This window comes from Nuphar pumila, chromosome 13 (assembly GCF_984573655.1).
Source record: "Nuphar pumila chromosome 13, dmNupPumi1.hap1.1, whole genome shotgun sequence".
Taxonomy (NCBI): Eukaryota; Viridiplantae; Streptophyta; class Magnoliopsida; order Nymphaeales; family Nymphaeaceae; genus Nuphar; species Nuphar pumila.
This window is the reverse complement of record NC_143261.1, coordinates 93,040,391-93,184,569: the sequence shown is the minus strand read 5'-3', so window position 1 is coordinate 93,184,569 and position 144,179 is coordinate 93,040,391. Positions and strand designations below refer to the sequence as shown.

Here is a 144,179-nt window from a genome sequence, read left to right as displayed (position 1 = left end):
CTACCAGAATTGAACCAGACCACCTGATTTCATCATCATCACCATCAATGTTCTGCCTTTCCAACTTGCAATACACCCTGTTTCAGTGGGTGGTCATCAAAATTTAGCTGCTCGTCTTGTTTCAACTTCCAAGTCCAGATTGTCAGGTGAACAATTCCATGTTTAGGCATGAAACTTGGGTTTGGTGAGTAATCTCAATCAGAAGCCAATCAAAAGTAACTCAATTTTGTAGAATTGATTGAAGTTAACCGAAGCCAAGCAAAATTTTGGTTCCACTAGAGCCACGAGAGAGAGAGAGAGAGAGAGAGAGAGAGAGAGAGAGAGAGAGAGTAAACCATGTGGATCATGGGGCCCAGTTTAGAAACTAGACCTGATTGGAACCAGGCCTAGGCTTTAGTCAACAAGAGCCTGGACAGGCCAGTTAAGATCTGGAATTGATTGTGACTTGTGAGGGCTATAGGCTTAAAACCAAGATGCCATTTCTGCTATTGGACGAGATGGTTATAGTATTTTTTTTTTTGACAGAGAAAGCTGATGGTAATGGTATTATTGACAAAAAACAAACAACACAAAACAACAGAAGAAATGCTTTCAATGGTAATGGTATTATTGACAAGAAACAAACAACACAAAACAACAAATGCTTTCAATGGATCTGTATGGGACATCACTTTTGAATTATATTGCATTATGTTTGGGGTTTGAATGATTGAAAAAATTCAATCATTTGGTGCTTGGATACAAATACAGTTTCTTTTTTTTAATTTAACAGAAAAAAAGACATTGGCATGCATGAAGTATGAGAAAGTGGAAAGACAACTTCAAAACGTAGTAAAAGATGTCGCCAGTATTTTGAAATTAACTAGATTTGAAATGCTAATATAAGGCTAAAAAAGATATGATATTTTCCTCTAACCAAATATCGCCTCCTTTAAAGAATTTGTCATTCTTATATTCCCTAAAAAAAGTGGCATTCTTATAGACGATGGTCGGTTATATTCAATATGAACCCATCCGACCTCAAAATCAAATGTCCTATTGCTGTATGATGGCATTATAATCTCTCCAGCCAAGAAAAAGAAATAAAGTGTGAACAGGGAAACCTTCATTTTCAATCAGATGCACTGAACTCGGCAAATGTAGGACACTGTAGTTGTGCTTAGATTCATCTTAATTATTTATGTTTTTTCTTAATTATTATAGTCGGATATTGTTTTGTGGATTTTATTCAGATTGTGATAAAGTTTCGGATCTACCTCAGATCCACAGTAGAATTAGGTTTTTTACAGTTTTTTTCTTTTCTTTATAAATATTCATTATAGAGAGAGAAAGGGAGGATGAATGAATTGTGAAATATTTTTAGTGATTTTTCTTTAGTTTTTTTGTTAATTTTATGTTTTAAGTAGTTTCTTAGTTTCCTAAATGCGCTTGGGTGCTGATTCTTGCAGGGTTCTGTTAGAAAAAAGGAACGATTCACCACGATTCATTCGATAAGATGATTTGAGAGAACAATCCTGCGAGATTTAGTGTTCACCCCGAGAAGCACATCTTGATCGGGCATGAGTTATTTCTACCCCAAGGCTTCTTCAGATCGGCGACAAACTTGGTCTTCTGCCGACTATGTTTCATCATGTTTATCTACTGCACCCACCAGCCACCGCCAAGGTTATGTCCTTGTCGTTTTGATCGAGAACACCTTTGGTCATCGGCACAAGTTCCTGCATAGACGAACAGTTTGCGCCAACAGCCTACCCTTCTCCCTCATGTTGCAGACTACGAGGAGTCAAGCCAAGGGCTGCTGCTGGCAAAAACTAGCACGGGAGCCTTATCTCGATTGAGACTGGCCTGAGCAACCTCTCCCGACCAGCGGAAGCGACTGCCGCTTCTCCTTCCACGACCAACCCTCTCTTTCTCTTGCAGGCTACAACAGACGGCCAAGAGAGCCGGAGCTGCTGTTTTAGCCGGCCTCCCCTGGCCGGCGGCACCCTTGGCTGCTAACCAATGGTGTTCCCTGCATGCCTCCTCCACCCGACCCTCCTTTTTCCTCCCCTGACCGACCCTCTCAACCTTCCTTCCCTTCCCCTTCCTCCCTCTCCATCTTCTTTCTCCTCAACGCCGACAGCCACCAATGGGCGAGACCCTTGGTCGTCGCCCAGTTTCTCTCTTTCCCACCTGCATCACCGCTCCCTCTCTCTCATTCGTTCCCTCGTCTTTTCACCTTCCAACTGCCGCTGGCGAAGAGGACACCGGCGATGTTTCGGACAGATGCTGGCTGTCAGCCACACATGACGGCCTGCATCCATGGACGTCGTCCAGCAGCTCCACCAGTGGCCAGTCCACGTTGGCGGCTGAGGGTTTGTTCCGAAACCCTAGCCCCACCCTCACCGTCCTCCCTTCGATCGTGAGGATGAGACCCTTAGAGTTAACCAATTCAGTTCCATTACCCCACCCTCTGCTCCTTGTAACTTGCCTCTTTAAACTGGTTCAGGTACTTTAAACCGATTCAAAGCCCTTTCAAGCTTTCCAAACTCTGTCTTAAACCCAAGTCTGAACCTAAATCCCCACATCCCAATCCATTTGGCCCAAACTCTTACCCACAACTCATTTTAGACAATCCTAACTTTGTTTTGGACCCGAATCAACTCCAAACCCCACCTAAGTCTAAACAATGTGACCTAAGTGACCATTGTAACCCAGATACCCTCTTCATCCAATTGGGTCCATACTACACCCATTATCCAAACTATTTAGTCTAACACCTATATATAAGTCTAAAGTGGAGTTTCACGACCCTTTAGATGTAAAGATATTCTTTAATTGAGTTTAGGAGGTGTGGTTTAACTTTGAGTACATCATGTTCTAGAGCATCTAGGGTTTTATTGACGTCGACACTACTTTAAAGACCAACATAAGTATGGTGAAGTGAGTTGTAGAAAGATCAAGAACCAAGGTTTGGGACAAGTTCAAATACAAGAGACGCAAAAAATGATGGGACACTACGTTCATTTTTTCAAATCATGCTCCAAAAGCCTTAACGATGTACTCTCAAGAAAGAATACATACTTTCATTCCTATAGTTAAAGTTACTTAAACTTATGTAGGAGAAACCCAATTAGGATCCAATCTAGTTAAACATATAATAAAACTTACCTAAAATCTTTCAAAAAATTCATATCCAATTAAAAATGGTTTGAATCCAAAGACTCATAATGAATCCAAATCTATTTTATTGGATCCCTCAAAAGCCAATATATAATCTGTTGACCCCTTCCAAATTAAACCTCTCCAAAACCTATCTATACTGAAAAGTAGTTAAGATCCAAATTGTAATAACCAAATAAAAAATAATCTTATAGCCATCTTGCCTAGCCCAAACCTATAAAAAACTTTTTTTTTGCCTGGATTGTACCAGTATGAGTTTTCACAAATAGCTATGAATGAGGTTCATTTCATGTGAATCCAAATTTTGTCTTAGCCATCTACTCTAGATCCATTTGGCATGTTTTTATTTTGAAGACATCTTACGTTACTTTGGTTGGTTTGAAAAAAATGTTCTTGATTTCAATATGTGTGTTAGGGTAAATTTTGCTTGGATCATTCATTTGATAAATCAACACAAAGATTTAGTTTTATATTATGTTTTCATAACCTACAAGATAGAACATGATTGAAAAAAATACAAGCCGGATCCAACCTTGAGAGCAAGTGTTCTCCAACTCGAGAATGATGCAAGAGCGGGAGTGGGACACTATCAAGTCCATAAGATCCATTTGGATCCATCTTAATTATTTATGTTTTCTTTAATTATTGGAATTGGATATTGGTTTGTGGATCTTATTCAAATTGTGGTCGAGTTTCAAATCTACCTCAAATCCATAGTAGGATTAAGGTTTTTTTTTCTCTTCTTTCTAAATATTCATTATAGAGAGAAAAAAAATGAGAGATGAATGAATTATGAGATATTTTTAGTATTTTTTTTATTTTTTTGTTAATTTCATATTTTTTTTATAATTTTCTAATTTTGTAGCAGCGCTAGGGTGATGATTCTTGCGGGTGTTCATGAGCGATCCTCTTGTCCACTACATCAAAAACACTATGAGTTGCTCATGGCTTAGCTTGTGTTCAACTCATGAAGAGCTTGTTTGAATATGTGAAATAGGCTTAGCAAGCTAAATATGATCAAGTATTTGGTTTCCTATTAAAAGAAAATGGTAAGATCCACTTAGAGATGACAGTGGAGCGGGAAAAAATGGAGCCCCAACTCACCTCGTCTCCTTTGGACAGGGGATGGGGGACATAAAACGAGGAATGAATGGGGAATAGAGGTTAAAATCAAACCTGTGCGGGGATGGAGGCAGGGATGGATTTACTATTGCCCCCCGCCTTGCCTTGTCATTGATCTTCGTTAAGAAAATTACTATTATACCTTTATACATATTATAAAATCCTATTTATATTCTTAACCCTAACATAAAACCCTTTCTGGAATATCTTCTCCCTTCTTCTCCTTCCTCTAACGATCAGTACGAGCTCCCATTTATCTCTTCTCCTTCCTCCCATTCTTTTAACGGTGAAAGGTAGCAACGACGAAAGCGACAAAAGGATCGGAGAAATGTTGCCCCACCTCGCCCCATTTGGACAAGGGATGCAGGACATGGAACAGGAAATGAACCGAAGATGAATGTTAAAATCAAAATTCATGCAGGATGAAGGCAGGGATAGAGGGTAACATTTTGAGATGGGGCGGGGTGGAGTCCTTGTCCCCCACCCCCGCTCCAATCCACTACCATCTTTAGGTCCACTCCCACCCCCCCATCTCACCACCACCACTACCCACCTCTCGAAAAAACATCTTTTCCAAGATAATTTTTCACTATCTATCACCACCATCCATCTCACCACTATCACTATCATCCATCATCACCTACTTCCTGAAAAATGGCACCGAAAAAGTTCCACCACCATCACTGCCATTCATCTCACATCAATCCACCATCATTGACATCCTAGAAAACGGTGTCAGAAAAGCTCCACAGCCACCACTTCATGATGATTTTTCACTACCATCCATCTCACCACTTTTCCAAAAACTAACCCCACGTACTCTCTCTCATTTTTTTAAGTTTTTTCATTTTATTTTTCTTATGCTACCAAAACAAGTAAAAAAATTTCATTTTAGAAAAATTATAATATCAAAACTTCTCATTGGTAAAATTTTTGTTTCCCATGAAAGTTTTTGTTGCTTTCAAGCGTGCCCTAAGGGCATGCTTGATGGTTTGTCCATGATTGAACGAAATGCACAAAAAAGATGGAACAAAACATGGTTATGTTTGTTCCGTAACAACTGTACCAAGTTCAACGTTTGTTTAGACTGTACTTGAATGCTATGTTCTAAATGTTTGTTGTTTGCTGACAATGTGAGAACAACTAACATACATGGCTAATGGGTCAAATTATTTTGTTTTGGACTGTATGACCCAATCTGCACATCAGTTTTCATGTTTTAACAAGTTTATTATAAATTTTTGCCCTGGATATGGATCAAATTCCAAACATATATCTAAAATCATAGATTTTTCATCAAATGCGGATCTCAAATTGGATCCAAATACCAACAAATAAAAAAATAAATTAACCATAAAAATCAAATTAACACTCCCACTAAATTAACTATAAAAATCAAATCTTGAATATTGTTGAAATTCATCTTCTCCAGAAAAGATGTGTTTTGCCTTGGAGTTGTTTTTTTTCACCCAATAGTATCAGATCTATTGCATAATGCAATACAAACACCACTTCAAAATTTGCAAACACACACACACACAGAGAGAGAGAGAGAGAGAGAGAGAGAGAGAGAGAGAGAGAGAGAGAGAGAGAGAGAGAAAGATTCATAATCTTAAAATCTGAGTTGCTGCAAACGATAATTGTCTTAACTAATTGCCCTATGAACTAATAACTCAGTAAATTCATCAATTAAAATAGAATCAAATCCAATGATCCAAGCTAAACATATCATCACGCCAAAAAACACACGGATGAGCAATCACCGATCAAATAAGCTAATTGTCAGTACTGCAAGAAATCTACCCATTACCCTTCTAGCATCAACACAGAACTCTTCAATGAAATTAGTATTGTGAGCCCTCCACGATTCCAACAGATTGCAAAGCAACCCAAAACCCAAATTATAGCAGGACCTCCGCCTAATTCAGGGTAGCAAGCGAAAGTGAGGGGTGTCCCCAATAGCGGAATTCAGGAAGGATCAAATTGAAGAAGATTGGGGAGAAATCTTCCTTGCGGGTCAAAACGAATAGTAAAGGATTGTCGTCTCAGCAACAAGGTATTATCAAATGCTTGCCCCATTCCAGTAATCGTTGATTGCTGGGCTATTTGGAGGGCAATCCAGCCAGCCGCTTGAGTACAACTATGTTTTCAACAAACTAAAGGCTCTTTGGTCCACCATTACAAGGCTTCAGTTCTCATCCCTCAAAAGGGTTTTTTTTTTTCTGATATGGGTTTCAAACGAAGAGGATATATCCCTTGTTCTTAATGGGGGACCCTGGAATCTCCTCCACCACCTCCTCATGGGCGTCGGCACCGGCGTCCGCTAGCGTTCAGACTCTGAAGAAAGCGAAGAAGAGGAAGAAGGCGACGAAGCAGAGTCTCTGTGACGCCATGGCTTCTCTTCAAGAAAGATATGGTTCCTCCCGTGCTGTTCTTTTAGTAACAGGGGGTGGAACAAAAAAAATGTTGTTGTTTTTATGCGCTGATGGTGTTTCGCATGTCCGCCGCGTCCCATGTTTGTTACAAAAGTTGTGATATTTAAGCTTTTAGTCCTGTGCAATGTGCGGGACGCTGCATCAAACATGCCCTAAGGGATGGGTCAAGTTCAAGGGAGTTAAGAGTTCAATATGGGTGGCCTGTCACTAGATGCAAGGTCAAGCTGGGTGTACTCCCTATCAATTTTTTATGACATTAGAAACAAGGCACACGTCAACCAATTCTACTTTTCGTAGACAAAAAAATAATGTTGGGCCAACCATAAAAAAGGGTTTACCATTTTTTTTTCTATTTTTTTAATTAGTTAAATTATCATCTTATTTCCCTAACAAACAAAAGGCAAAGAAAATATGCCTTGTAAGCATCTAAAGTTTAGACTTGATTTTAACATGAATAAAACAATACCAAACGTATCTCACCTTCCAACCATTTCTCACAACTGTTAATAGGACTTATGAGAACCAAGAGTGCACTCTTAGCAAGGTAATAAATATAGGATGCAACTGTAGATCTAAATGGGTTATATATCAACCAACCCTTTTTATTATAACAACCAAATTGTGTAAATGGTAATTCCAATTGCTTGGAAAGCAATGTGAACCCCCGAAGAATCCAATAGTTTGAAAGGATTTTTTTATAACGAGAAATGGTGCGATTTTAAAAACGGTTATCTTTTTAAACAAGAATTGCACACCAAATAATAAATTTAAAACTAGTCATTGCACTCGTGTAGAATGGCAAGTCAGATCGTCTCTTCAGAGAACATGAAATAAGGTATACTATTTCACTTAAAAACCTCATTTTATTAATACTTTAAAAGAAAATAAAAAAATTACACTATCTCTACAATTATAATACAATAAAAATAAACACAATTAAAATGAAAGCAAATCTTAAACTACGCTTGGGACTTTCTCTCTTCAGGTTCAATTAAAGTGGTAATGATAGATATTTTTCTCTCCAAAGAAGCAACCTCTAAGAGAAATTACCTGCAAAATAAAATACACAACTATACTTATACTAACAAGGCTATTATCAAAATAACAAAAAGCCTATAAGACTAACAATTAAAAACTCACATAAATTAAATCTAACTAAAATTGAGAACAACTGAAAAGAAATCAACAACTAATCAAATAATCAAAATAAATCTATTTAATTTAACACTACTCAAAAACAAAAACAAAAACAATAAGATTATACTAAAGGTCAACATAAAAAAATTGTTCTAACGGTCACCACTAAAAATCAAACTAAATAAAAACACATCGATCTTTCTTAACAAAAATCAATGCACACACACACGTACCAGACCTAACTAACACAGATATATTGAATAACACAAAGCAACACCTGAAAACAATAAAACAAAGCAAAACCATTCTACCCGATTTGTAAATAAAGAAAGCATGAATACGGCAGGACCTGTCAACTTTGGACCGATGATAGGCAAGGCCAAAACATATCAAAATCTCCTCAAATTTGGCATAGACCTCGCCAATATCCTCTAGTTACTTGTCCGCCTTGTCCCTGGATGAAACTCTACAAAAATTCATATGAAATGATGCACTAAGATGCAAAATTCACTTTACCGATTTCTAATTCTAACGATAATGCAATTAAAAATTAATTAAAATAACACAAATCAATCTAATTAAATACTAATCAGAATGAAGACTATTCTAAAATCAATATTAAATTAAAAAAGAATCACTAACATGATGATGCAATGCTGAAAATTAATTAAAAATGCAAGGAAAAACTAAACCGCACGCTAAATGATTTACCACTAACTCAAGCAAACACTCGGCTAAAATCGACTAATTTAATCCTAAAAACATGGATAAAAATAGAATCTGACGCAAACAGTAAGATGAAAATAAATTTAATCTAACTATTATTGAACAAAAATTAATAAACGATCGAAATTAACTAGGACACACTATACCGATTGACATTATTAAAGCTAATTTATCTAATTCTAATTAATCTAATCTTAAATAAATTTCAAAAGAAAAACTGAAAAATAACTTAATTAAAAAATTGATTTAATAAACTAACAAAGAACTACATGCCTAATCTAATTAAACCTATTCTATGCCTAACTACAAGTAGTGGGTGAGAAGACTTACCTCAAGGGTTGTCCGATGAATTTTAGGAAGAAGAGAGTGGTCTACCTTTCTTGAAAACACATACCTACGTTCTTTCTCTTGTTGTACACGTCTCGAAGCTGAATTTATGAAGGAGGAGATCGATGGAGAAGAAAAGATGGTCAGCGATTGCTATATGGGATTATCGGTCGCCGGTCAATGAAGGTAACTGATGTTTTCATGCTAAATCTGATTTGAAGCTCCAAAAGACTATACCTGCAGTGATACTGCAACCGCCGCTCCTTGCCACCTGGGTCATATCAAGATTGAACTTTTTGATTGCCTAGTAGGCTCTATGTTCCAACTCGACAAGGAGGTGACATGCTTTCTTGAAGACTAAATGATAAGGCGACATGCCAATAGGGGTCTTAAAGGCAGTTTGGTAGGCCCACAATGCATCATCAAGGCGTTGAGACCAATCCTTTCTGTTTGACCGAACTGTCTTCTCAAGAATCCTCTTAATTTCCCTATTTGAAACCTCTACCTGTCAACTGGTCTGAGGAAGATAAGGGGTGGCAAACTTGTGGTGCACAAAGTCTGTTCTCAGAAGAGAGGCAACCTGCAAATTCTTAAAGTACTTGTCACCATCACTAATCATCGCTCGGGGCACACCAAACCGACTAAAGATATTATGCTTAATGAACTTAAGCACTACTTTATGATCATTGGTCTTGGTTGCCACGACCTCAACCCACTTGAAAACATAATCAATTGTCACAAGAATATACATATTTCTGAACAATGGTGGAAACGGGCCCATAAAATCAATGCCCCAAATATAAATATAAAAAATCTTCACTACAAGTATGGGGAGCAAGGGCATCATATCCCTCTTGGACATGTTCCCTGTCTGCTGGCAACAAACACAATGTTTACCAAACTCATGAGCATCCTTGTGGAGGGTGGGCCAATAAAATCCAGACTAAAAAACCTTTGTTGTAGTCTTCCTACTACTTAAATGCCTTCCATAAACCAGAGAATGACAAAAAGTAAGAATGGACTCATACTCTTCCTCTGGGACGCATCTCCTTATCACTTGGTCTACACAATACTTGAACAACTCCGGTTCATCCCAAAAATATTGCTTGACCTGCGCTAAGAATCGATCTCTCTCATTCCTGCCCCAATCTGCAGGTCGTTGTCTAGTTACCAAATAGTTCACAATATTGGCAAACCAAGGCAATTGCAATGATCCTGCTGCCATAATCTGCTCATCTGAAAAAGAATCACTGATTGGTCTCTAATCCATTGTGGAATTCACAATCAACATAGAAAGGTGGTCGACTACTACATTCTTGCTGCCCTTTTTGTTTCGAATCTCAAGATCAAACTATTGTAGTAGCAAGACCCACTGAATGAGCCTAGGTTTGATGTTTTTCTTGCTCAGTAGGTATTTCAATGTTGCATGATCAGAATAGACAACCACCTTGGAGCCAAGTAAATAAGACCTAAATTTGTCCAATGCAAACACTACGATGAACAACTCTTTCTCTGTCGTAGTATAATTCATTTGAGCATAAGAAAGAGTCTTGCTCGCATAGTAAATCACATAGGGCTTTCTATCAATCCTTTGTCCTAAAATGTCTCCTATGGCATAATCGAACGCATCACACATGATCTCAAATGGGAGCATCCAATCCGGAGACCTCAAAATTGGTGCAGTGGCCAAGGCATCTTTAAGTGTCTTAAATGCCTTCCTGTACTTCTCATCAAAATCAAAGGGCTGCTTTTTGGCCAATAAAACACATAACGGTCTTGAGATTTTGTTAAAATCTTTAATAAACCATCGATAAAAGCTCATCTGCCCTAAGAAAGAATGCACCTGCCTCATAGTAGTAGGTGTGGTCAATCGTGAGATCGACTCCACCTTGGCTCGATCCACCTCAATCCCTTTCTTTGATACAATATGTCCGAGCATAATCCCCTCCTGGACTATAAAATGACTCTTTTCCCAACTGAGAACAAGATTTGTTTTCATACAACGTTTGAGCACTCGGGTCAACTTATGAAGATAATCATCAAAAGAAAAGTCATACATTAAAAAATCATCCATGAAAATCACCATAACATCATCCACCATATCGAAGAAGATTGCTATCATGCATCGCTGAAATGAAGCTGGGGCATTACAGAGCCCAAACGGCATACACTTAAAAGCAAAGGTGCCATAGGGACATGTGAATGTCATATTCTCTTGGTAATCAGGGTGCACTGCTACTTTATTGTATCTTGAATGGCCATCTAGGAAACAGAAGTAGCTCTATCCAACGAGTCTTTCAAAGATCTGGTCGATGAATGGTAACAAGAAGTGGTCCTTCCGTGTTGCTATATTTAGCTTACTATAGTCTATGCAGACTCGCCACCCTGTCATGGTCCTCATAGGAATACTCTCCCCTTTCTCATTTCAACTACTGTGAGTCTAGACTTCTTAGGGACCACCTGAACTGGAGTCATTCACTCACTATCTGAGATGGGGTAAATTATCCCTGTATCTAGCCACTTGGCCATTTCTTTCTTGACAACTTCCTTCATGTTGGGATTCAGTCTCCTCTGCATGTCTCGCACAAGCTCAAATCCTTCTTCGCAATAGATTTTATGCATGCAAAAGGAAGGATCTATCCCTTTGATATCTGCCACCGCCAACCTATCGTTGCCTTGTGCTCTTGCAAAACCTCAATTAATCTGGTCTCTTGATCCTCTGTGAGGTTTGCAGAGATGATCACAGGCAACGTATGACTGTCTCTGAGATATGCATATTTGAGTGAAGCCGATAAGGGTTTCGACTCAATCTTTGAGAGACATTCTATTAAAGACTTGGCCGATGTCTCAGCTAAAGTGGGGAGAGGCTCTAATCCTCCTCTCTAAGGAAGGGTATTAGAAACTATCGATGACACATTTAATGACTCTCTATCTAGGTTATCTCCTACTATACAATAAGCTTCTAATGGATCTCTAATCAACAATAAGTCTGAGTTTTCTTCCATCAAATCCTAAACAATATCCACATGGAAGCATGCCTCATCTCCAGTGGGTCCCATGGCAACATTAAAGATATTCATTCTTACTTTCCTGTTGCCAAATGAAACATCCATCGCTCAGGTATGACAATGGATACATGCATTAGCCATTGCCAAGAATGACCGGCCTAAAATGACCAGAGTCTAATGCTGGCTGTCTACGCCCTCCATATCCAAGATAATGAAGTTGACAAGAAAATAGAACTCATCTACCTTGACTAGCACGTTCTCAAGGATTACTCTCGAAACCTTGATAGAACGATCTGCTAGCTATAGGGTCATAGGAGTTGACTTCATCTCTCCTAATCCAAACAAATCATAGAAATACTTTGGCAAGAGATTAACACTTGCCCCAAGATCTAGCAATGCCCGCTTAATCTGGATATTTCCTATGACGCATGAGATAATAAGAGCACCATGGTTCTTGAGTTTAGGTAGAGTTTGGTGTTGAAGCACCGAACTCACCTGCTCTGTCAGAAGGACCTTGGTAGGAATCTTGCCTCTTGATTTGCACTTCTGCGTGCATAGTTCCTTTAAAATTTTGGTGTAGGCAGGCACTTGTTGAATGCCATCAAGCAAGAGAAGGTTGATTTGCACTTGCTTAAAAATTTTGAGCATCTCTTGCATTTAACCCCTTGCTTGCTAATGCCTCATGGGGACTCTAGGGCTCTGGGATAGGGTAGTTTTGGGACATACAATGGAGAATCCTCTTTCTTCTGAAGAGACTCACCTCTATCTTTGCCTTTCTCAGGGTTAGACGACTGATCATAAGTAGAAGGTATGGTCTCGCATGGCTCATCTGTCGTCTCTCTTGAGACTGATTGGTAATCTTGTCCACTGCTAAGGGACATAACTACCTTAGCCCGCTGCTGGTGATGATTTGTCATACACAGGCTAGAAGAGATGAGATCCTTGCCCTTAGGGTTCACTATAGGTTGGCTCGGTAAGTTACCCTTGTTTCTCTTAATCAATGCCTCAGCTAACTGTCTCATTTGTGTATCTAATTTGGCTATGGACTGTATATGGGAGTTTAACACTTGATTGCATTTTTCAAAGGCAGTTTGGTTGGAGGTTTTCAACTCCTGAAATGCTTAAAGAAATCTCTTCTCAAAGGACAATTGTTGGGTGGTCTCTTGCGAGCTACTGTGGGAAACATAGGAGAGGGCTGGGGATAACTTGGCCTCTGATAGGTTTTAGAAAAAGCATTAGGCCTAACCTATTGTGTTGGAGGGACAAAGACCGAAGCTTGTGGATTCTTTCATGAGAAATTAGGATGGTTTCACCAACCCAGATTATAAGTAGTAGAAAATGGGTTGTTCATGGGTTTGGCGAACCCTGAGCAGCCTGAACTTGTTCTTGGATAAATTCAAGGTACTGAGATACCGAAAGACACTCATCAACAACATGTGTTGGGCTAGTGCATAGAGTGCACACCATATGAGTAGGTGATGGGCTAGCAAGAAGCTGATGCAGTTTTTGAGTGAGCAAGTCTACTTTGTTGTGCAACTCAGATGTTATACCTATCTCAAGAGCACCACCTTTTTTCACGATCACTGGTGTGACCCTCTCGGCCCATGAAGTGAAAGCATGATATAATGAATTCTTGCTCAAGGTATCAAACAAACACCATGCCTCATCCTCACTCTTTAACATGAAACTACCCCCACATGAAGAGTTGATCATCTGACGATTCCGTTTAGATAGACCATCATAAAAGCATTGAACCAATTGTCATTTCGACACCTGGTGAAGAGGACATTGCCTAAAGAGTTCTTTTATTATTTTCCAAAGTCTCATGAAATTGTTTACCATCGAACTCTGTGAAGCTCATGATGGCTCATTTAAACTGATTAGTATGACCTATCAAGAAATACTTCTTAAGGAACTCCTTCTGCATTTGATCCCAAGACCCTATTTCCATGGTATCTAAAGACTTAAGTCAATACTTAGCCTTGTCCTTCAATGAGAACGTGAACAAGGTCAATTTTAAGGCATCATCCCCAAAATTCTGTATTTTCACAGTGGAGCATACCTCAAGAAACTCGTCTAAATGATTGTAGGGATCCTCTTGACTAAGGCCATAAAAGCAAGGTAACATCTGAATAACGCTAGCCTTAATCTCATAATATGGTGCCCCTACATCAAGTCTTTTGATGCATGATGCCTAAGTGTACTCTGTGGATAGAAAGTACTTCCTCAAAGGGCGTGTAGATCAAGTAAGCTCTATTTGATCATCCATTTCACTTTGACCTTGAGATAAATGAAGTATTCTCTTAGGATCTTCAACAAAAGGATGCAACAGAAAGTCCAAAGATCTACACCCTTGTATACACTCGCGTCTATGCCAGGTATGAGTGCACTAACTATTCTAAATAAATAATCTTAAATACGACAATACAAAAGATCATGTACCTATATTTACTAACTAAGTTAAAGCCTATATTTACTAATTAAACAAAAAAATCAATAAAGTGAGTAATGAATTAAACCATATCTATGTTGTTCCCTGGCAACGCTGCTAAAAATTTGGTGCGATTTTGCAAACGATTATTATTTTTAAATAAAAACTACATACCAAATAATAAATTGAAAACCAGTCATTGCACTCGTGTAGAATGGCAAGTTAGATCGTCTCCTCAGGGAATAAGAAATAAGATATACTATTTCACTTAAAAAACTCACTTTATTAATACTTCAAAAGAAAATAAAAGAATTACACTATCTCTGAAATTACAATGCAATAAAAGTAAACACAATTAAAAGGAAAGCAAATACTAAACTAATCTCAGGACTTTCTCTTGTCGGGTTCAATTAAAGAAGTAATGATAGATATCTTCCGCTCCAAAGAAGCGACCTCTAATAGAAAATACATGCAAAACAAAATACACAATTATACCTATACTAACAAGACTATTATCAAAATAACAAAAAGCTCACGGGACTAACAATTAAAAACTCACACAAATTAAATCTAACTAAAATTGAGAACAACCGAAACAAAATCAACAACAAATCTATCTAATTTAATACTACTCAAAAACAAAAACAATAAGATTATACTAACGGTCAACATAAAAAGATTGTGCTAACAGTCACCACTAAAAAGAAAACTAAATAAAAATACCTCTATTTTTCTTGACGAAAATCAATGCACACACATGATACCAAACCTAACTAACACTGATATATCAAAAAACATGAAGCAACACTCAAAAATAATAAAATAAAACTAAACTATTCTACCCGATTTGTAAATAAAAAAAGCTTGAATTTGGTAGGACCTGTCAACTTTAGACCGATGATGGGCAAGGTCAACACAGATCAAAATCTCCTCAAATTCGGCATAGACATCACCAATATCCTCTAGCTACGTGTATGACTTGTCCCTAAACGAAACTCTACAAAAATTCACATGAAATGATGCACTAAGACACAAAATTCACTTTACTGATTTCTAATTCTAATGATAACACAATTAAAAATTAATTAAAACAATGCAAATCAATCTAATTAAATACTAATCAGAATGAAGACTATTCTAAAATCAATTCTAAACTAAAAAATAATCACTAACATGATGATGCAATGCTAGAAATTAATTAAAAATGCAAGAAAAAACTAAACTGCACTCTAAACGATCTACTGCTAACTCAAGCAAACACTCAGCTAAAACCGACTAATTTAAACCTAAAAAAGTGGATGAAAACAAAATCTAACGTAAGCAGCAAGATCAAAATAAAATTAATGTAACTACTATTGAACTAAAATTAATAAACGACCGAAATTAACTAGGACACGCTAAAACTGTAGGACACCCTATACTGATTGATACTATTAAAGCTAATTTATTTAATTTTAATTAATCTAATCTCAAATAAATTTCAAAAGAAAAACTGAAAAACAACTTAATTAATAAATTGATTTAATAAACTAACAAAGAACTATACGCCTAATCTAATTAAACCTATTCTATGCCTAATTACAAGCAGTGGGTGAGAAGACGTACCACAAGGGCCGTTCAACGAATTTTAAGAAGAAGAGAGCGGTTCACCTTTCTTGAAAATACGTACCTACGTTCTTTCCCTTATTACACACGTCCCAGAGCCGAATTTACAAAGGGAGAGATCGCTGGAGAAGAAAAGATATCTGGCGATTGCTAGATGGGACTCTCGGCCGCCGGTCAATGAAGGTAATTGGTGTTTTCATGCCAAATCCAATTTGAAGCTCCAAAAGAGTATACCTACAATGATTAGACACAAAATACAGAAAGAAGAATACAGAAAATGCGAAGAACACAAAGATTTACAAGAGAATCACAAAGAAAAAAAAAAGAAAACAAGAAGAGAAATACGTGAATAAGAAGAGGAAGAAGAAAATGTGAAGAAGATGGGAGAAGAAAAACATGACTTCCAAGGCTGTTGGACAAGTTTAGGGTTGCTCTAGCTTTCTTTTTATATGAAAAATATACCCTATTTCCTAAAACAACCCTTAGTTCAAGCTAATTTTAAGAATCACCTTCAAATTATTAAAATTTGTAATTTACCTCTAGGCACCATTTTTTAGGGTAATTCAGTCTTTTCTCACCTTGGATCTTCGGATCTTAGATGGGTTCAAATATGGATCTGATCCAAGGTCCATGGTGAAGGCTTTGGGTTAGATCTGAATCCAAATCCCCTTGAAAACTATTCCAATGATCGTGAAATAACTCTCTCTCTCTTATTTTAACTCGGTTTCGAGTGAAATATGAACTGAAGCCTCTTTGCACCTAAAAGATTACAAACATAGATACTTAAGCTATAAAACCACATAGAAATGCATGAATGTATGATAAAATGATATCATTTCATGCATTATCAAGGAACCCTTGCCAAAGTGAGGAAAACCCCAGGTGAAGCCCCATGACCATCCTGCTTTACGTAGACCACCTCTAAAAGCTATACACACAGCTATGGACCAGCAGGGTTTGATCTCGTGCCTTTATCTCAAAACCATCACAACCACCCTGCAGGCCACGCATGCAGAATTTAAAAGTAAAATACAAAGACTACAAAACCAGCCAAAAAAAGTGTACACGGAATTTTGGACAATACCAATGTGGTCACGAATAAGGGTGATATACAAGATTGCACAAACTATCGTGGTATAAAACTCATGAGTCATACTATGAAACTTTGGGAGAGGGTGATTGAGTCTAGGTTGAGGAAGGTTGTCATGATATCGGAGAATCAATTTGGTTTTATGCCTGGAAGATCAACTATGGAAGCTATACATCTTCTTAGACAACTTATTGAAAGATATAGAGAGAGGAACAAAGATTTGCATATGGTTTTTATTGATTTAGAGAAGGCATACGATAGAGTACCTAGGGACGTTCTCTGGTGGACAATGATGAAGAAAGGTGTTTCTCTCAAGTACATTAGTATAATTAAAGATATGTATGAAGGAGTAATAACCAATGTCCGCACTTGTGGAGGGGTGACAACCAATTTTCCGATAACGGTTGGGTTACATCAAGGATCTGCTTTAAGCCCTTTCCTATTTGCGATAGTGATGGATGAGCTTACGAGATCAATTTAAGAAAATGTACCGTGGTGTATGTTGTTTGCTGATGATATTGTTTTGATTGATGAGTCTAGAGCTGGGGTTAATGCTAAGTTAGAATTATGGAGACAGACATTGGAAGCTATAGGTTTTAAGTTGAGTAAGAGTAAGACTGAATATATGGAATGTCGGTTTAGTAAGCAACGAAGTAGTGATGGGAGTGTAGTGAAGCTTGGTGAGCAAGATATACCGGTGAATGGTTATTTCAAATATTTGGGATCCATCATTCAAAAGTATGGAGAAATTGATGGAGATGTAAATCATAGGATAAAGGTTGGGTGGATGAAATGGAAAAGTGCTACTGGAGTGCTGTGCGATCGTAGAATGCCATTGCGGTTGAAGGGAAAGTTTTATAGGACGACTATTAGACCCGCTTTACTATATGGTACGGAATGTTGGGCTGCCAAGAGACATCATATTCAAAAAATGAGTGTAGCTGAGATGCGGATGCTTAGATGGATGTGTGGAAATACAATAAAAGATAAGATTCGGAACGAAGAGATACGTAAGAAGGTAGGTGTTGCACCCATTGAAAATAAGATGCGAGAGAATCGTTTACGGTGGTTTGGACATATTCGGCGAAGGCCTAATGATGCTCCAGTTAGAAGGTTGGAGAAATGGGAAAATATATTAGTTAAAAGAGGTCGGGGTAGGCCTAGGAAGACTTGGATGGAGATGATAGGAAAGGATATGAATGCTTTGAACCTCACCGAGGACATGGCGTTGGATAGAAATGATTGGAGGAAAAGGATTCATGTGGAAGACCCAAAATGAATTTCTTTTTTGGTTCATATCGCTGACCCCAATTGTTTTGGGATGAAGGCGTAGTTGTTGTTGTTGTTGTTGTTGTTGTACCAATGTGGTCACGAAACTCATCTTTTTAGCTTGGGAATCTCTTCTATTGGAACTCGTACTTCTTTACATTAGAAAGTTGGTAGTCTTTGGACCTGATTGGAGCTCAAACGGGATAGCACGTAAGCTCTTATCTTTGTGTTTTTTCTGATGACGAGGAACCTTCACCGAAGTGAGAGAAACCCTGGTTGAGGCCCCACGACCACCCAGTTTTACGTGGTCCACCTCTGAAAGCTACGAACAGTAGGCTCTTATCTTCGCTATAAAGCCATTTTCTATACGAGGGTCAACATAAAAAGATTATGCTAACGGTCATCGCTAAAAAGAAAACTAAATAAACATACTTCTGTTTTTATTGACGAAAATCAATGCACACACACGCGTACTAGACCTAACTAACATTAATGTATTAAAAAACATGAAGCAACACCCGAAAATAATAAAATAAAACTAAACAATTCTACCCGATTTATAAAAAAAGAAAGCTTGAATTTGGTAGAACTTGTTAACTTTGGACCGATGATAGCCAAGGTCAAAACAGATCATAATCTTTTCAAATTCGGCAAAGAGCTAGCCAATATCTTCTAGTAACGTGTCTGCCTTGTTACTGGACAAAACTCTACAAAAAATCACATAAAATGATGCACCAAGATATAAAATTCACTTTATCGATTTCTATTTCTAACGATAATATAATTAAAAATTAATTAAAACAACACAAATTAATATAATTAAATACTAATCAGAATGAAGACTATTCTAAAATCAATTTTAAACTAAAAAATAATCACTAACATGATGATGCAATGCTAGAAATTAATTAAAAATACAAGAAAAAACTAAACCACATGCTAAATGACCTACTGCTAACTCAAGTAAACACTCGGCTAAAATCGACTAATTTAATCCTAAAAACATGGATGAAAACAGAATCTGACGTAAACAGCAAGATGAAAATAAATTTAATGTAACTACTATTGAACTAAAATTAATAAACGACCAAAATTAACTCGGACACGCTAAAACTGTAGGACACCCTATACTGATTGACACTATTAAAGCTAATTTATCTAATTCTAATTAATCTAATCTCAAATAAATTTCAAAAGAAAAATTGAAAAAAAACTTAATTAATAAATTGATTTAATAATCTAACAAAGAACTACACGCCTAATCTAATTAAACCTATTTTATGCCTAATTACAAGCAATGGGTGAGAAGACGTACCTCAAGGGTTGTTTGACGAATTTTAGGAACAAGAGAATGGTCCACCTTTCTTGAAAATAAGTACCTACATTCTTTTTCTTGTTACACATGTCCCAAAGCCGAATTTACAAAGGGAGAGATCGATGGAGAAGAAAAGATGGCTGGTGATTGCTAGATGGGACTCTCGGCCGCTGGTCAATGAAGGTAATTGGCATTTTCATGCCAAATTCAATTTGAAGCTCCAAAAGTGTATACCTACAATGATTAGACACAAAATACAGAAAGAAGAATACATAGAACATGAAGAACACGAAGATTTACAAGAGAATCACAGAAAAAAAGAAAACAAGAAGAGAAATACGTGAATAAGAAGATGAAGAAGATGGGAGAAGAAAAATACGGCTTCCAAGGCTGCTAGACAAGTTTAGGATTGCTCTAGCTTTTTTTTATATGAAAAATTTACCCTATTTCCTAAAACAACCCTTAGTTCAAGCTAGTTTTAAGAATCTCTTTCAAATTATTAAAATTTGTAATTTACCTCTAGGCGTCATTTTTAAGGGTAATTCAGTCTTTTCTTACCTTGGATCTTTGGATCTTAGATGGGTTCGAATATGGATCTGATCCAAGGTCCATGGTGAAGGATTTGGGTTAGATCTGAATCCAAATCTCCTTGAAAATCATGAAATAACTCTATCTCTTATTTTAACTCAGTTTCAAGCGAAATTTGAACTGAAGCCTCTTTGCACCTAAAAGATTACAAACATAGATACTTAGGCTATAAAACCACATATAAATGCATGAATGTATGATAAAATGATATCATTTCATGCATTATCAAGGAACCCTTGCCGAAGTGAGAAAAACCTCGGGTGAAGCCCCATGACCATCCTGCCTTACGTAGACCACCTCTAAAAGCTATACACACAACTGTGGACCAGCAGGGTTTGATCTAGTGCCTTCATCTCAAAACCATCATAACCACCCTGCAAGCCACACATGCGAAATTTAAAAGTAAAATACAAAGACTATAAAACCAGCCAAAAAAAGTGTACAAGGAATTTTGGACAATACCAATGTGGTCACGAAACTCATCTTTTTAGCTTGGGAATCTCTTCTATTGGAACTCATACTTCTTTACATTAGAAAGCTGGTAGTCTTTAGAGGTGATTGGAGCTCAAACGGGACGGCACACAAGCTCTTATCTTTGTGTTTTTTCTGATGATGAGGAACCTTCACCAAAGCGAGAGAAACCCCGGTTGAGGCCCCATGACCACCCTGCCTTACGTGGTCCACCTCTGAAAGCTAAGGACAGTAGGCTCCTATCTTCGCTATGAAGCCATTTTCTATACAAGGGTCAACATAAAAAGATTGTGCTAACGGTCATCACTAAAAAGAAAACTAAATAAACACACCTCTATTTTTCTTGACGAAAATCAATGCACACACACGCGTACTAGACCTAACTAACACTGATATATTAAAAAAAACGAAGCAACACCCAAAAATAATAAAATAAAACTAAACTATTCTACCCAATTTATAAATAAAGAAAGCTTGAATTTGGTAGGACCTGTTAACTTTGGACCGATGATAGACAAGGTCAAAACAGATAAAAATCTCCTCAAATTCGGCATGGAGCTCACCAATATCTTCTAGTTACGTGTCCGCCTTGTCCCTTGACAAAACTTTACAAAAATTCATATGAAATGACACACTAAGATACAAAATTCACTTTATCGATTTCTAATTCTAACGATAATGCAATTAAAAATTAATTAAAACAACACAATTTAATCTAATTAAATACTAATCAAAATGAAGACTATTCTAAAATCAATTTTAAACTAAAAAATAATCACTAACATGATGTCGCAAATTAATTAAAAATACAAGAAAAAACTAAAACACATGCTAAATGATCTACTGTTAACTCAAGTAAACACTCGACTAAAATCGACTAATTTAATCCTAAAAAGTGGATGAAAATAAAATCTAACGTAAGCAGCAAGATGACAATAAATTTAATGTAACTACTATTGAACTAAAATTAATAAACGATCGAAATTAACTCAGACACGCTAAAACTGTAGGACACCCTATATCGATTGACACTATTAAAGCTAATTTATCTAATTCTAATTAATCTAATCTCAAATAAATTTCAAAAGAAAAACTAAAAAATAACTTAATTAATAAATTGATTTAATAAACTAACAAAGAACTACATGCCTAATCTAATTAAACCTATTTTATGCCTAATTACAAGCAGTGGGTGAGAAGACTTACCACAAGGGCTGTTTGACGAATTTTAGAAAGAAGAGAGCGGTTCACCTTTCTTGAAAATATGTACCTACATTCTTTCCCTTGCTGCACACATTTCAAAGCTGAATCTACAAAAGGGGAGATCGATGGAGAAGAAAAGATGGTCGATGATTGCTAGATAGGATTCTCGGCCTGAAGGTAATTGGCATTTTCACGCCAAATCCGATTTGAAGTTCCAAAAGAGTATATCTGCAGCGATTAGACACAAAATACAAGAATACAGAGAACACAAATAACACAAATATTTACAAGAGAATCACGAAGAAAAATAAAAAAGAAAAAGAAAACAAGAAGAAAAACACGTGAAGAAGAAGATGAAAGAAGAAAGACACGGCTTCCAAGGCTACTGGACAAGTTTAGGGTTACTCTAGCTTTCTTTTTATATGAAAATTTTATCCTATTTCCTAAAAAAACTCTTAGTTCAAGCTAATTTTAAGAATCACCTTCAAATTATTAACATTTGTAATTTACCTCTAGGTGTCGTCTTTGTGGGTAATTCAGTCTTTTCTCACTTTGGATCTTTGGATCTTAGATGGGTTTGAGTATGGATCTCATCCAAGGTCCATGATGAAGGCTTTGGGTCATATTTGAATCGAAATCTTTTTGAAAAGTGTTCTCATGATCTTGAAATTACTCTATCTCTCTCATTTTAACTCGGTTTCAAGCGAAATTCGAACCGAAGCCTATAAAATGATATGCATTTCATGCATTATCAAAAAACCCTTACCGAAGTAAGGAAACCCTAAGGTGGAGCCCCATGATCATCCTGCCTTACGTAGACAACCTCTAAAAGCTATACAGAGAGTTGTGCACCAGCAGGGTTTGATCTGATGCCTTCATCTCAATACCATCACACAACCACCCTGCAGGCCACGCGGGCAGATTTTAAAAGTAAAATACAAAGACTACAAAACCAGCCAAAAAAAAGTGTACAAGGAATTTTGGACAATACCAATGTGGTCACGGAACTCGTCTTTTTAGCTTGGGAATCTCTTCTATTGGAACTCGTACTTCTTCACATTAGAAAGCTGGTAGTCTTTGGAGGTGATTGGAGCTCAAACGGCACGGCACGTAAGTTCTTATCTTTGTTTTTTTTTTCTGATGACGAGGAACCTTCGCCGAAGCGAGAGAAACCCCGGTTGAGGCCCCACTACCACCTCTGAAAGCTGACAGTAGGCTCCTATCTTCGCTATGAAGCCATTTTCTATACAAGGGTGTACTCTGCCTGTTCACGGAACAATTACACCAATACTGCTAATAGTGCAAAAATGGAAATAACAGTTTAATCATTTCTGCATTTCCCAACAATAACACCAATGTTGTCAGTATCGGTAACGGCCCTGTATCGTTTGTCCAACGATTTAGGTGAATCAGATGATACGATACTCAATTGAATAGTTCTGAATGGGCCAAAAAATAATTAAAAAATATTATATGTCAGTCAGAACATGACACGTGTTAAAGTAATTAAAATAATATTAAAAAATAATTTTAAGTATTTTTTTATATTTATTAAAAACAACCCATTCAAGAGTGAAGCATATCATTTTTCTTCTGATATATAATACTTGTACAGGCCGATATGCAACGATACTGACAACATTGAATAAGACTATAAAAAACAGCAAGGGCTCCCTGTCATTAGTCATTACCAATGGCCCAAGAGAGAGAGAGAGAGAGAGAGAGAGACTGCAATTTGGCCCATGAGAAAACCATGTCATCATTTGAATAAGACTATAAAAAACAGAAAGGGCTCCATGTCATCAGTCACGATAGTACAAGAGCTGCCACCTTGACCGGTGATTTCTATTGGTCCAAAAAACGTGCCCTGAGCTTTTCCACAAGACCATCACCTTTTTTCAGCAAAATGCAAGACAAATCACCACCACCCAAATCTACCAATTGCTTTCAATCAAGCCTCCCCAATAAAACCATTTTGGCCTAGTATTCATGCCCAAACCAAATCAAAGACCATGTCCCCATAAAACTTATGGCCTTCCCATCACTTTGAACAATTTGTAACCAAAACCTAATGGGCACTTCTTACTTTTTATTTTTCCACAAAGCTGCTCTGAATTGACCTAGTATAGGTATACAACAATTGCCAATCAACAAACCAATCAAGATCCACCAAGTGGAGCCAGGTCTAGTATCATTGAGTAGTTTTTTCCCCCTTTTCTTAGAGTTTTTTTCGTCCTAAATCATGACAATGGTGCCATCTAACATAATAAAAGCCATAAGACTGTTCCACTCTATATTGGTCTTAGTTTTCTATGAGAACCTTCGTGTTAGGGAGCAGAGTATCAAATACCAATATTCCAATTCAATACGAATGCTCTATACCAACCTTTAGAAAAGGGGTTCCAAGGTCAAAAAAATAAAAACAAAAAGACAAAAGATAATGGGCGACTGGGTGGATTCGTACAAACTTTCCCAAATTAAATCAAGGGTACTTCCAATTTAGTACCTACGCTTTTCAACATAATTCAAAACTTACATGTTTTTAATTATTTTGAGAAAAATCAAAACAACCCATGGGCAACTTTAATGTTTAATTTATAGCAAAATTACAAATATTACCTTTTAAAAACGTGTAATTCACTTTTCCTCTATTCTCTTCCAAAGTTTGGTCTCTCATTTCTATTACTTGAACTAATATGTTGTGGCAGGGGGACCATGATGATCTAAATCTCAATGCACATCAAGGATAATTAATAAACAATAAAATCAGCAATTATAAGATAAAAAGATACCAAATCAAAACCTTCCTAATTCAGTAGACTTCCAAGCCAGGTTGACACATAAGAGTCTAAGACCAAAATTATATACTAAACAAAAAGTGAGAAAACAGTTTTATTTTTGTACGAACCCGAAGATAGGATAACATCTAACAACAACCACTGCAATACAGTTGAAAAGTTTATTTTTGGTGTACAGACTCATAAGATCTAAATTATATTGTAAAAGAAAAAAAATTTATCTTTGTACTAACCCCAAGATAGGTTAACAATTAACAAACAGTCACTGCAATTACCTTTAAAAACTGTCGCTTGTTTTTTTGACAAGAGTCGTATTTTTGAATTACTTATACAGTTAAGTGCCTTTGTTGAAATTTTTTCTTACATTAATGAAACAAAAAAACTGGCAGGTCAGCTGAATGGTAACATGGGGCATCAACGTACCTATCATCCATGATCAGGTCATGCTGAAAATGAGCGTTTTTGCTCATGCTGACATCGTGGCCATCCGATTTGCATTTTAAAAAGCTCAAAAGTCAGCAAAACCACGTGGCATTCATCCAAAATGCAAACAGACGGCCACGATGTCCGCATGAGCAAAAACGCTCATTTTCAGCATGACCTGATCTGCTTCCATCATCCATAAGGGATTTAAAGTGGGTGAGAGCCTGAGTTCCTGATCCATCCATCCCATCTACTCCCGAAACAGAGAAGCGGGTTCCTATTTAAGGGGCTGTCTAACAACAGAAGAGAAGAGAAGTGGAGTCGTATAGCAGCATAAGGGGATGGAGGCAGCAGCAAAAACAAGAGCCGTGGTGGTGGTGATGATGGTGACAATGGTGGGAAGTATTGGAGGGGTTGGTGCTCAGCAGAGTTGTACTGCGGACCTGTTCGCCTGTGCTGATGCCATCTCCAACGCGTCGGCGACGCCGGCGAGTAACTGCTGCAGCGCCCTCCGGAAGGCCGTGAATACCGAGTTAAAGTGCCTCTGCAACCTCTACAAGACGTCCACTTTCCAGTCCTTCAACATCAACATGACTCGAGCCCTAGAGATTCCTCGCCTTTGCGGAATCACTGGGGACCTCAGCCGTTGCAACGGTATGTGAGTCACATGTTTCCTTCAGAAGATGAAAGAAGGATTCTCTCTCTCTCTCTCTCTCTCTCTCTCTCTCTTACATTCATTTCTGCTGCTTTCTTTGTGCAGTAACCACATCTTCCCCATCATCACCCGCTGCACCAATACCAGCTTCAGGTTGGTCTCTCTCTCTCTCTCTCTAACAGTCTAACATGAATTTCGAATGTGAGTTGAGTATGATGGAGAGAATTTTTCTTGGGATTTTTTGTGGGGATTTAGGAGAGAGAACTCTTGCATTCCTAAGAGGATTTCCGAAAATTTCTAAGTTTGGTCTTGGTGTTCCTTTAGACTGTACATTGTGCTATCCCCTTTTCTACCGACCACCCATGACAGGAAAACATGGTTTCCTCCTATATTCTTACATTTTAAGATACCACTTTTCCGGTCGCATAAAAACAGATAACCATATCTAAATATGTGGGTATGTGTGATGTATGCAAAGGAAAATAAGAAGAATCTGAGGCTTTATGAGCAGTTGAATCAGCGCAAGCCATGAATAGCTCTAAGTTTCTTTTTCTTTTCCTAGAATATGTTTTGGGCTAAATCAGTTGCAGAATTATATTGGGTGAATAGTGACTAATGAATGACTTGAGCTTGGAGTGGCCTGACTCTTCTTGGCCCTCATTCAAGTTGAGAGTTTGCCTAGATCTCTGCAATTTTAGGTGACATAACCAAAGGGAGACAAGTAGCCATTCCAAATTTTTGGTTTCGACACATTAAGGGCTGTGAGATTGGCTCTGCAATTTCATACTCAGGTTCTAATTAAGCATGCATGATAAATCTGCAGGTTCAGACAAAAATAGCAATGGAGCTTTGAGGTTAACATGGTCCTTGAAGCCTTGGTGGGCGCTTGGCTTCTTGTGGGCATCACTCCTGGCGGTTTAACCTTGTACCATCTTCACCTACATACAAATAATCACCCTTCCGCATAGAGCAGCATTCACCTTTGAGCTGGTTCACTTGGGCGTTTGCATCTTGAGTTCCTTTTCTCTTTGTTTGATTTGTTATTGTAGGGCTTCACCATCTTGTGACTTCTTACTGTTTGATTTTGCTGGTGACCTTTGGTTTGTAGTGATTTAGTCTGGCTTTCGGTACTTCTTGGTTGTTTTAATTTGTTATGGTGTTTGTGTAAATTAGATCATGGGTTTGTGAGTTTGTGGGAAGAACTGACTTTGTGAGCAGTAGCACTGCCTGTTCAAGCTGCTTATATCCATGGTGAACCTTAGTCTTTCTATACCGCTCTTGGAACCCTTTAGAGCCAATTGACAAGTCTACCCGCTTTTTCTTATAACACTAAAGCATTGGCCGTGGGCAATTCAAGGATGCATACAATTGTCAGATATTTTTGCATTGATGAGGACATGAAACCGGTCTTGCCATCAATCAACAGGTGAAACAATGATCACATGATCACTTGGCAGGGCAATAATCTTAGCATGCCTCTACCGCGTGGATCATAATTTAAAGCTGAAAAAGGCACATCATGAGTGCCACCTACTCCAAACAACCCCTTGTACCACGCAGCTGTTGCATCTTTTCATTTAGTGGCAGAACCATGATTTTGTGATTGTGATCTACTGAAGTTGGAAGGCATGTTTGCAGACCATTGAAACATTTTCTGGCATGCCTAATAGCTAAGTTTTTTGGACAGATGAGAGTTTTTCCAGTGAAAGTTTTTCTTCAATTTTCTTGGGGCATGTTTGGAAGTGAGAAAGACGTAAGAAAAGTAATACAAAATAAAAAAATCTGTAAGGCGATCCTTTCAAAGGAGAGACTTTTTCTCTGATAGAGTTTTTTTAAAAAGTACACTTTTTGATAAGAAACATTCCTGTGGGGGTGATTCCATGATTTCAAGAAAATTTTGTTGGCTCTCTATCTCACCACCACCACCACCACCACCACCAAAACCTTTCTCCCCACGATTTTTCACCATCCATCACCACCACCACTTCCGCCCATCATCACCCACCTTCCAGAAAACCGAACCGGAGAAGCTCCACCACTATCACCATTCATCTCACCACCACCCACCTCCCGAAAAACTGCCTTCCCCACCATCTATCACCACCCACTTCTCGAAAAATGACCCCAAATAAGCTCCACCACCACTCTCCACGATGATTTTTCACCACCACCACCCACCTCCGGACAAACTGTGCCAAAGAAGCTCCACCACCACCCCCTCATTTTTTTAAGGTTTTCTATTTTATATTTTTTATGCTACCCAAACAAGTGAATTTTTTTATTTTAAAGAATATATCATATCAAAACTTAGGCTTTTTCCTGGAACAATTCAATTCAAAGTGTTGCCTGATAAAACGAGCCATGGTAAGCACAATTATGGTGTCAAGAGTCAAGACCAGGTTTCTGAACCTGCGTTTTTCGGCTAGATATCATGATAACTAACAACATTATCAAATATTTACTCAGATGTGTGTGTGTGTGTGTGTGAGCACCATCTAAGCCCAAGCCGGCCAAGAATGTTTTTAGTAGTGGAAACCGTTGGAATATGTGAGAAAAGCTTTTCACAAGTGTGAAAAATGTGGCAGCATCTTTCACGTGGTATGACCGACTTTTTGTTCTGCTGATGGGCTATGCGCTGAGCATGTTAAGCCGAACCGTCCATATGTGATTTTCACACTTTGTGCACATGGGAATGTCAGTGTGAGTACACATACATACAAGCAAGAAAAGATGGATGAGAAATGGAATAAAAAGAGGAAGCGGAGGAAACAGTGCTTTGTAAGGAAGGAAAAGACATCCGTGAGTTTGAAAAATGGGTTCCAACAGCTTGTTTGCTTCCATCTGAAAAATGATCTTGAGAAAGAAATGTTAGAGCAAGACAGAATTGTAATTTCCATGGTGGAAGTTTGTTAAGATTTTTCATCATTGAACAGACCAGAGGCTAAAGACAAATTATAAAGTGTAATCGAGCCACCAGTTTTGGCAACTTCCGCGACTCTTCGGCATTGTTAATACCACCAGTTGTCCAGGAATAAAGAAAGACTTGAATTGTTCCCAGAGAATTATTCTAGAAGAGATTAGTGACTAACAACCAATGACAGAAATCCCAGGGTCAAGTGCCCAATTTCATGCTGCCAAGTTGCATAAAAACAAGGCTAATAAAAAAGGTGGAGAGGGGAACAAATCACCGACAGGACTTGTTTTTCAAACTCAACTTCAGGTCAAGACAAATTTTCCTTTTAAAAATAATAACAGTGAGCAAAAGGTTCACTTTTCTTATTTAGTGGCTCCCCTTGTTCAAAAAATGTGAATTCGTGACTTACAGGTAGCTTCCAAGTTTCTCTAGTTTTCCGTTCACTTAACAATTTCTCGATCCCATGAGAAATTCGGCATAGATCATTTTTAACATCATGATATTCTTGTCATACAAAACCGTCCCATCCACTTGAGCAACCAGGTCATCTCATTTAATGCCACAACAAAATACATAGTTTCCTCAATAAGAAAAATTCTGAATGTTTATTTCGATAAGTTATCAGCATTTAGAAACATGATTTACATAGCCAAAGGCCATTGTCAAAATCAAAATTCAAGCCTGCAATCACACCTCTACTCTGCCTAATTGGATGAAAAAATGTGAATTCGTGACTTACAGGTAGCTTCCAAGTTTCTCTAGTTTTCCGTTCACTTAACAATTTCTCGATCCCATGAGAAATTTGGCATAGATCATTTTTAACATCATGATATTCTTGTCATACAAAACCGTCCCATCCACTTGAGCAACCAGGTCATCTCATTTAATGCCACAACAAAATACATAGTTTCCTCAAAAAGAAAAATTCTGAATGTTTATTTTGATAAGTTATCAGCATTTAGAAACATGATTTACATAGCCAAACAAAGGCCATTGTCAATATCAACATTCAAGCCTGCAATCACACCCCTACTCCGCCTAATTGGATGAAAAAAATGTGAATTGGCGACTTACAGGTAGCTTCCAAGTTTCTCTAGTTTTCCGTTCACTTAACAATTTCTCGATCCCATGAGAAATCCGGCTTAGATCATTTTTAACATCATGATATTCTTGTCATACAAAACCGTCCCATCCACTTGAGCAACCAGGTCATCTCATTTAATGCCACGACAAAATACACAGTTTCCTCAATAAGAAAAATTCTGAATGTTTATTTTGATAAGTTATCAGCATTTAGAAACATGATTTACATAGCCAAAGGCCATTGTCAAAATCAACATTCAAGCCTGCAATCACACCTCTACTCTGCCCAATTGGATGAAAAGGGCTTTCATGCAAGAGTCTAAATGTAATAGGGGTGTGATGAATAAGATGGATATCGACTCCCATGATGCACATGGAGCATGTTTTATAACCAATTAATAAGCACATCCTTGACAGATCTAAACCATGAGGATAGTAAATTATAATGGAACTATTAGCTTGGTTTAAGGTAGGGTTGCATGTTACAATTCACATGAACTTCCATGTGCATCCACACAAAGCGTGTGACACTGTATGTATAGGCAAATGGGTATTTTGAAAGTATACTATCTAAAAGTATACATGAAGCTGTAACATGTAGAAGCATGCAGAATATAAACTGATACCATCTTGAAGAGCAGCCATGATCTCTGGGTTTTTAAAGGCAGCCATCAACTCAGGGTCCTGTACACAACCAATTCTCAAATAGTGCCAACAAATTGATAAGAAGTGCTACCACAACCAAAATCGCAATAATAATACTCAATCAGAAATTAGAACCTACATTCAAAACCTCGCTGATATCAATATTTGGCATTGCGCCAGGCATGGCACCTGGGAAACCTCCTGGCATCCCACCAGGGAATCCACCAGGCATGCCTCCAGTTGCCTTTCTGGCAGAGGATTGCTCTTGCTTTTTAGCCTTTTCATATGCATCCTGTTAACAATGTAAAACAGACAATTTATTTCCAAGTAAATGATAAGGCAAATTTCCATTACGGTTGAAACTTTCAGCAATTTAATCACCTGTGATTCAGCTCGACGATGTTATCTCTCATGCTCAAGTCTCTTTTCCTCCCTTTCTTTATGTAAGGGCTCACATTTTCGACAATGCTCTTCAATTTTATGAGCATTAGGTTCAACCTGCATTGGATCATGACGTAACCAATGAACCATGATATCAAAATGTTGCAGCCACATGAAAGTTGTATGTTCATAATTTTTTCAGCACAAGGAGTTTCTACTCATCTTAATCTAAGTTGAAGCACAAGATGTAGCATATCAAACCATTAAGAGTTGTACCTTCTTCAGTATAGCAGCAATCTCCTCATCATAATCCAATTTTGAAGCAACACGAAGATCCTTTGCTGCCTCTTCCCATTGACCAAGCATGGCCTTTTGCAGAATCAGGATTTATCTGAGGAATTATAATTCATAAAATCAAGCGTACACTATCATAGACATGAAAATATGAGAAAACAAATGTATTAAGTGAAGATTTATTTCACTTAAAGCTATAACAAAACAAGAAATATAACAAGAGAGTGCCTCTTATGGGCTTACAAAAACACAATCTCAAAGAACACAAAGACCACTTATGGATCAATCACACGGGCCACTTAGGGGCCAAGAACACCATAACAAATATAGAATTTGTATAACAAATATGCTTCAACAAGCATAACATACAAGAGAGGTTACACCCCTTATTTATACACAAAAGGAAGGAAAGAAGAGCCATTGGAAAGTGCTCCCAACAGCTAGAAATATAGCTGATAGGAGCACTTTCCAACAGCTTGAAATATAGTTGTTGGGAGTACCTCCCAACTAGAAAATATAACTGTTGGGAGCTATTTCAAGAGGATTATAAGGACTATAATGCCTTTGATAAAAAGAATAAATTACAAAAAAAAAAAAAACTTAAAGTGCCCCTAAAAGTAATATAAAGGACTGGTGTACCCCTAATGGTTACAACTTATTACAAGGCCGTGAAAAGACTAAAATACCCCTATTGAGTATTTAACTATTATAATGACACACACACACACACACATATATATATATATATATATATATATATATATATATATATATATATATATATATATATCTTAACACCTCCCAAACTTACGGTGCCACAATTGAGAGTTTGCCAAGGAGAAATTAAAATCTTGGTGACGGAAGTGCTTTCGTGAAGAAGTCCGCCAATCGATACTCGGTTGGTACATATGACAATGAAATTTTCTTCTTCAAGAATTACTTTCTGACATAATGACAATATATTTCGATATCTTTGGTCCGTTAATGAAACGTATGATTGCCGGCGATGTAAACTGCACTTTTGTTGTTGCAACACAATCTTGAGGGTTCTGCTACATGAACTCCCAAGTTTTCTAACAATTCTTTTAGCCATACCAACTCAGCAGTAGTGGTTGTTATAGCTTGGTACTCTGCTTCTGTAGAGGACAATGACAACTTTTATTGCTTCTTGCATTTTCATGAAATCAACGAATCCCCTACAAAAACACAAAAACTCGTAGTTGAATGACGATCATTCACATCTCCTCCCCAATCAGAATCTGAATAAGCAATAACTTCTAATGGGGAAGAAGATGACAAAAATAAACCATAACTAATAGTTTTTCTGATATATCTAATAATCTACGTTACAATACTCATATGTACTGTAGTAGGAGCATGTTGAAATTGACTAGTAGAGTGAAAAACATGTGCAATATCAGGACGAGTAATAAAGAGATAAGATAAAGCTCCAATAAATTGTCTATAAGGAGTTCAATCCTTTAGAAGTTTTTCATCAGCCTTCCTCATTTTGGTATTGATAACCTCTGAAGTATCAACTTATTTTTCATCAGAAAGCCTTAATCGTTCAATGATCTCTGTTGCATACTTAGTCCATGACAAATAATAACCACAAGGTGAGTAAGCCACTTCAATTCCAAGAAAATACCGTAAGAAACTAAGATCTGTCATATCAAAGTTAGCATTGAGAACATCTTTGATATGACTAACTCCCTACTTATCACCTCCTGCGATAATCATATCATCAACTTAGAGAAGTAATATTACTATGCTTGCATTAGAAGACTTAACAAACAATGCAGTGTCAGTATAACAAGACTTAAAATAAAGTTATGTCATTACACTAACTGAATAGATCATACCAAGCATTGAGAACTTATTTTAGACCGTATAAAGCCTTGTGCAACCGAAGAACTTTTCCATGTTCCAACCCTAATCCTAGTGGGGGTTCCATGTAAACTTCTTCATTAAGGTTACCATTCAAAAAGGGGTTTTTAACATCCATTTGAAAAAGAGGTCATTTTTTAATAGAGGTTATAGAAACAAGAGTTTTAAGAGTGGTCATTTGAGCAACGTGAGCAAAAGTTTCATCATAGTCTATTCTGTACTCTTGACTCTTTTGGCTATAAGTCTAGCTTTATACCTCTTTAATGTCCCATCACTCTTGGTTTTAATTTTATAAACTCATCTACACCCTATTGTTTTCTTTCCTTTGGATAATGTATGAATTTTTCAAGTTTTTTCCTTCTCTAAAGCCTCTAATTCATCATTCATAGCTATAATCCATTCTTGATGGTTCTTAGCAATATTATAAGAGGATGGTTCTACGTATGAATGGATGGCCATTAGACATGCTTTATACTTGGGTTCAAAAGAGTCCTATGACACGAATCTAATCGAGCTTTGGAAATCCTCATGGATTTTCTAATACTAGATGAATCTATGTCTTGAGTTTGAAAATATGCTTCCAGGGAACATGGAGGATGATCTTCGGTGCGCCAAGAATAAGTTTGAACTTCGTTATGTGAATGGTTTATACCATCAAGACCTTCATTCCCATTCTCACGTTCTATCATGTGTGTCCACATTATCACTCTCATGCACATCATGAATGTCATTACTATCATAATTGACAACTTTATTATGCTCGTTAGCTAGATAAAAAAGAAAAGAATAGTCATAACGTTCTTTGCTTTTATCTTTATCAAACCCATTTTCGTTTTCAAGAAACATGATATTTCTTGAAACATATAGCTTATTTTTTTTAATTTCATAACATCTATACCTTTTTGGTTTTTGGCTTATCCCAAGAAAACACATTCTTGTTGGTTAGGATCAGTGTTATAAAAAACGCACCTTGAGGCAAGGCCCTCTGTGCCTCAAGGCGCAAAAAAAAAATTACAACAAGATTTCTGAGACATAATCAACAAAGTTTTTGTAGGTTAATCTCATATATTTTCCAGTTATTTCAGTTATGTAATAAGTTTATTAGTATATTACTATATTTTAACTTTTGTTGGTTAATATCGTATATTTTTCAGTTATTTCAGTCATGTAATTAGTTTCTTAATATATTTTAACTTTTGTTGGTTAATCTCATATATTTTTCAGTTATGTAATCAGTTTTTTAGTTACTTTTATATGTTAATCTCATATTTTTTAGAATAATCTCATACATTTTAACTTTTGTAGGTTCATCTCATATATTTTTCAGTTATGTAATCAGTTTCTTAGTATATTTTAACTTTTGTTGCTTAATCTCATATATTTTCCAATTATGTAATCAGTTTTTAGTTACTTTTATATGTTAATATCACATTTTTTAGAATAATCTCATATATTTTAACTTTTGTAGGTTAGTCTTATCTATTTTCCAGTTATTTCAGTTATGTAATCAGTTTCTTAGTATATTTTAACTTTTTTTAGTTAATCTCATATATTTTCCAGTTATGTAATCAGTTTTTATATGTTACTTAAAGTAACATATAAAAGTAACTTACTTTTATATGTTAATCTCATATTTTTTAGAATAATCTCATATATTTTAACTTTTGTAGGTTAATCTCATATATTTTTCAGTTATTTTAGTTATATAATCAGTTTCTTAGTATATTTTAACTTTTGTTGGTTAATCTCATATATTTTCCAGTTATGTAATCATTTTTTAGTTACTTTTATATGTTAATCTCACATTTTTAAGAATAACCTAATATATTTTAACTTTTGTAGGTTAATCTTATATATTTTCCAGTTATTTCAGTTATGTAATCAGTTTCTTAGTATATTTTAACTTTTTTTGGTTAATCTCATATATTTTCCAGTTATGTAATCAGTTTTTTAGTTACTTTTATATGTTAATCTCATATTTTTTAGAATAATCTCATATATTTTAACTTTTGTTGGTTAATCTCATATATTTTCCAGTTATATAGTCGGTTTCTTAGTATATTTTATCTTTTGTTGGTTAATCTCATATACTTTTCAGTTATGTAATCATTTTTTTAGTTACTTTTATATGTTAATCTCATATTTTTTAGAATAATCTCATATATTTTGACCCAGAATGATTTTTTTTTTGTTCATATCGCCGACCCCAATTGTTTTGGGATGAAGGCGTAGTTGTTGTTGTTGTAGGTTAATCTCATATATTTTCCAGTTATTTTAGTTATGTAATCAGTTTCTTAGTATATTTTAACTTTTTTTGGTTAATCTTGTTAAAATGTAAAATTGTACATATATGTATATATAATAATATTATATTATTATATATATATATAAATACATTTTTAATTTCTTTCTTTTCTGTATTTTTTTTCCTTTATTTTTATTTTTTGTCTTTATGTCATCTAGTTCAGTTTGAACTAGAATGACTGTTGCTAGTCAAGTCCTGTCCAGACTTGACTAGCAATAGAGCTGTTGGACTGACACAGTCCAACAGCTCTTAATAGAGCTGTTGGACTGTGCCCAACAGCTCTATTGAGTCCTCTTTCAACTGTGTATATAAAGGGGTGCAGCCCCTCTTGTATTTCACTCCAATGCTTCTTAAGCAATTGGTTTTTCATATCAATAAAGAATACATTTTTATTTTTATTTTGTTTCCAGTTATACCCTTTTTAAGGGTTATGCTTTAGTGTCATTCTTGACACTTGCTCTTGTTAATCAAAGCTCGTGTTTCGAAGATCCCCATTTCATTTCATGGTATCAGAGCCGCGGAAGTACTAAATCTTGAGGAAAAGCTGCCTCGGTTTCCATGCCCGTTTGCAAAAGTGTTCGCCACTTGAAGAGAAGTGTTTTATCACTTCATTGGAGAAGATTTCACATCTTGTTGTATTGTTTTTTTTTCTTTCTTTCTCATTTTCCTTCTTGTTTCTCTTCTATCCCTATTCTTTCTCTCCTTGTAATCGATGGATGACAATGATAAAGTCACCATCATGCCTATGAAACTAAGCGATACGAACTATGTAACATGGGCTTCAATCATGAAGCACCATATATGGGGAAAAGGCTTATGGGGGATTGTGGATGGTTCCGATTCGGAACCTAAGCTATCTCTTACTAAAAAGGAGGGAGATAAAGACGTCCCTCTATCGGAAGAAGAGAAAATCACGGCTATTGCCTCATACGAGAAGAAATGGAAAGAATGGAGAATATCTCATGCGAAGATAATGTCATGGCTTATCAATAGCGTTGACATTAAAAAATGCTCAAGTCTTGCCAAATTTGATCATGCCGATAAGGCATGGGAATACCTTAAGAATATGTATTCCCTTAAAGATATTGCACACGTGTGCAACCTCCAAGAAAAAGTTCGAATGATGACACAAGGAGACAAAACTATTCGTGAATATTACAATGGGTTGTCCGAACTTTGGGAAGAACTTTCCCTTTTAGAACCAAAGTGGCATTGTGCCGAAGACATCGAGCTTCGTCAGAAACAACTCGATGTTGAACATTTTTACCAGTTTATCACTGGATTAAGGCCGGAATTTGAAACCACTAAATCGGCCCTACTTCACCGGGGAAAAATTCCTTCTATTGTTGAAACTATTGAAGAGTTAACAATGGAAGAAAATCGTCTCCGGAAAGGTTCTTTAAAAATTGAAGATGATTCCGTTTTAGCCGTGTCTAGACCAGGGAATCATGTTCGATCATATAGGCCTCCTCACTTTAACCGACAAAATGGTGACTATGATAAGAAGAAAGTTATTTGTCATCACTGTCATGAACCGGGACATTACAGGCCACAATGTCCCAAACTTAAGGAGCTGAGAGAAAAAAGAGCTGCAATTGCTGGATCGGAGCCTAAAGATCAGGATGCACCAGTTTCCCTGGCCCAACTAATGGAGATCCTTCAGCCTCTCATCAAAGGTGCCTCTTCCTCATCTGAAGCTTCAACCGGCGCAGCAGCCTCATCTTTTTCTGATTTAGGTAAAATTTCTTGGCTTCTTGACTCTGGTGCATCTTTTCATATGACCCCAAATAATCAAAGTCTATCCAAATGTGTTAAAAATAAAACAAGTGTGTCAAAGGTCTTTACTGCTGATGGGACTTCTCTTGAAATAGAAGGAATAGGAGATTTTGAAAAAATTTATAAAACAAAAAATTTTTTTATTCCAGAAATTAGACATGTTCCCAAATTAAATTTAAATCTTTTATCTGTATCTCAAATTTCTGATTATGGGTGTAATATTTCTTTTTCTTCTCATGGTTGTTGGGTACAGGATCGCCAGTCAGGCAAGCTGATTGGGGAAGGCCATAGAGAAGGAGGACTCTATTACATGGATTTTTTGGAAATGCCGAAGAAAGCTTTTTGTTATAATATTCAAAAAATAGAGTTGGAACTGTGGCATAAGAGACTTGGTCACCCACATATAGCCAAAATCCAACATTTTCCAAATCTAGGGAAATTTTGTAACTCTGAATCATTTGATTGTAAAGATTGTATTCTCGGCAAAATGAAAAGATTACCATTTCAGAACAGAACCTTTTTCTCTTCAAGACCACTTGAATTAATACACTCGGATGTTTGGGGTCCTGCACCAGTAATTTCTAAAGGAGGATTTGTTTACTATGTTATTTTTGTCGATGATTTCTCCCGACATACGTGGATGTACTTTCTCAAACATAAGTCTGAAGTATTTTCATACTTTCAAACTTTTCATAATATGGTTAAAAACAAATTTCAAAATGATATTACTATTTTTCGCACAGATTCAGGGGGAGAGTTTTTATCCACAGATTTTCAAAATTATCTTAAATTGCATGGCATCACACATCAAAGATCTTGTCCTTATACACCTCAACAAAATGGACTGGCAGAACGAAAACATCGCCATATTATAGAAACCACTAGAACTTTATTAATAGCAAATCAAGTCTCTAAAGACTTTTGGGCAGAAGCTGCCTTAACTGCCACCTATCTCATTAATAGGATGCCATCTTCTTCGTTACAAAATATCACTCCCATTGAAAAACTTATGAACATTTCTCCAGACTACTCTAGATTAAGAATATTTGGGTGCAAATGTTTCATATTTACTGACAAAAATGATAAACTTTCCCCTCGTGCGATTCCCTGTGCCTTTTTAGGATATGCTGAAAACCAGAAAGGTTATAGATGTTTTGACTTCAAAAATAATAAACTATATGTGTCTAGAAATGTTTCATTTCTTGAAAAGGAGAGCTTCTTTGATTTTAGAAAATTAAAAGATGTCACTGAGTACTCCTTTTTGCTAGATCTAACATCAACATCTGATGAATATGACCTTGATTGTAACTTTGATGATGATCCAAGAATTATTGATCTTAATGTTGAAAATGAAGAAGTTCATAGAGATACTAGTATTCAATATTCCAGGCGACAAGAGTCTAATACTCCATGTGCACTTGAGAAATATTCTAACATTCCAACTAGACAATCATCCCGGATCTCGAGGCCTCCAGAAAAGTTTGTATCATACGAGTCTTTCTCACCCACATATAGGGCAGTTATTGCATTAATTCACTCATATGAAGAACCATCCACATATTTTCAAGCAAAAAATGATATCAAATGGATAGAAGCCATGAAAGTTGAATTAGATGCACTTGAAAAGGCTTCTAAATGGAATATTCAAGATCTTCCTCCAGGGAAGAAAACTATAGGATGTCGATGGGTTTATAAAATTAAAACCAAGAGTGATGGTACTCTTGAAAGATATAAAGCCCGTTTAGTAGCCAAAGGTTATGCCCAAGAATATGGGATTGATTATGAAGAAACCTTTGCTCCGGTGGCTCGTATGACTACTGTCCGAACCTTAATTGCCTTAGCTTCTATCAAAAAATGGTCTATTTTTCAAATGGATGTCAAAAATGCTTTTTTAAATGGAAAGCTAGTTGAAGAAGTATATATGAAACCCCCTCCTGGTCTAAGTATTCCTAAGGGTAAAGTCCTTCGCTTAGAAAAAGCTCTTTATGGACTTAAACAAGCACCAAAAGCTTGGTATGATAGGTTTAGTCGTGTTATGATTGATATTGGTTTTCAATTCTGTTTAACTGACACTGCTTTGTTTATTAAGAATTCTGATGCAGGGATCATTGTGCTTCTTCTCTATGTGGATGATATGATCATCACCGGAAGCGATAAACAGGGAGTTGAAACAATCAAAACACTTCTTAAATCTCATTTTGAAATGACTGATTTGGGCTTGTTGAGATATTTTTTAGGCATTGAAGTTGCTTATTCTCCTAGAGGATATTTATTATCTCAGACTAAATTTGCTTTTGATATTGTTTTCAGGTCTGGTATTACTGATGATAAGAAAGTTGACACTCCAGAAGTTGTTAATGTTAAAATGAAGATTGATGATGGAGAACTTCTTGCAGACCCTACTCCTTACAGACAGCTTGTCGGGGCACTTTCCTATCTATCCATTACCAGACCAGATATAGCACATGCTGTTCATACAGCAAGTCAATTTCAACATGCTCCTACTTCTGTTCATATGGGAGCAGTCATGCGTATTATCAGATACATCAAGTCCTCTCTTTCACGAGGACTTTTCTTATCTTCCTCCTCTTCTCTTGATTTAATTGCATATACTGATGCTGATTGGGGAGGTGATCCCAATAACAGACACTCAACCACTGGCTTTTGTGTCTTTTTAGGGGAATCATTAATCTCGTGGAGGTGTAAAAAGCAGCAGAAGGTATCTCTCTCATCCACCGAAGCTGAATACAGAGCCATGGCAACCACGACCATGGAAGTAGTTTGGCTCCGACGACTGCTTGCTGACATGGGAGTTGAAGCAACAAAGGCTTCACAAATGTGTTGTGACAACAAAAGTGCGATCTACATTGCCAGTAACAGAACATTCCACGAACGCACCAAACACATCGAAATGGATTGTCACTACGTCAGAGAGGAATATCTACACGGGATAATTGATCTGCCATATGTCACTTCAGAATATCAGTTAGCAGACCTCTTTACAAAGCCTCTCGCTGCTCCCCGATTTCACTTTCTCTTAGACAAACTTTCGCTCATTGTACCGTAAGTTTGAGGGGGAGTGTTAAAATGTAAAACTGTACATATATGTATATATAATAATATTATATTATTATATATATATATATAAATACATTTTTAATTTCTTTCTTTTCTGTATTTTTTTTTCCTTTATTTTTATTTTTTGTCTTTATGTCATCTAGTTCAGTTTGAACTAGAATGACTGTTGCTAGTCAAGTCCTGTCCAGACTTGACTAGCAATAGAGCTGTTGGACTGACACAGTCCAACAGCTCTTAATAGAGCTGTTGGACTGACACATTCCAACAGCTCTAAATAGAGCTGTTGGACTGTGCCCAACAGCTCTATTGAGTCCTCTTTCAACTGTGTATATAAAGGGGTGCAGCCCCTCTTGTATTTCACTCCAATGCTTCTTAAGCAATTGGTTTTTCATATCAATAAAGAATACATTTTTATTTTTATTTTGTTTCCAGTTATACCCTTTTTAAGGGTTATGCTTTAGTGTCATTCTTGACACTTGCTCTTGTTAATCAAAGCTCGTGTTTCGAAGATCCCCATTTCATTTCAAATCTCTTATATTTTCCAGTTATATAATCAGTTTTTAGTTACTTTTATATGTTAATCTCATATTTTTAGTACTTATTTGAGATTTTCTATTTCTTATTGGTTGTTATTTCATCAATAAAGCATTTCTTTATTTATTTGTATTTTTAGATATTTTTTTATAAATTTTTTAAATTTTTCAAAAAATTTTTGAGGCTTACACTTTACGCCTCGCCTTGGTTTTTGGTGGAGCGCCTCCCTACGCCTCAACGCTTTTCACAACACTGGTTAGGATAAAATATTTACAACAAAAAACTCTTAACCTTTTATAATTAGGAGTTTTAAATAACTTTTCAATAGGGAAAAAAATTTCAATAGTTTTTTAAGGCATTTTATTTATTAAGTAAACTACGGTAAGAGAGGCTTTGGCCCCAAAAAAATTAGAAACATCCTTAGATATAAGAAGTGTTCTAGTAGTTTTGACAATATGTCTATGTTTTCTTTCGACTAGTTCATTTTGTTGAGGAGTATATCGACAAAATTTTTTATGAATAATTCCATGTAAATCAAGATAATTTTTGAAGTCATTTGATAAAAATTCTCCTCCGAAAGCAGATCTAAAATTTTTAATGTTGACTTTAAATTGTGTTTTTTCGTAATAATGAAATTTTCGGAAGCAATCAAATACTTCAGATTTGTGCTTAAGAAAATATATTTAAGTGTATATGCTAAAATCATCCACAAAAATAACATACTATAATACTCCTCCTTTGGACACAACCGAAGCTGGTCCCCATACATCCGAGTGTACTAATTCAAATTGTTCTTTAGATATAAAATGACTAGGTCCATAAGGAAATGATTTCATTTTACCAAAAATACAATCTTCGTAAACTAAATTTTGTTTTTTACATCTTGTAAGAAGTAAAAACAAATATAACTTTGACATACTAGGATGTCTATATCTTTCTATATCAACTTTCTATATCTTTCTTTTCCACAAAATTACAAAAAACATGGTTTGATAATTCAAGGTTGTCCATTATATAGAGATCTTCCCTTCTATAGCCTTGTCTAATCGGCTTCCTGGACCAGAGATCCTTTATTAAATAACCATTAGATAAGAAAGAAATTTTGCACTCATGATCCACAATATAAGAAACAGATAGGAGGTTTAAATTTAATTTTGACATTATTCTAACATTTGGTATATGAAAAGTTTGATGTTTTTGTATATTTCTAAAACTTTTGATTTTTAAAAAGGTTCCATCGACGGTTGAAACATAAGAAACATTTAGATTAGTATGACATTTAGATAGTATGGACTCATTTGAAGTAGTATAAAAAGAAGCTCCAGAATCAAGAATCCAAGAAGTCTTACTGGGATTAATACATGTCGATACGGCCGCATCGGAGAGAGGAAACTTGATTTTCGAACATTGGTTGTAGTGCTTCCATGAGTTGTGCTAAAGACAAAGATCCCATGCTTTTGGATCTTTCATCTACACCATCTCTTTCAAAAGATGGTCCTACAAAAGCCACCTCTTTTCATCTCTTTGTTATTCTATCCTTTTTAGGCAAAACAGCTTGATGTGACCATGTTCATAAAAAAAATGCATTATTAATTTGCCACTCTTCTTGTATTCATAGTCTTTTCTTCATTGAAGCTTCTCCCATAATCATTGCTTCTCCCAAAGTGAGGAGGCTTATAAGCCTTGAGTGGTTTTTAGGCCTTAACATAGCAAAAGCCGATTCTTCATCTTTAATGGATGAGGGTTTCTTTAGTCTATTTTCCTCTATAGTTGATTTATCAAGAGTTTCAACTATGGTAGGAACTCCTCTATGAAGAAGGACCGATTTGGTCCCTTTAAATTAAGTCTAAGCCCATTTACAAATTGATAGAATTGCTCCATTTTGTTGAGAATAGGTGGTTTTATGTTAAGTTCTCTTATATTAGAGGTTTTCTGAAATTTTACTCTTATAAGGACTTAGATGTAATTTTTCCTTTTTGCCTCTCTCTATTTAATATAGAGAGAAGCCCTAATCAAGGTTAACGATATTGAGTTTTTCCGTGCAGCCGTCTCTCTCTCTCTCTCTCTCTCTCTCTCTCTTCCTCTATCTCTCTCTACACAGGTGGCTGCTCCTTTCTACATGGTATCAAAGCCAGCGATCTCGGGAGCGTGATCACGAAGAAGACTGATCTTCACCAACGAAAAAAAATTCAGACTGCGAAAAAAAAAATCAGGTTTGCTGTTGCACTAGTGTGGAAGATTTGATAACAGATCTGGGATGTTACCCAAATCTGTCGTCAGATCTAAGGATGGATGTTACCCAGATCTGTCGTGATCTCCTGGAGCTGTAAACAGTTTTTTATCTGTTTTTTTCTTTCGTGGGATTTTTTTTATCTCCTGTCGTGATTTTCTGGAGATTGACGAGTTCCTGCTGATGCGTGCTTGCTGTGATTGACGTGCCATGATTGACTAGTTCCTGCTATTTGGGTCACGCAGCAGGCTTCTGTGCTGCTGTGTCGCAGCCGTGAGTTGTTGGTTGTTCCTGCTGTTTGGGCCACGCAACAAGTGTTTGTGATACTGCGTGCCAGCCGAGAGTGTCATGTTTTCTGTGCTGATTGTGTGACTACCGTGATTCTGGATTTTTTTTTTTTGTGTTTGCTGCGTGTGATCGAGATATGATTGATCTATTTAATTGTTTTTTGAAGACTGATTGGCAGTTATGCTTTATATGTTTGGGGAACAGCAGTTGTCGTATTCATATGTGTTGCAACTGAATATTATTGTTGGTCGTGGTGTGTTTGGGTGCAGCAATGGTCGTAACTCCCTGTTGGGGTGAGTTGTGTTTCGTGCTGTATTAGTTTCAACTATCCATTTGTCGTGGAAGCAGCAGGAGTGATTACCTGCTGGTTGTGGATTGTTTTTTTTTGTGGAAACAGCAGGGCTGATTCCTTACAGTGGTGGAAAATTCTACTTGAATATTTGTTGTTCTAGTGAGCAGTATAGCTGAAAATTTGAAATGTGATTCGAAAATGGAACAGATTGGGGAGTATAAGGCTTTTGCCAACCCCTTCTCGTATGGCTCTTCTGTTAGGTTGAATGAAACCAACTATGCCCGATGGTCTAGAACTTTTATGATGTCGGTATCTGAACATCGTCGAAAACACATTTTGTTGGAAGGCGAACCCACTGAGAAGTTGGGAAAATATGTTACTTGGGATGAAGATAATGACATAGTTATGTCATGGATCATGAATAGTGTCGAACCCCATATTGCAGATGGATTGATCTACTATAATTCAGCCAAACTGATGTGGGACAATCTTCGTGATACATACTCACAAGAAACGAATGTGAGTCGTATCCTGCAAGTCGAACAAGAAATATATAATTTGCAACAGGGAGATCAGACCTTGGCCCAATACTATGCTTCTGTCAAAGCTACGTTTGAAAGACTTAATGCTCACAGGCCTCTTTGTTGCTCGAAGAAAAAGGATCATCAAGAACAAACCATGGTTGCTCGTTTTCTTACAGGTCTTTCTTCAAATTTTTCTGTTGCAAAAGTTCAAATGTTGACTGGATCAGATCTTCCCACTCTTGCTGATGCTTACAATCGGCTGAGTAGACTTGCGATCTCTCTGCCACAGTCTCAGCCTGTAACTCAGTCATCTGCTCTTGTTGTCCCATCTAATTATGGGCGTGGAAATATTCAGAATATCAAAGGACGAGGACGTGGACGTGGTATGGGAGGCAGAGGAAAGCTTCAATGTACATTCTGTGGAAAATCTGGACATTTAGAAGATCATTGCTGGGATAAGCATGGTCGGCCAACATCTTCTTCATCAAAGTCATATACTCCTAAAGCAAATGTGACTACTCTCGAGGCAACAAATGTACAAAAGAATATCGCTGAAAATGAAAGTAGTATCACCCTTAGTCGTGCAGAATATAATGAGCTGATAGCTCTTCGACCTTTGAGTTCCACTTCTCCTGTAGCTGGTGTTGCATATTCAACCGGAAATCATCTTCATCCGACTGATAGTAAGTGGGTTATTGACTCTGGTGCTTCCAGACATTTGTGTGGAAATTCACGTGTTTTTTCAGATCTTAAGGATATTAAGGCTCAGCTTGGAGTCTCCTTAGCCGATGGGAGCTCCTCCCTGGTTGTTGGTCAGGGAAATATTTCTATATCCTCCTCATTACAGTTGAATAATGTTCTTCATGCTCCAAACTTTCCTCAAAGTTTACTCTCTGTTAGTTGCCTTACAAAAGAAAAAAACTGTAGAGTAATATTTGATCAAATAGGTTGTCATTTTCAGGATTTGCTGACAGGGAAGAAGATTGGTGGAGGCTATGAAGAAAATGGAATTTACTACCTACATCATCCAATGGGTTCTGTTCATGCTGCAGTGGAACATTCATTCAGTCATGTTCAGTGGCATCGTCGTCTTGGTCATCCTTCATTGTCTAAGTTTCAGTCGGTCTTTCCTCAGATTCCTTCCACCAAATCATTTCAGTGTGAAGCATGTCAGTTGGGCAAGCATCATCGAAGTTCGTTCCCTTCTAGTCAGAGTCAGTCTAGTAATAAAGTTTTTGAACTTCTTCATGCAGATGTATGGGGTCCTAGTAAGATTCCTACTAGGACTCAGTGTCGTTATTATCTTGTTATTGTTGATGATTTCTCTAAGTTATCATGGGTATTTTTAATAAAAGAACGATCTGAAGTTTCAAGTCTTATCAAATCCCTAATTCTTGAAATAAAAACTCAGTTTGAATCTATTGTCAAGATTGTTCGCACTGATAATGCTCTCGAGTTTAAATCAAAAGGTCTGTTACAATTTTACCAAGATCATGGCATCCAACCCCAAACTTCCTGTGCCTATTCATCTCAACAAAATGGGGTGGCTGAGCGAAAACATCGGCACCTCCTTGATGTTGCCAGGACCATTATGATTCAATCTAATGTTTCTGCGTTATACTGGGGTGATGCGATTACCACTGCTTGCTATCTGATCAACCGCATGCCTTCGTCTTTTGTGGGTGATCAAATTCCATTACATATCCTAAAACCTAATGCTCCACTTTTTCCTTTATCACCAAAATATTTGGATGTGTTTGTTTTGTACACAAACTTGGCCCTGACCGTGATAAATTAGTCGCTCAAGCTACAAAATGCATATTTATCGGTTATCCCAAAAATCAAAAGGGCTATCGATGTTATGATCCTATTTCTCGCCGAGAGTATGTCAGTGCGGATGTATCTTTCCTGGAATCCTCTCCATATTACTCTATTTCTGGTTTCCCGCTGCAGGTTGATCCAGCTGAGTCTTTTCCATTACCCATACCTCCTTTTCCTTTGGAATTTGTGCCCTCATTACCGAACCAAACTTCATCCTCTTCCAGATTTAATAATCCACCATTGGTATATGTGCGTAGAGCTCCACTTCCGCAAGAGCCTTCATCTTCTTCTTCTCCTAAGGTAAGTTCTACTGACAATTGTGATCTTCAGGATGATGATAACAGGCCTATTGCTCTACGAAAGGGGACAAGACAATATACCTTATATCCCATATCTCATTTTGTCTCCCATGCCAGAATTGGACATCAGATGAAGTCTTTTATCTCAGCCTTATCTGCTGAAACTATTCCTCTGAACTATCAACAGGCAAAACTTGATACTCGCTGGAAGCTGGCTATGCAAGAAGAAATGACAGCTTTAGTATCTCAGCATACCTGGGATCTAGTTGATTCTCCAACAGATGCTGACATTGTTGGATGTAAATGGATATATACAATAAAGTACAAATCTGATGGTTCTATTGACAGGTACAAGGCCAGATTAGTCGCGAAAGGGTATACTCAGACATATGGAATTGACTTCTTTGAAACTTTTTCTCCTGTTGCACGGATGGGTATCATCCGTCTTGTTCTCTCAGTAGCTGTTCAGCATGGTTGGAGCTTGTGTCAATTAGATGTGAAAAATGCATTTCTATATGGGGATCTATCAGAGACCGTTTACATGCAACAACCTCCAGGATTCGAGGTTGAGGGGGAGTGTCAGAAGGTGTGCAAATTGAGAAAGGTAATTTATGGCTTGAAACAAAGTCCTCGTGCATGGTTTCAAAAGTTGTTTGACGTGATGTCAAGCTTTGGCTTTAATAGATCAGCAGCAGATCATACACTTTTTATAAAAAAAACTAGCTCTGGCATAGTTGTTATGGTGGTATATGTGGATGACATCATTCTTACAAGAGATGATGTGAAAGCTATTGAAGCCACAAAGGCTCATCTTCAAAAACACTTTGTTACAAAAGACCTTGGTTCACTCAGGTATTTTCTGGGTATAGAAGTTGCTAGAAGCCGTGAAGGGATGGTTTTGTCTCAACGGAAGTATGTTCTTGACTTATTAAAGAAAACGAGCATGTTGGGAGCTAAACCAGCAAATATTCTCATGGACCATAAAGTTCAGTTGTTTGAAGAAGGGTCAAAACCAGTTGATAGCAAAAGCTATCGCTCCCTAGTAGGGAAGTTATTATATGTAACTGTGACCAGACCAGATATTGCTTTAGCAGTAAGCAAAGTTAGCCAGTTTATGGACAAACCAACTGAGGTACACTGGAATGCAGCCATAATGATTCTCAGATATCTAAAATCCTATCCTGAAAAGGGGTTATTGTTCAGGAAAGGTAGAACTCTGGAGATAGTAGCCTATTCTGATGCTAACTATGCTGGATCTGTAGTAGATAGAAAGTCTACCACAGGATTCTGTGTGTTTTTGGGAGACAAATTGATTTCATGAAGTAAGAAACAAAATGTGGTTTCCAGGTCGAGTGCAGAATCAGAATATCGGGCTATGGCCCAAACAGCTGCTGAATTGATATGGGTTCGCACGGTTCTTCATGATCTTCAGGTGAAGGTTTCTTCTCCAATGACCATGATGTGCGATAACAAAGCGGCAACATATATAGCAAACAATCATATCTTTCATGAGAGAACAAAGCACATTGAGGTTGATTGCCACTATGTAAGAGATATGATTCAAGCTGGTCATATCACTACAAAATACCTAAAGTCGGAAGACCAAGTTGCAGATATGTTTACAAAGCCTCTTGCTAGGCCAAATTTCTCCAAATGTTGTGACAAGCTGAGCATGATTGATATCTATGCTCCAGCTTGAGGGGGAGTGTTGAGAATAGGTGGTTTTATGTTAAGTTCTCTTATATTAGAGGTTTTCTGAAATTTTACTCTTATAAGGACTTAGATGTAATTTTTCCTTTTGCCTCTCTCTATTTAATATAGAGAGAAACCCTAATCAAGGTTAACGATATTGAGTTTTTCTGTGCAGCTCTCTCTCTCTCTCTCTACACAGGTGGCTGCTCCTTTCTACAAATTTGATCTTCACGGATTTCTACATCTTGGGGCAACATCACTTAGGCTCTAAAAGAGCCAATTCATCTCAAAGAAGAGAAAGAACATTATAGTATTCCCTAATGCACATTTCTCCTTTGTTTTGCACATTATATAAATGAGCTTTGTCCTTTAGAAAATAATATCCTAAAGATAATTTCATGCATTACTAGCAAAATCAAATTTTGCCAAACTTGAATACTTCTTGATGTCAATACTATTGATGATCCATCCAATAATTTTTTAATGACCCATCCTCTATTTTTTTCATCTTTTCTCATATTCCCCCACAGGCTTAGACACTTCATCTCTTTGAAGTGCTACTTTCTTGACATTCTCAATCTTCGTGAACATAAGTTTGGGTTCTCTTTCGGTACCATCAACCAAACCCCATAGACCCTTTTCTCATATTTTGTGTTTTACTATGGATGCTCACATCAGATAGTTTATATCATTGAGTCTCACGGGAATGGAGATGACAACTCTTTCATCCTCCATTTTTACAAGAGATAGAGACAGAGAACAAGAGCAAAAAAGAAGAGACAAGAAGGAGATAACAAGAAATGAGTTGAAGAGGTTTGATGGTGCACTTCCTGAGGCATTGAACCAACGAACCAAGCTCCACTCACGGTCTTCTTGATCTTCACGTACAAGCCACAATCTAAGAGATTCAATGGCTTGGATACCATGTAACGAAACAAGAAGTAAAACAAGAGAGTGCCTCTTATGGGCTTACAAGAACACAATCTCAAAGAACACAAAGACCCCTTATGGGCAAGCACGTATACATGGGCCACTTAGGGGCCAAGAACACCATAAAAAATATAGAATTTGTATAACAAATATGCTTGAACAAGCATAACATACAAGAGGGGTTACCACCCCTACTTATACACAAAAGGAAGCAAAGAAGAGCTGATGGGAGCACTCCCAACAGCTCTATTTCGAGAGCATTATAAAAACTATAATGTCCTTGATAAAAAGAATAAATTACAAAAATAATAAAAACTTAAAGTGCCCTTAAAAGTAATATAAAGGACTGTTGTACCCCTAATGGGTACAACTTATTACAAGGACATGAAAAGACTAAAATACCCCTATTGGGTATTTAACTATTACAATGATATATATATTAACATAAGCCACTTATAGATTCCATAAATTTACCTCCAAGGCTGCATTGGCATCTCGAATTGCAGCATTAGGTTTCTTCATTTTTACATAGACACTAGCTGTCAAGATGAATGGAATGGTTAGCAACCCAATGGAAAAATTGCTAAAAGTTAAAGCAGGAAATTTACATATATAATCTAGAATCAGAAACTAGGTTCACCTCTATTTGCATACATGATTGCTGATGCGGGGTTGGACCAAATAGCCTCTGTCAGATGCTCAATAGCTTCTTCAAGATTACCTGGTAATGGTAAACAAGGGAAAAAACATTAGGCTACTTAGAACTGAAATAAGGCAAAAACCAGATTGGTATATCGTCCGGAAGTACCTTCAGAAATTGCCTCCATGGCTTTTGCCTTTGACATTTGGGAAGCATCACGACTTTGTTCAGTTACCTCAACAGATGGTTCTCCCATCTAGAAAGAACAATAGCAGAGAAAACTGGTGAGAAGAAACATCTTTGCACACATTAAGAATATGCATGTGTGCGTCTGCATGTGAAAGCTGTAAAAAATCTCCTAACGAGATGCAAAAACTTTCAAGGCTAACGATGTAGTCTTGCTATAGTTACCTTTTGGGGAGGATCATTGTCCCGTCCTACAGTTTCACCTTCTAGCTCAATGTCAGATTCAACTATTTCACGTTCATCTTCATTTGCATGGGCATGAACATCTTCTTCTTCAAGGTCTTGCATTTCGTCATCGCTTTCACCCTGCACTTGGCATTTCCATTATCAAGGAAAATCAAAAGAATAGCTCTTAGGGGCGCATTTGTGTCAACACTCTCCATGCAACAAAATTGCACCGAGAATGTTACAGATTATCCAGGCAATCAAACAAAAGTATAGACCTTAGAAAGGAAGGACGATGAACTATTGATTTCATCATGATACATCTCAGACGGTGCATGATAATAACTTAAATGTAGTTGATAAACTTGGAAAACAGACTGCATTCCAGAAAAAATTTTGTTGATATAAAACCACCACAATCATCATCAACCAACCATAGCCCCAAATACATGGAGTTGGTTTTGCAAGTTCTATTCCTCCATTCCTTCATGTCCAGAGCTCAAACTTGTTTCCTAGTTCCATTGATATAGATTCAAGAAGGAAATACAAATTTTGCCATGTGTTTACAACTTCACTCCCTCATCCTGCTGCAACAATGATGAAGAATCAAACCCAGCCCACAATAGATGCACATGAAGAAAGCCAACTCCATCAAAGATTATGCACTCACAAAATATTTGGTGTTACTAGCGAAACAAAACTAAATTGAAGAACTCCAGACTCACACTTCCTTATCAAAAGCACTATCAAGAGGGCTAGGTTTTACATGGAAGAAGAGAAATTTGAGTTCAGAATTGATAAACCAGAGAATGGAGAGGGACCTGCCAAGGCTTCATTGCAATGCCTTCCCTAGAACATTCTATGTATCATGAGGACAAATTGCAAGCTGACCACAGACAGCACAAGGTTGCACTTCATTGAAGCTCTCAAAAAAGTTCCAAGTTACACTTGATTGAAGAGCAATCATGATGTCATCATATCGAATCTGGGATTGAACAAGAGGCCCCTTCCATTGACTCAAGCTGGGAGTTCTAATGTCGATGCAGCCAAAGTTTTCCCTAACTATACAAGAGAGGTTTTCACAATTTTGATCCATTTATTACATAATGAAATCCCAGCTTCTACATAATGTCCTCCACAATTAGCTTACTAATAGAAAACCTCATCCATTAGAGAAGGACAAATCTACCACGCAAGGTAATGATGGATAGCATCAGATCATGTTACTAATCACAACTTGTAGCTTGGTTTCACTGAAAGCTCATCTTACAGAGGAGTCTGGATCCATGTTCAGGATAGTCGGTAAGGAGGGGAAATTGCACTGTACGCAACAATGCAATTACCCAACTTATCCGTCTGAATAGGGTGCAACAAGACAGCCCCTAACATCTACTTCCTCACAAATCCTCTGATCATCACTTTCTCTTACAACAAGCTCCAAACTTTCCTTCACAATGGAAATTAGCTAACATTAACCAATGATGGAATTCTCTGATCTCTCACTAAGTATGCTACCCAAGAATATAACGTTTCTAACATGAATACATTGTATGATCATCAGTAGATAATTTGAAGGGAACACTTTATGTCACAATTTCATGATAAATTCTTCAGTTAAAACCTTGTATATACAATTCACAATAGATTTGTCAATCATAACCATTTCTCAACAATGAAGACAATCCAACATCCACACTTAAAGCAACAAAACCACACCAAATTCTGATACCACCACCGATCAAACCTACAACACTGCTTCAAATAGAGGGATGTGCTACACATTATCAACAACACCCATCTCTTACATTTTGCTATTAATCCAAAAAATTGATATACTATACAGCATCAACAATACCTATGTCTTACATTGTGCTACTAATCCAAAAAAAATCTGCTTTTGAATCGCCAATCACGACCATATCAAAGGACACTTTCAATGAAGCAATACAGTGGAAAATGAAGAAGGGAACTCATCGCACTGCGTGGCTCGGCAGACTCTCCGTGCCTGTCTGCAGCATCAGGGAGCTTGGCCCCTAAGCTGAATAAAAGAAACACAAAAGAAACCAAGATTCAGGAATCAGAATCAGAGAGAGAAGAAGAAGAGGAAAAGAGAAAGAGAAGAGAAAGAAGGAAAGAGGAAGGAATGGTGGTGGTGGTCATACTAAATATACCTCTCGAGGTATTCTCTGAAGAAGGCAATGGAAGGGTCACCCAGAATGGATGGGTTGGAGTTGCACTTTTCTATGAACAGCCTCAGTTGCTTCACCTTCTCTGGGTCCATACTCTCTCTCTCTCTCTCCGTGTGCTTCTAGAACCTTCTACAGAACAGAAATGATATAATGGAACATGGTCACGGATCTCGTCATCCGAAATTTTCTCCGCAAAGGGAAATTTCTCGATAAATTAAAAACGGTGTTCTTTACATTTTAAATATGTAAGAAATTATATAACAATTGTAAAAAAATATAAAAATATAAAAACTATATCAAAATATGGATATCACGTTCATGTTGCACTAAAAAAAACGGCATGTTCAAAACAGGCAATTACTTTAAAATGCCGTCTTTATTCAGCATTATATCGGTTTTTGAATTTTATCGCATGATTTTGCAAACATGAGCGATATTCGTTACTAACTTACTATGCGAGTTTGGATCATGACTAGGGGTTAACGTGGCTCAGGTCCATGAAGGGATGGAAGACCCGGGTCCGATACCCCAAACTCGGCTTGTTTGGATAAGTCTGACAAAGGGATTAATGAAGTAGCTTTTTTGGCTAAGGATTCACGGATCTGTAACCCACCAGAGCCTGTAGGGTGAGTCGGGCATGTCAATGGTTCGGATTAAGATTGGATATTTAATTGAATCTAAATCTGTTTAGTTGGATTCGGTAGCACAAGATTAATAATAATCACATACCCATTTTCCTAATCCCAATCTTAAATCCTAAATCTTAACTTTAAATATTATATATTATATATTATATATTATATATCCTATCCTAATCCTAAATTCTAACACTAGATCTTATAAAAGCATAAGCATGGGTAGTAGGTATAAAAAATTAGAGTCTTTATAACCGCTTTTTAATTGACATTGTTGCCAAGTGTTCTAAGAATTGTTTTCTACAATATTACATTATGTACATCTCTCTCTCTCTCTCTCTCTCTCTCTCTCTATATATATATATATATATATATATATATATATATATATATATATATATATATATATACACACATATACTCACAATGTTTAGGTGTACAGAGAGTAGGACATAATTATCAAGGGGCTAAATCTCTGTTCATGGTAGACTTCTCTCCGTACTGTTGGCTAGCTGGTTGATGAAGTCCAAGGCATTACTAGTCAATTGAGCCACCCCTTCAATGCTCGACCTGATGTCCTCCTTGAGTGGGCCATCCATGGTGTGACCAGCAAATCCATCCATACACGTGTCCTCATCGGTCAGCGCGGCACTTACCCAAGTCTGCAGGTCGCTCATCTGCATCCCCCAGTTGCTTGTGGCGAGCTCTGTCATATTCTTGAGCGACTGCTTCATCAAATATATGGATTCACCCACATTCTCAATGCAGTCTCTCATGGCACCAATCTCTCTGTGAGTCATTCATCCCCTGTTCTCAGCTTTCAGTTTGGACATCATGGTCGACGTCAACAGGGCTCGGTCCAGGCTCACCAACAGCGCAGCATGAGCCAACTGCCTGGGGCTATTCTGGACAGTGCTAGCATAGCTCGCAAGCCAGTTGTAGCACACAGCCGGGTAGCGGGTCGTCCGGCATGAGCTCAGAATGAAGTTTGTGCTAACTGGTAAGAGTTTTCTGTTTGTAGCACTATTAGTGCAAACAAGTGAGGCTAACATGAGGGTGAAGAAGAGTGTGGATGTGCAGAGGGAAGCCATATTCTATGGGATGTGGTTTTCTTGAAGAACTTCAATTTTGAGGAATGAAGGTATATGGTGTGGTTATGGATAAGTGAGGATATGAAATAGGCAGCAATGGGAACTGCATCTGCCAACTAGGCTAGGTTTTATCTATATAAGAATTGACATGAAACATATTTCCCGAGCATGATGCAATGCTTTTAACATATGAATAATAGAGTATGACCTAGTTCTCTTGGAGGCTGCATTCTAAGTTTTAAAGAGGTTCAGCAATGTATGATAAGATTGACTTGGTTATCTGTCTCTAAAAGGGCATGATAGGGCCATTACTAAATTGAATTCATTTCTTATATACCAGGACGCATTGATGACATTGATTGATGTTTATGTTTCATCCATGGAAGGAAGGGGACATGTCCCACAATATGACCCCCTTTTCATCCTTGACAGTGTCATCATCAATGTTGTCAGTATCGGTATCGGCCCTGAATCGTTTGGCCAAAGATTCAGCTGTATTGGCCAGATACCTGTATTCAAGTGAACCGTTTTGTATGGGGCCAAAAAATAATAAAAAAACATTACGTGTCAATCAGAACATGACATGTGTTAAAATCATTAAAATAATATTAAAAAATATTAGAAAATATTTTTAGTATTTTTACATTTTATTAAAAAGTAGCTGATTCAGGGGAGATGCAGATCGATTTTCTGCCGATAAGTTTTGGCCTGAACATTGGTCGTCATCTTTTTTTTTTGGCTAGGCCAAGAGAAAACCAGGTTATCATTAGCTGTGGGTAGAATGGAGTGTAAACCTAACCTACCCTAGTGCATGCCTCCGCCGATCAAATTCTTGAGGTCTACTGCGCTCCCCAGTAGTACTCTCAGCTTTGGTTTATGGAATACTAAACACTTTTTTTATTAGGCCCAAACTCATGACGTGGTAGAGCTGGCAAATGAGCAAACCTAACAGAGCATGTTCGAGCTTGTCCCTGAATGAGACAAGTCAAACATGGCTTGCATGTTTTTCAATACATGGATTACAAAATATATATATATATATATATATATATATATATATATATATAGAGAGAGAGAGAGAGAGAGAGAGAGATATGTATCTTCAAACACTTGAAGTGTTTGAAGATTGTTTGGACAAAGTGTCACCACGCTACAGACTTTTAGCGGCGGTTAAAAAACCGCTAAATCATTTTTGTTTAAAAATAAGACGTGTGGTGTTACATCATGCATCCGATGAGTTTGAAGGAAAAACCCGCCCGAAGATGCGGGTTTTCTTGTATATATATATGTATATATATATATATATATATATATATATATATATATATATAAGCTCATCGGAGCTGAGCACCCTATGTTCGGGCTTGACTTGTTTAAATTAAATGAGCTGTTGGAGGCTTGACTCCTCAACTATACGAACCAACCACTGACTAGTTTGTGACAAGCCAAACCGAGTCACAAGTTGTTCAGTTCATTTTAGGATATGTTTGAATTACTATCCATCGCCCAAAATGGGATGAAATAGATTCATGAGACGGTGATTTTAACAAATGTTGGATGTGGTGAACGCTCGAAACAGGGTCCCCAGCATTCTTAAAAACTTGTTCTTTTTGTAACACCCCTCCCCCGTTACAAAAAGAACAGGACATGGGAAACATGTTTAAAAAAAAAAATTGGGGTAAGGGTCCCCCGACTCTCTCTCTCTCTCTGGCAGCCAGGGGATCACCGACGCCGGGGATGAGGCCGCAGTTCAAGAGGCTAGTGAGGCGATGCGAGGCCGGGGAGGTTTCTTCCTTTCTTTCTTTTTCTTCTTTCTTTTTCTTCTTCTTTTATTTCGCTTTGAATCAAATTTCTTTTTAGGGCATTTTTAGGTTTTCATATGTAAGGGTTTTTTTAGATTAGCTTTTTGTTTGATTTTAATGATTAGGGTTCTCTTCTTGATTAGGGTTTCTTCTTGTTGATTAGTTGGACTTAGAACAAAAAGAACATAACCACTCTTCCATTCTTTTTGTTCATTTTGTCCAACCCTGAACAAGTGATCAAACGCACTACTCCTTGATGGCCAGGTGGTACACATCCCTCATTGCAAGGCGAAGTTGGGTAATTGACACCGCAATTAGGGGTGTCAACGGGTCGGGTTTGGTTTGAACCTAGGTGAAACCAGACTTTGACCAGATTTTTGGGAATGGTATGGGGTCCAATCAGGTTTACTATAAGCGAAACCATACCCAGACCTGATTACATGAACCAGACCCGGTACATACCCAATAAAATAATATTTTAATCTTTTTTACATTGAAAATTTGCAGGTCTTAATCGGAACTCGGGTCGGGCCTAGGTCTGGTATAAAATTTCACAAACTATACCCGGGTCTATGTATTAATCGGACCTTTGGGTCTGGTCCCGGGTCTTAATCGGGTCTTCTTATTTGTTACCATACCCGGACCCTATAGGGTTTGGTAGGGGTAAAACTGACCCGTTGACACCCGTAACCGCAATATAGACAGTGTCATCATACTGCAGAATGAATGACAAAAACTGTATTTTAGGGCTTGGTGAGGTTTAAGGGCAAAATCAAGTGGAGATCTATTGAGCTTTCTTTCATGGGGAAAATGATTTTCTGACCATGAAATTAGATTTCCCTGGTTTTATGGCTGACCCCTGACTGTACATGTACACATGGTTAGTTATATGATCAAGCTACTTAAGCACCACCCGAACTAAGAGCATTAAGACCTTGTTCTAGCTTAGTTTGTTAACGATCCAATCTTGAGTATTGGCTTTTGGGTTAAATAAGTAACTCAGTCAAACTAAGCTATACCAAGTTTAGTTGACTTTAACATGGTTTGTTTACTATGGACCGAACGTTGGATTGCACTTTCTCAATGAAAAATTATGATTTTTTGAGCTATGAAATGTTGATACATTGTGGGACATTGATTTTTGAAGCTCTTAAAAATGTTGTAAGTTGTTTACATATCATGATCACATGATTCAAAAACCATCTCCTACCAACCAAAGCTTTTAGATCACATCCATAAAGTCCCATCTACAAAAAAGAAAAAGCCTAAAAGAAGGTGAGTTCCACTCGATAGTTTCATACATTGTAGTACCAAATATTTACCAGATATATATTTATGTGTGTGTGTTTGGTACTTTCAAGACAAATTTTGTTGTTTGTTTGGCTTCTGGACTTGGCTGAGCTATAAATCGATTCACTAGATCATTTCAGTTGTCAATTAGGCATAATCACTTTATTTTTTTATGTTCATCTCTGTTATGCTTCTAGTGTGTTATTCCTTCCAGTGTATGTCTATTATGGTTTGTAACTTCAAATGGATGAAACCATTAAAAAATTACTTTTAGGCTCTGAAATTGTAGTCATATATGCTGGCATGTTAGCAGTCTAATCCATTTTAATTTCGAACTTTCAATTTAACTTTGGTATCTCGGGAAGCTTGGTTTGGTGCCTTCAAAATATCATGAAAAAGTTCCTTCAATCTCTTTCAGATTCAGGTGGGTCAGAGATCTGCTTTTGGTGTTGGCTTTGTGTGAAATACTCTATCTTATCAAATTTGAATACCAACAACAACAACAACTACGCCTTCATCCCAAAATAATTGGGGTCGGCGATATGAACCAAAAAAGAAAAACATTATGGGTCTTCTACATGAATCCTTCTCCTCCAATCATTTCTATCCAATGCCATGTCCTCGGTGAGGTTAAAAGCATTCATATCCTTTCCTATCACCTCCATCTATGTCTTCCTAGGCCTACCCCGACCTTTTTTAACTAATATATTTTTCCATTTCTCCATCATTCTAACTGGAGCATCATTAGGCCTTCGCCGAATATGTCCAAACCACCGTAAACGGTTCTCTCTCATCTTATTTTCAATGGGTGCAACGCCTACCTTCTTACATATCTCCTCGTTCCGAATCTTATCTTTTATTGTATTTTCACACATCCATCTCAGCATCCGCATCTCTACTACACTCATTTTTTGAATATGATGTCTCTTGGCAGCCCAACATTCTGTACTATATAGTAAAGCAGGCCTAATAATCGTCCTATCAAACTTTCCTTTCAACCGCAATGGCGGAATACCAAAGTCTTTAATTGTGTCCTTGATAATTGGGGCAACATCGGTCATTTGCATAACTACTCTCATGTATATGCCACCTATTTTTATATCTGCATGGAGAAACCATCCGGCATTGGATTTGCCGGACGTATTTATGGTCGCTGTTCTGGCATTGTAAAACTCCAATGGCTTACCCCTTGCCCCCAGGTAGTCACTTGGGATTGCGCAGGGGGTGATCCCCATGAAATTTGAGCCTAGACCACCTGCCCAGGGGCCTAGCTCCCATCCCACTACTGCCAAACCCCTTTGAGGCTCCCATATGCCACTTGTTGCCCTAGAAAATTAAAACCCCACGAAGACAAAATAATTGAAGGCAAGTTTGTCATTCTAGAAAGTCCCTTTCTTTGTTAAGACACTCAATGCAACGTTTACATGTAGTCTGATTCAGAAACATGTTGGATCAGGAATTGGACGCAATATCATGTACACTATATATTTTTCTATGGTCGGGCATAAATAAATCATGTTTATATTAATTTTTTCATGACAAATAAATAAATAAAGACACAAATATATATATACATGTGTTTAAAGCACTTTATAACTTATTTTTAAAATATGCAATTAAATAATTAACAGAAATAAATACTTTTTTTTATATGGTTTAATATATATTTAAATTAAAACATAACAACCCATCATATGAACCGCCCTAAACTATGCTAATTTTTTATGAATAAGATGAATAAACACATAAAAATGTATGCATTTCAAACACATTTTGTTGAGAATGAGATAAGATTCTCACTCTCCATTCGTTTTAGACGAGATAGAGGCAATGGGAGGTTGGTGGTCAGTGGATGCGGCAATGGGGGCAGAGGCGATGGTAGTGGATGGAGGTGGTTGGATAGTAGGCGGAAATTGGATGAGGGAGAAGAAAGGGTGAAGACTAGGAGCAGGGAGCGGCTATGTGCCATGGCTAAATGCCATAGCCAATCACATGACAGCATTTTTGAATGAATTGATATTATTACATTCCCATTCTTTCTCGATACCTTCCAAAGAAAATTCCGAATTGGATCCCAAATTGACGCGGGGGGGGGGGGGGGGCAAGTGGTAAGCTCATGGAGTTTTACGCTGTCAGGACAACGATCATAAGCACCGCAAGCAAAGCCAGCAGCTAGATCTTTGATCCTGGGGGTGGTTTAAATATAAAAAATAATTACTATTTTAGGTTAAATGATGACTCTTCAGTAAAAATACAAATAAAAAGCTAAGTTAAGAATGCTTTGTTTATTGAAAAAACAATACATAAATGATCAAACAGTTTCAAAAGAACCATGATTGCACAGATAAAACAAGAGAATATAGAAGCTGCTTTAGGAGGTAAGGATGTGTGTAGCTTTGGAGAATTCATCAACGCCTTCAATCACGCCCTTGTGTAGTAGTTTTGGCATCTTGGAGTACTTGGAGCTCTCTTATGAGAAAGTGTCATCTTGGATTTGTTTGGGAAACGGGATGAGAATTCTTGTTAATGAAGTATTTCGAAAAAGAAAAGGAATTCTTTTCAACGAGGATCTCATTAACAACCACCTCACTCGCCTGCAAGCTTATTGATAATAAAACACCCAAGTTTCACTTGCTCACTAGAGAATACACCTAGTTTTGACCTTGCAGAGCCCAGCTATGGATTTCAAACTACTTTTTTCATGACGGACAAAGAGTCCACCTTAAAAGGGTGTAAACCTGGGCTAGGCGCACCCCTTGACCCCAGGGGCCAGGATAAGGTGTCATCACATAACACATTTTGAGTGTGCCGCTGCACCTGGTGCACTCTTTTGGCCGACGGTCTGTCAGTTGTGCGGCCCAAAAGCATATGAAGGGTAGGCACGTGAAGAGGCACACTCAAAGTCTGCCATGTGATGACATCTGATTTTAGCTCCGACAAACGGGAAACACCGACATGGGCTTATGTAAGGGGGATAACTCCAATATCTCTTGGACCGTTGGAAAATATGATTCACTTAGTGGGTCAGGCAATTGAGCTTCAACTAGTTATGCGCTTGAAGGTATGCATGTACATGCACTATCTTTTAGGATAGTTGATTCACTTCAAATCACATCCTTGGTGCAATGGGTATATGTGTAACTATACTCACAAGACACAATCGAGCTTTCAAATACTCCTGAACGATCGAAATACTCCTTGCACTTGGTGAGACCAAATAACTCGACACAAACTGTCTTGAACAGCCTCAGGACTAGGTTAGGTTGACCCTAAGTAAACCCTAAACTAGATATGGATCGTGGGTCTAACTGGATCAAGGTCTTAACCAGATATGGGCCTGACTAGATCTAGAATATAACTAGATCCTATGTCAGATCAGATATAGATCTTGGTCACACTGGGTGTGGATCTTAGCTTGAGTAGGACCCTAGGCTTAGCCTTAACTAGATCTAGGCTAAACCCAAAAGAGAGAAAGAGAGAGAGAGAATGAGATGAGAGAAATGAGAGATGGTTGAAGTTTATATAAGCCTCAACTTCAGGACTAGGTTAGGTTGACCCTAAGTAAACCCTAAACTAGATATGGATCGTGGGTCTAACTGGATCAAGGTCTTAACCAGATATGGGCCTGACTAGATCTAGAATATAACTAGATCCTATGTCAGATCAGATATAGATCTTGGTCACACTGGGTGTGGATCTTAGCTTGAGTAGGACCCTAGGCTTAGCCTTAACTAGATCTAGGCTAAACCCAAAAGAGAGAGAGAGAGAGAGAGAGAGAGAGAGAATGAGATGAGAGAAATGAGAGATGGTTGAAGTTTATATAAGCCTCAACTTCAGGACTAGGTTAGGTTGACCCTAAGTAAACCCTAAACTAGATATGGATCGTGGGTCTAACTGGATCAAGATCTTAACCAGATATGGGCCTCATTTGATCTAAAATATAACTAGATCCTATGTCAAATCGAATATAGATCTTGGTCACACTGGGTGTGGATCTTAGTTTGAGTAGGACCCTAGGCTTAGCCTTAACTAGATCTAGGCTAAACCCAAAAGAGAGAGAGAGAGAGAGAGAGAGAGAGAGATGAGAGAAATGAGAGATGGTTGAAGTTTATATAAGCCTCAACTTCAGGACTAGGTTAGGTTGACCCTAAGTAAACCCTAAACTAGATATGGATCGTGGGTCTAACTGGATCAAGGTCTTAACTAGATATGGGCCTCACTGGATCTAGAATATAACTAGATCCTATGTCAAACCAGATATAGATCTTGGTCACACTGGGTGTGGATCTTAGCTTGAGTAGGACCCTAGGCTTAGCCTTAACTAGTTCTACTAACTTTAACTTTATTTTTATATTTAAAATGACACCTTAAATATCTTTGTCCAAAAGACCAATTAAATTAAAAGATCTGAAAATCAAGTCAATACCACACAGAGATAAAAGTTATGATCAAAACATGTAGGATTCACTTTGAGTACATTTTTTATCACCTAAACGATTAAATTTGATTTTTACTTAAAAGATGAATTAAAGTAGAGGATGTTAGTTTTTCAACACATTAAAAATCACCTCAAACGAACATTCAAATAGAAAGTTATAACCCAAACATGTAAACATGTCAAACCAGTTTTTTTAAAGACAATTGAGATTGTGGTTAGAAAACTCTGAATAATAATTGAGATTGTGTTAGTAGTTTTTTTATGTGTCATTATGAGGGTCCAAAAATGATGAATTTTCGTTAGCTCTTTTCTAACGACAATTCCTAAATTTTGTTAGCTGCATTTTTTTTAGTTAAAAATTGTGTGCCATTTAGAGAAACTGCTTAGGATCCTATCTCTATCCTTTTTCAAATCGAGATTTGAATATTCTCAAATCTTAAAGTAACTAACTAATCTCATCCCTAAATCTAAGCTAGAGTACCTTAGGTCAATCACATTGAACCATCTGAAAATCAACCAAAAGGGCCTTCCATGTCAATTTCAGATGGATCTAGAAATACGGATCGTGGATATTCGAGAAAGGTGTTTGAATCCACTAGAAAAATTAAAAATAGGGGTCCACCCCCATATTGCTGTATCTGAACTTCAAGTTCTAGCTGCACCTTTACTCTGTTGAAATTCTTGTACAACTAGACCTAACTTACTTAGCCTAACCTAGGACCCAGATCCCCTATCTCACTCATCCTTAAGAGTTCGCGCCTAGCTGTTTCATGTTCCAGTTCATCAATAACTTAGAAAGGGCTACCTAAGCTTGAGGTGAGATTCAATATAGTTTTTATTTACTTTGTTTATTTTTATAAGATTAGAACTATCTATCTTTTGTAATATGTGTTTGTTTCTTTTTTTTTCTAAATCTTGGTAAACTCGCTTCGCGTACAAGCTACGCGTACTTGCAAGTTGAAACTTGCAAGTGAAGAATTTAAGCTCCCGGTGTTGTTGATCCCTGCTCACTGGAGGAGCAAAAATGCACAACCTTGCAAAACGAATCCTACAACTCTCAAATTTGGATATGATTTTTGAACCCTTTTCTTTAAAAAATTTCATGTGAAAAACATTCTTTTTGTTTTTAAAAAATTTGAGATCCACACGGGCTCAGCTGAATTGGAGCTATAGCTGGTACAAGCCTGAGCCATACGAGTTGTGTTTGAGCTGGCTCGTTATTACAAGATCCATATTGAGATGAAATCCATAACTTGAGGTATACAAGCATGTTGCCCAACCAGTTGACCTATCATGCTATTTTTGCAATAAATGCTAATGCTACATAAATCATATATGTGACTTCAAAATGAACCTATACGAGCGGAACCGAGTTGAACACCTGATGTTCATGCTCGGCTCACTTATGATACACAAGCTTCCTTAGCTCACTTGGTGAGCCTGAATGAGCTTCATGCAGCCGTGTCGAGCCAAGCCACGAACAGCTCGGATGGTTTAGCAGCAGTGGGCATGGCTTGACTGATGATGTCCCACAGTTGCTGCCTAGATGGAGGGGTCCTTTTCAGCCAAACTGATTAGATAAGCAAAAAGTCCATTGTGATCGTTTGAAGCAACAGCAAAATTGGATTTTAGCAAATGGGTGTCATCCTCTGTTGTTGTTGCAGCAGGGGGCGGTCTTATTTGGTGTGGATCACACAACCTTGGGCCCATAGATGAAGCCTTCCCATCTGTACCTTCATTAGTCACAAGGACTGCTTGATGGAGCCTTCTCTTTTGTTTTATTAGTGGAGTGACATTTATAGTTTCTGTGGATCTGACTGTGATCTGCGGTCCATGTTTCACTCTTGACAAGCCCTCTTGTAAATTAGTCCCTAAACTTTGATTATTTGTTATATTGAATTGACATAATTGCAGAAAAGGTATGTGTTCTAGAACGTAATAATTTGAGTACCATTTGTTCAGCAAAAGTTGCAAACTTACAACACCGTGAACTTACTGCTGTTTTGAGATCTAGGATCACCAATACTCTTATGCAACTAGTTTGTTGGTACGTTTGGTTTCATCCCATCAGACTCACTTTCTAATACACTTTAGTTTTATAAAAAGTGAGTGATTTAAAAAATAAATCTCATTTATATAAAATTCACTCTCATGAAATTCAAAATCTCATGAGATTTTGAAAGTGAATCTCTTTCGAACATTATTTTCACTTTTTAAAAACACAACCAAACGTACCTATACTATGAAAGTTTACAACTCCAATTAGGCTCGACCTGCTCGAACCAGCTCAAGTTTGGCCAGGACCAGGTGCAGTACAACTCAGTCTCTGCAGGTCTTAGTCGACTCAACTAACTATTCTGATAAAGCTAGATTGTGTTAATTGCCACTATGAAAATCCATTATAGTTTATGCAAGATGTACCATGGGACTCAATTGGATTTACGAGGCTCTGATACCATGTGAATTAACAGGAAAAACAAATGAATAAGACAATGTTTATAGTGGTTCGGCAATGGAGCCTACATCCGCTATGATGAATCTGTCTACTTCTCTGTGAGAGAGTTATTCCTTTATAGAATCAGGAAGGTTTACATTGGGCAACAAGATCCGAATTTTTAGGAACAGATTGATTTTCTATAACAGCCATATCTCTATAAAAGAGTAAGTATTTATCTATATGAAAATTATCCATATTTCTGCAAACCGTTTCATTCACAGACTCAACTAACTATTATGATACAGCTAGATTGTGTTAATTGCCACTATGAAAATCCATTATAGTTTATGCAAGATGTACCATGGGACTCAATTGGATTTATACTACATTGCATGTGGGAAGCAATGAGTTGCCATGATTAAAACAGGAAGGCATGTGAAGGCTGCAGCTGTGGGCCATGGTTTCTACCTTCCATGCCTCTTGGACCTTCCCTGCCACAGCATAAAGCATGGAACTAGATGGCCACAATCTTCGTTCTGTTGCTTCAAGTTAAAGCTCATGTACTCTTTGCTTTTCTGAATCCAACTTTGGTGTGGATCACACTACAAGAAAATAGGTTGTTAGCGACGGACGTTAGCGACGGAAAGATTCCGTCGCTAGTTAGCGACGGATTGGCGAGCGACAAATATTCGTCGCTATTATCACTGAATCTTAAGAAAGTAGCGACGGAAGATAGTCCGTCGCCTAGTCCGTCGCTAATTAGCGACGGATGTTGCGACAGATTGTTTTGTCGGTACGATCGCACCATTTACCGACGACGTTAGCGACGGAAACTAGTCCGTCGCTAACTAGCGACGGATGTGGCGACAGAATATAATCCGTCGCTATTTTCGTGAATTTGATTTTACGTTGGCTTAGCGACGGAATTAATCTGTCGCTAAGCCGTCGCTAACTTTCGAATAACCCTAATCCCAACCAGGTTTTCCTTTTCTTCTTTCGCTGCTCCTGCGCCGGTCCCGCTCCCGCCGTTCGCCGGTCCCGCCGTTCGCCGGTCCCACCGTCCGCCGGTCCCACCGTCCGCTGGTCCCACCGTTCGCCGCCCGGAGAAAGGTAACGCCCTCCCCCTCCCGTTTCCGGCAAGGGGTTAACCCCCTGCCGGAAAACGCAGGGGGTTAACCCCCTGCCGGAAACGGCAGGGGGTTAACCCCCTGCGTGCCGTTTCCGGCAGGGGGTTAACCCCCTCCCGGTTCACACAGGGGGTTAACCCCCTCCCGGTTCACACAGGGGGTTAACCCCCGTTTTCACACAGGGGGTTAACCCCCTCCCGGTTCACATAGGGGGTTAACCCCCTGCCGTTTCCGGCAGGGGGTTAACCCCCATTTTCATGCAGAGGGTTAACCCCCTGCCGTTTCTGGCAGGGGGTTAACCTCCTCCCGGTTCACACAGGGGGTTAACCCCCTGTCGTTTCCGGCAGGGGGTTAACCCCCGTTTTGACGTAAGGGGTTAACCCCCTGCCGTTTTCGGCAGGGGGTTAACCCCCTTCCGGTTCACGCAGGGGGTTAACCCCCATTTTCACGCAGGGGGTTAACCCCCTGCCATTTCCGGCAGGGGGTTAACCCCCTCCCGGTTCACAGGGGGTTAACCCCCTCCCGTTTCCGGCAGGGGGTTAACCCCCTCCCGGTTCACAGGGGGTTAACCCCCTCCCGTTTCCGGCAGGGGGTTAACCCCCTTCCGGAAAACGGAGGGGGTTAACCCCCGCGTTTTTCGGCAGAGGGTTAACCCCCGCGTTTTCCGGAAGGGGGTTAACCCCCTGCATTTTTCGGCAGAGGACCCTTGCCCCTTGCCTTTCCGGTAGGGGGTCGACCCGGGCAGGGGGTCGACCCCCTGTCGGAACAGCAGGGGAGTCGACCCCTTGTCAGAACAGTTTTTTTTCCGTGGTGACTTCATTTTAAAAAATTGTTTTTTTGTGCAGATTTCTCAACGGAACCAACTCGTGCTCGGCCACCTGTGGTAAGTAAATGACAAAAACAATGCAAATCGGGTAAATACCCGTGGTGAGTAAGTGATGCAAACGTATCACATGTTATTTAATTTATTGAATGCAGCACTTTATTGTTCACACACTCACTTAGTTGTTGATATCTAGGACTGCTTTGTTGGAGTTCGGAGATCATGCTGAGCATGATTTTAATGTAGAAATATGGAAGTGTTCTTATTTTTGGAGTACGGAGTCCATGCTAAGCATGGTAGTAGTTAGTGAGATATTGAAGTGTGTTTGCTGCAGGTACATGTTTGCCATTTATTTGATATGAATGATTATGATGTATTGCAATATTTGATGTAATTGTATCCATGCTTGCATGTAGTTACTTTCAATTTGATTTTGACTTCCATGTTAAATTTTATAATAAAAGCATGCTTCAAATGATTGTATCATGTCATTAATAGTTTGCACATGAAAATATTAAGTTATCAATGCATGCATCAAAATTCTTGTTATTGTTTGACATAGTATATTGCATGATAAATTTGATATTTTCTTCATCGTCGCATTCTGATTGTTTTTTTCTTAATTCGTTAGGATACTATTCGTAACATCATACGACAGAATGACTGCAAACCGTGAATGGATGTACCGTAGGATAGTGGACAATGAGTTATCGCATGAATATATGGATGATGTCGATAGTTTTATTGAATTTGCAATGGCGAGTGTCAGTACGGTAGATCCCACAGGTCGGATTAGGTGTCCCTGCAAGATTTGTAAGAATAATCGATTTGTAGAACCTCATGGCGTTAGACATCACCTATACAGGAAGGGTTTTGTGAGTGATTATCAGAACTGGGCGTTTCATGGAGAAGAATTTAGAAACGATTTTGATGCACGGGTGAATGTGGTGCACGATAATCCATATACGAATTTGATATTTGATGCTGCAGGAACAGAACTGGGTTCTGCTATGAGTTCTAGTGATGTAAGAACTGTCGTAGATGAAGAATCACCAAACGATGCAGCTAGTAGATTTTATGATTTACTTAAAGATGCTGATGAGCCACTTTGGAACGGTTGTGAGAGTCACACTATCTTGTCTGCAGTTCTTCAACTAATGAATTTGAAGTCCGAGTATAATTTGAGTCAATCATGTTTTGACCGTTTGTGCATGATTGTGAAGAGTATGTTGCCTAAAGATGAGAAATTGCCACAAAATTTCTATCGTGCGAAAGTTATGGTCAACGCTCTAGGTATGGGTTACAAAAAGATTGATGCTTGTCCAAATCACTGCATGTTGTATTTCAAGGAGCAGGAAAACGACATATCATGCCCGTCATGTGGGCATCCTCGGTTCAAGCCAAAGACAAGAGGCAATGGTAGCACGAGATCAAAGGAAGTTTCATACAAGTCGCTCCGCTACTTTCCTATCACTCCTAGATTGCAGCGATTGTATATGTCTTCAAAGACAGCTAAACACATGAGATGGCATGCAAATAAAGTTCGACACGATGAAAACAAGATCACGCATCCTGTTGACGCTGAAGCTTGGAAGCACTTTGATCGTACTCATCAGAACTTCGCAATGGAAGTGCGAAATGTTAGACTCGGTCTATGTACAGATGGATTTAATCCATTTGGGGGTAGATCAACTCCATACTCATGCTGGCCAGTATTTGTAACTCCATACAACCTTCCACCAAGCTTGTGTATGAAACGTCCAAATCTTTTCTTGTCTCTGTTGATCCCTGGTCCGACCTCACCTGGCCAAAATCTTGATGTATATCTAAGGCCATTGATTGATGAATTAAAAGTACTGTGGGATGACGGTGTTACCACGTATGATGCCCACAAAAAACAAAATTTCAACATGAAGGCCGCTGTTCTATGGACAATCAGTGACTTCCCTGCATATGGTATGTTATCTGGTTGGAGCACACATGGGAGGTTGGCTTGTCCGTACTGCATGGAGGATTCCAAAGCTTTTAGATTGAGGCATGGAAGGAAGCCTTGCTGGTTTGATTGCCATCGTCGATTTCTACCCAGCGATCATCCGTTCCGACGTCAAAAGAATGCATTTACAGCAGGCACAACTGAAATGGAAGGTCCATCCTCAAGATTGTCTGGCATACAGATTTTAAGAAGATTGCGATACTTTCCAAATGTATTAACAGATGCCCGCAGTCCTACACCCTTCCGTGGATTTGGGAAGGAACACAATTGGACGAAAAAATCTATTTTTTGGGAACTACCGTATTGGCCGACCCTATTGATACGACATAATTTGGATGTGATGCATGTAGAGAAAAATGTGTTTGATAATGTGTTCAATACAGTAATGAATATTAAAGGAAAAACGAAGGATAATCCGAAGGCCCGTATGGATTTAAAATTAATATGTAAAAGACCAGAATTGGAACTCAAAGAGTATAATGGCAAAGTACTGAAACCAAAGGCGAAGTACGTGCTCGGACCTGATCAAATAAAACATGTATGTCAATGGTTGAGACAACTGAGATTTCCAGATGGATATGTCTCTAACATTGCTCGGGCTGTGAAGATTGACGATGGACAGTTATATGGGTTGAAGAGCCATGATTGTCATATCTTTATGCAACGATTGATACCCCTAGCATTCCATGATATGTTAGACAAACCTATATGGGGGGTATTGTCTGAGTTGAGCGGATTTTTCAGAACATTGTGCGCATCGGAGGTCATTGTATCAGATGTAAAGAATCTCGAGGACTCTGTCATCACCACTGTTTGTCTGTTAGAAAAGATATTTACGCCAGCATTTTTCGATGTTATGGAACATTTGATCATACATCTGCCATATGAACTAAGGGTTGGTGGCCCTGTGCAATATCGATGGATGTACCCATTTGAAAGGTATATGTTTTTTTATATTTGTCTCTTTAATGACAGATATTTAAAATTTGAAATGTATATTCTTGTCAGATGCATGTTCGACCTAAAAAAAAAGGTTCGTAATAAAGCAAGAGTAGAAGGCTCTATTTGTGAGGCGTACACTTTAGAAGAGATTTCAAATTTCTCATCTATGTACTTCGAACCTCATATTTCAACACGTTACACATGCCCGCCCCGTAACGATGATGGAGAACAAGTAACTGTAGCTGACAAGCTGTCGATATTTCAACGACTTGGGCATGCATTTGGTAGTTGCCGATCAAGGCTATTGACAGATCGAGAGCAAGATGCAGCACACATCTATATTCTTTTTAATTGTTCAGCGATCGACCCATACATCGAGTAAGTATATGTATATGCAACTCAATTATAAATCCTTTTATGTTCTATATGTGGATACATGGCTCGGTAATATAAGTATTTGTGGTTTGCAGACGATTTGATCTGGAGTTGCAAAGCAAAGTTTCACATCTCACTAATGCAGAAGTACAAAAAGAACGTGAAACTAAGTTTGTGGAGTGGTTGAAACAGTTGGTAAAGAAGCTAACATAAATTTTGTACTTATAAACAACACTAAGTTACTTAATTGATCGTGATCACAATAATTGTTTATGTCTGTGCGTAGGTTCGCCATGGTGATGTTAAAGATCAAGGAATATGTGATTTAGAAAATGGTCCGACCAAAGTTGTGCAATGCTACAACGGGTATATCGTAAATGGTTATCGATTCCATACAAAAGACTACGGTATAAACAAATCAACGATAAATAGTGGCGTGTGTGTCAAGAGTAGCAGCTACGGTGAAAATGAACATGATTACTACGGTGTTATAGAGGAAATAATGGAGTTGACTTACTTAGGCATGAATAACAGGGTTACGGTATTCAAGTGTCATTGGTTTGATCCAACTGCAACAAGACTCGACAAAGCTTCAGGCATTGTGGAGGTGAATCATAAATCCAGGTTTGGAACATATGAACCATTCATATTAGCCTCGCAAGCTCAACAAGTTTATTATACTTCATATCCGAGTATAAAAAAGTCAGATAGAAATGAATGGTGGGCAGTTTGCAAGGTGAAATCCAAACTATACCCCGAGTATGATCAGTTACAAGAAGATGAGTTAGCTGAAGACAGTGATTACTATCAATCAGATGATGTCTGTGACTTCGCTTATGGTCACGATGTTGCGCATGATATGCATGTCATATCTCCATTGGCTGATGAAACATTCATAGAGGAATGTGATCCAAATGATGTACCAAGTGGATGGGCAAACAATGAAGAAGAAGAAGAAGAAGAAGAAGAAGAAGAAGAAGAAGAAGAAGAAGAAGAAGAAGAAAGTCAAACTAGTGACGAGGAAGAATTCTCAAGCTAGTGAAAAAAATCTTATACTACAAACCTCTATTTAAATGCATTGTAATACTTGATGTGAGTTGTATTGCAATACTTGGTGTGAATGATTAAAAATTTTATTTCAATGTATTGTAATACTTGATACGAATGATTCGAATGCATTGTAATTTATCTGAATGTATTATAATTTATGCAATTAACGAATGATTTGAATTAGTGCAATACTTGATGTCAATGATTTGAATTATTTGAATGCATTGCAATGCTTGATGTGAATGACTTGAATGCATTGTAATACTTGATGTGAATTATTTGAATGTATTGTATGACATATGTTATTTGTTAGAATATGGTTCGTGGAGGTTATAGTGGTCGCTCATCCAGTAGTAGCCAGGCTCAACCTTCATCTTCACGGGCTCCTGTGATAGGTATATCATATAACTAATTAGATGCTTGATTAGTTCAAATGCACATTCTGAGAACTTGGTGTGTATTTTTTTACAGATGATGTTGCGCCTGTATACGACCCACCTACACCAGTTGATCGCACAAGTCAACAGCCAACACAGGAAACAGGGTCTTCACAGGCTGGCACAAGAAGACTCATTCGAATAGTGTATATCGATAATCGACCGTAAGTATTTTGTTTTCAATTATTGCATATCTTTTAAATATTTTATATTGATATTTACTGTGTAACAATTCATGTGCAGCACGAGGTTTGAGCCACAAGAAGTAGTACGGGAGATTAGGAATTCACTTCTTCAACATCTACCAGGACCAGTTGCTCAATGGAAAGAGTACCCAAAGGAGGTATTAGACAGATTGTGGTCCTCATTCATGGTATACAGTTGTTCCTCATAGTTAATGTGTTTCATATTTAATTTATTTAAGCAATGTCTACTAACTTTCTGAAAATATTTGTAGGCTTCGAATCGCTTTGCAACTACGGTGGAAGAAAATGATGCAAGGAAGGTGTGGCAGAAGGTGGCTGCCAATCGATTTGCAGACATGCTGCACACTATGAAGACTGCAGCAAAAAAAGCATCTGGCGTAGTAGATGATCCATTACTGTGGAAGGGCCATGGTCCTATTACTATCAGGAGAGATTACTGGGATGAAATGTGCGATATGTGGGCGGGAGATGCATTTAAAAATCGCTCTGCGAAGGCTTCACAAAATCGATCGAAGATGCCCGAAGCCCATCTACACACAGGTGGATCTAAGACATTTGGGAGCCACCTAAAGAAAATGGTAACTCATCAATATATAATATTAATTTTATAAGTATAGTTGCAAATTTGTGTACTAAATCTTTTGTCATTTAACTTCGCAGGAAGCAGAAAAAGGAGGCAGTGTACCATATAAGGATGTGTTTGTAGAAACACATAAACGGAAGACCACGGGAGTCTTCGTATCAGAGAAGGCGAGAACGACAACGGTATGTATTAATTCTATTAATAATCATTGCAATATATATGCAAGTCATCATAATGTTATCATTAATTATTAATGAATACTTTAAACATTATTTTGTAGGAGGCATATGAGCAACAAATGGTAGAGCGATATGGTGAAGACGCTACTCAGCATCCATCATTTGATCCTACAGCATGGGTGACTGCAGCAGGTGAACCCAAAAAAGGTCGCGTGTTCGGGTTTGGGAGTAATATGAACACTTCACCAGTTATTGGTTCTTCCAGTTACGGCTCACCAACTTCTTGCGCCGACATAAGCTCCAAGCAGCCGACTATTCTTTCCGGTGATGATGTACGCGAGATCATTAATGAATCACTGAATAACTACTTCCAATACACCGTCGCCCCCTTTCTCCGAAATGAGATCAAGGCCGCTGTTCAGGATAGGGGATCTTCGATTCCAGGTCCCTCTCAGGTATAATCACATATATAGTTTTTTTGACTATCTTAAAGCACATCTGAGCATGGTAGAATCACATATAGAGTTTTTCTAGATGCCTTAGAACACATATGAACATGCTATAATCACATATTCAATTTTTTTACTGCCTTAGCACACATATGAGCATGATAGAATCACATATATATATATTTAACTTTTTGTCTGTCTTAGAGCACATATGAGCATGATAGAATCACATATAAAGTTTTTTTGATTGCATTAGAACACATAAGCATGCTATAATCACATATTCAGTTTTTTTACTGCCTAAGAACACATATGAGCATATTATAATCACATATTCTGTTTTTTGACTGCCTTAGCACACATATGAACATGCTATAATAACATATAGAGTTTCTTAACTGCCTTAGAACACATATGAACATGTTATATATCATTTATGATAGAATCACATATAAAATTTTTGGCTTTGCCTGCCTTAGAGCACATATGAGCATGCTATATTCACATATTCAATTTTTTTACTGCCTTAGCACACATACGAGCATGATCGAATCACATATATAGTTTTTTGCTTGCCTTAAAGCACATCTGAGCATGGTAGAATCACATATAGAGTTTTTTTATATGCCTTAGAACACATATGAACATGCTATAATCACATATTCAATTTTTTGACTGCCTTAGCACACATATGAGCATGATAGAATCACATATAGAGTTTTTTTATTGCCTTAGATCACACATGAGCACATGATAGAATCACATATAGTGTGTAATTTATTTCATTATATTTTGTTTATCAATACTGACTGTTCTTTTCTTGTGTAGGCTGCTAGCGATAATCAGGGTAGTGGAGCTGAAGGGACAGATAAAGACAATGAACAAGAAGACGCACAAAATCTTGGCGATGATTAGAGGACTGTGTTGAAGAAGTTCTATTTTTTTTATTTTTCCTAATTGTAATTGTTGAATTGTAAATAATTAAACTTCTTAGTTTTAAGGTGGAACGATTAATTATTATAGATACTTGTTATATGAATTTTTTTGTGTGGTTTGTTTTTTATTTACAGGAAATATAAATTGTACAGGAAATATAAATTGTACAGTTCTCCGTAATTAATTTTTAAATAATTTTTTTTTTATTTTTTTTCGTTTTTGCGACGGATTAGCGACGGATGATTCCGTCGCTATTCATATTAATCTAGCGACGGAATTAAATCCGTCGCCACGCCGTGGTCGCCGTTTAGTACCGGCGGATTGGCGACGGAATATAGCGCTCGTTATTCCGTCGCAATTAGCGACGGACTTGGCGACGGAATAATTCCGTCGCCAGTTAGCGTCGAAATATTCGCGACGTAAGCATACTGTCGCCGCGTTGTCGCTAATCCGTCGCTAACATGGTTAGCGACGGATTAGCGACGGATTAGCGACGAAAGGTGGTCGTCGCTAATCTACTGCTCTGTTGTAGTGTCACCAGTGCAGCAGGGGGTGGTCTTATTTGGTGTGGATTCTGCCTTAACCACCACCAATTTGTACAAATCAGTCACCTTGGTTAACCAGAGTGAGAAAATTTCTTACCATACTTGACCACGTACATGCAAGTTTTAGGTCTAGCTATGTTTCGGTCGTCACCAAAAACTTGCGACTAAGTCAAGACAGGCAAGTTGTGCCTTTCTCAGATGCCCCAAGGGGGGTTGGTGCAGTGAGGTGGGGCCTTGGCCGCTAGACGGGCAGTCAAGGTTTGATCTGCACAAGGCATCACCCAGCATAGGCTCCGGGGACGGGAGTCCTACCCTTGGATTTATGCCTCCAGCACGACAGTAGATATAGCAGGCTGAGCCAGCGGGACCTGGTCTTGGTGCTGGGTACAGTTTCTTCGGGTTATAAAAAAAAAAAAATTGTGCCCATCTCAGGCTGTCAAAGAAAGCTAAGCCAAGTGGTATGCAGTCCAAAGTGCACCGAAGCATGAGTTGGTCAATTAACACATGGTAAAAGGCTAGGTAAACGTGGAATGGTTTGCTCGGCTTGGCCATTGGTTGGAGTTGGCTGAGTCACTGGCTGGATCATCAGGGGCCTAGAATGCTTGATTCATACTGATATATATCACAAGTGATTACAGTACCAAGTCCTTCAGTTTTACTTTTAACCCCATCAATATATGGTAACTGTAAATAATGCCACACAACATGAGGAGCACATGATTCTGCAGAAGACGACTTGTAGGTCCCACTATCACTCAGGTTTCTCACTTTGGTCATTTTCTCTGATTACGTTAGAAGGTAGGAAACTCCAATCCGGCTAAACTCTATTTAAACTTATCCTTAGCATCCGGGCCAGAGAGTTAGAGAGAGAGAGAGAAACATCAACATTACTAAGGCAGGGGATCAACAAAAAGTTGAGCCCGACAAAAAAAAAAAAAGACTCAAAACAAAGGGCAAACAAAGGGCCAAAAGCACGAACGCAAAACATAAAAATAGAAGCGCGCGCACACACACACAGAGTTTCTCCAACATTTCCCACCAAGACACATATACTATGAGCATGGCTTGTTTGCTCCCAACCATACTCTTCTCCTACCTCATGATTCTTGCCTCACTTGTATGTGCTGCTGCTGCCACACATAGAATACACCTTCAAGCTAGCACAAACTTCATTATGAGTTCTTGTAGGACAACCCGTTATCCTAGGGTGTGCCTCAGCTCACTAGAGAACTATGCTAGCCAAGTCCAAAACAGCACAAGAGAGTTGGCTCATGCAGCACTCATGGTGAGCCTAGATACAGATCGTACCATGTCAGCCAAGATGTCGAAACTAGAAACAATTGCCAAGGGTTCATTGAACCATAGAGAGATTAGGGTCATGAAAGACTGTGTTGAGAATGTGGCTGAGTCCATAGACATGCTAAAGCAATCACTTAGAGATATGGAGCAACTTAACAAAACAGTCTCGGGGTTGGAGATGAATGACCTGCAGACATTGGTGAGCGCGGCCCTTACCGATGAGGACACGTGCACCGATGGGTTCGCTGGAAAAGCCATGAACGGTCCAGTCAAGGAGGAAGTCCGGGCAAGTATCACAAGAATGGCTCAGTTGACCAGCAATGCCTTGGATTTCATTAATCAGCTATCTCACACTGAGGGAATTCTACCATGAACACCAACCTGTACCACCGCTTGGTTAAGTGTTCTACTTTCAATGTTAGCTAGTGATTTACCTCTCTCTCTCTCTCTCTCTCTCTCTCTCTCTCTCTTAGAATTATGTATCCAATGTGATATGTAAATGAAATGTTAGACAATATATGCATGGAAGGATTTTACATTTTGGTGTCCTTCCTTTTTCTGTTCTTTTCACGATTGTGGGTCATACTCACATAGACCACTCACAAACAAAGAGGTCTTAATTAAGTTATAAGCATCAGCCTTGTGTGGTTGTCCTCAACTTCCTAGATGACCTTAAATAATTGCGTGTTTGATGTTCATAAGTAGAGAAACTCTTGGCAGTAATCCATTATAATAGGCTAAACAGAGAGGATACACGGAAGGGCCCTACTACATGGCACACTTTGCAGCTATGTCACGGGGCACGCCATTTTGGCTGTGTCCCTAGTGACACCCGCGGACACGCTCTGACACGATGACACGTACGGCTGTATTTTTATATTTTTAAATAATATTTTAAACATTAATTTTATTTCAATAATAAGGTCATTTTTAATGTTAAAATATTCAAAAATAGTTTTTTATTGATTAAAAAATAAAAAATCTATGTCCTTGTGTCCCATTTTTTATAAAAAAAAATAGAATCTGAATCCTGCGTCCTCGAGTCTACGAATCTTTATGACACAGCTTTTCAGTTAGTTGCCTATTAAAATGGAGGCTCTCTGGAAAGTTGAACCAAGTTCGAGTTGTTGATATTTCTTTTTGTATCCAAAGAAAAAAGAGAAAAACTGATTATGGAAAACACCCAATTGAAGAAGCCAACTTGTATAACTTACCATATAATTGTGTGCTATAATATAAGATTTTTTTTTTTAAGAGACAAAAGGAAGCACGCCCGAAAAGGAAAGGATATAACTCTAGTTGGATAGGTTCCACTCATCTCTTATGTCATCCCTCATCTTCGTACCCGTCTTAAATCTTATGATGCAAGTTGTTTTGATCAAATCTGACCCTATAGATGGATTCAACATGGTTGATTTATTGGGAATAGTCCTTTGAATAGTATTTTTAATGAAAAAATATGTTTTTTAAATCACAAAATTTTGTGTTTTGACAACTGTTGATTTTTGAATGGCCACAAAAATCATTTTCACAAGTCGGATTTCAGCAATTTAAATGCTGATATTCACTAAATAGATGATGTAGATCACGTTGAATCAATGGAATCCGGTGGGGTATGAAGATTCTGATGAGATAGGGGATGAGTGAAACCAATTTGTATTTAACTCACGTATGAGAAAGAAATTCAGTTCTACATATTCATCCCCTATGTCATCTCCTATCATGGTACTGTCTTTGAAATTTTATTAATGCAAGTTGTTTTGGTCAAATGTAACACAGTAGGAAGATTCAGCATGGTCAATTTAATAAGAATCATCTCTTGGATCATAGTTTTCTCAACGACAAATATGAATTTTTAAATCACACATTTTCATGTCTTTTCAACCATTGATTTATGAATCGCCAAAAAATCCAGCACGCAAGTTGGATTCCAATTATTCAAATGTTGATATTCACAAAATCAATGGTGTAGATCACATCTGTAAGGTCTGATTTGATGAAAACAACTTAAAGAAATTAAACCCCAATGAAGGGTATGACCACGGAGATAGAGTGAACTAATAAGAAAGTATGCACTATATACTGCGCATTCCATTTAAATTTACAGAGGTCTTGGTAGTGTTTTTTTTTTCGTCTATGACGGAAAATTTCACAATAAATTTCAAAATTTTGTTTCTCAAACTTAAAAAAATAAGAAAATCTATAAAATTATCAAAATTGTAAAATGATAAAAACTGTTGATATCAGGATAAATCATGGCATTTTAAATATGTTACAATTTTGATTTTTTCTCAAATTTGATATATTATGATAATTTCAAAATATCACTAATATATGGCGATATGATTTACAAAATTCACATATGCTTACTTAAAAGGGTTTATGGACCGGGCAAGGAGCAAGAAAGTGGGCCATTTGCTTCTCAAGTATACACCACAGAGGGTTTTGTATCAATGATAGGGATGGCAGTGGAAAGGGGAAACAGGGTCCCGCCCCGTTTGGATCGGGGATGGAAGACATGAAATGGGGATGGAGGCCGCGATGGAGGTTAAAATCAAAACCCGTACGGGGATGGACTTACGCTTTCTCCCGCTCCGCCCCGTCCCCATCCCCATTCCGATCCCCACCTTGCCCCGTCCCCAATCCTTCTTTAAGCATGGCAATGAACAGAGGGAAACGGGGCCCGTTTGGACTGAGGATGAAACATATGAAACGGAGATGGAGGTTAAAATAAAAACCTGTGTGGGGATAGAGGGCAGGATTTTGAGACGGGGCGGGAGTGGAGCCCTTGTCCCCCGCCCCGGCCCCGGCCCCGGCCCCGGCCCAGTCCACTGTCATCCCTAATCAATGAAGCTGATGGAAGAAAAATATCATGTCTAATCTGATGTCGCAATGGACGTATTGCATGGCCTCTAGTAGTTCATCATAAGGTATTAATTTTCCTACTTATTACCAAAGTTGTCATCCACTCCTAAACATCACAGTCAAATTTTCATGTTTACAGTATCGAATCCCATTGGCGCACGGGGCTGCTGTTGCTTTATCATAATTGCCACCCATAAGGCTAAGTGGGTCATGTCCTCAACCTGAAGGTTTCAACCATTTAATGGAATCAAGATTTCTGCTTTCTAAGTTACAAGAAATATAGCCCCCCCCGTTTCCACATAAAGTGTGAGAAGGGAAGTGCACAGAATACATTTCCTCAAATAGTTGTGGGCTGTGGATTCCTTGAGTCAAAATAATGGGAGCCCCATCCACCTCAAATTTTGTGGGTGTTATATCCTCTTGCATAAGTTGATGCTAAGCGTAGGCCCTAAGGCTGGTGCACGTAACCTTGTGTTGGGACTAAGGGTGTCAACGTGTTGGGTTTGGTTCGAACCCAGGTAGAACCAGATTTGGACCAGATTTTTTAGTGTAGTATTAGGTCCGGACCCAGTTTAATTGGATCGACTATAAAAAAAATCATACCCAGATCCAATAAAAACTACATGAACCAAACCCGGGTCAAACCCGGTATAACCATATTTTTTATCATTTTTACAATGAAAATTTGTGGGTTTTAATTGGAACTCGGGTCGGGTCTGGGTGTGGTATAAATTTTCACAAACTACACCCGGGTCTTAATCGGGTCATCTTATTTATCTCCAATATTGTAACTGCCAATAGTGTGGGACACAAAAAAGAGCTGAACCATGATCGCCCAACGAGGGCCTCACCCTGTTGGCTAAAGGGTTGTTTCCTAGGTCACAATGTGAAGAAACGTCACAAGTTCAATACCCTGGGGTCAGAGGCAGAGCTGTGGGGGGGGGGCAGGACTGGGCTGTAGCCCAGTCCTGTAAAAAAAAAAAAAATTAAAAGCCCAGCCCTGATTCCGTATGAAATAGATTTTTATCCATTTGTTTAGCCCAGTCCTAGCCCAGCCCTGACTGCAGCAAATAGTTTGATTTGTCCATATGAAATGGATTTTTATTAATGATTGTAGCCATTTTTTATTTTATCTCAAAAAAAAAATCGCTGCCCCCAAACCCCCGACCATCACACCAATTTTTTTTTTTTTGCTACACCCGTCTGGAAAAAAAAAATCCTTGGGGGTGTTTGGTAGAATCCGTTACTTGAATGAAAAAAAGTAACCAAAATATAGATCGTGTAGAATCCTATCGAATATTTGACATTACATTTCGTACCTTACTAAAAAAGCATATATTTGTTTATGTTGTCTAAATAAAACAAGACCAAACCCGTTTGACGGACAGTCTAGGTTCAAATCCCATGGGTGCCACCCCTGCATAAGCCGGAGCTGGGTGACTCCATGGATAAGATCTCAAAATTTTATGCCAACATAGACAACGATCATTGTATAGGTTGAGGAAGGTTGTCATGATATCGGAGAATCAATTTGGTTTTATGCCTGAAAGATCAACTATGAAAGCTACACATCTTCTTAGACAACTTATTGAGAGATTTAGAGAGAGGAACAAAGATTTGCATATGATTTTTATTAATTTGGAGAAGGCATACGATAGAGTACCTAGGGATGTTCTCTGGCGGACAATGATGAAGAAAGGTGTTTCTTTCAAGTACATTAGTATAATTAAAGATATGTACGAAGGAGTAGTAACCAATGTCTGCGCTTGTGGAGGGGTGACAACCAATTTTCCTATAATGGTTGGGTTACATCAAGGATCTGCATTAAGCCTTTTACTATTTGCTATAGTGATGGATGAGCTTACGAGATCAATTCAAGAAAATGTGTCGTGGTGTATGTTGTTTGCTGATGATATTGTTTTGATTGATGAGTCTAGAGCTGGGGTTAATGCTAAATTAGAATTATGGAGATAGACATTGGAAGCAGGAGGTTTTAAGTTGAGTAAGAGTAAGACAAAATATATGGAATGTCGGTTTAGTAAGCAACAAAGTAGTGATGGGAGTGTAGTGAAGCTTGGTGAGCAAGAAATACCGGTGGATGACTGTTTCAAATATTTGGGATCTATCATTCAAAAGGTTGGAGAAATTAATGGAGATGTAAATCATAGAATAAAGGTTGGGTGGATGAAATGGAAAAATGCAACTAGAGTGTTGTGCGATCGTAAAATGTCATTGCGGTTGAAGAAAAAGTTTTATAGGATGACAATTAAGCCCGCTTTACTATATGGTACGGAATGTTGGGCTGCCAAAAGACATCATATTCAAAAAATGAGTGTAGCTGAGATGCGTATGCTTCGATAGATGTGTGAAAATACAATAAAAGATAAGATTCAAACGATGAGATACGTAAGAAGGTAGGCGTTGCATCCATTAAAAATAAGATGAGGGAGAATCGTTTACGGTGGTTTGGACATATTCGACGAAGGTCTAATGATGCTCCAGTTAGAAGGATGGAGAAATGAAAAAATATATTAGTTAAAAGAGGTCGGGGTAAGCCTAAGAAGACTTGGATGGAAATGATAGGAAATGATGTGAATGCTTTGAACCTCACCGACGACATGACTTTGGATAGAAATGATTGGAGGAGAAGGATTCATGTGAAAGACTCAGAATGATTTTCTTATTTGGTTCATATCGCCGACCCCAATTATTTTGGGATGAAGGCGTACTTGTTGTTGTTGTTGTATAGACAACGATCATTAGCATGGCAGGCTGAGCCAACCTAGCTAGGATCGCCTGGGGCGGTTTCTCTTAATAAAAGTAAAAATAAAATAAATCAACCCCACAAACCCTCCTTCCCCCTCCCTTCAGATACCACATCAGGTGCAATCACCTTGAAAATTTATTGGACTGCTGAACCTGATCTGCCCTTCATCTTCTGTTGGGCCCCACAGCTGACATGCACCCACATCCTAAAATAAAGGATTGTGAAGAGTGCATTGTAATCCAAGGCAATTTCCTAGATTATCTCACTTTTCTGGATAAATGGCCAAAATATTGGTTGTCGAACCTGATATTTTTTTTGTATAGGCATGGGTTAAGGCAGACCCCCACCAGTTGCACAACATACCATTGTGTTTTGAAATTGCAACGTCCCAACACGGTGACTTGCACTAACAGCTCGTACCAAACAAGCGGAGGCCTCGTTGGTAGTGATCGAACCTGATTGAAACTAGGATCAGATCTACATTTTTGTTTTTTGTTTTTAATTATTTTCCTGTTCATTACTACCAAGAGAAATTGACATGACAAATATTCATTACAACACCTATTAATGCTAAACTCGCAAATCCCAACACGTAACAATTGATGTCTATTAGCAATCTGAATCACCCATCAATACAAGTGTATCTGATTAAAGAAAGAGTCGTGTTAGCAAAGTAACCATATGCTCATACATATGAACAAAAGAGCCATGCCATGCTGCATTAATTAGAAGACTAAGATGTGTAACTTTGACAGCCACAGTAGCCATCTTGCTGACAATGCCTGCTTTTTCATGGGATGCATTCCAAAGGTTGATAAGCATCAAAGATTTTATGGAGTTGTTAAAAAAATCTTTTGGTTATTATAACAACAAGAATCTCTATAGAGGTTGTGTGCAAAATCTTTATATATGATGGTAATTGTTGGACTTGTTAACAGGGTTTGGTCCCCACTTCCCGGGTTCAGAACCGAAGGATTCGATTAATATATCATGCTGTTGATTGTGAAACTGTGTGATCTGAAAAACGAGATGCCAGTAGACCAGGGCGGAAACAAGGTCTCCCACCCCCGCGCCGCCTCAAAATCCTGCCCTCCATCCCATCACGGGTTTTGATTTTAACTTTCATCCTGCCTCCATCCTGTTTCATGTCCTCTATCCCCGGTCTAAACGGGGTGAGGTAGGGTGGGGTCCTGTTTCCCCTCGGTCCATTGTCATCCCTAAAGAAGGATTGGGGATAGGACGGCACAGGGCGGGGTGCGAGAAAGCGTAAGTCCATCCCCACACGGATTTTGATTTTAACCTTCATCCCCGTTTCATGCCCTCCATTCTCATTTCATGTCCTTCATATCCTGTCCTAACGGGGCAAGGCGGGGCGTTTACCCCCCGTCCATTGCCATCCCTAAATATTATTGAAAAAAGTTGCTCTTGGCCACACAAAGTGGTCTGCACGTTAGTTTGATACAAATATGACCTGCACCGTCTTGGCTTACACTGAGAGACAGATGAGTTGAGGATACCTTGTTCCAATAAATGCTCCAAGTAGATCATGTATTATATTGTACTGCCTATATACATGCTGCATGGGTAGGATATAAACGTGCCGGATTCGGGTAGATGCAATGTATCCAGTTTGCTACTACTCATGCTTATTGAATGGACAATACATTGGTAATCAGACTTGGATCCGAAAAGCTAAAACCAGATCCAATCCATTCAGCTAATCAGATCTCAAAGGGCTGAGTACTCTGGTTAAATGGTAATTGGTTATTTGCATTTTAAATCCAAAAAGCTCCATTAAATTCAGTGTTAAGCAAGAACGTTCATTTAAAACACGCAAACACCTAATCCTACAATTAAGGACATGGCATAAAACCTTCTTTAATAGCTTATAAAGTTAAAACATTAACGGACAAAACAAAAATAAAAATAATAAGAGAAATATATGTTTTGTAAAATTACCAAATTATGCTTGTTTCACATACTTTTTTTTTCGAACAAAAGGAAATTGTACACACACATGCATGCTAGTGTATGTGTTAGTTCTAGAGGACTTTTTTATTGCAAGGACAGAACTGTGTAAAACAGTCCTGTTTGGACACTGCTGGCCAGGCTCAGAGTCGCCTTGAAACAGTCAGGTTTTTGTTTCAGGTGTTCCCCTCCTCTTTCCTTTTTTTTGGGTTTTTGTCCCAGGCGTTCCAGACGCCATTGTTCTAAGGGGAGTGGTGGGACACCTAAAAGGTATGCCGCTGGATGCACGGGATGCCATGTTGCAGGTGTTCCCGTGCATCCCATGATTGCTTTAGGCACGGACAGCAGTGACCCGGAGACAATGCTGTCTATGCAATCAAACGCCCACTCAGTAGACCGGTTCAGATCAATGTTGTCAGTATCGATATAGGCCCTGAATCGTTGGGCAACCGAATTCAGCTGTATCGGCCCATAGCGATACTCAACTAAATCATTCTGTATTGGCCCAAAAATAATAATAAATCATTATGCATCAATCATAATGTGACACTTGTTAAAACCATTAAAATAATTTTAAACTAATATTTAAAAAGTATTTTTCACATTTATTAAAAAACAGCTGATTCAGGTGCAGAATATCGAATTTCTTCCGATACGATGTGTAACGGCCGATACTGATAACATTGGTTCAGATTAATATAGCAGCAACATCTGATTATAGGGCTATTTTCCATCAAAAAAAAGAAATTAGCCTTTTTTTTTTGTCAGTGTGAGTGGGGGTAGTCCCACGTTAGGCCCATGTGGTTGAACAATAGCACCAATGACACGCTCCCCTAACCAAACATAAGGATGAAACCAATCTTTTAATACCTACCTACCTTTCTATTGCTTCAAGTAAAAGCTAGTCGTTCACACCATTTTCTTTTGCCAGCAACATCACCGAAAGGACCCCCTTAAAATCATGCAACCACCACAGGGCTGGTCCTAGTTCTAACATATTAAGACTTGAAGCAAAAGCTGTCTAGGCTGAGTCAAGATCTAATTAAGCTAGCCTAGCTATGCCTCAAGTCACTCTCAAACAGCTTCATGGTCATATCGAACCAAGCATTAATGAATGCCAACGAAGTCAAAGGAGACTATTTTGCATCTCCTGAACCTAGATCGTCATCATGAGTTAAGACAAGACTAAGCAAGGCATTAACTAAGTTGGGTTACTGTGTGACAAAGCAAGGCATTAACTAAGTTGGGTTACTGTGTGACAAAGCAAGGCATTAAGTTGGGTTACTGTGTATGAGCCAAGTATGACTTTGCAGTTGGCTTCAATAGCCACAAAGTAGGACAAATGAACCAATAAGGGTTACCCACATGGTCCCAGCTCATGGATGCGAAAAGATCATGTGCAATACGATTGCACAAATATTTCTGCATTAAGCATCTGATCACCGTCCATCTTGGGGACAGGGTCTGTCAGGTGTGGGACCCAAGACCTGATAGAGGGTGATGGGGGTGCTTAATGCACAAATTTTTGTGCAATCATATTGCAACCGATCCAGACTCCCTACCTCGAGTTTGAATCCCCGTGTGGGCACCCGCTTCCGCAACGCAAAGCTCCTAGGAGGTCAATGAGGGCAACCATTGAGTCTTGCACCTTTGGGATGGCGACCATAAGTATAGCAAGCTAAGACCAACATGGCCAGGTCTCCGATCCTGAGTGTGGTTTGTTCGCCTGTAACACGAAAAAAAGAAGCATGATAGTAGGTTCTGTTACCCCAACATACCACCCTCACATCACCCACTGCAAAAAAAAATGGAGAAAATGACTAATGAGTACTGTCCTGTGAAAGCAGGTCCAGTAGGTCCTCCCATTAATTCAAAGAAATTTTAGTCAAGTTAATTTTGCTAGTGACAACTTGGAAGCTAGAAAATTCCAGCCCAACTACCTCATCACACAATATATAACCCTCTCCTTACAGTGAAAGGAGAAAAGAAGAAACATAATGAATTTCCTCTCTTTCTCTAGATCTGCAATCATATTCTCCATCATCATCTTCACTACTACAAATCTAGTGTTGGCCTATGGGGCTACCGTGTTCAACCATACTCAGAACAGTACAGATTTCATCAAAGCCTCTTGCACTGTTACCCTGTATCCCAGGCTCTGCTTCAACTCCCTGAAGGTTTTTGCTAGCAAGATCAACAGCAGCTCATTGAGGCTAGCCCATACTGCTCTGGGTGTAAGCCTATTCCATGTCAACAGGACACTGACGACGATCTCGCTGATGCCGTTGGCGTCTATAAGTGCAAGAGAAGCAGGGGCCATTAGAGACTGTATAGATAATGTTGAGGACTCTCTTTATCAGATGAAGAAATCTATGAGGGAATTCAGGCGCCTAGGCAAGAGCAATTTGAGGTTTCAGATTAGCAACATACAGACTTGGGTGAGCGCGGCGTTAACCAATGAGGAGACCTGCATCGACGGCTTCGAAACCATTAGCGGAAGCCTTAAGTTTACTGTTAGGAGGATGATGAGGAAACTTGAGAGGTTGACTAGCAATTCATTGGCACTCTTGAACAGCTTTGCCGCTAGTATCACACATGGCCGAGTCCATTAGAAGGAGAGAGAGAAAGAGAGAGTTTGGTGCCTTTGATGCTCTTGCTGTCTATTAGCAGATTGATTCGGTGGTTACTGATATTATCGGATAACAAAATCTGAATTATCGTTTTTCTGGTAGTCTAAACCACCGAACTCTCCATCAGACCATCAGATCCATTACCAAATGTGGGACTCTGTAGACTTTTGTTACTCTGTATTTCTTTGCTATATCTACTCTGTATTGTTTAGCAGTTTATTCAAGAAAGTAAGAAACAAGATTATTGTTTCTTTAGCATTATCGTTTTCTCCCTGTTATCGTTTTTCTCTGCTTCTCGTTTTACCGTCTGTGATTATTGGTGCTGTTGTGTTGTGTTGTGTTGTTATCCTGCTACTGCTTTACTATGTTACAACCACAATGTCTCAAGGGTGCATGCTGTTGGTCATGCCACCAAGGGCAATTGGCCCAAAAAGGGCAGTGATAAAAAGTATAAAATAACTGCAGTTTCTGTATCTACCCCAGTTTGTAAAATGCCAAGATTGCACTATCACCGTTCAGTATAATGGCTCTTTGGGACCTACCGGCATTGCTACGGTGCCGACATCATATATATATATATATATATATATATATATATATATATATATATATATATATATATATATATATATATATATATATATATATATATATATATATATATATATATATATATATATATATATATATGTGCTTGTTAAAACCCACTATAATCATTGTTTACAAGAATTATATATGAAAATAACTCCTATATAGAGGTGTCCATGACAGTAGTAGGCCCTTGTTTGTGTGGTCAGGCCGAAGACATAGTAAGGTGTTCGACCCTTTTGAATAGGAGGGGGGGAGGCGTGGGTAGGGATGCACAACGAAGCCAAGTTAGCTTGGGCTCAGTTCGGGCTTGACTCGTTTAAGCTCAGCTCGGACTCATTTAAAAAATAAATGAGGCGAGATTGAACAAGGTTTCAAACTCTGAACACATAAAATGGGCCGAGCTTGGACTGGCAGTCGAGCTCGAATAAGGTCCATAAGCTCGATTATTCTCGGTTCATATAGTTATATAAAAAATTATATTTATATATCTATATATTTTGTTCACGTTGTTAACACAAAGATGTGTCTTACTTTAGTGGACAACTCATTTGTCATCTTTTGAAGAGACTTGAGTTCGTTTGCATATTTCAAAATAACATTTTACATAAGTTTCAAAAACATTTTTAAATTAAAGGTTTTCATTTCAAGCCCAGCCGAGCAGTTCTTGAGCTCGATTCGAGCCGATCCTGAACCTGGTTGTTAGTTCGAGCTTGAGCCGAGCTTAAACAACCTGTTTTCCTTCATGAGCCAAACCAAGCTCAGCTTGAACCCCGCTCGTGTGCATCCCTAGGCATGGGGCAGCTAGTGGTTGGGGGAGAACACTTATAACTGGCCCCCAATCACTGGATCTGCCCACCTTGTACTAGGAGGGTAAAGTGTCAATTCTGGTATTACTGCATCCTACATATTCAAGTCACTCTTTTTTTTTTTTGGCGAGCTGGGGTTAGGCAGACCCCTACCAGTTATACAATGATACCATTGGGATTCGAACTTGCAACATCCCAACACAAGTCGGTTCTACAATAGCTTACCAACCCCTCTTAAACAGATGATAACCGAGACCTCAGTAAAACCTCCTCCATTCACATCCATGCCTCTATGTCAAATTCTGGCTCGAAAAAAAGGAGGTATAGTATTTGCAGAAGAAAATAAAACATAAATAAATGTGGAAACAATAAGGCTAACAAATATAGGTAATGATCTTAAAATTGATGGCATTGCAAGCCTTGGTGAAGAGAAGTATCGTCCAAATTTTCGTCTCAGAATCGTATGGGACCCTGAATCGATTTTCAAAATGATTCAGCGAATCTGCCGATACCGATTCTGAACACAATCGAGCTGAATCTGCAAATTTTTAACCAGCAAATGACATATGTCAGGAAAATATTAAAAAGTATTATAGATCATCTTTAAAAAGTAATTAAAAATAAGCCGAATCAGCTTGTTTCGTATCGATCTTTGCAGATATGATTGCGAATCAAAATCAGTGCAACGATGCTGACAACAATGGTTAGAATGGTTGGTTTTTTTTATAATAAGGGCACATTTGATAGGGCGGTCAAATGGTTGGTGTTTATATATATATATATATAGAGAGAGAGAGAGAGAGAGAGAGAGTAATGGGTACTGGCTAGATGAGTTTTTCAAGTTTTTTTTGTTTTTGTTTTTATATTCTGGCCGTACAGATGTGATCTATTTAACTGATTTTATAGGGAACAGCTCTTGAAGTGTTTGATTCCCATACACGTGTGGGTTTTTAAAATGTTAGAAAAATCATGGGTCCAAAATCTTGTAAATTTTTTTTAGGTTCTAAATGTCATTTTTTTCATCCAAAACACATAATTCAGGTATGGATTCCTAGTAAATCGACCATGCCAAACACGTTTAGGAGATCGAAACTGCAAAAAAAAACACCGACACTTTTCATCATTTAGCATATTTCATGTAGCACTCACCCATTCTCTCTATATATATATAATCCAAATTTTTGTGTGAGAATGATTGGTGATCGGTAACTATTTGGGCATTAAGCAATTATTATCCAAACTTTTGTGTTAGATATATGATATCAACGTGGGGGTATCGTGGTCTTAGCTTTATTTCTATTTGTACTCATCATATCCGTACACGTGGTCCTGACATGCCCGATAATACAAGCCCAGCTGCTCACGAGTCACGATTATACAGTCCCAGTCATATGGTAAATGCCTACACTAACTGATTCACAATCTTTACCTCATCTCTTGGATTTCAAAAGCAGGGATTTTTAATTACCAGATCTCCTCCGAATTTAAATTCATGGATTTCGGGCATTTTCGAGCTCAAACCTGAGGATTTTTTTTTTTTTTTGATGGTGTAAACTTGTGACCCACCCTTTGCCTCCAAAGAGTTGCCTTGCTTTGGCCCGAGAAATGGACATAATACACTTACCCTTTCTTATATGAAAAGAACTGACGCCCATGAGAATTGAATACTGACCACTTGTCTAGCACCCCAAGGCCCCCTCCCATTACGCCAAACCAAGTGGGACTCAAATATGAGGATTTGAGATCCGATGTTTAAATGAGGGTTGGCTCATACTTTGATCTGCATGTCCATATTGGATCTCCTCAAAGAAACATTGCAGTCAAACACGCTTTAAGAGGGTGTTTTGCATCAGGAGTATGTAGGGATGGCAGTGGACCGGGGGATACCGGGGCCCCGCCTTGCCCCGTTTGGACCGGGGATGAAGGGCATGAAACCGGGATGAAGGTTAAAATCTATCCCCGTGTGGGGATGTACGGGGATGGACTTACACTTTCCCCCACCCCGTCTCCGTCTCAATCCCCGCCTTTCCCCATCCCCAATCCTTTAAGGAATGACTATAGACCGAGGGGAAACCGGCCCCGCCCCGTTTGGACCGGAGATGGAGGACATGAAACGGGAGTGGAGGTTAAAATTCATCCCCGTGCGGGGATGGAGGTTCAGATTTTGAAACGGGGCGGGGATGGAGGTTGAGATTTTGAAACGGGGCGGGGGTGGAAACGGTCCACTGCCATGCCTAGGTGTATGTGAGGCGTCCACCTCTGACAGACCCTGAGGACGACATCCGCCCGCGAAGGAAACCTCAAAACCTGATGCAAACTATCTGGCTAGGGTCTGACTTTTGCATCCCAAAATTTCAGGACAAAACAGTCCCAGTCGGGCCATTTGTCCCACGCCTTTGTGAGTTTCAAGCGTGGCACAGTGGGCTATTGGGACAAACCCGCCCCCAGGGAGGATTTGTCTCGCATTTGAAACACGCCTTGATTGGAACACATTTGATCCATTTGTCTTCGTTCATCGATTTGACACACCCCATCCACCTTTGTAACAATGGCGCATGCATGAGTTGCATTGGCCTTTCAGTGGGACCTACCGTTTTCAAAAGCTAGCATGTATCAAAGTAAATGGTGGGTACCGAGGTGGTATCTCAGGTGGTAAGCGGGGTCCTGTGCCAAGCTGAAGGCCCAGGTTCGAATCCCTCTGCCACATGGGGCTTAAGAGTTGTCCCGTAGGGGTTTGCCTAACCCCAGCTTGCCTTTCAAAACAAAAGAAAAGTAAATGGTGGGTGGAACAAATAAAACACAGTGGCACACGTACCCAATGTTGCCAGAATAGTATCGGACACTGAAAATGATTCAAGTGAATTGGCCGATTCCAATTTTTGAACTGAATTGACTAATTTTTAATCGGCAGTGATGTGTTACAAAATTATTGAAATAATACTAAAAATATTTAAAGTAAGGGCTTGGTTCCGTGTCCATTTCTAGCGGATATGGTACGAATAGGCCCCGATTCAGGAGGATAATCAACGAGTGACAACATTGCTCATACCACAAGTCACCCTTCTTTTCGAGTCCGGATCGGGTGATTGCATAAAATTTATGCATTAAGCACACCATCACCCTCCATCGGGTCTTGGGTCCCACACCTAACAGGCCCTGTCCCCAAGATGGAGGGCGATCAGGTGCTTAATGCACAAATATTTGTGCAATCATATTGCACCTGTTTCACTTTCTTTTCCACCATGTGTGGAGTTGAAAAATAAAATTCATTCACAGATAATCTAAGAAAAGGTACTCGATCTCAAGGGGGGCGTTTATATGACCCCCACCTCTCTCTCTCTCTCTCTCACACACACACACACACACACACACACAGCAGATCCAGTTTTCCGGACAGAACACTAAGAACACCCCCCTCCTATAAAAAGGGAGAGCCCCCAATTAAAGAGGGGAGACCCAATGCAATCTCTCTCCTTCTCAAAGGGGCAGAACACCTTATTAGTGCTGCCTGAACAGAGGACCCCGCAAATAGGGGTGTCAATTGGTCGGGTTTGGTTTGGACCCAGGTAAAACTAGACTTGGATCAGATTTTTAGGTATGGTATCAGGTCAGGACTCAGGTCTACTATAAGAAAAACCATATCCGGACACAGACACGATAAGAACTATATGAACCAGACCCAGACCATACCCGGTAAAATAATATTTTTTTATCATTTTTACATTGAAAAAATATGGGCTTAATCAGAATTCGGGTTAGGCCCAGGTCTGGTACAAAAATTTACAAACCATAACAGGGTCCGGACACAGGTCTTAATCGGGTCTTCTTATTTGTCACCATACCTGGACCTTATAGAGTTTGGTCTGGGTAAACCAGATCCATTGACACCCCTACCCAAACCACTATCATTCCAGCATCCCTTTTGTGGCAAAGGGCATTCCATCGTGTTGGCCTGCAATAAACGCCCCCAAAGACTAGCAAGGCTAGAAAACCAAGACATACATTAGAAAAAGGGCTGGGAATCTTTTTGTTGGATAAGACAGTGCTTGGAATAAAGAAAAAGTTTGGTGGCTTCTGGTACACCCTTGGACTACCCACATGAATTTCCATAAGAAAGATTGAAACTTGACAAAGGTAAAAGTGTCGGCCTCCAACCTTTACAAGCTTTCTATATGCAACCAAGGAACTCAAAATTAAATGAATATTGTTGTAATAGAAAGTTAATAGACAAAACCCTATCTTACAAAGATAAACCCCTACCAAGGGGGCTCCCCTTTGTCTAGTAGGAGCAGCTAGTGCACGTTACAGGTTCAAAACCCAATGGTATTGTTGTATAATTGGTAGGGGTCTGCCTAACCCCATCTTGCCTTTAAAAATAAAAAAGAAAAGCCCGTACAATGACATGTAACCCGGGTTCTACTCTCTTTTATTTCTTTGCTTTTTTCTCTCTTTTTTTCTGGGGAAGCCATGCAACATGCATGGGTATATATGCACCCCTTTATTTTTAGTCTTTTTTTTTATTGCTTTGTTTCTCAACCATAGATGTTGGTTGAGTAACAGCATCTAAATCCACAATTTTTTTTTCGCAATTAAGTCCCCATCTTTGTTATCTTAAAGATCGAAAACCTGTGATTGAAATTTTTTTTATTATGACCCTGGATTCAGGTTTGGGATTGACCGTGATACTTAGATTGGATCTTTACCCACTTTCTGAAAGGGTGTGAGGTTTGAATCTATTTTACTTTTTAGAGCCAAAACAACTTGAATTGTATCTTCACTTACTTTTCGAAAGAGCTTGAGGTTTGGATCTGTTTTTTTTTCTTATTGAACCTGAAAGGACCTGAGTTGAATCTTAACTCACTTCTTGAAAGGGTGTGAGGTTTGGATCTATTTTATTTTTTAGACCCGAGACGATTTACAAGCAGCATAATACTCTCGAAGACTAGTTGATAGCACATCCACCTCACATCCCTAATCTTAAGTGGAAGTCCTTGATGCATCAGTTTGATACTCCTCATTCCTATAAGTGTGGTGCACCATAGGTTCTGAAATTGTTTATCCTCTATGTAATTCATGAACTGAAATCTTGTGTATATATTTGAAACAAAACTTTTTATATATATTATTTGGCATCTATTTAAAATTGCTTCTAATGTGAATTATTTTATAGTGGGTTAGAGTTATGTATTTGTATATGTGAATGTTGGAGTTATAAAGGTGTAGTTAAGGAGGGTTGAATAAAGATATATAATAGCCTTTGTATGTTATATTTCTATTGGGTTTCAATTGTGAATGTTGAAGTTATGGAGGGTTGCAGGAAAAAATATAATATTGTGTGTATTAATGTTATGCATGTTGTGTTTCTTACAGGGTTTTAATAGTGAATGTTGAAGTTATGAAGGGTTGAAGAAAGAGATATAGTAGTCCGTATGAATGTTTTGCATGTTGTGTTTCTTGCAAGATTTTAATTGTAAATGTTGAAGTTATGCGGGGTTGAAGGAAGCGATATATTAGTGTGTGTATGAATTAATGAATGTATAAGCAGGTTTTGTAGTCAATGAATGAATGTACAAGCAGTTTTTGTATTCAATGAATATATAAATAAGTTCACAAATAAATAAATGAACATGTATACAGTAATGAATGTATAAGAATAAATGAACATGTATATAGTATTAAATATATAAGCAAGTTCATGAATGAATGAATAAACATGTATATAATATTGAATATATAAGCATGTTCATGAATTAATAAATGAACAAGTACATAGCATTAAATGTATAAGAAAGTTCGTGAATGAATAAATGAACAAGTATATAATATTGAATTTATAAGTAAGTTCATCAATGAACATGTATATAGTATTGATTGAATAAGCAGGTTCATGAACAAATTAATGAATAAATGAATAAGTATATATTATTGAATGTATGTATAAACATGTTATAAATGAATTAATGTATGTATGTATGAACAAATTGATAATGAGAAAATAAAAAAGTTATTTAATCTTTATTGATGCTAAAAATGTGTCAAAAAAGAGATCTTTACTGTCGTAAAATATTTGTGTGCATGTAAAGATGATATTTTTTTAAATTTAAAATGCGAGAAAATTTCTTTATTGGCACCATATTAGTGCAAGTAAAGAGACCTTTACCAGCGCAAAAAAAAAAATTTGTGCCAGTAAAGATTATATTTTTTTAAATTTAAAAAGTGAAAAACTCTTTATTGGCACCATATTAGTGCTAGTAAGGATATTTTTTAATTAAAAATATAGGAAAATCTCTATATTGGCACCATATTAATGTCAATAAAGATATTTTCATTGAGATGTGAGGTTTGAATCTATTTCTTTTCTTATTGGACCAGAAAGGGCTTAAGTTGGATCTTAACTAACTTTTCGAAAGGGCGTGAGGTTTGAATCTGTTTCTTTTCTTATTGAACCTGAAAGGGCCTGAGTTGGATCTTAACTCACTTCTCGAAAGGGCATTAGGTTTGAATCTGTTTTTTCTCTTATTGGACCCAAAATGGTCTAAGTTGGAGCTTAACTCACTTCTCGAAATGACGTGAGGTTTGGATTCATTTTTTTTATTGAAACTGAATGGGTCTGAGTTGGATCTTTACTCACTTCTTGAAAGAGTGTGAGGTTTGAATCTCAAAAAGGTGCGAGGATAAATGAAAAATATGGCAATGAACTTTCTATGGTTTATGAAACCCCTGTTAATTGTCATAGTTCTCTATACGATGGCAACCAAACTTCATCTGTGTTCACTTACGGATTGGCATGAGCCAACTCCCTTGGCTCTGGTAGTGTGCTAGCCTTGTCTTCTTGGAAGCTAAGGCACACCTTTGGATAGAGATTTGGGTGGCAAGTAGTTTGGCATTAATGTTTGTTTTGGATCTCTAGAACGAACTGAACTGTGGGTTTTCGGGTTGTAGATGCCTCAATGTTGATCAAGTCATTTCATGTAAGGGGTCACGTACCAAAATTCAGTGTTTTTGGTTTATTTTAATGTTCTACTAACTTTAACTTTATTTTTTATATTTAAAATGACATATTAAATATCTTTTTCCAAAAGACTAATTAAACTAGAGGATCTGATCTTTCCAATAAGCTAAAAAACAAGTCAATAAGACATTGGAGTTAAAAGTTATGTTCAAAATATTATTTTTTATATAGGATTCACTTTGAGTGCATTTTTTACCACCTAAATGATTGAATTTGGCTTGCGCTTAAAAATGAATTAAATTTGAGGATGTTAGCTTTCCAACGTTTCAAAAATTACCTCAAACGAACATCCAAATAGAAACATAACTGAAACAATTTAACATGTAAGACTAGTTTTGGCCAGTTTTCTAATGACAATTGTGATTGTGGTTAGAAAATTGCTAATGATAATTGAAATTGTCGTTAGCAGGTTTTTTTGTATTGTTAGGATAGTCCAAAATTGATTAATTATTGTTAGCTCTTTTATAATGACAATCCTTGATTTTTGTGAGTTGCTTTTTTTTAGTTCAAAAATGCGTGCTATTTGGAGAAATCGCCAAAGATCCTATTTCTATCATTTTCTAAATCGAGACTTGAATATTTCCAAATCCCAAAGCATGAAACTAATCTCATCCCTAAATCTAGGCAAGAGTACCTTGGCCAATCACATTGAACCATTTGAAAATCAACCAAAATGGGCTTTCCATGTCAATTTCGGATGGATCTAGAAATACAGATTCTATATTCGAGAAACATGTTCAAATCCACTAGAAAAACTATAAATAAGAGTCTACTCCTATATTCCAGTATATGAAGTTCAGGTTCTAGCTGCATTCTTACTCTGCCAAAATTCTTGTACAACTAGACCAAGCCCATTGAGCCTAGCCTAGGACCCAAATCCCACATCTCACCTATCCTTCGGAGTATGTGCCTAGCTAGAGTGTTGCCCATGTTCCACTGCATTCGTCAATAACATAGAAAGGGCTACGTACCTAAGCTCGATGTGAGATTTAGTGTATTTTCTTATTTATTTTGTTTATTTTATTTATTTGTATAATATTAGAACTCCCTATCATTCGTATATTGTGTTTGTTTCTTCTTTTTTTTGAATCTTGGTGGCCTAGCTATGCCACCAAACTCGCTTTTTTTTAAGATTTGCGTACGAGGTACATGCACTCGCAAGTTGAAACCTACAAGTGAAGATTTCAAGCTCTTGGTGCAGCTGATCCCTGCTCAACGGAAGAGCAAAGACGAACAACCTTGCAAAATGAATCTTTGCTCAATAGAGGGTCCAAAAATGATGATCGTGCACTTTTCTAATGGCATTCGTTGATTTTTGTCACCTGCTGTTTTTTAATTAAAAAATGCATGCAATTTAGAGAAATCGCTCAAGATCCTATTTCTATCATTTTCTAAATCTAGATTTAAATATTTACAAATCCCAAAGCACCTAACAAATCTCATCCCTAAATCTAGGCTAGAGTACCTTGGTCAATCATATTAAACCATTTGAAAATCAACCAAAATAGGTCTTTCAAGTCAATTTTGTATGGATCTAGAAATACATATTCTGGATATTCGAGAACCGTGTTCGAATCCACTAGAAAAGCTAGAAATATTAGCCTACCCCTGTATTTGAGTATCTGAAGTTCAAGTTCTTGTTGCACCCTTACTCGGACGAAATTCTTTCACAACTAGACCTAGCCCACTTAGCCTAGCCTATGACTCAAATCCACAATCCCACCCATCCTTCGGAGTCCGCACTTAGCCAGAGTGTTGCCTATGTTTCATTACGTTTGTCAATAACTTAGAAAATGCTACCTAAGCTCGAAGTGAGATTCAATGTATTTTCTTATTTATTTTGTTTATTTTTATAATATTAGAACTCCCTATCGTTCGTATATTGTGTTTGTTTCTTCTTCTTTTTTAATCTTGGTGGCCTATGCCATCAAACTCGCTTCTTTTTTAATATCTGCGTACGGGGTACGTGCACTTGGAAGTTGAAACCTGCAAGTTAAGATTTCAAGCTGCTGATGCGGCTGATCCCTACTCAATGGAAGAGCAAAAACGCAAAACCTTGCAAAATGAACCCCACAACTCTCAAATTTGGATATGGTTTTCAGGTTCTTTTCTTTAAAAAAATTCTTGTGAAAAACTCTTCTTTTTGTTTTCAAAAATTTAAGATCCACATAGGCTCAGAGCCATATGAGTTGTGTTTGAGCTGGCTCGTTATACAAGCATGTTGCCCAACCAGTTGACCTATTATCATGCTATTTCTGCTATAAATGCTAATGCTACATAAATCATATATGCGACTTCAAAATTAACCGAGTTAAACAGTTGATGTTCATGCTCGGCTCGCTTATGATACACAAGCTTCCTTAGCTCACTTGGAGAGCCTGAATGAGCTTCATGCAGCCGTGTCAAGCCAAGCCAGGAACAGCTCGGTTGGTTTACCAGCCGTGGGCATGGGTTGACTGATGTCCCACAGTTGCTGCCTAGATGGAGGGGTTCTTTTCAGCCAAACTGATTAGATAAGCAGAAAGTCCATTGTGATCGTTTGAAGCAACAGCAAAAGTGGATTTTAGCAAATGGGTGTCATCCTCTATGTTGTTGCAGCAGGGGGCGGTTTTATTTGGTGTGGATCACACAACCATGGGCCCACAGATGAAGCCTTCCCATCTGTCCCTTCATTAGTCACAAGGGCGGCTTGATGGAGCCTTCTCTTTTGTTTTATTAGTGGAGTGGCACTTATAGTTTCTGCGGATTTGACTGTGATCTGTGGTCCATGTTTCATTCTTGACAAGCCCTATTGTAAATTAGTCCCTAAACTTTGATTATGTGTTATATTGAATTGACATAATTGCAGAAAAGGTATGTGTTCTATAAAGTAATAATTTGAGAACCATTTGTTCAGAAAAAGGTTGCAAACTACAACACCGTGAACTTACTGCTTTTTTGAAATCTAGGAGCACCAATATTATGCAACTAGTTTATGGGTATGTTTGGTTCGACTTCCTAATACACTTGAGCTTTATAAAAAAGTAAGTTGTCACATAACTCATCAGTGAATGATTTTGAAAATAAATCTCATTTGTGTGAAATTCGCTTTCATAAAATTCAAAATCTCATGAGATTTTGAAAGTGAATCTCTTTAGAACATTATTTTCATTTTTCAAAAACACAACCAAACTGACCTATAATATGAAAGTTTACAGCTCCAATTAGGCTCGACCTGCTCGAACCAGGCCAAGTTTGGCCAGGATCAGGTGCAGTACAACTCAGTCTCTGCAGGTCTTAGTGGACTCAACTAACTATTCTGATAAAGCTAGATTGTCCTAATTGCCACTATGAAAATCCATTATAGTTTATGCAAGATGTACCATGGGACTCAATTGGATTTATATTACATTGCATGTGTGCAGCATTGAGTTGCCATGATTAAAACAGAAAGGCTTGTGAAGGCTGCAGCTGTGGGCCATGGTTTCTACCTTCCATGCCTCTTGGACCTTCCCTGCCACGGCATAAAGCATGGAACTAGATGGCCACAATCTTCATTCTGTTGCTTCAAGTTAATGCTCATGTTCTCTTTGCTTTTCTGAATCCAACTTTACATCACCAAAAAAGTTGCCCTTGGTACATACAGTGCCATGTGACAGGTTCTGCCTTAACCACCACCAATTTGTACAAATCAGTTACCTTGGTTAACCAGAGTGAAAATTTCTTACCATACTTGACCACGTACATGCAAGTTTTAGGTCTGGCTATGGTTCGGTCAAGTCACCAAAAACTTGCGACTAAGTCAAGACAGGCAAGTTGTGCCTTTCTCAGATGCCCCAAGTGGGGTTGGTGCACTGAGGTGGGGCCTTGGCCGCTAGACGGGAAGTCAAGGTTTGATCTGCGCAAGCCGTCGCCCAGAATAGGCTACGGGGACGGGAGTCCTACTCTTGGATTTTATGCCTCCAGCACAACGACCCAAGGTATAGCAGGTTGAGCCAGCAGGACCTGGTCATTGAGTTAGGTGCAGTTTCTTCGGTTTATAAAAAAAAAAAAAAATGTGTCCATCTCAGAATGTCTCAAAGAAAGCTAAGCCAAGTGGTATGCAATACAAAGTGAACAGAAGCATGAGTTGGTCAATTAACATATGGTAAAAGGCTAGGTAAACATGGAATGGTTTGCTCGGCTTGGCCATCGGTTGGAGTTGGCTGAGTCACTGGCTGGATCATCAGGGGCCTAGAATGCTTGATTCATACTGATATATATCATAAGTGATTACAGTACCAAGTCCTTGAGTTTTACTTTTACCCCATCAATATATGTATATGGTAACTGTAAATAATGCAACACAACATGGGGAGCACATGATTCTGCAGAAGACGACTTGTAGGTCCCACTATCTCTCAGGTTTCTCACTTTGGTCATTTTCTCTGATTACGTTAGAAGGTAGGAAACTCCAATCCGGCTAAACTCTATACAAACCTATCCTTGGCATCCAGGCATAGGGATGTCTCCCTACCTAGAGTTCGAATCCCCGTGTGGGCACCCGCTTCCGCAAGGCAAAGCTCCTAGGAGGTCAATATTGAGGGCAACCATTGAGTCTTGCACCTTTAGGATGGCGACCATAAGTATAGCAAGCTAAGACCAACATGGTCAGGTCTCCGATCCTGAGTGCGGTTTGTTCGCCTGTAACACGAAAAAAAGAAGCATGATAGTAGGTTCTGTTACCCCAACATACCACCCCCACATCATCCACTGCAAAAAAAAATGGAGAAAATGACTAATGAGCCCTGTCCTGTGGAAGCAGGTCCAGTAGGTCCTCCCATTAATTCAAAGAAATTTTAGTCAAGTTAATTTTGCTAGTGACAACTTGGAAGCTAGAAAATTCCAGCCCAACTACCTCATCACACAATATATAACCCTCTCCTTCCAGTGAAAGGAGAAAAGAAGAAACATAATGAATTTCCTCTCTTTCTCTAGATCTGCAATCATATTCACCATCATCATCTTCACTACTACAAATCTTGTGTTGGCCTATGGGGCTACCGTGTTCAACCATACTCAGAACAGTACAGATTTCATCAAAGCCTCTTGCACTGTTACCCTGTATCCCAGGCTCTGCTTCAACTCCCTGCAGGTTTTTGCTAGCAAGATCAACAACAGCTCATTGAGGCTAGCCCATACTGCTCTGGGTGTAAGCCTATTCCATGTCAACCGGACACTGACGAAGATCTTGCGGATGCCGTTGGCGACTATAAGTGCAAGAGAAGCAGGGGCCATTAGAGACTGTATAGATAATGTTGAGGACTCTCTTTATCAGATGAAGGAATCTATGAGGGAATTCAGGCGCCTAGGCAAGAGCAATTTGAGGTTTCAGATTAGCAACATACAGACTTGGGTGAGCGCGGCGTTAACCGACGAGGAGACCTGCATCGACGGCTTCGACACCATTAGCGGCAGCCTCAAGTTTGATGTTAGGAGGAGGATGAGGAAACTTGAGGGGTTGACTAGCAATGCATTGGCACTCTTCAACAGCTTTGCCGCTAGTATCACACATGGCCGAGACCATTAGAAGGAGAGAGAGAAAGAGAGAGTTTGGGGACTTTGATGCTCTTGCTGTCTGTGATTATTGGTGCTGTTGTGTTGTGTTGTTATCCTGCTACTGCTTTACTATGTTACAACCACACTGTCTGAAGGGTGCATGTTGTTGGTCATGCCACCAACGGCAATTGGCTCAAGAAGGGCAGTGATAAAAAGTATAAAATAACTGCAGTTTCTGTAACTACCACTGTTTGTAAAATGTCAAGATTGCATTATCACCGTTCAGTATAATGGCTTTTTGGGACCTACCGGTGCCTTATGTTGGTTTTTCATGCTTATTGCTGTAGTGCCGACATCATATAAATATATGATGGATTTTTTATATATATATATATATATATATATATATATATATATATATATATATATATATATATATATATATATATATATATATATATATATACATGCTTGTTAAAACCCACTATAATCATTGTTTACTAGAATTATATATGAAAATAACCCCTACGTAGAGTGACCTCCATGACAGTAGCCCCTTGTTTGTGTTATCAGGCCCAACACATATTAAGGTGTTCGACCCTTTTGAATAGGAGGGGGGCAGGCGTGGGTAGGGATGCACAACGAGCCAAGCTAGCTTGGACTCGGCTCAGGCTCAATTCGTTTAAGCTTGGTTCAGACTCATTTAAAAAATAAATGAGCAGAGTTTGAACAAGGTTTCAGGGTCGGAACACATAAACGAGCCGAGTTTGATATGGCAGCCTAGCTCGAATCAGCTTGGTAAGCTCGATTATGCTCAGTTCATATAGTTATATAAAAAAATATATTTATATATCTATATATTTTGTTCACGTTCTTAACATAAATATGTGTTTTAATTTAGTGGACAAGTCATTTTTCATCTTTCGAAGAGACGTGAGGTCGTTTTCATCTCTTTCAAAATAACAATTTATACAAGTTTCAAAAAAATTGAAAACATTTTTAAATTAAAGGTTTTCAGCTCGAGCCGAGCCAAGCCGTGCTTGAGCTCGACTCCAGCCGGTCCCGAACCTAGTTGTTCGAGCTCGAGCTCAAGCCCAGCTTAAACAACCTGTTTTCCTTCACGAGCCGAACCGGATCAGCCCAAGCTCGGCTTGAACCCGGCTCGTGTGCATCCCTAGGCATGGGGCCACCCTCCTAAAGGAGTCTGCACTACGTGGCAGACAGTGGTTGGGGGAGAACACTCATAAGGTGTTGGCCCCCAATCACTGGATCTGCTCGCCTTGTACTAGGAAGGTGAAGTGTCAATGCAGGTATTACTGCATCCTACATATTCAAGTCACTCTGTTTTTTTCTGGCGAGCCCCAGTTATACAATGATACCATTGGGATTCGAACTTATAACGTCCCAACACAAGTCGGTTCTGCAATAGCTTACCAACCCCTCTTAAATAGATGATAATCGAGACCTCAGTAAAAACTCCTCCTATGTCAAATTCTGGCTCGAAAAAAAGGAGGTATGGTATTTGCAGAAGAAAATAAAACATAAATAATTGTGGAAACAATAAGGCTAACAAATGTAGCTAATGATCTTAAAATTGATGGCATTGCAAGCCTTGGTGAAGAGAAGTATTGTCTAAATTTTCGTCTCTGACTCGCATGAGACCCTAAATCGATTTTCAAAATGATTCATGGAATAAGCCAATTCCGATTCTGAACACAATCCAGCTGAATCTGCAATTTTTTAACCAGCAAATGACGTGTCAAGAAAATATTAAAAAGTACTATGGATTATTTTTAAAAGGTATTTAAAAATAAGCCGAATCAGCTTGTTTCATATCGATCTTTTCATATATGATTGCGAATCAAAACAACAATGGTTAGAATGGTTGTTTTTTTTTTTATAATAAGGGCACATTTGATAGGGCGGCCAAATGGTTGGTGATATATATATATATATATATATATATATATATATATATATATATATATATATATATATATATATATATATATATATATATATAGAGAGAGAGAGAGAGAGAGAAGATCAACATTACCACTCATGAAGATCAACAAAATGTTGAACCCATGAACCGAACAATATAGAAAACAAAACAAAAAATAGCTAAAGAAAAAGAAACTACAAACAACCGACAACAAAGCCAAGCTCAACCAAGATCCGTTGGATTAGAAGAAACCACCGATGAGTGAACGTTGTTAAGAGGGAATGAGAGGTCTCTAAGATGCATACGTAGAATCACATATACATCAACCAAGATTTTATGGACAAGATTATTAAGAACAACCGAAATTTGACGAAAAGTAGCATCATTGCGTGTCATCCAAACAAACCACCAAGTAGTAAGCAACCACGTCTTCCAGATTAGTCTCTACCGCTTGCAACGTCTAATTTCAATAGGGCCCAAGAGCAGATCAAGCGCAAAAAACTCTTCTTTGACAATTATGTTCGGAGATGTCCACGTCCTATTAAATAGGGTCACAAAAATTGGGCAGGATCAGAATAAATGAGAAGTAGTTTCTTCAGCAACTTGACAAAGCACACACCAGCTACGAAACTGAAAGCCCAACTTCTTTAAATAACTGTGAGTCTGAATCTTATCATGAAAAAATTAACCAACCCAAGACCCGAGATCTTGGGAAAGGGCCCTTAGCCCATAACACACACTCAGGGAACCAATCTGCCCCTGGGGGGAGCAACAATCTATACACTTTGTGGGTGAGGAACGCACCATTTGGTGCAATTGCCCATTGCAACCAGTGATCGTAATTTTTCGCATCTCCAATTTGAAGTCAACCATACGCCTAGGTAACACCATCGTTCGCCAACCAACCAAATGGCGCTTACTCTGGAGTTGACACCCAGACCAAAAAAAATCGTCGTTAAACGATAAATTTGTTTCTCCATACCTACAGGCATCACGAGCATTGACATAAACAATTCAGGAATAGAAGAAAGAACATGTCTGATTAAAGTCAGACGACCAGCGATGGAGAGATAAGAAACCTGCCACAAAAAAAGCTTATTTTTTACTTTTTGAATAGTTGGAGCCCAAGCAGCGAAAGAGATGCGCTTCACTTGTAACGGCATGCCCAAATACCTCATCGGCAACTCAAAAATTGCGCAATTAAAAATCTGTTGACCTGCTGCAAGCATAGAAGACTCAACATTGAATATAGTAAGAGAGCATTTGCTATCATTTAGGAAAAGCTAAGAAATAAACAGAAAGAACTTAAGAATAAGTTTGAATCTAAGCATTTGTTGCACGTATGCTCGCCCAAAAATAATCATATCATCAACATAAATAAGGATATGGTTCGAGAAACCCAGAACATCTAAAGGATCTATCAGGCGCTTCTCCGCAGCACGCTTAAACAACACCACGAGACCCTCAGCAATGGCATTAAACAACAAAGGCGAGAGAGGGCATCCTTATCGTAATCCACGCCCCAACTTGATCTGGACACCTATAATGTCATTAATCTTAATCATGGTCTGAGCATTAGAGATCAATTCCCTCACTCACCCAGAAAAACAATGACCAATGCCAAAATTGGATAACATTTGAAATAAGAAGGGCCAATGCACAGAATCAAAGGCTTTATGAAAATCTAATTTAAGAAAAAAGTAGGGTTGACCACTAAGATGTAAGGAGTGAATTACTTCAGAGGCCAAGATGAATGAATGATAAATCCTCTTATTGTGAATAAAAGCAAACTGAGGGTTCAAAAATATTTGGTTAGCCATGACCTTCAACCTATTAGCCAACACCTTGGCAATCATCCGATAAAGAGCACTCATAACAAAAATCGGGCGAAATCTAGAGATATCAGTGGCAGCATCATCTTTTGGAATTAAAGAAATAATTGCCAAGTGTATTTGAATAGGTAATTTGGAGTTGTGATAGAACTCATCAAACATGTCAATAACATTAGGCTTCATACAAGACCAAAAAATTCTGAAGAAATCCACATGAAACACATCAGAACATGGAGCTTTCCACCCCGGCAAACCTTTGATGGCCCTAAAAATCTCATCTTCAGAGAACTTCAATTCTGACTTAATCTTGTTGAATCGAACCAACAGAAACAGAACCAATGACACCCTCCGCAGTAAGTGAAACAGAATATAAATTTTTATAATACTGAGTGACGAGAGAGAATAATGGGTACGTGCTAGATGAGTTTTTCAGGGGGGGTTGTTTTATTTTTAAATTCTGACCATACATATGTGATCTATGTAGTTGATTTTATAGGGAACAACTCTTGAAGTTGGATTCAGATACATGTGTAGGTTTTTATAATGTTCAAAACATCAACAGTCCAAAATCTTGTAAATTTTTTAGGCCCCAAATATGTTTTTTTTTCTTCAAAAACACATAATTCAGGAGTGGATTCCTGGTAAATGGACCATGCCAAACACAGTTAGGAGATAGAAACTGCAAAAAAAACACCAAAACATTTCATTTAGCACTTACCCGTTACTCATATATATATTCCAATTTTTTTGTGTGAGAATGATTGGTGATTGGTAACTATTTGGTCAGTAAGCAATTATTATCCAAACTTTTGTATTAGATATTTGATATCAACGTGGGGTATCGTGGGCTTAGCTTGATTTGTCTTTGTACTCTATCACATCCGTATACGTGGTGTGACCTGTCCAATAATAAAAGCCCAGCCGCTCACGAGTCACGATTGTATAGTCCCAGTCATATGGTAAATGCCGACACTAACTGATTCACAATCTTTACAGCATCTCTTGGATTTCAAAAGCAGTAACTTTTACCAGATCTCCTCCGACTTTTACAGGAGCTCAAACCTGAGGATTTTTTTTCATGAGGAATGGAAAACCACCCCCAAGATCAGAGATTTAGTGCAGCTGGTTATGTCTGAGGGACTTGAAGGTTGTTTTTTCTGATGGTGTAAACTTGTGACCCACCCTTTGCCTCGAAGGAGTTGCCTTGCTTTGGCCCGAGAAATGGACATAATACACTTACCCTTTCTTATATGCAAAGAGCTGACGCCCATGAGAATGGAATCCTAACCACTTGTCTAGCGACCGAGGGCCCATTGTTGGACATAACGGATTTGAGTTCAACTCATTGTTTAATCCGGTTTGACACTCTTAGTGGGACTACATAACAGGGAGTTAAGTAACCACATTTACGTAACTGCCTCTCTCTCGTTATATAAGTGGCATCTTTCTTCTAGGCTGCCATGAAAATGATGAGTGATTCATAGCTATTAGCCTGCTCAAATTCCATATAAGGTTTGCTCACCATCGACTGACTGAAGAGAATGACAAGCATTCGCACTCATACATCATAGTGTCTTCTTTCTGTGTTTGATTCTGCAGATACGCCAACACCCTTCCCATTACGCCAAACCCTTTGGGGCTCAAATATGAGAATTTGAGATCCGATGTTTAAATGAGGGTTGGCTCATACTTTGATCTGCATGTCCATATTGGATCTCCTAAAAAAAACGTTGCAGTCAAACACACTTAAGAGGGTGTTTTGCATCAGGTGACATGTGAGGCATCCGCTTGTGACCGACCCTGAGGAGGACATCCATGCACAAAAGGAAACCTCAGAAGCACGCAACTCACCACCGCAAAACCCTCCCAGGCAGGCCGCACCACATGCAGCCCAATGCAAACTATCTGGCTACGGTCCGACTTTTGCATCCCAAAATTTCAGAACAAAACAGCCCCAGTGTGACCATTTGTCCCACGTCTTTGTGCGTTTCAAGCGTGGCACAGTCGGCTATGGGGACAAATCAGTCCCCAGGCAGGATTTGTCTCGCATTTGAAACACACCTTGACTGGAGCATATTTGATCCATTTGTCTTCGCTCATCGATTTTACACACCCTATCCATCTTTGTAACAATGACGCATGAATGAATTGCATTGGCCTTTCAGTGGGACCCACCACTTTCAATAGCCCAGCCACCATGAATCAAAGGAAATGTTGAGTGGAACAAATAAAACACAGTGGCACACATACCCAATGTTGTCAGAATCGTATCGGACCCTGAAAATGATTCAAGTGAATTGGCCGATTCAAATTTTGAACTGAATTGACTAACTTTTAATCAGCTGTGATATGTCACAAAAATATTAAAATAATATTTAAAATAAGCCAAATCGTCTTGGTTTTGTCAATTTCTAGCCGACATGGTACGAATAGGCCGATTCAGTTAGATAATCAGCGAGACTGACAACATTGCTCATAAAGTCACCCTTCTTTTCGAGTCCTGATCGGGTGCAATACTATTGCACAAAAGTTTGTGCAGTAAGACCTAACAGGCCCTGTCACCAAGATGGGTGATCAGGTGTTTAAGGCACAAATATTTGTGCAATCATAGTGCACAAATATTTTCATCTTCTTTTCCATGTGTAGTAGAGTTGAAAAATAAAATTCATTCAAAGATTATAGAATTTAAGAAACGGTACTCAATCTCAAGGGGGCGGTTATTTCACCCCCACTTCTTACATTGAGAATTAAGTAACGGGAATCTCTCTTTCTCCCTCTCTCTCTCTCTCTCTCTCTCTCTGTCACAGCAGATCCAGTGTTCTGGACAGAACACTTACACAACCCCCTCCTGTAAAAAGGGAGACCCAATGCAATCTCTCTCTCTCTCTCTCTCTCTCTCTCTCTCTCTCTCTCTCTCTCTCTCTCTCTCTCTCTCAATGGGGCAGAACACCTTCTTAGGGATGCCTGAACAGAGGGCACCCTGAATAGAGGTGTCAACTGGTTGTGTTTGGTTTGGACCCTGGTGAAACCAGACTTGGATCAAATTTTTGGGTAAGGTATCGGGTCAAGACCCCGGTCTAATCAGGTCTACTATAAGAGAAACCATACCCAGACATCATTTTTACATTGAAAATTTCTGGGTTTTAATCAGAACTCAGATCGGGTATAAAATTTGACAAACTATACCCAGGTCCATGTATTAATCGGACCTTCGGTTCCAAACCCAAGTCTTAATCCGGTCTTCTTATTTGTCACCATACCTGGACCCTATAGGGTTTGGTTCAGGTCAGGTTTGGGTAAACCCGATCTATTAACACACCTACCCCAAACCACTATCCTTCCAGCGTCCCTTTTGTGGCAAAGGGCATTCCATCGTGTTGGCATGCAATAAACGCCCCCAAACACTAGCAAGGCTAGAAAATCAAGACATACATTAGAAAAAGTGCTGGGAATCTTTTTGTTGGATAAGACAGTGCTTTGAATAAAGAAGAAAAAGTTTGATCGCATCTGGTACACCCTTGGACTACCCACATGAATTTCCATAAGAAAGACTGAAACTTGAGAACGGTAAAAGTGTAGGCCTCCAACCTATACAAGCTTTCTATATGCAACAAATTAAAAAATGATTTCAAAGTTCAAGGTACACCACTACGCAAAGGAGGCACGAATTAGAGGGAAGCCTAAATCTTGTAAAGCTTCACGTTGTCTTTAGGGTAGGGATGCAAACTGTTCGGATCTTGAAGGGATACGTATTTGGGGAGTTGGGATCTGGCCAGATCTGAAACAGCCAAAATTTGCAGAATCTCCATCATGTATCAAACCCATTTACATCCCTACTTTAGGGCAGGTTTGGAAGAGCAAAAAACTCTCATAGAAAAAGAAACTTTTGGCTACGAGAAGTTTTCCAAAAAAACGTTTTTGGATTGTTTGTGTAGCATGAGAAAAACAGAGTGGTGGTGGTGGTGGTGGTGGTGGTGGTGGTGATGGTGATGGTGAGATGGTGGGTGGTGGTGGTAGTTTCTCTTGGTAGGACATGGAGGAATGTTTTCTATCAAAAAGTGTACTTTTTAGAAAAAACTCAGCAAAAAAGTTTTTCTCGTTTTGAAAGTCCAAAAATCTGTATGAATTTTTCATTTTGCATCACTTTTCCTACATCTTTCTAGCTTTCAAACATGTCCTTATGTCCTTATTTACAATCTCATTCCATATATTTACTGCCTTTATGGTTTCAATTGATATATATGCATGTATGTAGGTACCTATATGTTACAGTAGTGGTAATAGCAAATTCAGGAGAGAGAAAAACATGAAGCAAATTTGTAATTTACCCATGCTCTTGCAAGCAGATCTAGTGAAGGTGGGTCCATTCCCTTCTGGTTGATCACAGCAAAGTTGCTATCATTTCCAGAGCAGACTTGAAAGAATCCAATGTAGTTTTAGCCTGAATAATCTCTTCTGGCAATTGATAAAAATAGTGAACAGTAATACAAAAAAAAGAAGAAAAAAAACTTTTCTTAAGCTCAATTATCTTTTTCATCTACTTGCTGCCTTTCTGCAGCAACCATCTCCAACACCAATACTGACTTTTTCACATGGCCTGGATATAGCTATATTCTAATTTCAAAGAGTCCAACACTATTGGACATGCTAGAGTACATGGTGTGCAAAGTGTTTGGACACTCATATGTAATGTGTAGACACTTCAAAATAAAGAAGTGAGTGATATTTTATAAGCTACATTTGGTTTTAATTGATATATAGTTAACAATGATGACCTCTAGCACCAATAGCCTTTTGAGTTTCATTTTCTCGAATTTCAATAGACGCTAGAACATTCCACAAATATATCATAAGAAAATCCCACTTCCAAACCGGCCATAGATGCTAGAACAACCTAGATAAGATATCAGAATATTTCATCACATTAAGAGCATGAGAGAGAAAGAGGAGGGGGGTGGAGGTTGCAGGGCGGGGCTCACCTTTGGGCCTTCTGGTAATTTTTCCAACTCATTCTTGTTCAGTACAACATTCACATGCCTACAATTAAAAATCCAGAACGTTATCAACAACTTAAAATCTGCTTTGAGTTTATCTATTATGGCCCTCGGTAAAAGTCATGAGAGCCACTTTGTAATTTGAAAATTCCAGATACTACATCATAAAACCAATGAAAATACAAAAGACTTATCTAAGTTTTCAGGCAAAACCTGAGAGTTTAAAAAACATGTAGATTACCATTTTACATTTCTTTCAGTTCACTGGCAGGTAGTTTAAAAAACAACCTCAGAATGCAGTGTCAAATCCACTCTGCAAAATACATCAGTAGCGGGTTATTAAACACCATAAGATGTAGGGGATTAGCATTTATCTTATCATGTGTAAATAAATGTATATTTGATAATTTTGACACACTTGCACATGCATTTAAATTATTTATTTATTATTATTATTATATTTTATATTATATTTATTTTGTGCAAACAGTTTGCCTCTCAATTTCTTTATGTTCGAAAGTAATTTCAAATGTAAAGAAATCGTCTTTATTTATTTAGCCCTTTTTTTTGCTAAATAATTTTTTTTCATTTGGAACGTGGAGTTGACACAGGATCCATTCAAATTTAAATCCCCATTTTATTTGGGTTTGAATTTTGATCCATAATTTGTTGGATCTGGGTTTGTATTTTTTTTTTACCGTGCAAAATCAACTCTCACTTTTTGGACTCTTCCTTTTTTTATGAGAAATCTCAACATTTTGTAGGATTCATACCCTCCTTTTCTTAGGTGTTTTTCTATTTTTTAGGGCTTCTTTTAGTGCTCAAGGTTTTGTATTTTTCATAATTATTTATTTATTTTTAATTATATGTTTATCCATGACTTTGGTAATTTAGATTACCATGTTTAGGATTAGAAAATGTGAGACCCAACATCTTTTTGTAAGGTTCTCATATTTTGAGCTGGTTAGAAACTCAATTAATTGAGATTACTTTCGAATTAACATTATCACAAGAACTCGCTTAATTATCTCTTAGAAAGTCATCTATAAATAAGCATCCCTTAACACCAAACAGCAGAAGCCTTCCTTGAGTCAAATTTTGAATCATTCGAGGTTACGGTCCAGTGTTGAATTGATAGACAAAGGATACTAGTCAGGCCCACGTAGGTATGTATGGGAACCGTTTTTTTTTTCTTTTTTTATTTCTTTGCTTTCTTTTCTCTTTTTTTTTATGGGGAAGCCAAGCAACACAAGTAGATGTGCACTCCTTTTTTTAATCTCTTTTTTTTCTTTTATTGCTTTCTTTCTCAACAGTAGATGTCGGTTGAGTAGCAATCTCTCTATCCACAATTTTTTTTCCCCAATTAAGTTGCCCTCTTTGTTATCTTAGAGATCGAAAACCTTCGATCAAAAATTTCTTTGTTATGACCTTGGATTCGGGTTTGGGATTGGTCGTGATACTTGGATTGGATCTTTACCCACTTTCTAAAAGGGTGTGAGGTTTGAATCTATTTGACTATTTAGACCGGAAACAACTTGAATAGGATCTTCACTCACTTTCTTAAAGGGCATGAGGTTTGGATCTCTTTCTTTTCTTATTGGACCTGAAAGAACCTGAGTTGGATCTTAACTCACTTCTTGAAAGAGCATGAGGTTTGGATCCATTTCTTTTCTTATTGGATCTGAAAGGGCCTGATTGGATTTTTACTCACTTTTCGAAAAGGCGTGAGGTTTAGATCTATTTTATTTTTTGGACCAGAGATGATTTACAAGCAACATAGTACTCTCGAAAACTGATTGACAGTACGTCCACCTCATATCCCTAATCTTCAGTGGGAGTCCTTGATGTGTTATTTTGATACTCCTCATTCCTACAAGTGTGGTGCACCACAGGTCATGTAATTCATGAACTGCAATATTGCGTATATATTTGAAACAAAACTTCTTTTTTTTGTATATTATTTGGCATCTATTTAAAACCGCCTCTAACATGAATTATTTTATAGTGGGTTAAAGTTATGTATTTGTATATGTGAATGTTGGTGTTATTAAGGTGTAGTTATGGAGGGCTGAATAAATATATATATAATTGTCTTTGTATGAATGTTTTGCATGTTATATTTCTATTGAGTTTCAATTATGAATGTTAGAGTTATGAAGGGTTGAAGGAAAAAATATAATATTGTGTGTATGAATGATTTGCATGTTGTGTTTCTTACAGGGTTTTAATGGTGAATGTTGGAGTTATGAAGGGTTGAAGAAAGATATATAGTAGTGTGTTTGAATGTTTTGCATGTTGTGTTTCTTGCAGGGTTTCAATTGTGAATGTTGAAGTTATGCAGGTGAATGAAGAGATATATTAGTGTGTATGAATTAATGAATGATAAGATGAATTAATGAATGTATAAGCATGTTTTGTAGTCAATGAATGAATATACAAACAGTTTTTGTATTCAATGAATATATAATTAAGTTAACAAATAAATGAATAAACATGTATATAATAATGAATGCATAAGAATGAATGAACATATATATAGTATTAAATGTATAAGCAAGTTCATAAATGAATGAATAAACATGTATATAATATTGAATGTATAAACAGGTTCATGAATGAATAAATGACCATGTATATAATATTGAATGTATAAGCATGTTCATGAATTAATGAATGAACAAGTATATAGTATTAAATGTAAAAACAAGTTCATGAATGAATGAATAAGTATATAATATTGAATTTATAAGCAAGTTCATGAATGAACATGTACATAGTATTGAATGTATAAGCAGGTTCATGAATGAATTAATGAATGAATGAATAAGTATATATTATTGAATGTATGTATGAACATGTTATAAATGAATGAATGTATGTATGTATGAACAAATTGATAATGAGAAAATAAAAAATTAATTTAATCTTTACTAATGCTAAAAATGAGCCAAAAAAGAGATCTTTACTGACATAAAATATTTTTGTGCCTTTAAAGATGATATTTTTTTAATTTAAAATGTGGGAAAATTTCTTTATTGGCACCATAATAGTGCAAGTAAAGAGACCTTTAATGGTGCAAAAAATTTTCGTGCCAGTAAAGATTATATTTTTCTAAATTTAAAAAGTGAAAAGCTCTTTATTGGCACCGTATTAGCACTAGTAAGGATATTTTTTTGATTAAAATTATCGAAAATCTCTTTATTGGCGCCATATTAATGTCAATAAAGATATTTGTTTTGGGGCGTGAGGTTTGGATCTGTTTCTTTTCTTATTGGACTCGAAAGGGCCTGAGTTGGATTTTAACTCACTTTTCGAAAGGGCGTGAGGTTTGAATCCATTTCTTTTCTTATTGAACCTGAAAGGGCCTGAGTTGGATCTTAACTCACTTCTCAAAAGGGCATGAGGTTTGAATCTATTTATTTTCTTATTGGACCCGAAATGGCCTGAGTTGAAGCTTAACTCACTTCTCGAAACGGAGTAACGTTTGGATTCATTTTTTTTTCTTATTGGACCCGAAAAGGCCTGAGTTGGATATTTACTCACTTCTCGAAAGGGCGTGAGGTTTGGATCCATTTCTTTTCTTATTGGACCCGAAAGAACCTTAGTTGGATCTTCATTCACTTCTCGAAAGAATGTGAGTTTTAGATCCATTTCTTTTTTTATTGGACCCGAAAGAACCTTAGTTGGATCTTAACTCACTTCTTAAAAAGGCGTGAGGTTTGGATCTGTTTCTTTTCTTATTGGACTCGAAAAAGCCTCAGTGGGATCTTCACTCAATTCTCGAAAGAACATGAGTTTTAGATCTGTTTCTTTTTTTATTGAACCCGAAAGGGCCTGAGTTGGATTTTAACTCACTTCTCGAAAGGGCATGAGGTTTGAATCCGTTTCTTTTCTTATTGGACCCAAAAGTGTCTGAGTTGGATCTTAACTCACTGCTCAAAAGGGCATGAGGTTTGGATCTGTTTCTTTTTTTTCTTGGACCCGAAAGGGCCTTAGTTGAATCTTTACTCACTTCACGAAAGAACGTGAGTTTTAGAATCATTTTACTTATTGAACCCGAAAGGGCTTGGATAGGAACTTTACTCACTTCTCGAAAGGACGTGAGCTATGAATCCATTTACTTATTGGACCTGCAAGGGCTTGGATTGGATCTTCACTCACTTTCCGAAATGGCGTGAAGTTTGGATCCATTTACTTCTTGGACCCAAAAGGGTTTAGATTGGAACTTCAGTCACTTCCTGAAAGGGCGTGAGATTATGATCCATTTCTTTTCTGAGACCTAAAAGGGTCTGGATTGGATCTTCACTCACTTCTTGAAAGGACATGAGGTTTGGATCTCTTTACTTATTGGACCCGGAAAGGCCTGAGTTGGATCTTCACCATGGTTTTAAAACTCGCCGAGTCAACTCATTGACTCGGCTGACTCAGCTCGGCTCGGCCCTCCAACGAGTCAACCCGACAAGGCAAACTCAGCTTGCCAAGACTCGGGCCTGACTCGACCGAGTCACGAGTCATGTTGGACACGGCCGAGTGCTTTCAATTTCGGCTTGACAAAACTCGCTGGAGGGATCGCTTGGACTTGCGCGACTCGGGCCGAGTCACGAGTCAAATAGAATCGGACGGGTCGTGATAATGGCAATTTTGCAATATTTTTTTCTTTACCTATTAAGTTTTTAACAAAAACCCTTAAGGTCTTCACTGTTCAACCCTCAACGGAAAAGAGGAAAAGCCGAGAAGGTGCGGTGCGACTGCAGCTCCAACCATCCGACGAGAACTCCGACATGAACAACGATGTCGGAAAGGAGTTTCCAACGTGAACAGTAACTCCAACGTGGTTTGCCATTGTGTTTTTTGTTTTGCGTTTTGTATTTGCAGCGCGAACAGTAACTCCGGCGTGAACAGTAACTCCGACGAAGACACATCGACGGTGAACAGTTAGGCGTCGTCGCAGCTCCGACGCTTCTTCTCGAGCAAAAACAGTGCATCGACGAGATTTTTTGACACCACCAGGTATGTTTTTTTCATTTTTTCCCCTTTGTGTTTCTTTCCGCAGCTGTGAGAATTTCTAGCAAGATTTTTCGGCGAGATTTGTGAAGATATGTATGTTGTATGCACACGCTAATCAGGTTAGTGGTGTGTACTATGCACACACGCAAATCTGATTTCTTTTGGTGTGTGTCACAATCATACACACACAATCTAATTTATTTTTTTTTGGCAACGAAGCATGCACTAATGGTTTTTTTGTTGTTGATCATGCTAGTGTTTATAGTAAAAAAAAATGATAACTTGCTTATGCTGATGAGCATATACAGTGTTCAGTTTGTGACATTGTGTGCATTATGTACCATGTATAGTTTTATGTGTGCATCGATTTTTGGGATCAGGTGCAGTTTTGACTCTTTTGACCCACTTGTAAATTTGTTTGCAAGGTTCAGGTGGACTAAACTGAACCTCAATCGATTTTAAGTTACAGTTCACTGATTTTCTTTGATAGGTTTGGACTGATCCATAATAAAAATTGGGTTGAGCAACTTTCCTTGGTGGATTTGGACTGCTCTACAACGAAAATCGAGAGTGGCTGGACCAAATAAATCATGGCATTTTTTTAGTTCTTTCAATCATTACTTTGTGCATAATCTACTAACCGTATCTATTTTTTAACTTTTCAAATTTTAACAATTCTAGATTTATCAAATCATCAAAAAAATGTCAGAAGAAGGATCTTCAAGGACTCCAACAACATTCACTAAAGAAAGGACCCTGTGTGGGATTTTGGGTTAGCTTTTGATAAGAAAAAGAAGAGGGTACAATGTACTTGGTGTACAAAACAGATGAGTGGTGGCATTAATAGACTTAAGTATCATTTTGTTGGTATTAAAGGAGAAGTGGAACCATGCGATAAAGTCGAAGAATCTGTAAGAAAAAAATTCGTAAGAATTTGGAGTCATTTAAGGAACACAAATTATATAAGAGAAATATTGTAAATGAGATTGGTTCCTTTGTTGAAGTAAATGATAATGATATGGACTTAGATGAAAGTGATGAGTCTACTGAGAAAAGATATATAAAAGGAAAAAAAATGATGAATGATGCCCAAAAGCATAATCTTGATGCTTTTGTTCAAGTGAAGGCAGGGTCGCCATCAATGAAACAACTTGAAATAAAAGCAGTGTTGGATAGAAAAGCTAGAAATAGGTTATATTCAGCTATTGCGAGAATTTTTTATCATTCAGTCATTCCTTTCAATGCAACCAATTCTCCTTATTTTACGAAGATGATTGAAGTTTGTTCCTCAGTAGGAATGGGATTGAAGCCGCCTTCTTCATCTGAGATTTCTGGAAGATTATTACAAAAAGAAATTAAAAAATTGATGATTATTTTAAAGAATACAAGGAGTCTTGGGCTGAAATGGGTTGTTCTATTATGGTTGATGGTTGGAAAGATGCAACACAACGGACATTGATAAATTTTTTGGTTCATTGTCCAAGGGGCATTTACTTCTTTAAATCAATTGATGCAACAAGTGTCATGAAGAATCGAGAAAATTTATTAAAATTATTTGATGAAGTGGTGGAAACAGTAGGTGCAGAGAATGTTGTTCAGGTATATCATTTTGTTCTTTGTAATTTTCTATTGAACATTGATATTTATAATTTGTCTAGTATGTTAATAATGTTTTGAAATTGAAAAATCGTAGATAATCACAGATAATGCAGCCAACTATCAAGCAGTTGGAAAGATGTTGGAGGATAGGAGGAAAACCATATTTTGGACTCCTTGTGCAGCTCATTGCATAGATCTCATGCTTGAAGATTTGTCTAAGATAAAAAGCATAGTTGGATGTGTGGAAAAAGGAAAAAAGATCACGAAGTTCATTTACAATCATACTTTTGTTTTGAACCTAACGAAGACTCAATTTTCCAATAAGAAAGAAATTCTAAGGCCGATTACTACAAGATTTGCCACTAATTTTATCATGCTTCAATCTTTGCTAGAACATCGAAGTGGTCTTAGAAAAATGATGGCATCAGATGAATGGAACAATTCAAAATATTCATCATTTGCTGAGGGAAAAGAGATGGAGAATATTATATTGAATAGTAATTTTTGGAGAGTCGTAGAACCAACTGTTAAAACTATAGAACCTCTAGTCAAAGTTTTGAGAATGGTCGATGGAGAAGAAAATCCTACAATGGGTTGTCTTTATGAAGCTATGGATAGAACCAAAGAAGCTATAAAAGAAATTCATGACAATGAGGAGAAAAAGTATAAACCTTATTGGAAAATAATTGACAATCGTTGGGAAAATCAACTTCATCACCCTCTTCATGCAACAGCATACTATCTCAATCCCAAATACCACTATAATCCACAATTTTCTAAGGCATGTATTTGTTTATATCTTTTTATTAATTATTTTAAATTTTGAATATGAACTTTCTTTTATCAATTATCATTTTAATGTATTTGACTATTTGCACTATTTCATGCAATTCACAAAGCATCCTGAGGTAAGGCATGGTTTAATTAAATGTATTGAGAAGTTGGAGCCAAATATTTCAGCTAGAGCAAGAGCATGCAAGCAACTTGAGTTATTTGAAGACGCAAGTGCAGATTTTGGTACTTCTATAGCTGTTATGACTAGAGATGAGCACAAGCCAGGTGATCTATCTTTAACATTATTGTTGTGTTGTGCAAAAGAATATTTCTTTAATCAACTTTACATTTTTGTGTGTTTTGGCTTTATGCAGCAATGTGGTGAAAAATGCATGGAATATGTGCCCCCGATCTCCAAAAAATTGTTATTCATATACTTAGTCAAACATGTTCTTCATCTGGATATGAATGAAATTGGAGTACCTTTGATCAAATTCACACTCATTAGCTCAAAAGAAACTTAATGACTTAGTGTTTGTTCGTTACAATTTACGTCTGAGAGAAAAGCAATTAAAGAGAACACGTCTTGACCCAATTTCTTTGAACAATATATATTTGCAAACACCAATGGATGAATGGGTCATGCAAGGAGTTTTAGATGGAAATAAGGTAAAACCGTAAAAGTTTGTTTGATATTTTAACTTGATTAAAATTCTTTTAATTTAGTTTTTTGTCTTTCTCTATTGCATGCTAACTCAAATGTGTCATATTTTATTGAATGAATGATTTCTTAAGGGACTTGGAGATGAAAGTTGAAAACATTGAAGAAGTTAATCTTATTGATGATGAAGGTGGTGATGGAGTTGAAGATGAAGATGCAAAGGAAAATGCAACTACTGGTAGTTTAATTCAGCCATTAATTTCTACTTCCAACTCAAGAATTGATTCAAATGAAGTTCCAAATAATAGCACTTCGCCTCTCTTTGAGATTTGACTCTTGACTTCAGAATTGAGATATCATATTTTATAAAAGTGGATAAATTTTGAATGTTTGAAATTTGATTTTGTCATTGTATTATGATTATTAACTTTATACTTATGAACTTTGTAATATGAAAGTTGATTGCTCAAGTATGGTTATTTTTACTTTAGTTTTTACTCTTACTCTTGTAAGTTTTTAACTTAACTTTACTTTAGGGCTTGGTTCTATTGAAATATTGAATTATTGTTTTGCTTGGTTGTTCAATTTCTTGCCATTAGATAAGTAATTATAAGTTAGATATCATTTTACTTGATGTTATTTTACTTATTAATCAATTAAACTAGTAATTAAATCATTCTACAAACCTTTATATGTTTAAATGATCATTTATATATTATTTTGTTTAAATCAAAAGTTAACAAAACCCAGTCTAAGTCACCGAGTTGACCCGCCGAGTCCCGAGTCACGGGTTTTAAAACCTTGATCTTCACTCACTTCTCGAAAGGGCATGAGGTTTGGATCAATTTTACTTTTTGAACCCAAAAGGACATGAATTGGATCTTCACTCGCTTCTCGAAAGAGCGTGAAGTTTGGATCCCTTTACTTCTTGGACCCGAATGGGCCTGAATCAGATTTTCACTCAACTCTTGCAAGAGCGTGAATTATGGATCCCTTTACTTCTTAGACCCAAAAGGGTCTGGATCAGATCTTCACTCACTTCTCGAAAGGGAATGAGGTTTGAATCTATTTTACTTTTTGGACCCGAAAGGGTTTGGGTTGAACCTTCACTCACTTCCCGAAAGGGTGTGAGCTTTGAATCCATTTTATTTCTTTGGATTCAGTGTTGACAAATCATGGATTTGGACTCGATCCTTAAAAAGTCTCAAGCTGGATTTGAACCTGAAGGTGTGCGGACATGGATTTTGGCCCAATGGCTTATAAGTGTTGCATACTTTAGTCGGGTCCATGAACAATATCAAACTGTTGAATCCAACTTCAACAAGCCAGAACTTCAACTTTGATATTAGCATCTAGTGAATTTATATTATCCACCAAGAAAAGAAGCATCCCAAAGAGCGCATTAACATTTTAATGAAATGTTTAGCTTGTAGCTAATGTCTCGAGCAACACTGAAGCCAAATTATTCAAGCCATGAATAACTGTTTATTTCTCTCTTTTTCTGTTTGTACGAAGAATTAATATTTGCATAATTTTTTGGAGTGCTTTACTTTTGTATTGTTGTCTTCAATGGCATTCTGTATTTCGAACCTTGGATGCTTCTCTAACAATTCCTTAGCATTTTTCATGCTCATGAACAAACCATATTTTTTAGGCCATACAAGATAATGACCTAATAATTACTATGCAGTTTAACCTCACACGGAAAGGAGAAAAAACTGTTTAACTTAAACTACAAGACAATTTATTAGGCACATTTTTATTAGCAGTTTATACTCGTGCATAGAGTTACTACATTTGAAAGAGAAAGCAAAACTATTTGATGCCCCTATGCAGTTTATACTCATGCGAGGCTTTTCTTGGAGTAACTATTCATACAGTTTATACTCGTGTAGTAAGAGTGGTCTCCGTGAAGTTTAGGCGCTTGCGCCAATAAGCGCTCTCTATGCAGTTTAGGCTATTACAGCTAAGAACGCTTTCCGTACAGTTTAGGCTCTTGCGACTAGGAGTGCTCTCCGTGCAGTTTAGGCTCTTGCGGCTAGGAGTGTTTTCTTTCATACAAAGTATTTTTTAAGAAAGCAACCATTTACGACAGGAACAACATATTCACCATATGTAGATGTCACCCAATAAGCCCCATTTGCAAACACCTTTCGGACCACATATGATCCCTCACATTTGGACTCGAATTTACCACGAGAACGTCGAGATGGAATAATAAGGCGCACATCATCAGCACTAAATCCCCCTTTTAAATGACCAATGCTTTACATTCCAATCATAGGCATTAGTCATTCTTGCTTGATAAACTTGTAAAGATTGATGAGCTTGCAACCTTCTTTCATCTAAAGAATCGAATTCAACATAACGAATTTGAGTTCTTTCTTCTTGATTCAACGAGTTGCTAAGTGCTACCCTTGAGGATTTGAGTTGGACTTCCAAGGGTAATATTGCTTCAAAACCGTAAACAAGAGAATATGGGGTACAATTGGTGGTTGTTTTGTATGTCGTTCGATACGCTCAAAGAGCTTCACCCAACTTTTCATGTCAATTTCTTTTGTTGTCGCCGACTATCTTTTTCAAAAACTCAGCCAATCCATTTACTGAGGGATGATAGGGCAATGAGAATTTCTGCTTGATTTTGAACTTTATGCAAAGTTTTTCTACCACTTGATTTTTAAATAGAGTCTCATTATCAGAAGTTATTGACTCTGGAATTCCAAATCGATAAATGATGTTGGTCCGCAGAAAATTTTTTATTATTGCTCAAGTTACCATTCTGACAGGTATAACTTCGACCCATTTAGAAAAATAACCAGTAGTTGTCAAAATATATTGATGATTTGTTGATGATTTGGGAGCAATAGGACCAATAACATCTAAGCCCCAAGATGCAAAGGGCCAAGATGAGGTCGCGGCATGTAGGTAGTAGTCACTAGTCATGTGGTTGGTGTATAAGGTCACCATGAATTTGGCAAACCTTACAACTTCGACCCATTTAGAAAAATAACCAGTAGTTGTCAAAATATATTGATGATTTGTTGATGATTTGGGAGCAATAGGACCAATAACATCTAGGCCCCAAGATGCAAAGGGCCAAGATGAGGTTGTGGCATGTAGGTAGTAGTCACTAGTCATGTGGTTGGTGTATAAGGTCACCATGAATTTGGCAAACCTTACAACTTTGTGCAAACTTAATTGCATCTGACATCATGGTGGGCCAATAGTAGCCGATTCTCCGTAATTGATTACCCCATTTTGGATCGGGTTGATGAGCACCACAAGATCCTTGATGTACTTCATGTAACACTATACTAGCTTCCCTTCTTGTGAGACATTTCAAAATAATTTCATCGTAAGATCTTCGATAGAGGATGTCATTTAACACCACGAACTGGGGGGCCATCCTTCTGATTCGTATATATTTTTCTCACTCTTGAGGTAATTGCCCATTTTGTAAGTAGTCATAAATAGGTTGTTGCCAATCGTCTTCAATGAATTGTATTGTTATGATATTAATTGTGGCTACCTCATCCTCATTAGGGATTGGGGAACAACTACTTTTTGAACTTTGAACTTCTATAAAATCATAATGTCGTACATTCTCGTATGCTTCAAGAGGCGATTTCACTTGGTTGTGATTGATAGGTCGCTCTATATTCTACTCAGCTAACTATGCCAGCTCTTCGAGAAGGTCCTACTTGCCCCATTATATTGCCTCAATGCACAATATGTCTTGGCATGAAATGAGGCATAAATAATAATGGCATATGATTATAGATGATTAGGACTGTTTGAGTTCCTATGCTTATCTGGAATTCACCTTCTTCTGGAATTGATGTCTTTTTGGCATAGTGAGCTAACTGTAGAGCATGATTAAGTGAAATCAGGTCATTTATACTAAAAGTTAGGATATCAAATTAATCTGCTAGTTCTTTGAGTACCCTATGATATATGGTAAATTGAGGTCATTCAATGTCATTTAAAGCATCGATGTGTGCCCCTTTGACTTGATAATCTCCATGGATGATGAGACACCTAATTCTTTTTTTTTGCAGCCATTTTTAATCCTACTATTAATGCCTCATAGCTTGCTGAAGGCAAATCTATTACACTCGCAAGGGTGAAGCCATGTAAATATTCTTTCGCCCCAGATATGACGATGCCAACATAATCTTCCTTGCGTGTATATCGCTTTGTAATACAATTTTCAAATAAGTTGTTCTCTAGCAACATCACTCAAGTTTGTGTCATCCACATAAGTAATGATGTTCAAAGATGCATTAAGAACATGTTGCCAACTTGGTTCTAGAATTTGCATTTCTTAATCTTTTTGTAGTGTACGATACATTGCCACCGAGACATTTTCTTGTATTTCCTTGTTGATGTCAAATGATGTTGCTAACTTTGCAAGTGCATATGCCTAAAACTTCTCAGTATACGAGTAATGCTGACTTCATCAAAATTATTCAGAAAACCTTTTACTTTTAAGTAACAAGGCACAAGAGTGGGTTTTTGAACTTCATATATGCCTTTCAATTGATTGATTACCAACTGTGAATCACCATAAACTTCAAGTTTCTTTATTTTCATAGTACCTGTAATTGATAATCCTAAAACGAGAGCAATATACTCGGCCTCATTATTAGAACAAGAGGTAAGAATTGTATATGCATGGGGTATCATAGCGCTTTCGGGCAAAATAAATATTATGTTGACTCCAACTTTGTTGTTTTGTGATGCCCCATCAAAATACAATTTTCATGAAGGCTTTTCTTCTACAATTAACACATCTTCATCTGGTAGATCACACAAAGGTGAATTGTCTAGCAGCAAGAAAATTCATCAATGCTTGCCCCTTGATTGCTTTTTGGTGGACAAAGAAAATGCTAAATTCTGATAACATCATTGCCCATTTTGCAAATCTACCAAACAAGACTGTTTTTTAGAGCAGATGCTTAAGGAAGTCAATTTTAGAGATTAGTTGGATCTCATGTGCGAGTAAGTAGTGCCTAAGCTTTTGAGTGGCAAACACTAGTGCTAAGCAATACTTTTCAATGATTGAATACCAAGTTTCTGCGTCTAGCAGAACTCGACTAAGGTAGTATAGAGCATTCTCATGCCCTTTGTCATTTTGTTGGGCAAGAAGTGCACCCAACGATTTATCCAATGCTGCAATATATAGGATAAGAGGTCGCCCTTAATAGGAGCGAACAACACTAGAGGTGATAGCAAATATTTTTTTATGGCATCAAATGCATTTTGGCATGACCTGTCCCATAGAAATGGGACCCCTTTTTTTGTCAAATGTGAGAAGGGTTAACACCTACCAGCGAGATTTGATATAAATCTTCTTATATAAACTAATTGTCCTTGCAGACTTCTTAATTCTTTTATGGTTCTTAGTGGAGGCATGTTCACAATAGCTTTTATTTTAATTGGATCAATTTCAATACCTCTATGTCGAAGAATAAAGCCAATAAATTTTCCTGAATTTACTCTAAAAGCACATTTTGATGGGTTCATTCAGAGCTTTGTCCCACGAAGTCTGCAGAAAAGTTTAGGAAGATGAGCAATATGATCATCTTTATCTGCAGATTTGACAACCAAGTCATCAACATAGCACTCAACAATTTGATGAAGCATATCATCAAATATTACTTGCATTGCACGTTGATAAGTTTCACCTGCATTTTTTAATCCAAAAGGCATAATTGTATAACAGAATATACCTATCAGTGTTCGGAACGCTGTCAACTCTTCATCGCCTGGATGCATCTTGATTTAGTTATATCCTGAAAACCCATCCATAAAGGATAAGATTTGGTATGTTGTTAAATCATCCACAAGTAATTCAGTAATTAGAAGTTGAAAGTCATCCTTTGGGCATAAAGCATTTAGATCCCTGAAGTCAACACAAATCCTGATTTGGCCATTTTTCTTTCTTATGGGCACAATATTTTCCAACCAAATAGGAAATTTGACTTCACGGATAAAACCTACTGCAATCAACTTTCTAACTTCAATTTTGACTTGCTCTGCGAGTTCTGGTCGCATTCTTCATTGGGTTTGTTTGATTGGCTTTTTACCTAGTAAGACCGATAATCGATGCATTGCAACATTTGCATCTAATCCTGGGATACCTTGATAAGACCACGCAAACACATCTTGAAATTCCCTTAGTAGTTCAACATATTGCTTTACTTTTGTTTATGTTAGAGATACACTTATAAAGGTAATCTTTGGAACTTTTGTGTCAAGGTTTACTTCTTGTAATTCATCAATAGTTGTTTGTGTTTCATCTTCAATGCTATGAGGTGATAGTTGTTCTTGAATAAACTCTCCATCCACTTTTATATCATCTGCAGATATGTGATTAATGCTATGAGGTACTAGTTGTTCTTGAATAAACTCTCCATCCTCCTTTGTATCATCTGCATATATGTGATGTACTCTATATTTCTTTTCCAACATGATGGTCCTTTGGTACCCTATTCTCACTTTACCTTTACGATTTAAGACACCATCTTTGGCTAAAATCTCTTTTTCTTTAGGCCTAAGATAGGGTTCTACAGACTCAATTATTCCTCCAACCTTTAAGCCTTGAGGGTTATCAAAGTCATATCACATCTTTTGACTTATCTTTCTAACATTTTGACTATATTTTTTAGTAGGGATTTTGACTTGTTGAGTATCCTCTTCTTTTTTGGGGCGTTATATATCTCTTATTGCACTATTTTTTCCTTTTAGAAAGCAAATTGCCTTTCCTTTCTTTCTTCTTGGAAGGATCATTATAGCTAGAGACTGAACCATTTCTTGATCCATATCAGTCAATGGACAAACTGCACTCCTTGCATTTTTAGATAATGATGTTTCTTTTATCAATAAGGCAACTTCATAGAACTTTGCATCAGTGAAGTCTACCTCAATTCCAAAAAATGGGTTAGGATCGGTCTTCTCTGTTTTTATGACTCTATTTTTAAGGAATTTGAAACACTGATATAGTGAAGATGCCACCACTCCATTATCATGTATATGTGCTCCTCCTAAAAGTGCATTATATGATGTGGTAGCATCAATGACATAAAATTTAACCATTAATGAAAGCTCCCTAATAGTTAATTTAAGTTCAATAGCCCTAAGGAATTTTTGACCATCTTGATTAAACCCTTGTATCATGAGTTTAGATCCCATCAACTGCTCCACAGAAAATCCAAAATCTAAAGGCTTTTAAAGAGAGGATGTTTACTCTGGATCCATAATCAATCATGATTCGGGAAATCCTTTGTGATTCAACTGTTCCTATGACAAACAGAGGTCAATTGTGGGGTTTCTTCACATTTTGGAAATCTTTTTCAGAAAATGATAGGCAGGCAAAACACTTAATATCTCTCTAAGAGATTCGTCGCCATTTTCTTTAATTCCTGTCATATAGCACTCTGGTTGACCAAGTGCTTATATTAATGATTGGCATATATCAGGAGATAACATGAAGGCATCATATACACTTAATAATGTTGATATCTTTTTTAGATGAGCAGTTACATTATACTTGACAGATACTTCAACATTTTCATGAACTATAGGCGGAGGCCCCCTTCAGTTTTGCCTTTCTTCTTGAATTGGTTGATGAGTAGGTGTCTCTCCTTCTGGCAATTGCATGCCTGACCTCAGTTCCATAGCTCACTTCAACCACGTTGATATGATTGAATAGTGCGACGGATTTTGATCCTTCATCTTTTGCTTGAATTTCTTCAATATTTACATTGTGAGGTATCATTTCAACTTCAAATTCTTCTCCCCACCCTGTAGGTATGATGGGTTCAAAATTTTGTTTTTGACTTTCGTCAATCCAAGCACGGACACGCACTTGGTCTTGCGACTTTGAGCACATGTTATATACCTTGGATTGTCACCATACCCACCAACCAACTCATCCTCTGTATATGAAAAAGTACTAGAACTCTCATAGCATGAGTTCAAATCACAACAATAATCTCTATTTATTTGAACTTGTTGTGTTACTAAAGAATTTGGTTCTATTATTATTTGAGGTTCAAAGAGTGGAGTTGTTTAGGCATCAAGAGACAGAATTGGTTGAGCCAATACAGTTTGAGGCAAGTCTATTGAAGGAAGTGAATCAAATTGTATGGTGGTCATATTTGTCGATACTTCCTCTTTAGATGGTGTCCATCTTTCCAAGCTTAGCTCCTTTTTATTGATCTTGTTTTAAATAAAGTCCTTTAGAACAGAGCATTCTTCTGTCTTATGTCTAGCAAGACGATGATATTTGCAGTAATTAAGATTGTTTATATGTTTCGCTTTCCTTGGTCTCTTGCACTCTGAAAGCTCAACCATTTCCATTATTAACATGTACTCCAAAATCTCTTCTACGTCATCATCATCATTAAAAGAATACTTCTTCTTTAACTTCACTTCCAAGGTAGTCTTGACCTTACCCTTTTTATTACCTTTCTTGTTACCATCATCGTTGGTGTCTTTACTCTTTTCATTCTTAGGTTCATTAACTTTTTGTTTGAGATTCGACATCGTTTCAATCATATTGCAATATGCATTACCCTTATTGCGGGTATTTTTTCTCTTTTCATCAGTATTTATCTTAGACTTATCATAGGTCCTTTCGATGTTTTGAACAATGTCTGAGAGCTGATTAAATGTTTTTTGTTCTATTGACATCATGTAACGTGAGATAGATGGTTGCAAGTTTTTCATACACATCTTTACAGCTCGTGCTTCCATCAATTGCTCTTCGCATCAGACAACCGTATCCCTCCATCTGAATATAAAGTTCAGGACTAGTTTATCTAATCTTTGCTTAGTTTCCACTAAATCAAAAGTAGTGATGAGTCTTTATTGACTACAAAACCTAGCCAAGAATTCATCCTACATTTCTTCCCAACTCATTGTCAAGTGTGGACTTAAATGGCTAAACCAAGTAAATGCAAGTCCTTCCAATGACAAGACAAATTGTCTTAAACAATAATCATTGTTATTTCCTATGTCCCCGCATTGAGATATGAAATGGGTTAAGTGTTCTCTTGGATACCCCAACCCATTAAATCTCTTAAAGATTGTGGGTTGATAATTTGGAGGATAAGGGACGTTATCCACATGTTCCGGATATGGTTTAGAATAACTTTGAGAAAGTTGAGAAGTCATTGTTACTTTAAATTGCTCAAATTTTCTATTGAGCTTTTCTAAGAACCTTTCCTCTGTAAGGAAAGATCCTCCTTTGGATTGTGATACTGATGATGATGCATGAAAAGGATTTAATGTTCTTTCTTTGTTCTTTCTTTGTTCTTTCTCTTCTAATTTTTTCTGAGTAATGCTAAGAGTCAATACTTGTTTTGGTCCAGCCATCACAACATACACTGCCACTAGATTATTTGGAAGTGAGATTAGATCTTCTTCAAATAGTGGGTTTGAATATTCAGATTTAGGAGTATTTTTCCAAAATCCTTTTTTACATGGCTGGCTAGGAGTAAAATAAGGTGCCATCAACCCGATCCTATGTAAAAAAATTGAAAAAAGAAGAAGACCCAGGAAAGAGAGAGGCGAGAGGGAGCTCACCTGAAAGGGGGTCGAAGACAGGCGTCGGGTGGCTTACCGGACTTGGGGCTTGCCGGTGTCAGGCGACCGAAAAACGAACGGGAGCCTACGGCGGGGGAGAAGGCGAGCGAGGAGAGAGAGTGAGCAACATGGGGAGGGGGGAAACAGATTAGGTTATGCTGCGTGGCCATCCGATTTGCATTTTAAAAAGCTAAAAAGTCAACAAACTACATGACATTCATCCAAAATGCAAACAGACGGCCACGATGTGTGCATAAGAAAAAACGCTCATGTTCACACTCATGTTCAGCATGACCTGATCTGATTCCGCGTGGGAGAGGACCCTACCTGCGTGCTTTAAATAAGCATGGGTTTGGATCCGGGACGGATCCGAATCCAATCCGGGTCCCTTTTTTTTTTGCCGCACCCATGTTTTTTTAAAGTGTTGCATCCCCGCACCCACACCCATGTGAGATAGGTTGAGAGAGACTTTGGCAAGTAGGTGATGTCATCACTTTACACATAAGTGTAGTAATACTTTGGCTGGTTGGTGATGTCATCTTTGTTGGTGAGGTCACTTTTCCTAGCACATATGTTAAGGAGCTTTGGCTGATAAATGAGATCATTTCTCCAACTGTTATCTATGTTGACATAGGTGTTGATGAAGTTTATCTAGTTGGTGATATCATTACGTGATGTCATTTTTCCTAGCATAAGTGTTGGACAACCTTAATTGGTTGATGATGTCACCTTTGCTTTGGGTGGTGTTATTTTTCCTGCCGAAGAGCCTTGGCTGGTTGATGATGGCACATTTGCTTTAGGTGATGTCATTTTTCCTAGCACAAGAGCTGGAGAACCTTGGCTGGTTGGTGATATCACCTTTGCTTTGGGTGATGTCACCTTTTCCGTTGGAGAAACATGGTTGGTTGATGATGTCACCTTTGCTTTAGATGATATCACTTTTCTTGTTGGAGAGCCTTGATTGGTTGGTAATATCACCTTTGCTTTGGGTGATGTCGATTTTCCTACTGGAGAGCCTTGGTTGGTTTGTGATGTCACATTTGCTTTGGGTAATATCACTCTTCTTGCTGGAGAGCCTTGGCTGGTTGCTGATGTCACATTTGCTTTGGGTGATGTCACTTTTCCTGCTTGAGAGCCTTGGCTGATTGGTAATGTTACATTTGCCATTGATAATGTCACCTCTAAGCTTTTGTTGGTAGGTGATGTCACCTTTGTTGAAAAAAAGTTTTGGCTTGTTGTTGATGTCACCTTTTTAGCCCATGACATTGCCTTTTTTTGTACGGGTAAGTTCTGGCTGGTTGGTGATATCATCTTTCCAACCAATGATGCCCTATGTGCAGACACAGGTGTTAAAGAGGTTTGGCTGGTTGGTGATGTCACCTTTACCAGTATGGATGTTGGTTTCATTTCTTACATCACTATAGAAGACATAAAACCAGATGCATTTTTTAGAAATCTCTTTCTCAAGGAATGTAATTTTTTTGGAACCACCAAAGTCCAACCATATTCTTCTTTCATGTTAAGGAAAGAGCTTTTATGTATATTTTCTTGAACATAAAAGAAACCTTTCGATATCCCTTTCTTTGAAAATATGTAGGAGCCCTTTGGCATCCACTTTGTAGGAGAGTCTTTCGACATCTCATTTTTGGATAAAAGAAAGAGTCTTTCGACATCCTTTGCATAAGAGAGTCTTTCAGCATCTCATTTTTTTGTGAAAACGGGAGCTTTTCGGCATTCGTTGCGTAGGAGAGCCTTTCGGCATCTCATTCTTTGGTGAAAAAGAAGTCTTTCGGCCTCCTTTGCATAGGAAAGCCTTTCGACATCTCATTTTTCGCTGCAATAGAAATACTTTTCAGCATTTTTTTCTTTGGAGATGCATTAATTTTCAAGGCTAAGCCTTCCAAGCTATCGAAGGACGTCGATGTGGCTCTAGCTTTGTTTCTAGTAAAAGGACCCCAGTATGCAGAATTAGGTGAAGTGTTGGTGCCATTTAATTGGCTCACGAGCACAAACTTGATTTTCGAACTCTTGTTTCTTCCCACCATTGTTGCAGTTCTTAGAGGGAGATGAGAAGCAGGCAAAGGTCTCATCGAGCGTGCCAAACTGGAGTGTTGATTTTTTAACACTCAAATTAAGATATAAAAACTTTGAACTATATTTCGGGATCTTTTCACCTTTACAGTAGCCTCTGATTTCTAGAGCTTAGATTACAAGTGAAAAGAAGAAGAAAAGAGAGATAAAGGAAGATGAAGATAAGGGCTTGAGAGTTGATTGGATCCTCGTGTCTTCTTGGGCTCCCTTGAATACATTATCAATTTGGCAACTTGCTTTTTCCTTTTCTCTATCCCCCTTTTTTCTCTCCTTTGAACTTAAGTAGCTTCTCTCTTTTATAGGGTTGTTCCCTTGGGTTTAGCATCCCATGATGGATAACTTTCATCATAGATATTGTTTTTGTTGGATAGATGTCATCTTTACCTGTAACCACCCCCATGCTCATTGATTTCTTACTTTATAGGTACTAGCCACGACATGGGTGAATGCTTGGGAGTTAGGGTGATACGTGACTGATTTATTGCAACCAGCACCAGTTACCTTCCTTTACCGTAACCTACAAGAGTGGTAAAAGAGATTTACCGCAACCAACAAAGGTTACCCTATTTTACCGTAACGAACAAGCATGGTAAATGAGGTTTACTATAACAAGTACAGGTTACCCTCCTTTACCGTAACCACCAAGTACAATAAGAAAAGTTTATCATAAACCGCACATGTTACCTTTCTTTACCATAACCAACAAACATGATAAGGGAGGTTTACCGTAACCAGCACAAGTTACCCTCCTTTGTCGTAACCAATAAGCATAGTATGGAAGGTTTACCATAACCAGCACAGGTTATCCTCCTTTACCGCAATTAGCAAGCATGGTAAAGAAGGTTTATCAACACAAGTTACCCTCATTCACTTTAACCAGCAAACATAGTAAGAGAGGTTTACCGTAACCAACACAGGTTACCCTCTTTTACTGTAACCAGCAAGCACAGTAAGAGAGATTGATCATAGCCTACGTATTTGTCTTATCATGTGTACATGAATGTATATTTGATAATTTTGACACACTTGCACATGTATTTAAATTATTTATTTATTTTATTGTTATAATTTTATATTTTATATATATATATATATATTGTGTAAACACCTTCAAAATGCTAGAAAAGAGAAATGAAAAAATATAACAAGAAAATATTTTAACCTGATAAGCAAGTCCTCTTTTCAACAATTGACGAAAGATCCATTGTGTCCATCTATAATACTTTGGGTTCATCATGCATATTTCTCGGTCCCAATCATATGAGAAACCTAGGGACTTCAACTGCATGCAATGATTTAAAGCATCAAACAACATAGGCACAACATGTATGTATATGAGAAAACTAATTGCATTCATGAACCCACAGTGATAAGCTACGTAATGAAAATAAATGCATCCCCAGCAACCAGCCTCTTGGCACTTACAAAAGCACTCCAACCACTGGTAAGCAGGTGCTACCTTGGCTACCCTGTAAATTGAGAGCAACATCAGAAGTGATATCTATGTTTGTAAAGTCTGCATAACAATCTAAAGTCCTTAAATTAGAATACCAAGAAAAAAGAGAAGTGGTAAACTACATTGGGAGATATCGTTGTATTATGGGAGGCTATAATATGCATAAAAAATCCAAATATTAAGACTAACTCCACAAGAAAATAGTTCAATAGGAAAGTGAATCACCACATACTGAATGGTCTCTCTAACCTTATTACTGCTTTTACATCTTCAAACGAGGCTGGACTCTCTAACTGACATGTAAGATCCACAACAGAAACATTGGGTGTGGGAACATGGAAGGTCATGCCTGTAAGTCTCCCATTAAACTCTGGAAGCACTTTTCCAATAGCCTAAGAAAGGTAACAAAGCAAAAAATGTTAATATGAGCATATGACAGGCATCAACTACACAAAGACACCAAACATAGTAAGAATTTATAAGAAACAAGTAGCAAAGGTTAATCTAGTGAGCATGTAGGACTCAAAATGTCAAGTTCCAGCTATACACAAATTGCTAGCATTATAAGCATCACATGAGAGAGAGAGAGAGAGTTTATGCAAATCAAACACACCTATGTTAGCAGTGCTTCCAACAGGAAAAGCAGATTTGAAAAACCCATTGGTTTCACAATCACCACAGAGGGTAGTGCAACAAATTGCTAGCATTATAAGCATCACATGAGATGCCAGAAGTGAAAGAAGGAAAAAACAGAACCATGAATCAAGAACAGCAAACCACAACTAATATAAAAAAGATGCAAATCAAATGCCAAATCAAAAACGTTAGAAACGAGAAGGGGAAAAATAGATACACGGGATCATATTATGAGAAATTAACAACAAAGTCTCAAATGGGTACCCAAATATGTCACTCGAACAACAAAATCCAAATCAGAGAACCCAATAAACCAATCAAACAACGCAGATAAAGATACACCCAATACCGCCAAAGAATAGAAAAGGCAAGAGAAGAAGAGTCCAGAATCAAACTCACCCCTCTTGCTCCATCGGTGCCGACGTTGGCCTCGATATGTTGTACGATGACGATTGAACTTCGGAAGGAGAGTAATGAAAGTAGGTGCCCGACAGGGTTCTATCATTCATAGCCCGAATTCAGAGAGAGAGAGAGAGAGAGAGCAAGAGAGATCGCACAGAGAGATGGGTGTGTCGGCTTCCCGCATCATCGCCTACACCTCCTCCCGGTGGTGTGCGATCGTGATCGTGAAGCCCTAATGAAGAGGGAGAGGGCAGCGAGAAGAGGGAGAGGGCTGAGAAACGAAAAAAGGGAGGGAGATGTGAGCAAAAAAAAGGAAGGAGGCAAAAAAAAGAAAGGAGGGAAATGTTTTGGGCGAAAAAATTTACTGCTCTAAGTTCGACGATAATTATCGTCGTTTACAAGACTAACTCCGACGATAATTATCATCGTTTATACGACACAGTATCGTCTGTACCAGAACGAATGACAATATTTATCGTTCATCGCTTTTACTAATCAGCATATTACGATCATAATTATCGTTGCTTTTAGATACTAATCAGCATATTGCATAGAGATTTTCATAGGGGTTTTTTATTTTTTTCTAAAATTTCACCATACCGATGCGATCGAGATGCATAGTTTTATAGAAATGGACTTTTGGATCATCCAATTACAATGTATAAGAAGATCTTTTAAGGCTTCGAAATCAACTGGTCAGAATTTTTGTAAACATGCAAGCATAAAAAATCATATTTTTTGATCTAATTACGATGATCCAATAGTTGATTCCAAACAAAAGAACCAGGCCAAATGCATATGCAGGATTTGATTTGCAAAAAAAAGTATGAAAATCTTGATTGGAATAGTTTTTCTTAACTCGGGGTAACTAAAATATATAAACCAGACAAATATGTAAATTGGTATACACTTAGATTTTCATAGTTTTTTTCATTTTTTTAGATTTCACCATACGGATGTGATCTGGATGCATGGTTTTATAGAAATAGACTCTTCGATCATTCAATTATGATATATAATAAGGATCTTTTAAGGCTTGAAAATCAACCACTCAGAATTTTAGTAAATATGCAAGCATAAAAAATCATATTTATTGATCAGATTACAATGATCTAATAGTTGATTTCAAACAAATAGACCATGTTGAATGCATCTGCCGGATTAGATTTGCAAAAAAAACTATGAGAAACTTTGTTGCAATAGTTTCCTTTTATCCAAGGCAATTAAAATATATAAACGAGTCAAATATGTAAACTGGTATACACCGAGATTTTCATAGTTTTTTTTTCTAAAATTTTTCCATACAGATGCGATCTAGATGCATGGTTTTATAAAAACAGACTCTTAGATCATCCAATTATCATGTATAAAAAGGATATTTTAAGGCTTGAAAATCAACGGCTTAGAATTTTTGTAAATATGCAAGCATAAGAAATCACATTTCTTGATCAGATTACGATAATCCAATAGTGAATTTCAAGCAAATGGACCACTCTGAATGCATCTGTAGGATTAGATTTGCAAAAAAAAAAAACTCTGAAAACCTCAAATGGAATAGTTTCCCTTGATTCAGGTTAACTAAAATACGTAAACCAGTCAAATATTTAAATTGGTATTTTTATAAGTTCTTTTTTGTTTTTAAATTTCACCATACGGATGTGATCTAGATGCATGGTTTTATAGAAACAGAGTATTGGATCATCTGATTATGTTGTATAAGAAGGATCTTTTAAGGCTTGAAAATCAATGGCTCATAATTTTTGTAAATATGCAAGCATAAAAAATCACATTTCTTGATCCAATTATGATAATCCAATAGTCGATTTCAAGCAAATGGATTCAAATAATTAGCATATTGATGATGATAATTATCGTCGACAATAATTTATAAATAATCAGCATGTTGACGATGATAATTATCATCATCAATGTCTATTAACAACGATAATTATCATCACTAATATATTCAAATAATTATCATATTGACGATGATCATTATTGTCATCAATAATCTATAAATAATTAGCAAATTAATTATGATAATTATCATCATCAATATGTCAATTATTTGTAATCTATTAACGATGATAATTATCATTGCTAATAAATTCAAATAATCAACATATTAATGATGATAATTACCGTCATCAATAGTTTACAAATAATCAACATAATGACAACAATAAATATTATCATTATTATACCAATTATTCGTAATCTATTGTCGATGATAATTATCATCGCTAAAAGATTCAAACAATTGACATATTCATGATGATAATTATCATTGTCATTAGTTTACAAATAATCAAGATATTGATGATGATAATTATCGTTGTCAATATACCAATTATATGTAATATATGGACGCTAATAATTATCGTTGCTAATAGATTCAAATAATCAACATATTGAAAATGATAATTATCATAGTCATTAGATTTTAAATAATCAAGATACTATGACGTTAATTATCATTGTCAATATACCAAATATTGTCGTCAATATGTCGATTATTTGTAATCTATTAATGATAATTATCAATATTAATATACCAATTATTTGTAATATATTAGCTTTTTGAATTTATTAGCGATCATAATTATCATTGTTAATAGATTATAAAAAATCAATATATTGACGACAATAATTATCGTCATCAATATATTATAAATAAACGATATATTGACGATGAAAATTATCATCATCAATATACCAATTATTTGTAATCTATTGATGATATTAATTATCGTCGCTAATAAATTCAAATAATAAACATATTGATGACGATAATTATTATCATCAATAGATTACAAATAATCAGGATATTGATGGTGATAATTATCATTGATATACCAATTATTTGTAATTTATTGATGATGATAATTATTATCGCTAATAGATTCAAATAATCAGCATATTGACGCCGATGATTATCGTCATCAATATACTAAATATCATTGTCAATATGTCAATTATTTGCAATCTATTAACGATGATAATTATTGATGTCAATATACTAATTATTTATAATATATTAACTTTTTGAATCTATTAGCGATGATAGTTATCCTCGTCAATAGATTATAAATAATTGACATATTGACAACAATAATTATCATCATCAATATACCAATTATTTGTAATCCATTGACGACGATAAATATCGTTGCTAAAATATTCAAATAATCAACATATCGATGATGATAATTATCATCGTCAATATACCAATTATTTATAATCTATTGATGATGATAATTATCGTCGCTAATAGATTCAAATAATCAACATATTGACGACAATAATTATCGCCATCATTATATTATAAATAATCAAATTATGGAAAATGATGATCATCATCGAAAATAAAAATGTGTGGCAATAATTATCATCATCTACACTACGAAAAGTATAAAAGATAATAGACGACGATTAATTATCGTCATATTTAAAAGGCAACGATATTATCATCGGCAATATCTAGTGTCGACCATCTTTTGTGTGTTCCTATGCATATTATCGATAGGATAAGAGCGATGATATTGTATCGTCGGATATAACTATTTTTACTATAACATTGTTTATCGTCATGATTAAATTATTATTAACGACGATAATTTCATTTTTATGGTCGATAATGCCATGTTTTCTTGTAGTGCATGTTATATTTAATAATCTCATAATTTTTTCTCATGCCCCCCATTCAAGCTTTGTTTTTCAAGCTTCTTCTCTTCGTAAAGCACCCAACCTCCAGCTTATCCCATATGCCATCCATTTCCGTATTTGTTGTGTATATTTAACATCACCTAGCCCTGGGGAGTGGGATCCCATTACCGTATAAACCTCCATATAGACACCACCAAATGAGATGAATTTTCAAGAACACACATTACTTATTCTCGCACACCATAGATTATATCCTTCACCATCTACAGTTGGGATTTTGCTTTATCCTTAAAGACAACTTCATTCCTCTCCCTTCATGTAACAACCCAAACTGGGGCCGCTTGAGCTTGGGTTCGTGGATGTTATATCCCAGAGAGAAATTGCAAAAATAACCTTGAAAATCATGACAATTTTTTTATATATATTCAGGTTCATACATTCATCAATAATAATAACAATGATGACCATCCAAACAAAAGTACTCAATTCACATAAACCCATCAAAAGGAAATGCAGAGATGAAGTACGATACACCAAGGTACTTCAATATCAGATAGCAGTCGAATCCAAGTCCACAGTCAAGTCCTTCGATCTGTAGCAATCCCTAAACCTACAGTTGTAACCAAGCAGCGGTGAGTTTACCACTTAGTAAGTTCACAACTACAAATAAAACATGACTATTACAACTGTAGTGAGCTCTAAGCTCCTAATCTTAGTTTAGTTTGTTAACAAAGCACATATGTTATTTATAGATTTTATCCTCCCTTTACTAACTTTTTACCCTTATTCTTAATATAAACATTCTCAATGTCATATTCTATATTAATCGGATATTCCATAAATAGCTTCATTGGGCATAACAACCCATGTAGACGACTCCATGGTCTACGGTGTTGGCCAGACATATGAACCACTCACAACAACATAATCCAAACCGGCTCATATTATGGATTCACAATTGCTACAGTGTTGCTCACCAAGAGCCTAAGAAATGCTCATTGATAGCTGGCTGAAGAGCCTGAGATGCTATACCTACCCCCAAGCTGCCCGAAGAACTATACCTACCCCCAAGATTTGTGGTTCATGCTACATTGTACATGTGTCTATTGGACAATGTTTCTTAACCCTAAAGGTTACCTAGCAATTCGTACAATATACGTGAGATATAACATCTCAAACAATGCCCAGGACCATGCATTTTCTAGTAGAGTTCATTATCATACTCTGTATTGTTATGTTAGATGCATTATTCTCTTAACTTTCAATTCTTGGCGTTAGTGCATTATACAACAATCTATGTATGTTCACCAACTACATTTAACATGTAATAATAATACATGTTATATTTTTAAGGGTAACAACCCTTCACAGAGTCAACTCATCATGTCACAACACTTATAATGCCCCTCTCAAGGCATAAGTGTGACATTCTCAGAACTCGCCATATTATGAGAATTCTGAAACTCTACATTCATGTCTCCAAGCTGAGCATTTTTCTTCAACATTTTACATGTAACCATGTCATGATTATCTCTACACAGGGTACATTCAAATGTAAATCATGTCATAAGTTAGGAAAGTAAAACATGTAATATGTGTCAACATCTTTAAGCATCATTCTAAACATCAAAATATAGATTCCTAAGCATGCTACTTAGTTGTTCTACTCAAAAGACAAGAAAACACTGGATAATGTCATGAAATCACACTGCAAGATGCCTAAACTAACAAGCATATATTTTAATTAACTACGGAGGAATTTGCAAATGTTCACTTACCTGGAATGCTTAAATTTCAAACCTTAGTCTTCTAGCAAATATTGATCTGAGGTAAAAAATTCCAACATATCTTTTAGTGTCTCATAAAATTATAAAAATACCCCTATGCTTCTACGCCAAACTCTGATTCTTTATTTTTAGAGTTTGTCATCCTGTGCCCAACCAATGGATCCTTCTCAAGAGGAGAAATCAAAAGATCCACAAATCACTCAGATTTGGTGTTGGAGTGAAGTATTATGCATTTTTTTCCGATTGTGCATAACAAGGGCAAAATATTCTTTTTGCTTTTTATCCTTTCATGACTCATGGATCTCAAACCAAACTCATCCTGGTTGAGTCCGATCTCATTTCGGTCCAGGTTTAGCCCTTTCTAGGTCTTAGAGTTTGGTCCCAGATCCAATCTTATCTTAATTTTTTAACCAGATATTTAACAAGGTCCTAGATCTAATACAATCAATCCAAACCCTGAGTCCCGCTAAGTTTGGTACGGATGTGATACTCGTGATGAAATGAGTTTAGGTATGAACAGATCCAAATTGGATCCAATTAAAATTTTAGAGCTAGTGTATGGAGACAAGATTCGATCTGAGTTTAGATTTTAATCGGATCCAAATCCAGATCTGACTTATATTGGAAAGATCGAGACATTTATAGATTTAATTTTTACTGTGTCTAATATGTATCTACAGATTCATCCACACACACACATATATATATATATATATACATTTGTTTTTTTTTCATTTTCTTCAAACCCAACTCGTTCTAGACTGACTAGACCGAGTTGGTCTGATGTCAAAGTCAGGATAGAGAGTTTCACTCTTTGTCTCATGCCTATTAAAATGATTGACTCAATTCAGCTTGTTTGGACTGAGTCGGTCTACTTAAGACCAGGTCAGGGAGCGAGGACTCTCTGACATGTTCTCGATAAAACCCAACCCGATCGGGCACGTCGGGACCTAGTCAGACTGCTAGAGGTTGGGGCAGAGAGTTAAAACTCTATGTCATAGTTATTTGCTATGACTATACTCGGTCTAAGACAACCCAGACCAAGTCGGTCCTCCCCCCTCCCTTTTTTTCATCAAGCCAGAGGTAGACAAACCATTACCAGTTACAAAACCATACCATTTGAGGTTTGAAGTTGCAACGTTCTAATGCCAAGTGACATGCACTAACTGCTCCTACCAAACAGTCAGAGTGTTTGTTTTCACGATGGTATCGTCGTTACGATAGTTGCCTACGGTGGTCTGCCCTACTATTTTTTTAAAATAAATGGTGAGAGACGCTTACCTCTCCCTGGTGGTGAAGACTTTTTTGTTGCCTCCTTCTCTTCTCTGCCTTCTACAGTCTCACTCTCTTTCTCTCAATCTCTCTCTGTCTTTCTCTTAGAAATAGGTTTGAGAGAGAGAGGGGACACATGACTTTTATAAGTCATGGGTGGGGCATTTTTCACCCCCTCCCTCACCATGTTCACTCCTCTTAAAGAGAAGTTACCTCCCTCTCTCCCCACTACTCAATCATGGGAGAGAGGGAGGTTACCTCTTTTAATAAAGAGAGGAGGTGAGACTCCTCCCTCTCCCCACTACCCATTGAATAGGAGAGAGAGAGAAGGGGGTCCACCCAGCTTAGCCAAGCCAGGTGGGTTTGAACCCACCTAGTTAGGTGTTGTAATTACACCTCCCTTGAAAGAAGATTTGTCTTGAATCTTACGTCAAAATAAATGAAGCAGCTAAGCGCAAATGTCTACCTCACACTCTCAAGTAGCTTTGTTCATGTTGTGATGCTTCCATCTTACCAAGACCATTGGGATGACTTTCTTCCTTAACATATGTTCCTTAAATTCCAAAATTTCTATTGGTTCTTCACTAAAACTTAAGTCTTCTTGAATATCTAACATGATTCGACCGTATCCAGTATGTGTGAAGGATCAACCACATACTTCCTTAACATAGATATGTGAAATACATTGTACGTCATGGACAATGATGAGGGTAATGCTAACCGATAGGCTGTAGAACCAATCTTTTTCAAGATTTAAAAGGGTTCAATGTATCTTGAACTCAAATTTTCTTTCTTTTCGAACCTCATTACTCATTTGAAAGATGAAATCTTCAAGAAAACTTGGTCACCTTGCTCAAACTCCAACTCGCATCACCTCCTGCTTGCATTATTTTTCTTACGACTTTGAGCTATTAGGAGTTTTTTTTACGAATAAATATGATTTGATCTTCCATTAATCGAACCAATTCTGGTCTTAATGTCTTTCTTTCACCAACTTGGTCCCAGGATATAAGCGTTCTACAATGTCTCCCATATAAAGCTTCACAGAAAGTCATCCAATGCTACCTTGGAAACTGTTATTATAGGTAAATTCATTCATGGCAGAATATCGTGCCAAGAGCCATGCTATTCTAAAGCATAAGCTCACCACATATCCTTCAACGTTTGGATGGTCATTTTCGATTGTCCATCTATCAGAGGATGAGAAATTTTATTTATTTTTAATTTTGTCCTTATTTCTTCTTGAAAGCTTTGCCAAAACATGGAGGTGAATTTCGAATCTTTGTCGAAGACAATACTGTTTGACAGTATATGCAATCTCACTATCTCTCTAATAAAGAGACGAACCATCTATTCAAAAGAACATGTTGTTTTGAACACGAGAAATATGCAAACTTCATCAACATATCCACAATCACCCATATCACATTTAAGCCCTCCTTGGTCTTAAGAAAGCCTGTGACAAAATCCATTGTGATATCTGCCCACTTCCATAAAGGGATGGATAGCGACAGCAAGAGTCCACCCAGTCTCTGATATTCAATCTTCACTTGTTGACATACAAGACATCTGCTGACAAACTCAACATCTTTCTTTATTCCATTCCAACGAAAGTTAGCTCTCAAATCCCTGTATATTTTTATATTGCCAGGGTGAATGAAGTACCTGGAACGATGAGCCACATCTAGGAGTTGTTTTCCTAAGTTCCTCGTTCTTAAGAATACACAATTGATCTCGAAACCTAAAAATTCCTTGGTCGTCAAACTTGAATTCTAAAACTTTACCTTTAGATACTGCCAATTTTATTTTTTCAAATTCTTGGTCTAAGGGTTATTTTTCCTTGATCTTGTCCCAAATTTCAGACCCTAAGGTTGTCTGAACAAACATTAACTGACCTGGTAGACATTGCACCTCATTTTTTTTTGTTCTGTAATGCAGACAAGTAGGTTTGATATAGATCATCTTGAAGTTGTTTCTGCTTTCCAACTAAGTGCATTAGCAGTCACGCTAGCTTTTTCTGAATGATACTTTAACTCAAAATCATAATCCTTGAGTAGCTTAACCCATCGCCTTTGTCTCATATTCAATTCCTTCTAGGGAAACAAATATTTCAAACTCTAGTGGTTAGTATAAACCTCAAATTGTTTTCCTTATAAGTAGTGTCGTCAAATCTTGAATGCAAACACTACCACCAACAACTCTAGGTCATGAGTTGGATAACTTATTTTGTGCACCTTTAATTATTGAGATGCATACACAATAATCCTGCCATGTTGCATCCGAACATATCTCAATCCTTTATGCGATGCATTACTATAAATGATAAAACCGCTTATGCCATAACGTAGAACTAACACAGGTGCAATGGTTAATCACTTTTTTATTTCTTGGAAACTTTATTAACACTTCTTATTCCACTTCAATTTTACATCATTCTTTTTAAGTTTGGTCAGTGGAGTCGCCATTATCGAAAATCCCTCAACAAAATGTCGGTAATATCCTGCTAAACCCAAGATTCTCCGAATCTCAGTGGCATTCTTGGGTCTAGACCAGTTGGTCACAGCTTTAACTTTTGTTGGGTCTACCATCAAACCCTCTTTACTGATGATATTTCCCAAAAATGAGACTTGATCTAGCTAGAATGTAGATTTAGAGAACCTAGCATACAACTTATGTTCTCTAAGTATTTGCAAAACTAATCTCAAGTGTTTTGCATGTTGTTCCTTATTGGCTGAATAGATGAGAATACCATCCATGAACACCACCACAAATTTGTCCAAGAATGGTCTCAACACCTAATTGATTAAGTCCATGAATGCAGCTAGGCATTCATCAAACCGAAGGGCATGACCAAGAATTCATAATTCCCATATCTTGAGCGAAAAAGCCGTCTTGGCCACATCCTCCTCCAGAATTTTTAACTAATCATACCTGGAGCGTAGATCCAACTTAGAAAAATAAGCTGGTTCTTGAAGTTGATTAAATAAATCATTTATCCTCGGTAGTTGATACTTGTTATTTATTATCACTGCATTTAATTTTCTATAGTCGATGCACATCTGCAGTGACCCATCCTTCTTTTTCATAAATAAAACCGGTCCTCCCTAAGGTGGCATCAATGGTCGGATAAATCCAACATCCAATAACTCATGCAGTCGATCCTTGATTTCCTTAAGTTCTGCAAGTCCCGTCCTATAAGGTGCGATAGAGATAGGCCATGTGTTAGGAACTAAGTCTATCTGAAACTCAACTTCTCTCTATGGTGGAAGTCCTGACAGTTCATCAGGATAAACATCCATGGATTCATGTACAATATTTACTTATGTGATTGTAACGTTATCACTAACTTCTATCTTCATATAAGCCAAATACCCAAAAACACCCTTTTGTAGGTAATGGTTGGCCTAAAGGCATGAAATAATTGTAGGTTTTGCTAGTTTTCTAACACTCTGAAAGGTGAATATCGAGGTCTAAGAGTGTTGAAAACTTATAAATTTTCTTTGACAGTTGACAGTTGCATGATGGTTAGATAACAAATCCATGCCTAAGATAACGTACAATCCGATAAATTTTATTATTAGCAGGTATTCCAACAATAGACGTTCTTCAATTTTCACTATGCATAATTTGGTAAACTTATGCACATAATCAGTTTTTTCCACTGATGTTTCTACTTGATAAATTATGACTAGGGGTGTAGGTAGAACAGGTAATAGTACAACAAAAGTAGGGGTAGTAAAGCTATGTGTTGTACAAACACCAGAATTAAATAGTGTATCTTCTATAACGCCTGAACTAGCCAGAGCTTCATGTAGACTTGTCGCATAAACTTAGCCTGGTGCAACTGGTTTGTCTTTGGGTCTCGCTTAATCTCCTTGCACTGACTGGGGACACTTCATGGCGACGTGTCCCACCTGTCCGCAATTATAGCACTTGATATTTTTCTCATCACAATAGCCTCCATACTTGTGGTCGCAAGTTCTATAATTATAATTGTTCTTAGAAGATGACCCTTGGTGCCAAAGCTTCTTTGTTTCCTATTGTTCAAGCTTCTTTCCCACTACTTTCTTCTTGCAACTTCAAAAATTTGTTATAGTTTTTCCTCTTCTTAAAGAAACCTTGGGACGATGAACTAGACTTTCCATGTTGTACTTCCTTCGACTTCTCTTTTGTCTTTGACTTTGAAGTTCAGGTATCTCAAAACTCATAACGAGATGTCATTTTCACTAGCCTGGCAAACTTTCGTATTTGCAGTGATCCCACCATCCTCAATATCTTAGGCTTTAGTCTGTGCTCATAGAGCTTGCATTTCTGTTTTATGATTGATATTAAAGCCTTTGTGAATCTGGACAACGAATTAAACTTGGCGATGTAGGCCGTCACACCCATGCTCCCTTGCTTCAATTTTCTAAACTCTTATTCTTTTTTCATTCTCTCGATCATGAGAAAAAACTATCGGTAGAACTTGTTCCTGAAAGTGGTTCAGTGAACAAATTCTCTATTACCAAGGATATCCCTGATAGATCACCACCAGTACTCTGCATCTCCTACCAAGTTCGATGTTGCCACCCAAGCCTTCTGGTCCTCTAGGCATTGTATAATATATAGTGTTTTTTCTGCCTACATCATCCATTTTTCTGCTTCCTCTCCCCCAGAAGTTTCATCAAAGATTGACACCCTCATATTCTTGAACTTCTCAGCCCAAGAATTACTTCTAGATGCAACTTGGTTCTGACTCTATTATAGTGAATTTTATAATAATTCATACACAATTCTTTCTGTAGTATAACCGAAAGGCACACTACTCCCCATAGTAGCATGGTCTTGTTTGTGTGAAACTGATGATGCTCCTCCACCTTCTGCTCCCACACTATGAGGAGGTAGACTTCTTGATGTTTGTCGAGATACGAGAACACTAGAGCTTGCAGTACCCTGCCTTGAAGGGCCCTCATCTGTGTGCCTTGCTTAAGAAGGTGCAACTCAACTCTCACTTGGTTGGGAGTCCCTAGATTGGTAAGATGTACCTTGGCGAGTCCTTGTACTGCAACTAATTATGGAGTAAGTTACTAAAAGAACACACACACACACACACACACACACACACACACATATATATATATATATATATATATATATATATATATATATATATATATATATATTAAGCATTTAATATAATATGCAAGCAGAGACATCCATCACACACAAACTATTATTTTATTTAGCAACATATTTACAAAGTTATCAAGTATTTTCAAGGGTTCTTTCGTAATACAACCCGTGAATCCTTAATAACAACTAGGCCACAACAAACTTTTATTACACGACTTACATAAGCAAAACACCATATTTTATGAACATCATAAAACTCACTCACCCACTAAGGGATACTTGGGGTGTATGTGGGTTCCTCCTCGTCCTCAAAGTCTGAAGGAACCATTACTGGGGATGGTACTATTGTGTTACGAAAGATATACAAAAATACCCCTATGCTTCTATGCTAAACTCTGGCTCTTTATTTTCAGAGTTTGTCATTTTGTGCCCAACCAATGGATCCTTCTCGAGAGGAGAAATCTAAGGATCCACAAATCACTCAGATTTGTTGTTGGGGTGAAGTGTTACGCATGTTTTTCTGGTTGTGCATAACAAAAGTAAAATAGTCTTTTTGCTTTTTATCCTCTCAGGACTCATGGATCTTAACCTAGGCTCATCTTGGTCGAGTCCAATCTCATTCTGGTCCAGGTTTATCCCTTTCTAAATCTTGGAGTTTGGACCCAGATCCAATTTTAACTTAATTTTTTAACCGGAGATTTAACTGGGTCTTAGATCTAATACAACTGATCCAAACCTTGGGTCACACTAAGTTTGGTACGGATGTGATACTCATGATGAAATGAGATTGGGTACAAACCGACCCAAACTGGATCTAATTAAATTTTTGGATCTAGTGTATGGAGACAAGATTTGATCTGAGTTTAGATCTTAATTGGATCCAAACCCAGATCTGAATTACATTGGAAAGATCGAGACGTTTACAGACCCCATTTTCACTATGTCCCATTATATGTTCAGATTCATCCACACACACACACACACACACACACACACACACACACACACACACATATATATATATATATATATATATATATATATATATATATATATATATATATATATATATATATATATATATATATACATTTTTTTTTCTTCAGATCCAACTCAGACTGGACTGACCAGATTGGGTTGGTCCGATGTCAAAGTCGAGACAAAGAGTTTTACTCTCTGTCTCTCGCCTATTAAAATGACTGACTCGGTCTGGCTTGTTTGGATCGAGCCGGTCTATCTGAGATCGGGTCAGAGATTGAGGACTCTTTGGCCTATTCTCACTAAAACCCAACTCGTGTCGGTCCACTAGAGGTTGGGTTAGAACTCTTTGTCCTAGTCCTTTGCTATGACCAGACTCGGTCGTCGGTCCCCCCCACCCCCCACCATTGTTTTTTAAGTCGGGGACCGCTACCAGTTACACAACCACACTGTTTGGGGTTTGAACTTGCAACTTACTAGGTGACGTGCACTAAATGCTCCTGCCAAATAGGCAGAGTGCCTTTTTTCACGGTGGTGGTCTGCCCAGCCTTTTTTTTTTAAATAAATGCCCGCTGGTTAAGACTTCTTCGCTGCCTCTTTCTTCTTCTCTTCTCTGCCTTCTACACTCTCACTCTCTTTCTCTCAATCACTCCCCCCTAACCAAAGGCGGAGCTGAGGGGGGGGGGGAGCAGGATCTGCCTCCCGGCCTAGTTATTTTTTTTTTTTAAAAAAAGCCTAGTCTGGCCCAACCCTGATTCCCTGGTCGCAAAGGTGGAGCGGGGGGGGGGGGGGGGGGGGCAGGATTGGGTTGTAGCCCAGTCCTGCCTCTCAACTCAGTTAACATTTTTTTTTTAAAAGCCCAACCCTGATTCCCGGGTCGGATCCAGCACCTGGCGAGGGCGGGCACCCATCTGTGCTGGATCTGACCCGTTTAACTTATTACCCCTCAACTCCTCTTCTTCTTCGATCTTGATTTTGAGTGACTTAGCCATTGCCCTCGTCTTCCCCAAATCCCCCGACTCCCGACAATCGATCCAACGTCGCTCAATCGCCCAACTTCTTCTCCGATGCCGACTGAGCTTCTCCTCCGACGTCGGTCGCCCATGCTTCTCCTCCAAGCCTCCGGCGCTACTCTCGTGCTTCTGAGTGAACGAGGTGACGAGACACCGATCGAGCACGATGACGAGACATCGATCTTTTGGGTAATTTGACTAATCAAATATGTGCTTGTTTGATTTAATCAAATTATAGGTGGATTAGAGTGGATTTAATCAAATCAACTCCGAAGTAGGGTTGATCCTGATATGAAATAATTCACTGCATTTATTTTTGATCAAATTTTATTTAAAATAAAAAACAATTTACCCATTTTGGGGATAAATCCTATTTTTTTCCTAAATGAGCTATTATGCATAAAGTCCATTTTAGTTGGTACTTTTGTATTTTGATTTATTTTGTCATAAATAAATTTTATGCATTGTTATGAACTTCAAATTATAGCACCAGTGTTATATATTGCCATTAGATAATGTTTAAGAACTTTCCGTTGAGGTTGAGAAAGACTGCAACAAATAGTTTGATTTGTCCATATGAAATAGATTGTTA

At 37.7% G+C, this 144,179-nt stretch overlaps 1 protein-coding gene and 5 pseudogenes across 1 annotated transcript; 4 read left to right on the top strand and 2 right to left on the bottom strand.

Moving 5' to 3' along the window:
* Window positions 1–25,347: 25,347 nt before the first annotated feature.
* On the top strand, window positions 25,348–26,964 carry LOC149819223 (non-specific lipid transfer protein GPI-anchored 7-like). The gene is made up of 3 exons (XM_089985013.1): window positions 25,348–25,764; window positions 25,871–25,918; window positions 26,589–26,964. The coding sequence occupies exons 1-3, from the start codon at window positions 25,452–25,454 to the stop codon at window positions 26,684–26,686; spliced, it is 459 nt and encodes a 152-aa protein (XP_089841139.1). The 5' UTR covers window positions 25,348–25,451; the 3' UTR covers window positions 26,687–26,964.
* Window positions 26,965–27,727: 763 nt separating this feature from the next.
* Window positions 27,728–52,070, bottom strand: LOC149819222 (FAM10 family protein At4g22670-like; annotated as a pseudogene).
* Window positions 52,071–53,092: 1,022 nt separating this feature from the next.
* LOC149819221 (21 kDa protein pseudogene) lies at window positions 53,093–53,704 on the bottom strand (annotated as a pseudogene).
* A 20,672-nt stretch (window positions 53,705–74,376) lies between these two features.
* On the top strand, window positions 74,377–74,988 carry LOC149819220 (21 kDa protein pseudogene; annotated as a pseudogene).
* A 9,224-nt stretch (window positions 74,989–84,212) lies between these two features.
* LOC149819219 (21 kDa protein pseudogene) lies at window positions 84,213–84,827 on the top strand (annotated as a pseudogene).
* Window positions 84,828–98,187: 13,360 nt separating this feature from the next.
* On the top strand, window positions 98,188–98,802 carry LOC149819218 (21 kDa protein pseudogene; annotated as a pseudogene).
* The last annotated feature ends 45,377 nt before the right edge of the window (window positions 98,803–144,179 follow it).

What these genes read in the sequence shown, in the direction of transcription:
- LOC149819223 (XM_089985013.1), top strand. Translation starts at nt 25,452, where the DNA reads ATGGAGGCAGCAGCAAAAACAAGAGCCGTGGTGGTGGTGATGATGGTG. An exon ending in GGACCTCAGCCGTTGCAACG is followed by an intron (nt 25,765 to 25,870) that starts GTATGTGAGTCA and finishes TTCTTTGTGCAG; the next exon opens with TAACCACATCTTCCCCATCA. An exon ending in TGCACCAATACCAGCTTCAG is followed by an intron (nt 25,919 to 26,588) that starts GTTGGTCTCTCT and finishes ATAAATCTGCAG; the next exon opens with GTTCAGACAAAAATAGCAAT.